Source organism: Elgaria multicarinata, chromosome 22, assembly GCF_023053635.1.
Source record: "Elgaria multicarinata webbii isolate HBS135686 ecotype San Diego chromosome 22, rElgMul1.1.pri, whole genome shotgun sequence".
NCBI classification, from domain to species: domain Eukaryota; kingdom Metazoa; phylum Chordata; class Lepidosauria; order Squamata; family Anguidae; genus Elgaria; species Elgaria multicarinata.
The window spans coordinates 16,635,232-16,769,738 of record NC_086192.1 but is presented as its reverse complement, the minus strand read 5'-3'; the positions used below and the strand labels follow the sequence as shown (position 1 = coordinate 16,769,738).

General features: G+C 58.6%; 8 protein-coding genes across 10 annotated transcripts in view; 6 read left to right on the top strand and 2 right to left on the bottom strand.

Annotated features, from left to right (window-relative positions):
* The window catches only part of SMTNL2 (smoothelin like 2), a 9,146-nt gene extending 4,108 nt beyond the window's left edge, over window positions 1-5,038 (top strand). Inside the window, exons 3-9 of the mRNA XM_063146659.1 lie at window positions 14-265; window positions 1,391-1,471; window positions 2,300-2,363; window positions 2,661-2,819; window positions 4,183-4,300; window positions 4,435-4,586; window positions 4,900-5,038. Coding sequence (XP_063002729.1) covers window positions 14-265; window positions 1,391-1,471; window positions 2,300-2,363; window positions 2,661-2,819; window positions 4,183-4,300; window positions 4,435-4,586; window positions 4,900-5,026 — 953 coding nt within the window. The 3' untranslated portion in view covers window positions 5,027-5,038. The remainder of the gene's footprint in view (window positions 1-13; window positions 266-1,390; window positions 1,472-2,299; window positions 2,364-2,660; window positions 2,820-4,182; window positions 4,301-4,434; window positions 4,587-4,899) is intronic.
* A 3,624-nt stretch (window positions 5,039-8,662) lies between these two features.
* Window positions 8,663-14,375, top strand: TEKT1 (tektin 1). The gene is made up of 8 exons (XM_063146660.1): window positions 8,663-8,692; window positions 9,229-9,428; window positions 9,969-10,134; window positions 10,841-10,969; window positions 11,753-11,896; window positions 12,413-12,635; window positions 13,345-13,541; window positions 14,149-14,375. The coding sequence occupies exons 2-8, from the start codon at window positions 9,239-9,241 to the stop codon at window positions 14,306-14,308; spliced, it is 1,209 nt and encodes a 402-aa protein (XP_063002730.1). The 5' UTR covers window positions 8,663-8,692; window positions 9,229-9,238; the 3' UTR covers window positions 14,309-14,375.
* A 994-nt stretch (window positions 14,376-15,369) lies between these two features.
* On the bottom strand, window positions 15,370-21,143 carry XAF1 (XIAP associated factor 1). Of its 2 annotated transcripts, none has more exons than XM_063146658.1 (8): window positions 21,044-21,143; window positions 20,141-20,276; window positions 19,203-19,259; window positions 18,464-18,662; window positions 17,908-17,975; window positions 17,204-17,530; window positions 16,610-16,676; window positions 15,370-15,503 (listed from the first exon to the last, which is right to left on the bottom strand). In XM_063146658.1, the coding sequence occupies exons 1-8, from the start codon at window positions 21,109-21,111 to the stop codon at window positions 15,460-15,462; spliced, it is 966 nt and encodes a 321-aa protein (XP_063002728.1). In that variant the 5' UTR covers window positions 21,112-21,143; the 3' UTR covers window positions 15,370-15,459. The 2 variants fall into 2 exon arrangements, with proteins under 2 accessions (XP_063002728.1, XP_063002727.1); XM_063146657.1 differs by lacking the exon at window positions 21,044-21,143 and adding an exon at window positions 20,692-20,909.
* A 6,324-nt stretch (window positions 21,144-27,467) lies between these two features.
* On the top strand, window positions 27,468-42,634 carry SLC13A5 (solute carrier family 13 member 5). Of its 2 annotated transcripts, none has more exons than XM_063146655.1 (12): window positions 27,468-27,578; window positions 31,095-31,223; window positions 31,740-31,876; window positions 32,153-32,346; window positions 33,663-33,828; window positions 33,968-34,090; window positions 34,807-35,019; window positions 36,292-36,416; window positions 36,785-36,903; window positions 38,798-38,959; window positions 40,541-40,678; window positions 41,653-42,634. In XM_063146655.1, exons 1-12 carry the CDS (start codon window positions 27,471-27,473, stop codon window positions 41,779-41,781), a joined length of 1,743 nt encoding a protein of 580 aa, XP_063002725.1. In that variant the 5' UTR covers window positions 27,468-27,470; the 3' UTR covers window positions 41,782-42,634. The 2 variants fall into 2 exon arrangements, with proteins under 2 accessions (XP_063002725.1, XP_063002726.1); XM_063146656.1 differs by lacking the exon at window positions 27,468-27,578 and adding an exon at window positions 28,972-29,426.
* A 17,659-nt stretch (window positions 42,635-60,293) lies between these two features.
* Window positions 60,294-64,752, top strand: MED31 (mediator complex subunit 31). The gene is made up of 4 exons (XM_063146370.1): window positions 60,294-60,349; window positions 61,230-61,307; window positions 62,553-62,649; window positions 63,450-64,752. Exons 1-4 carry the CDS (start codon window positions 60,340-60,342, stop codon window positions 63,646-63,648), a joined length of 384 nt encoding a protein of 127 aa, XP_063002440.1. The 5' UTR covers window positions 60,294-60,339; the 3' UTR covers window positions 63,649-64,752.
* Window positions 64,753-65,183: 431 nt separating this feature from the next.
* Window positions 65,184-68,890, bottom strand: TXNDC17 (thioredoxin domain containing 17). The gene is made up of 4 exons (XM_063146468.1): window positions 68,706-68,890; window positions 68,141-68,222; window positions 67,028-67,103; window positions 65,184-65,397 (listed from the first exon to the last, which is right to left on the bottom strand). Exons 1-4 carry the CDS (start codon window positions 68,860-68,862, stop codon window positions 65,329-65,331), a joined length of 384 nt encoding a protein of 127 aa, XP_063002538.1. The 5' UTR covers window positions 68,863-68,890; the 3' UTR covers window positions 65,184-65,328.
* A 142-nt stretch (window positions 68,891-69,032) lies between these two features.
* On the top strand, window positions 69,033-80,400 carry KIAA0753 (KIAA0753 ortholog). Its single transcript, XM_063146467.1, has 17 exons — window positions 69,033-69,138; window positions 69,850-70,001; window positions 71,883-72,495; window positions 72,759-72,865; window positions 73,087-73,149; window positions 73,491-73,709; window positions 74,120-74,288; window positions 74,550-74,713; window positions 74,911-75,083; window positions 75,576-75,671; window positions 76,069-76,162; window positions 76,761-76,856; window positions 77,284-77,388; window positions 78,056-78,137; window positions 78,406-78,520; window positions 78,668-78,892; window positions 79,540-80,400. The coding sequence occupies exons 2-17, from the start codon at window positions 69,864-69,866 to the stop codon at window positions 79,655-79,657; spliced, it is 2,577 nt and encodes an 858-aa protein (XP_063002537.1). The 5' UTR covers window positions 69,033-69,138; window positions 69,850-69,863; the 3' UTR covers window positions 79,658-80,400.
* Window positions 80,401-101,721: 21,321 nt separating this feature from the next.
* PITPNM3 (PITPNM family member 3) lies at window positions 101,722-134,130 on the top strand. The gene is made up of 19 exons (XM_063146828.1): window positions 101,722-101,782; window positions 102,824-102,931; window positions 105,979-106,026; window positions 113,343-113,419; window positions 114,201-114,436; window positions 120,773-120,962; window positions 121,887-122,006; window positions 122,522-122,703; window positions 123,983-124,155; window positions 125,966-126,136; window positions 127,019-127,192; window positions 127,751-127,899; window positions 128,400-128,516; window positions 129,130-129,246; window positions 129,502-129,650; window positions 130,217-130,366; window positions 132,486-132,669; window positions 132,859-132,987; window positions 133,810-134,130. Exons 1-19 carry the CDS (start codon window positions 101,722-101,724, stop codon window positions 134,128-134,130), a joined length of 2,856 nt encoding a protein of 951 aa, XP_063002898.1.
* Window positions 134,131-134,507: the final 377 nt, after the last annotated feature.

Genomic DNA, 134,507 nt, shown 5'->3' with positions numbered 1-134,507 from the left:
TTTTCTCCCCCAGGCCTGGCCAGGCTCACTCAGGAAACGGCCTCCCCCTCCTCCGCTTCTCTTCAGCTGTCGAATCCCCCCCTCGAGGAACACGCTCCGGCGGTGTCCGTGCGGATGCCACACCTTCCGGTCACTGCCGTCACCAGGCTATCGGAGACCTTTTCAGGGGAGACGGTGGGCTCCCCAATGGCGCCGAGTTCCCCCGGGGGGGCACAGAGCAAAAGCCGCAGCGAGGAGGCACCGTCAAAAACGCCAAGCCAAGCAGGTCAGCGGAAGCAAGCGACCCGGGACAAGCCTCCTTCCTTTGGCCATTCTGGGCCCCCAAATCCCCCCGCCCCTCCGTGGATGAATTGGAGGCCCGCTGGTTGTTGGCCAAGTCCCATCCCCAGTTGGGGGGGTGGGGGTGGGGGTGGGGCTCGTCCAAAGCAGCGTTTGCACAGGGGACCCTTTCAACATGCATTTGGTTTGGAGTTATGGGGCCAGGGAGGGGGTCGGGTGTTCCAGGTGGCCATGGAGCTACACCTGTGCAAACACATTTGTGGGGGCAGCCCTTGCTGCGTGCCAGGGCTGGCCCCCTCCATCTCTCCTCCAAGAGCCACATTCCCGTGCTGGAGAGGGTCGCTTCCCCCCCCACCCCCATTGTGTCGAGGTCTCCAGAGGGGGCCATTTCCAGCTGAATGGAGCTGTTGGGTCTTGGGGAGGGAGCTGCAGCCGCCGCTGAGGCCTGCCTGGGGCAGCTTGTACTTGTCTGGGCTTCTCCCTCCCTCCATTCCAGCAGGGATTGTCTTGTCTTCCTCATGGATATCCCTCCCTTCCGCAACTGGGAGCAGAGATGGGGGCTGCTGGCCGCTCTGGGCAGCAGGATGTGGGACTAGATCAGGGGGGCAACACGTGACCCAGGGCACCTTTGCATGCAGCACCATCGCCCCCAGATTTGCTGTGATGGCAGCGGCAGCAGCAGAACCACTAACTTTAGGCCACAAATCGAAACAGTGCTCTAGCAAGGCTGAGCTCCTTGTTTCAAAGCTAAGTTTGGCCCTTGAAGGCCACTGCCACCATTTGCCATCTAAATTTGGTGGCAAACTGATGAGTGTTTTCCCACCGCCACCCAGATTTGTCAGTGCAGCCCCTGGGGGTGGGTGGGATTGCCCCCTGGAGACCCCAGCCCAGCCCCCATTGGTCTGATCCAGCATCCTTCCAAGGCTCTTTGTCTCTCTTTATAGCTGAATCACACAGTCTTCTTCTTCTTCTTCTTCTTCTTCTTCTTCTTCTTCTTCTTCTTCTTCTTCTTCTTCTTCTTCTTCTTCTTCTTCTCCTCCTTTCTCCTTTCTCCTCCTTCTCCTTCTCCTCCTCCTCCTCCTCCTCCTCCTCCTCCTCCTTTTTATGAAAGGTGCCGCCATGTCCCCTCCGAGCGCTGTGAAGAACTGGAGTGCAAGTTCCACCAGGACGGCAAGCGCCTCCGTCACCTCAGGTCCGAAGGCATCTTTGCATGTGCCTCCTTCGCCTTTGGAAAATAGTTTCCTGTCACAGAGTTGAACTTGTGGCCCAAGTTGGAGGAGCCGATCAGCCAAATGGGCTGCCAGGAATTCCCGGAATCCTCTCTGTCCACTCCCCGGGGACGGGAGTTGTATAGCAGAAGGATGGCGATTCCGGCAAAGGCCAGGTCCTGCATCAGGGTGGAGTGGTGGAGGCCTTCGCTTAGGGGGCTTGAAGAAGGAAGCGAACGTATTTGGGGAAGCGGGGAGAAGTAGCCGTGGCTGTTAGCTCAATGGAGCCTCCACAGGCAGAGAGAGTCTAGCTCCGAACACCAGTTATTGCAGGGCGGCCATGGGGGCGGGGGCTGTTGCTTTCCTGTCCTGCTCGTGGGCTTCCAGTGGCCCCAACTGCCCACGGTGAGAAACGGGGTGTGGAGCTAGAGGGGGGCCTTTGGCCTGGCCCAGCTTCCGGGCTCTTCCTGACATTTGCCCCGTGGCCATTTCCCCAAGAGAAGCTTCCGTTCCACTTCCGTGGCTCAACAGCTGTCAGGGACTGCGCTGGTCGCGGAGTTCTCAGTGCATCAGATATCCAGGAATAAAACAGTAACAAGAAAACCACGAAAGGCTGTTTTGCGTTTATGTAGTAAAGAACTCCTTTCGCGCCTCATTTGGGGAAACTTCCCCAGCACCAGCGGCACTGGAAATCCCCCACGGCCCCATCCTCCATTTCGGAGTGGGGCAGCACCCCCCCTCCAAGCACAGCAGCAGCAGCAGCAGGAGGCAGCACCGGGGAAGGCTGCTGACATCCGTGTTTCGTTTTCTAGAGAAATTCTCTTCAGTGACCAAGTCCGTGTCGGCCGTGAGCTACGGGGCCCACGCTAGCGAAAGGTGAGCCCCGGTGGCAGCTCTGGGCAGTGTCCGTCTCCGTGTCCTGGACATCACAGAGATGCCCTTGGAGCACTTGGGGGGGGGACTCTGGGTCCGCCAGTTGTTGGGGCCTTCAGCTCTCATCTGCCCTAGCCAGAGAATTGCAGGCCAAAGCATCCAGCGTGCCGCCGACTGGCCACTCCTGCCCGAGAGTGGCGGATCGCGGGGTGACGCGCTGCATTGGGAGTTCCCTCTGGCCCCAGGCTCCAATACTTCTCTTCTCAGGGACTTGTCCTGTCCTTCCTCCTTGTTTGACAGCACCAGCCAGCGGGACGTGGCTCCCATGTCCCCGCCTGCAACGGCCCACCGGCAAGTGGAGAAGCGGAGGGAGCTGGTGCGATCACAGACGCTGCCACGCACCTCGGGCACGCAGGCCAGGAAAGCCCTCTTTGAGAAGTTTGAGCAGGACACCGGCAAGTAGGTGGCTCCCACCGGCCTGGCCCGGCTGCAGGGGGCAGGGTCGGGCAGGCATGGGGACCGGAAGGTGGCAGCCGCCACCTCCAGCCCACTAGCCCAGGACCACCTCTACGGCCTGGCAGGGGCTCTCCGTCACCAGGGGGGTGGGGGGTGGGAGGCCCTTCCCCATGCAGCACAGCTGCCCGCCGTCCTGCCGTCCAGCGCAGATGCTCTGGAAATCCCAGAGCTGCACAGGTGCTCTGCCGCCCGGCAGTTACAAGCCTCCCACCTCAGATCACCGGGCCTGGGGGCCTGGGCTGGGCACACAGAGAGGCCTCCCCTTGGGGCGCGGCCTGAGCCCAGCGGGCGCCAAAAAGCCCAGCAGCCACTGCAAGAGAGGCCTCCCCTGTTCTCTCATGGGTACAGCAGGGTTCATGCAGTGCAAAGTTTTTGCTGGGGGGGGGGAGCTGTGTGCAGTGGCGGAGGAAGAAGGTTGGGGGGGGGCACAGGGAGCCCGAGAGCTGCCTGCTTGTGGCAGGCGGCTGCATGGCGCACGTTGCTCTCCTTCCTGTCAAAGGGAAGGCAGGTGTGCGAAGAGAGCCTGGGGCTGGGGAGGGGGCAGAGGGGCCCAGAGACCTGGAGCTGGGGGGGGGGCTGTGTGTAGTCTGGACCCTTCCTTCCCTCCCTCCCAGGAGCTCAAGGGCAGCAGGAATGTTTCTTCCCTCTGCCCACCCCAGGCGTGAGCAACCTGGTGCCCTCTAGATGTTCTGGACTCCAGCTCCCAGCCAGCATGACCAATGGCAGGGGAATATGGGACTTGGTATCCAAAACATCTGGAGCACACCAGACTGCCTCCCTCTGGAGTAGAACCAGCTTCCAGACTGACAGGTCCCCCTCCCCACCTGGACCTATTTCCACTGTACAACTGCCTCCCCCCGAGCTCTCTTCTTGACCTTCCTTGAAAGAGGGTGGGGACCCCGTCCCCTCTCCCGCGAGACCGCTTTCCTTAAGCCCTGAAGGACGTGCATGTCGGGAACCGTCCAGCACTCCCCCTCCCGCCCTTTCTGCTGTAAGACCCACGAGAGGCGCGGCCTCCTTGAATTACTGCTGCAGCTGCCTCTGCCACGTTCGGGAGCCCAGTCTGTGGACACACGGAAGGCACGTGCGCGGAGGAGGGTCAGACCTTGTGCCCTCCCGCCCCCCCCCCTTGGGGAGAAGGCTTTGGGGCGCTTCTTGCACATTCCACCGTCTCTCCTGCTGTCGTAGAGCCTCTCTGGGCAGGGGGGCGGGGGCGGTTCAGGCCTGGCTCTGCTGTGGCAGCGCCGCAGGTAGAGGCGACGGATCCTCACCCTCCTGTCTCTCCCCACGCTGCTCCTTGGTGCAGAGGCAGCGGCCAGGGCCGGGCCAAGCTGAAGAGGTCGCAGAGCTTTGGCGTCGCCAGTGCCAGCAGCATCAAGCAAATCCTGCTGGAATGGTGCCGCTCCAAAACCATTGGCTACAAGGTAGGGGGCTGCTGCAGCCCTCCTTCCCCCTTGCTTTGCTCTGATGCCCCCACAGCCTGGCCCCAATTCTCCCTCCCACCCCCGGTCAGGGCTGCCACGCGGGAGTGCTCATTCTCCCCTCTCCCCACCCCCAGCACATCGACCTGCAGAACTTCTCCTCCAGCTGGAGTGACGGCATGGGCTTCTGCGCCCTGGTCCACTCCTTCTTCCCGGAAGCCTTCGACTACCACACGCTGGACCCTGCCAAGCGCAAGGAGAACTTTGAGCTGGCCTTCACTATGGCCGAGTAAGTGGGGCAGGCAGCGAGCACGGGCCCTGGGGGCGGCTGAGGGAGGGAGGGAGGGAGGGGAGGGAGCCCCCCATCTCTGGGGCATACTGAAACTTGGGGGCTGTGCGGAAAAGGCCCTGCAAGCTTTTCAGCGGAGAGAGCAACACTTCTACACTGTACCTGACTGGATTGTGGGGAGGGGAGGAGGAACGGGGGAACCCAGCCTGAGGGGAAGCACCGTGAGATAGTTGGGGGTGGCAGGTGGAGAGCCCCTGAACCCTCCCGGTTTCCCTGCACTCCTGAATCAGGCCCACCTCGCCTCTTCCGGCAGGAAAATGGCCAGCTGTGACCGCCTGATTGAGGTGGAAGACATGCTGCTGATGGGGCGGAAGCCGGACCCCATGTGCGTCTTCACCTATGTGCAGTCGCTCTACACCCACCTACGGCGCTTCGAATGAGGCTGCGGCCAACGACCACCTGGCCCCACGAGGAACGCGCCGCCGTGCCCACGGCTGCTTTCGTGCTACGCTTGCTGCTGCTCAGGCACGGGCGGCACGGGCGGCTGCAGCGACCGCTGAGACCCGGGAAGCCGGACGGTGGTGGTGCCACGCACCAAGGCGGAGGAAAGAGACGGAGGCGGGCGGTTGTGGCCCCCGGGCTCCTTGGACCCCAGGCCCCGCAGGGGGGGGAGATGGGGAGAGGCCAGCCCCTCCCCCTCCTGGTCCTCCCTGGCAGCCGTGGCTACAGAAGGCGCTTCTGGGGAGATCGCCCTTCGCTAGCATCGTGGAAGCTCAGTTGGCCAAGCGGTCCAAGAGGGCCGCTCCCCCCCCCCCCGGTCATTAGAGAACTCAAGCGGTCTCCATCTGCTCCATATCCACAGCGTGTGCCCCCCCCCCCAAGCTAGTTAGTAATCACACACACACACACACACACACACACACACACACACACACTGATGAGATGCCCCATTTCCTTCGGGTGAGGTTGGTCGCCAACACCCGCGCTCTGGCACCCACCTGGCTCACGTCAACCCAGAGCTGCTGCCCCGGGCAAATTCTGGGAATAGCTGAGGGCTGCCTTGGGTGCTGGTGGGTGCAGGGCCAAACGGTGCAGTGCTGGAGCCGCTCCTGCCCCAGCAGAGGGCAGAAACGCACACGGCAGCTCGGACCCCCGAGGGGACCTGGAGCTGCGAAACCAGGTGGAGAAACCGTGGTTCATGGGACGCAGCCCCGCCGGCCCTGGCCTTCCCGCCCCCCCCCCCCACAGGTCTCAGTTCCACCCCTTGGAGCTCACTGCTGGGGCATGCGTGCGCCATCCCACTCTAGACTCGCCTAAGGCTGGGCTGGAGGCCCCAGGCCCAAGAGAAGGCAGGACTCCGCAGCTCCCTCCACCTGGCTTTGCAGCAGGAGCTCTTCCCCCCCCCCCCGCCCCGGGCAGAGGACGCTGAGCCAACCACATGCCCCCTCCTAGGCAGGGCTGCCTGAGTTCAAAAAGAAAGGAGACCCCAAATTCTGCACCCTGCATATATTATGCAAATGAAGCCAAGGCACTTACATGTGGATAACTTATTTTGTGGGAAGGAAGGAGGATTTCCACCCCTTGGAAATTCAGCTCAGCCCCACCCCCTCTGCTTGAGGTTTCCCCTTCTTTTCTTTCGTTGCACAGAGGTCCACTGGGCTGATCTCGGCACCAGGAAGCAAGCTGGTGTGGGCATGTGAGCATGTGCCCAGGGGCCTTCAGCCACTCCGAGATGGGGCTGGCCAACCCCCCCCCCCCCATATGTGTGTCTCCAGGAAAGAACATCAGAACAAAGGAAGGGAGGGGGCTGTTTCAGGACCCCCGCTGAGCCCAAGAAGAGGGGACGCAGTGGGGCACTGCTCTTAAATCACAGCTGTGGTGGAGGGCTGTGCTTCATGGTGGAGGAAAGGCGCTCTGGCCATGCTCAGAATTATGAGCACAGATTTCAAATATTCCATAGCTGGCTGGGGAGGAGGAGGCCCCGCACCCATCCCTCTCCGGTGCTCCAACCCACATCCCACTTCCATCCTCGGGCTTTTGGGGTGGAGGAAGTCACCCCTTGCAGTGGTTCCCAGGAACATCTTCACGGAGTGCTGCTGGGTGAAAACAGCGCTGAGAACCTCTGTGAGACCCCGCCGCTGCGCCAACCCAAGGAAACGGGACCTGCTATGTGACTCTCCCCAGTGCGCAGATGCTGGGGGGGGGGGGGAGAGAGCCTGTGCCACCCAGACGCCTCTTCTCCAAGCATCTGGGCTCCTACTTGCTCGTCGTTGTGCAGCCCAGCCCACCCTGGCCTTCTGGATCTGGGCTTCCTCAGTGATAATAGATACATGTATAAACAGTGATTGGTTCTGTACAGAAGGCCATTTCTCATCAAATACATTGAAGGCAGCTCTCTGAGTTTCAACCTTACATCTTTTATTGTTAAAAACAAAACGTAAGAGCCTGTTAAACCGTGAGTCAACATTTAAAGAAGACGGTAGCTGCAGCTGAGCCAGGGACAGGCTTTGAAAGCCACAAACATCAGCTGAGCTTTCCTGAAAGGTGTGTGTGCAGTAAGGTTTGCCCTGGTGAAGACAAGGACACCACTGAAATCTGCCCCGAAAGGTTTTGCCCCAAGAGCCCCTGTCAGAGCAGGCACTTCGAAGCAGCCACCCCCAAATCCCGGCAGTTCTGAAGGCGGCTCCTACAGCCTCACCGTAGGACACACACCCCTTTACGAAAGCAGCAACCACGAAGGGGAGGGACGATGTGGTGTCCACCCTGCGTTTGTGAGCAGTCGTCCATGTTGATGATTTGCGGGCAGGTTTGCTAGCTTTTGTTAACTCTACAGAGGTTTGGGCTGACTTAGCAAACACTGACCCTAAAGAGGTTCAAGGAAGCCACATTTCCAGCAAAGGCAACGCGGGCGTGGCTGCATGTGGAGCCACGCTTGCGTGTTGCCCCAAATATACAGCCGTGCAGAGCTGCCCTGTTCCCAGGGCTCAGCACCACCCTGAGGAGGAGGAGGTGAGAAGTGAGACCCAGTAGTACACGCAGCGCCAAAGGTCCAGAACCCAGCCACTTGGCCTCCTGACCAGACACGGCTTCCACAGGACACTTTCAGGGGTTGCGGGGGGGGGGAAGCAGCTGGTCGTGGCCAGAGGCCAAAGCATCCCAAATGCTCCAGGTGAAGACCCCGCCTGCCCCAAGGTCACCAACATGCCTTGTTGAGAAGTTTCACACTTCTTTGTTACCGGCTCAGGGCAGAGACCCTTCCCTTGTAGAACAGAACCTGCGCAGGGGAAGATCCGGCAGTGGAAAATACTTTTTGCGGCTAAGAAGCAAACCAGAAGTGCAGGGGAGGACAATGCATGCACGCACACGCAGACCACAAGAGGCCTGCAGAGAACCGGTGTAATGGCTACAGTGTTGGGCTGTGAAGACCTGGTTTCAAACCCCCACTCTGCCACAGGCTCACAGCCAAGCCTACCTCGCAGGGTGGTGGTTCGCATAACGTGGGCTGGGCAGGCAGGGAAGGGAACCACGTATGCCACTGTGAGGATTGGGCAGGGGTGGGTCGGCGGGTGGGAGGCGTTCCAGGGACGGGTGTGGGACCAAGGCACAGCCAGCGGCTGCTACATCAAAGGCGTGGGGAGGGGGGGCTGCAGAGGTGGGCCCAGGCAAGGCAGAGACCTCCCCAGGTAAGGCAGAGGCCTCGGGGCATAAGCTGCACGTCTATAGATCAGGCTTTTCAATGTTTGTGGGAGCGGGTTTGGGGGCTCCGGCCCAGGAAGAGGTCCAGGGGTGGGAGTTGGCCAACCTCGCAGGGCGGGCAGATTGCCTTCCGCCCATCAAGCGCACCCGTCCAGGCGAGAGAATTGTGGTCCAAAGCCCCCAATGGGCTGCGCGGGGGGGGGGGGGGCGCATTAAAGTCCCTTCCCTCCCGCGCACCCATTCATCCCTCCATCCTCCTAATTCGAGTTCGGGGCGGCAGCCAATCAGGGCCGCATTCTAGAGCTCAGCCCCCGCCCCCCCGTTGCCACGACACTGCGTCCCCATGGCGACGGGTTTGTTGCTCGTCAGCTGCTGCTTTCCCGCACCGGACCTGGAGCCGCTGCAAAGAGGTGGGCGCCATTGGCAATTAATTAATTAAATAAATAAATAAATAAATAATATTGCAACAACTTCTCCTTCCTCCAGGCAGGCTTTAGAACAGCTCCCATCCCTCCCCTGGTGGGGGGTGTAGACACTGCGAGGGCAAAGGAAAAGGGTGCCTCTGAGCGCATCCCAAGTGCACCTGGAGCCCAGCTGGGATGCTCGATTTCTGGCCTGAGGGCTGCGGCAGCCTCCCCGGTGGATACAGGGCGGGCGGGCGGGGGGGGGGGGGGCTTGCCTAGACCTGCCATTCCTTGTGCCAATGCGTGGGGGGCGGGGGTGCTCCTTGGCACCACTTCCAGCTCCCCGTCCCGTCTAGGCAGGAAGACCACAAAGGCCGTGGCCTGTGCAAGGCCTGCCCCACCCCCCAGGCAGTGGGAGGAAGACTGGGAGCAAGGAGGAGGTCTGCAGAGCCCCAGTGAAGGAGTGGAGTGCAGGTGCCTCCTCATCCTTGCCCGGCCTGGGGCTGCCCCCTCATGCCCTCCGGCTCCCTTCGCCTCCCCAGAGCGACTACAATGGCCAAGCTGCTGCAGGTGCCCCCCAAGTTCCTGCCCCCCGAATGGCACATCGCGAACAAGGCCCAGTACAGCGGCGCCGAGGCCCAGCGGTCCCGCTCCGAGCGCCTGGTGGACGAGAGCCAGCGGCTGGTGGACGAAATCGAGAAGACCACCCAGAGGACCCAGAGCGACGTCAACAAGAGGATAGGTGAGGGGGACCTCCGGCTGCGTAACAGGCTGCGGGGGGGGGGGGGGTCCTCAGCCTCTAGAATGGCAGCCCTGACCTTTCATTCACGGATTCAGCTTCAAATCAGCCCGTGGATTACGAAAGCCGAATGGACAAAATCATAGACAAAACCAGAAAGAGTGCCGGACTCAGGGCACAACCTGTAACGGCAGAAAGGTGTCTGCTCCCCAGAGCGTGCGAGAGGCAGGCCACGCGGGGAGGCTGGAGGCATGCGCGTGTCTCGCTGGCTACTGAGGAGGCTTTGTGGTCCCTGGAGGGGGGAGAGGAAGGTCTTCGCATGGGTCCCCCACCCCTTGCATCTGCCCTGGGAAACTGCCGGTGCGTTCCTCTTCTGCGTTTGCCCGCTTGCCCGTGGCGTGTGCCACCAGCCCAGCCTGCTGCCCTCGGCCTCTGGGGTTTTTGTCCACCCTGAGCACCATCCTCTCCCAGCCATGTTGAGGCCCCTGCCGGCCTGGCCGCTCCTCTCCCGTGGACTGACCCACCATTCAACCCGCCTTGCAGAGCAGAGACTCCAGGAGATCAAGTTCTGGAAGGAGCAACTGGACGAGAAGCTTGACCAGGTTGCAAAGGAGACCGAGGTGCTTTTGGCCTTCAGGACGCGGCTGGAGAAAGCTCTAGAAGGCTGCAGGGAGCCGCTCTTCATTGCCCAGCAGTGCCTTCTGAACCGGTGGGGATGATAAAGAAGGGGTGGGGTTCTTCCTTCCCCCCCCCCCCCCAGGATCTGGACTGGGAGGTGGGGGGACGTGGGCTTCCAGGTCCTGCCTGGAGAGCTCTAAGAAGACCCAGAATTCAGCCCTTGGGCTGGGCTGCCGTGTGGTGTCTCATCAGGGTGACTCATTCGGGAGAGAAAGGCCCTTTGCACATGCCTCTGAGGCACACTCTCTTCTTCATCTCAGGGAACGTGATCCCTTTGCATTCCAAGGCTGCACCCTGGCACTGTAAACCACGCCTTCTGAGTCATAGAATCATAGAATAGTAGAATTGGAAGGGGCCTAGAAGGCCATCGAGTCCAACCCCCTGCTCAATGCAGGAATCCACCCTACAGCATACTTGACAGATGGCTGTCCAGCTGCCTCTTGAAGGCCTCGAGTGTGGGTAGCCCACCCTACCATGTGGGCTGAGGAAAGGTCATAACAAGAGCTGCTTAAAGCAGCTGTACCAAAAGCCTTGGGAGTCCACGCACTCTGGCTCCAACCACACGCCAAAGAAAACGCACGCGCACAACCTCTAACAAGGAGACTTCATAGACAGAAAGTAACGCACCCCGTGGTTTGCCTTGTCCCCGGAGTGGGGAAGCATCCGCGTTTGTGCTATCCCGGTGCATCCGAGAGGGAAAACCAGATGCATTCCCCTTTCTCCTTCCTTCGTTCCAGGGAGAGGCGGGTTGGGATCGACCTGGTCCATGACGAAGTGGACCAGGAGCTGATCAAGGAAGTGGAGGTTTTCCAGGGGGTCGTCGCTCTGCTTGAGCGCACGTTGGAGCAAGCCAACGAGCAAATCAGGTATGGGAGAGCCCAAGCAGGGCATGGGGCAGGAACAAAGTTGGGTGGGTGGGTCTGGAGAGCGCGTGGGCAGCAGGGTGGGCCTGAAAGGGTGCGGGTGTCTACGCAACTGAGAACTCAGCCGCATTTCCACAGCTGGAGCCGAGAGATGTTAACACCAGCCGTGATCCATGGGACTGAAGGGTGGCGAGGTGGGAGTAGCCCTCCATGAGCACAGAAATCCAGGGCCTGAGGCCAGAGTTCCATGGAAACGCACCTGCCTTGCAGGTGAAAGGTGTGGGGTTCGATCCTGGGCCTCTCTAGCTAAAAAGGACCTTTGGTGATGTGGCTGGAAGTCCCTCTGCCTCTCACCCTTCCGCTGCTCGCATGGCCCTCTGGGTAGAGGTGGGCCTACAAGGCCTCGATTCACGCCCTGCCTCTTCCTGACCCGCTTGCTTGGTTTTGCACAGTGGCAAACCCATTTGGCCTTTCTGGATGCTCTCCTAAGCGTGCAATACTATACTTGTCTAATCAGAAGTAAGACTTGTTGAATTCAATGGAGCTTACTCCCAGGTAAATGGATCTAGGATTGTACCCTAACAGGCTTTGAACTGGGCGAGGAGCTATTTTGCAGAGCTGTTCTCTGCTCTGTGGAGTTTGTGGCTTGCGCAGTAACACACCCACACACATGCTCATGTGCCATTTTTTCAGGGCACCCGAGCCCCTCTAGGCAGGGATAAGGGGCACATTTGATGCTCTGCGGCCGGTGGCATTTCACAGCCCGGTCTGGCTCTCCTCCTCCAGGCTCAACCGCTCGGCCAAATACAACCTCGAGAAGGACCTGAAGGACAAATTCACAGCCTTGACCATTGACGACTACTGCTCCAGCCTGACCAACAACACGCCCGACATCAGATATGCCCAGAACGTTGTGAAGGTGGAAGAGAAGTGAGTCCGGGGGATGGGAGGGGGTGTGTGCATCAGGGCAGCAGCAGCAGCAGCAGCAGCAGCACAGCAGGACAAGGGCTGTCAGTTTCACGCCCACAGGCACGCGGGGCTCCAGCACTCCTACTTGGCACGGGAAGAGGACTGACCAGGCCAGCAGGAGGGAAGGGGTCGCGGGTCTCCCTCAAACAGCCCGCCCACCCCTCCCTTTGCTGCCCCCTTGCCTGCTGGAACGGCCTCCCGCGGCACCGGCGTGATGCAGCCTCTCAGCTTTGCTGCAACTCCCTCGACTCCCAGCACAACCCCCGAGTCCTCATCCCCATGGGAGGTACGACAGATCACCTCTCGCCGCAGTCCACGTGCCCCCACTTCCTCCTCCTCCCACCCTTCTCTGCCTTTTGTGGAATTCTAGGCTGTGAGCCTAGAATTTGCACCTTTGCAGGCAGCCTCCCTGAGAACCCTCCTTGCTGCCCACTGCCGCCGGGAGTCACCTGCCCTTTCCTCTCGCCCCCGTGACAGTTCGGTGAGTCCTGAAGAGTGGGTGGATTTCTCCAACGTGAACGTCGAGAAGGCCGACAAGCAGCGGAACAACTCCCTGGCCCTCCGCGCCCTCATCGACCGCATCCTCTCCCAGACGGCCGGCGACATGCACAAGCAGAACAACACCGTCAACGTCGCCTTCCGGAACAGGGTGAAGGAGACCAAGGACGCCAAGAGCAAGTTGGAAACGCACCTGGCCAAGGTCAAGGCGGATGGGCAACCCCCGCCCCCTGCATGCGTGTGTGTGTGTGTGTGTGTCTGTCTGTCAGAGGGAGGGCCGGGCTGGGCCGGGCCGGGGAGAGGGAGGGCTGCTCATGTGCCCCGGTCTCTTCCAACCTATCACCACATCCAGGCTTTGGGTGGTTTACAACTTTAAAACCCATGGAAAAGCTGAAGAAATGCTGACATCGGACGCCCTTGAAGCCTGGCCATAAAAGCCCATCCCAAAACAAGCCCCCCCTTTTCCCCAGAGGGCGGGGTCACAGGTCATCGGTGGAGCCCCCGTCGGGCCTGTAATAAGCCCCGGGCTCAGCCCCCAGCAGCATCTCCACGCAGCACTGAAAAGACCCGTCTGAAACGCTGCAGTGGCACCAGTCAGCGCAAAGCAGGGGATAACCGGTGTGTGCCCCCTGCCCCCCGATGATGCTTCAGCCTACGAGCTGCCCACCTCTGGGGTAGACAGTCCTGACCTAAATGGGCCAAGGGTTGGACTCTGTACACGGCCGCATCTTCCACGTTCCTGTTAAAATCAGCACCACAAGGGCTGGAATCTTGGGAAGGGCCGTGGCTCCATGGCCGCGCATCTGCATTGCACGCCGAGGGGCCCGGCTGCAGCCCTTGGGTTTGGGACGATGGCCGGAGCTGCCCACGGTGCCCTCCTCTCACCGGCACGCTTCTGCCTTTGGCTGCAGGTGATGGAGGAGATCAGCTCCCAGGAGAAGAACATGGAGGCGCTGCGGAAATCCATCCTGGACAAGGAGGGGCCGGCCAAGGTGGCCCAGACCCGCCTGGAGACCCGGACGCACCGCCCCAATGTGGAGCTCTGCCGGGAACAGGTGCAGTGTCGGCTCATGCGCGAGGTGCGAGAAATCAGCCACAACATCCAGAGGTACGTCCAAGCCCAAGGCAGCGACGGGACCCTGCTGCCCGCTCTCGAGTCCTCCCTGGGGACTAGAAACCCTTCAGGAGGTAGTCAAGGGAGGGCTGTTTCACGGGGGCTCGTCAGGGCGACTGGCAGCTCTTCTGTGGATCAGGATGGATTTGGCCCCGCTGGCGCTAGTTGCACGGACACCACCGTGACCCCTGGCAAGGTCAGACACTGCCACCTGCCAGAGCCTTGAACGGATGCCTCTATTTCTCTCTTTGAGAGCAAGTCTCTAGTCCTCATGGGTGGCTGCGAAGGGGAACGTGAAGAGATCTGGATGGGGCACCAGGCAATCCTGGCAAGCGGGGTGGGGGGATTGGGACCGTCTTCCTACGCACAGCAGCCCCGTCTTCAGGCAAGCCCGGCTGCATTCGCTTCACCCTTTCAGGGGCTTTCGTGGTGCAGAAGTCGGAGTGTCCCGTCTGGCCCCCAGCAGCCGTTCCACGCAACCGTGGGCAAGTCCAGGCTCCCCGGGAAGAGCGGGGGCCCAGCCAGGAGGGGGAGGAGGGAGGGCGTTTCCCCTGGGATGGAGGCCCCGGACTGCCAGCCGCCCTGCTCTGCATCCCCTCAGGCTGCAGGAGACGCTGGCTCAGGCCCAAGCGGAGCTGAAGGGCCTGCTCCGCCGGCAGCTCTCCCTGGAGGAGGAGATCGAGGTCAAGTCCAACAGCCTCTACATCGACGAGGTGCTGTGCATGCAGATGAGGGAGTCCATCGCCATCTGCGACTTCTGACATCGGGCGGCAGCAACCCCGACCGACTTGGACCCCACAGCCGGGGACCTCGCAGAGGGGCCCGACTGCCCCGGAGCCTCCGGCGGGGGCAGCAGCCTGCTGGCTGCCCTACACTTTCTGCAGGACAATAAAGTTATGGAAGCCCCATGGCCAAAATGGTTCCTCGCGGGATACGCGGACGCCCGATGGAAGCCCTTCTCTGGGGCTTGTGGTGGGATGTGCTCCATTTCAAGGGGCTGAGCTGGAGGGGCCGGGGGGGGGGCTTGAGCCACTGCCCCTCCCACTCAAGCCAAAGTGTTTCCAAGCGGGGGTGCCCACCCCTCCCCTCCCCTCCCCTCCCCTCCCCCCTTGGGATTTGCAATCCTGCTGCTCATGGCTGCGTCCCCAAGTCCTCCTCCGTTCAGAGCCCCTTTGAACTGGCCGCTCTGCGGGGCGGGGGGGGGGCTCGTTCCATCCCCCCGGACTCCTGGCACCCTCGTGCCAATGGCCCTGCCTAGGCAAGGCCCAAAGGGGCAAGGGAGTCCGCAACGGGAGCCCTCGCCTTGCCCAGGGGAAGCGTTCTCTGTGAAGGGCCGAACGCCTTGGGATTCGTAAGCCTCGAGGGCTTCTGCCTGAGCGTCGTCAGAGCCAGGGAACTGCTTAAAGGCTGCGGGGGTCCGAACCAACTGCGCTTTTTACTCTCCACAGCTGGCCCCCCCCAGCCCATCATTTCCCACTGTGCCCCCCCGAGCCTTGGACTGGGTTTAAGGACACAGATGCTGCACAGGCAGCTCTCCCCGCTCAGCTACGGGGGTGGGGGTTCACGTGGGCTCCGTTCAACCGCCCCCTTTTGCTTCCCTCCAGAAGATGCCCAGCCGGTCCCTGAAGGCTGGAAAGCCTCCCCCACCTCCCATTTTACTTCCTTGGGAGCACGAAATGCCGGAAGGGCCCCCTGCCCTCTCTCGTCCCGTGGTGGCCTGGCATTGGGACGGGGGCTCGGGGAAGGGACACGTCTCAGCTCTAGTTTTCCCACCCCAAAGGGGCTTTGCCATAAATGCCAGGGGGTCTGCTTGTGCTCAGGCTTGGGTGCGAATCGTAGCTCTTTTATTCTCAGTGAGGCAGACTGGGGCCTGCGTGGGGCCGAAAGGGATGCTCCCGGTCGCGGGGGGACGTCACTGCCAGCCGGCTTCTCCCGCGTTTTTTTGCAGCGATTCCTCTGCAAGACAAAACAAGACAAGACCGGGGTGGGTGGGTCAGCTCTGGGGCCGGGCGGCCTGCTCTTACCTGGTCAGAACTTTGGCTTTGGGCTGTGAAACTGAGCCCCCCACCCCTCCCAGGTGCCTTGAACAAGCGGGGGGGGCACAAGCACACACACGCCCCGAGAGCTCTGGGTCTCCTGTTCAGGCCCGGTGCTCCAGATCAGTGGGCCCACGCACCCCCCTTGACCGTGGTGGTTAGCACCACCGTGTCCTCCTGGCGTGGGTGCAAGGCCGTTTCCAAACGTGTTGGGGGCAAGAGGCACAGCCGGGGCGGGGGCTCTGCACGAGGCCTTTGGCCAAGGGCCACCTCCATCCATCCCCAGCAGCAAAAGGAGCCCGTCTCTCCTCATCCTGCTGAGGGAAAGGGGTCCTCCTCCCGGACCCCTGCCTGTGTGGAGGGGCAGCGCAGCGTCCAGCCTGCGGCTGCCTCCCTAGCACCAGAGGCCTGGGGCCTGCAGCCTCCACAGGAGGGCTGGTGGCGCGGGAGAATGGTCCTCTGCCCCATGTGCCTCGCTGGGGGCGTGTGGGTGTCTCCATCCACCATGCACCAGCCTAAAGTGTGTGTGTGTGTGCGCGCGCGCGTGCGTGCACTTTCAGTTTCTTGGCTCCTCTCAGATTCTCGGCTGTCGCTAAGAATGTTTCTCAGACTGAGCTCTTTGTCTCTTATACCAAGTCTTTTACTCTGAGTCTCTTACTGCTGGACGTGGCCTTGACGGGTGGGAAACGGGCACATGAAATAAACCGACGTCACAAGAGTTTCGACTACAGCCAGGGACAAGACGCGGCTGCCCCACTCTGAATCTCCAGCACCTGAGGACTGGGGAGGCGCATCCTCCTGGGGTCACCACAGAGCCACCCCTCCGTGGCCAGGTGTGGGGGACACGTGGCCCTCTGAGTCCCATCAGCCCCAACCAGGATGGGTGGTGATTGGGGATAGCAGGAGGGCCGAAGGTTCCCCAGCCGTGCTCGTGAACGGAAGGCCTCCCACGCCTTCCGCAGCGTGGCTCCTGCGTGCCACGGGCTCTCCTCTGTCGTGGCCCGTCCAAAGCAGAGGCAAGTGTACCTTCTTTTCCCAGGAGACGAGGACTTCGCCGTGGGTTTTTCAGGGAAGCCAACCGCCGGCATTTCTTCTGAAACAACAAGGAGGAAAATAGGGTCCCACGCGTGTCCCAACAGCCACTGCATGTAGCAGGCCAAGGGTTGCCCTCCCCCACTCCCAAACCTGGAGCCCTCCAGAGGCGCTGGGCTACAACTCCCATCAGAGTCGGCATGAGCAGCACGTTGGGGAAAAGGCTGCCTCGGGGCCTCTCGGCCGGTGCTGCTGTTCATTTCTTAGGGTTTCAATGGCTTTTGTTGTTGTTAAAAGCAACAGTTTTCCTTAATGCATAGAAAAGAAATCCCCCGTCCCACAAGGAAGAACCGGGGGGCCCCGGCTGTCCCCCCAAAAGCTTTTACGCCAACCGTGGTGAGCGGAAATATGAACAGGGTGATTCCTTCAGCACTTCAGGAGCACAGCCGGGCGGAGGGGTAGGGGGTGGGTGGGGTTGTGCCAGGGAGGCTGGTGTGAATCCCACTGGAGAAAGAAAACTCCCCCACAGCTGAAGACTATCCCAGCAGCAGCTTCCAATCCCTGCCCCAAAGCTGCCCCCTGGCTCACCTCGTGCTTCTGCAGCGTGGGGCAGGGAAGCAGGATGTCACAGTGGGAGCAGCTCACCAGCTGGTCATAGAGGGCCTCGTCCAGGCCCTGGGCCCCCCCCACCGAGGCCAAGGTGGAGGTGAAGGCCGGCCGGCTGCCCCCCTTCTTGCTCCGGGGGGGCTTCAGCGTGGGCCTGGCCACGGAAGGCAGCTCGCTCTCCTTCCTCTTGGGCCGGACATCTTTCTCAGCTGCCGTGTCCACAGTTGGGGGAGCAGGAGGAGGGCCGGGCTCTGTGGGGGAGCGGGTGCTGAGAGCCCCCAGGAGCTGAGGGAGCGGGGTGCATTCATTCTGCCGAGGAGAAGAAGGGGCGAAAGGGCAGGAGGCCCTTGTCAAAAGGTGGCAAGTGGCCTGTGGCAAGCCACCAGGCCGGCGGAGAGCGGTGGAGAGCGTGGGGTTTCCTGGGCAAACGTCCCCCCCTCCTCCTCCCAGCTAGGGGATGGGGGGGCAAAAGACCACATCGTTCTTCCCCCTAACACCCCCACGACCAGAGGCCCCCGGGGGGGCACCCGCTTTGCACGCAGACAGCCCTGCGCCCTCACCCCGACACGCCCGGCTCGCGGCAGCAGAGGCTGTGGGTGCCGTGCCTCTGCCCGGAAGGGCGGCAGCTGTGGCGCTTGGCCCCTCCCACGCAGGGCAGCATTGGGGAGGGGGCCCCAAATGCTTACCAGGTGCTGGAGGTACTGTTCATCGGCAATCCAGTTACTGCACTGCTGGCATAAATGGCCTTTGGGCTCTGAGGAGGGAGGGGAAAGCTGTGAGCAGCTGGGAGGGGGGCAACAGAGCCAGAAACTTTCCAGAGCGCCCCTCCCCTCCAGGGGCAGCCCCCCTCCCCCGGGAATACATGCCGCCCCTCTAAGCTCTCCGGAGAGATTTGGAGCGTTTCCCGATTCCCAGAAACTGGGTGGCTTTCGGCAAGCCACGTTTCCACATGGCCCAGGGCCAGCCATGCAGCCTCTTGGAGGGAGCGAGAAGCAGGACAGGCACCCGGCCCACGGGGCCACCCTGAGCGTGACCTGTGCCCCTGAAGCCTCCCTCCTCCTGCTGTGCTGCTCTGGCCTCTACGCTCCGGGGGGGAGGCCGGGCGACACCTCCAGGGGGCCTCAGGACACGCCGGGCGCTGGGCCCCTCGGCCACCTCCCTCTCGGCATGGGCCTGAGGCAGAAGACCCGGGTCCCGCCCCGGAGGGGGGCAGGCAAGGGGGGCTGCAGGTGCCGAACTCACCAGGGTCCTTCCGCAGCACGCCGCTGGCCGGGCACGTGGCTGTGTGGCTCTCAAGGGCTTTGTACATGACGTACTTGCCACAGTCCCAGCACAAGGTGGTCCGGCTGCCACACGCATCCAGGTGGGCTTCCAGCTTCTGGTGGGGCAGCTCCAGCTCACAGAAGGGGCACTTGCCAGAGCGCTCGGGGCACGCCTCAGCCTGCACACGGGGGCGGGCGGGCGGGCGGGCGGGGGTGTTAATGTCACGGAGTAGCAGGAAGAACGATTCCGCCCCCCCCCAGAGGGCCCCGATTCCATCAGGAGCAACTCCTGCCCAGGCCTCTGTGGCCGCTTTGCGCAGGACATGTATGGTCCTCAGAGGGCTGAAATGGGCACCTCCAGACGTCACATCCGAGGGGGGGCGGGGGAGGCAGCAACGGCTGCAGCTCCTTCTCGCGTGCATGCACGGAGTGGCAAAAGCCGAGGTGGGGGGGCGATCTGCCTCACAATGGGTGGAGTGAAGCACGGTGCTGTAGGGAGAAGACACACCAAGGCAACAACAACGCCCCCCCACACAGGTCTGTGTTGGGGTGCAAGGGGGCGGGGCTGGCTCCCTTTCTGGCCCCTACAGCTCAGCCCCTGAGGGTATTGGCACCTCGCAGCCACACAGAGTCCAGGGGCTGTCATCCCAGGACGAGGGGAGGGCCTGGTCCCTGAAGGGACTGGAGGAGGGCTTTCCTTCCGCAAAGGGCCCCCTTACCTCATGGCGCTCCAGCAGGTATTGCTGCATCAGCTGGTGACAGAGTGAGCATCTGACCTGCAAGGGGGGGTGAAGAGGGGAGGGGGCCCATCAGCCGTCCCGCTGCTAGAAGACCCCCGCAGGAAGCGAAGCCCAGCCAGTGCATAGGCCTGGTCCCAGGGCAGGGCTGTTTCGGGGGGGGGGGACCTCTTGCTCAGACTGCCAGGCCGGATGGCGTCGTGCTCTCTTGGGCCTGAGCCACGGCCACTGAGCGCGTGCAGAGGGCTGTGGGGGAAGGCACAGGGCATGTGGAGGAGGACGAGGAGGGAGGCCCAAGGTCCTCCTGGATGGGCCCTTGGGTAGCAGGATCTGACCAGGTCCCAGGGAGGGCCCCCCTCTGCCCTCTGTGGACGCGTCTCGCTCAGCCTCTCTGCCAGGCTGTCGGAGGAGGAGGGCCCCCGGCCCCATCCCCGTCTCTCCCCACAGCAGGCTCAAGGTGGCCCTTCCTCTGAGCTAAGCTGCAGGGCTGGGGGTGATGGTGGGGAGGGGAGGTCTGGACACCCCCCACCCAGTCCCCTGCAGTCCACTCCCTCCCTGTGCTGCCCAGTATGTGTGTGAGTGGGGGGGGGGGCGAATGAACACGGCGCGTACAAGGGAAGGCAGGGGGTGGGGGGGGTCCTGCTCACTTTGGACTGCCCCCCACCTCTGTCCCTGGCCTGAATGTGGCCCTTGGGCCCAAAGAGGTCCCTCCCCCACCTGGGCCCAAACGGGCAGACTAGTGCAGGCAGACTAGCCTGGGCTGCAGAAGAGGGCGTGGGTCTCATGTGACCCCAGGGTCCCCCAGCTCCGGCTGAGCACCACCCACCCACCCACCCACCCCGTTAACAGGGCGAGCCCCTTCCTGACAGGGGGTGGGTGGGTGGGTGGGCGGCAGCAGCAGCAGAGCCCCGCCCCCATACCTGCCGGTGGGCGCCCTCCAGGTGCTCCTCCATGTCCTTCAGGGCAACCAGCTCCTGGCACCGGGCGCAGACGGCGAGGAAGCGGCGGCAGTGGGCCTCGTGAAGGGAGAAGTTGGCTGCAGCCACATCCCGCTTGCTGGGCAGGCGCCAGGCCACGCGCAGAGGGCCACCGAGGGGGGAAGGCAGAACGCTCAGTCAGCACGGGGGGGGGGGGGTTGCCGCTGCCAAGGTCTCTAACCTAGCACCCAGCCTCTGGAGTCAGCCCAGGCCGGGCAATTCCCACTGGCTGTGCTGGCCAGGCCTGGTGGGAGCGGGAGGACCCCCGTGTCCCACCCTAAAGGGAGGGCGCAAAGGCCGGCTCAGGCGTGTGCAGGAGAGGAGGGCGGCACGTGCTCCTCCGGATCAGGCCCGGCAGCTGCTCTGGGCTTTTTGGCCGAGGTGACATTTGGAGCGCATTCGCTTTGTGTGTGTGTAGGGGGGCGGGGCGGCCCCCCCTCATTTGAAACATTGGGGGGACTTCAGGGGACGCCGGAATAAGACACCCAACTGACCCTGCAGGGGGCGGGCTTCCCCACACGCCCTTGAAGAGCTGAAGCAGCGGCAACAGCCCTCCCCGGACGGGGCTTCTGGGAATTGTGGCCCCACACATCTGGAGGGCGCGGAAGGCAGAGCGCTGATACCCCGGCAGCCCCCGAGGGCGACCCCGACCCCGAGGCGGGCAGAGGAAGGCGCGGGGACTTGTGGGGCTGCGCGCGCGCCCCGGACTGTGCAGGAGGGCACCCTCCCCCCCCCCGCCGGCCCCTGTGCTCGCCCGCAGACGGCCCCGCGGCCGAGGGGGTGGGAGCTGCCCAGAGCCGCCCCCCCGCGCCCCCGAAGCAGCCCGTGCTTCTCGCCGTCACCCACCAGTTATCGCAGAAGCGCCGCTCCTCTTCCATGGGTCGGCTCGGGCTCGCGCCGCCTTTCACTTTCATTTCTGCACTCTGCCGGGGGGGGGGGGGGGAAAACGAAACTCAGCCGCTCGCGCCGGAGCCGCGTCCCGGGCGGCCTGGAGGGGGGGCTGGAGGGCGAGCGTGGCCGCCGCGGGGGGAAGAGAGCCATCCCTCCTCTGCCTCCTGCACCCCGGGGCTTCCTTGTCCCCCTCCCGTCTCGAGAGAGCAGCCCCCTCGCGCGCATTGGGTGCCCCCAGATGTTTCGGACTGCAGCTCCCAGAAGCTCCAGCCAGCATGGCCAATGGTCAGGAATGCTGGGAGTTGTAGTCGAGCCGGGGGCGGGGGACACGTTGCGATAGAGGCACGGCGGAGTAAAACTCGACGGCAGCTCTCCAAGCGCGCAGAGCACCAGAGCTGGCCACGAGAGGGGAGCAGAGGGCCAGAGATTTATAGAGAGAGAGATTGAGAGAGAGCGAGAGAGAGCGAGAGAAAGCGAGAGCGAGCGTCCGTCCTCAGGCCCCTGTCCCATCCCTCGCCTGTGCCCTGGTCCCCTTAGGTGGAGATGCCAGGATTGGGCCTCCTGCCTGCACCACAGAGCCCAGATGCTACACAAACCCAACTTGTCATTCCAGAGCAGGGCTACTGACACCCAGACCGTAGGTCAAATCCAGCCTGCCTGGGGGCCCAGTGCAGCCCTCCAAGCCTGGGGGTTCCCCGGGGCTGCTGCAAGGGAAACCTCCGTTTCAGTTGGAGTGTATTTGAAGGAATAGATAAATAATAAAGTGAGGGATCTCAAAAGAAATCTCCCCCCCCCCCACACACAAGAAATGGCTGGCCTTTAAAGTGTCACAAAATGCTTAGTGTTTTTTGCTGCACCTAATTAACATGGCTGCCAGTGCTGGAGGTTGGCATCCCATAGTAAGGGTTCAGGTGTAGGGATTCAAACAAATTACGGAGCAGTGGAGACCCAAGGGGGGTGGGTGGGGAATGCCAGGTGGTTTCTGTACCTTTGAGAGTGGCAAAGAAAGGAGAATCCTGCCTCCAGCGCCCCAGGGCTGGCAACTGGAACAGGCCAAATGTTGGGTACAGGCTGCAGCCGGTGTGTCTCCAAAGCCCAATCAACCTATCTTTCGTTGGGCCACTTCTGATGTCTGGGCCAGAGACCGTTTCCCATCTCACACACCCCTCCGCCCATGTAACAATGGCTCCTGTGAAGCCAGCCAATGGTGACTTCAGGCTCTGGTGAGCCAGGCCCCCAGCAGCACTGGGGCTCAGTCCACTCCTCCTGAATGGGGAAGGGAGGAGGGCCTGGGACCTTCCGGTGGGCCTCAGTTTCTCACCATGGGGAATGGCTGCTGAGCTCATCTCCACTTGGTGGTTGGGAAACAGTTCCATCCCCTAATCACAGGTGTGTGGGGTCTGACTATGGTGACTCGGGGGGGGGGGGAGACTGGAGAGGTGAAATTACTCTGCATGTGCTCAGAGGCACTTTTTCCTGTTAACATTTCACAGTTCTGAGCCTGACATTGAAACAGGTTTGGGGGGCTGAATCCTGGCTCTGATTAAGAGGAGGAAATTGATACTGCTGCCCCTCATTCTAGGTACCATCCAAGCCCCCTGTGGCCCTGAGAACGCCCTCCCCTCCCACCCACAGCGTCTCCTCAGATCTCCTTACTTTTTATTTCCACTGGTTAGATTCCACTTTTCTATTTAAAAGAAATTATCCAAAGTAACTTTCCACTATGAGCCATCCAGGTACAAAAACACACACCGATAGCATCAACAAAGGAGCTAAAGTCAGCAGAGGAATTTTAGAAGTCCAGTGACGATCCATGAGACGAGAGTGGCAGAAGCCAAGATTGCCTTTCAAAAGGATCAGAAAACGAGAAGGTCTTGACTCTGGGCTGCGTCCAGGAACAGGGAATTGGACACCCAGAGGCCCCCGCCTCGTCCCTTGGCCAAGGAGAGACCCGGTTGCTGCTGCAGGCTGGTGGTGTTCAGGGCCTTGCCAAGGAATGGTATTTTACCTTGCCAATAAATCAGTTACGCTACCGATCCTGTGTGGGTTGACAGATTGTAGGTCGACGGGCCTGTCTTCCAAATGGTAACAGTGCCAGTGCCTTCCTGAGGGTGGGATTCCACCGAAGGGGCGCCAACACGGAAAAGACCCTGCCTCCACCTTTCTAAGCTGGAGATACCTGGGGGGGGTCCTCCAAAGCAAATCGTGGAGACTGGGCAGGTTCAAGTGGGAGAAAGCAATCCTTCAGCCCCCCCCCCCAGCCCCCATCAGTTAAGACTTAACAGGGCACAACCAGGACCTGCTTCAGTTAAGCCCAGAAGCCAGTGGAAACAGGTGAAATTGGAAGAGATTTCACATCATCCTACTCCCATTTATAATCTTTCTACTATATTCTGAGCCAAGTAAAGTTTCCAAACAGTCTTCAAGGGCAGCTCCATATACATTATAGTATACTGCCATAATTTAACGTAGGTAGATAACTGTAGCCAGGCTAAAGGAACCAAGAGCCTTGTGGAAGCCTAAAGAGTCTAGCAACTGTAATATTGCAGGAGCTTTTGTGGGCCACAATCCGCTTCTTCAGATGCGTAAGTGTCATCCTGAGTTTTGGGTGTATCCATGCTCCTGTGACTGGGGTGGAGGGAAGTAAAATGAGAGATGCAACATACGCCTCCCTCTCCACGCATCCACCACGTTTTGGGAAGCAAAAGTGGCGACTTTTAAAAAAGTAAAAAACAAGACACCACACCTTGGGCAGACAAGAGTGCCTTTGATCTCTGGGGGTCCGCCATAAAAGATCACCTCTGGGTTCGGAGGATTCTGGGATCCATGAAATGCCTCCGTTCCATTGGCTGCCGACAAAAGGTGGATTAATTTGGTGCTCTCTTCCTTCTCTGATACTGGTTGATTAACTTGCACTTTGCATTCTGACCCTGCTGTGACCACACAGGGGATTCCCGATGCATTGCCATGGCTGTGTTTCCAGCATAGCTACAGTTGGGAGAGAGCCGGCCGGCTGGGTTTCAAAGGCAGGCTCTTCACACCTTCCAAAGGTGCCTCTTAATAAGCTTGGCTCAGCTTCCCGGCTTTGACGAAACGTCCATTGAGTCGAGGCATAAAAGTGGCTGGGTGCCAAGTGATCGGAGAAAACGGCCAGGCCTTGCTCCCACGCGTCTAGCAGCAGCATGAGCCACGGGAATCAGCCACTAACACCTTTCATGACACAGCAGCCATTTCCAGAGGAGTCACGGCTGCGTGAGCCCTACTGCAGCAGAACTAGACCAGAGTCCTCCGGTGGTACCTTAAAGGCAGCCACGTATTTTGGTAGCAGCTTCCCGGTTCCTTTGTTTGCAAGGTGCCACAAGATCCCTTGCGGTTTTGCTTTCATGGTGGCAAACCAAACCATGGCTTACAGGACACCGGAGCCTCAGCTGCTTCAATACATGTGCGCGCGTGTGTGCGCGGTCTGGAAGCACCCCTGTTCTTTATGCTTCCCTCTTGGCATTTTCTGCTTCACTCAACAAAAACTCCCAGCTGCCCTTTGCAAGGGGGGCCATTTCTTGGGATTTGTGGTATATAAATATTCTAAATTAAATAAATAAATAAATGAAGCAGGGAGGCGGCCTGTGGGACCAGGTGGCAATGAGGCAGGTGCAGGAGACGCCTTCCCTCTGGGGTGCCCCCTCGGGGGCCATGAACCCCCCCCTTGTGAAGGACCCAGCATTCCTTCCCCTGGCCAGGCCAGGCTCTGCTTGGAAGGGAAACTCTGTGCCTTCAGGAGTGGCACAGAGGCCTGGGGAGGGTGGGGGGAGAGACCGAGACCCCCACCCTGAGGGTGATAAGGAGGCCTTTTGTCTGGCAAGTGGCTGGGAACTTCAAGGGGGTCAAAGCAGCGGCGTTTAAGAGGCCCCTCCTGGGGGTGCCATTGCAGTAGGAGAGCTGGGAGGGAGGAACACCGTGGCTTGACAAGGAAGGACACGCTGGGAAGTGGCACCGCCGGCCAGCCACTCTGCCCCTCCCTGCCTGGGCCTCCTGGTACTGGACAGGACAAGCCAGGCCGTGTGTCAGGGATTGTGAACCCAGGGAGGTCCGCAGGAGGAATCCACCCTAAAGCATCCCTGACAGAAGGTTGACCAGCTGCCTCTTGAAGGCCTCTAGTGTGGGAGAGCCCACAACCTCCCTAGGTACACAACCTCCTTGGCCCTGGACCCAGCCCGCCCAGCCCCCTCGCCTGGCTCCACGTCCGCTTCCTGGGGGCATTCCAAGACCGCGGTGGCGTCCGTCCGCAGCTCCATTATCGCCACCATCTCTCCCGTTCTCAGTTCAGCACCCTCACACAATCGCTTCCTTGGGGAAGAAACACTAAGAACCCCCGGAAAGGACGCCCTGCCTGGATACCACTGTGCCCGCTATTAACCCCTCACCTCCAGGGCCATGCCTTCCCAGCTGGGCCTCCTGGGAAACTCTTCACAGGGTTTTCAAGAGGGAGCTTTTGCTAGGGGAGGCGGTGTGTCCGTCCGTCCGTCCAAACGTGGCTGTTGGGTTCCTTCCTGCAAATGTAAGAGCTGGGGTGGGACGGGGGTGTGTGTGTTGAACCTGGATAGGGGCTGCCCTGGGTGGGTGAGGGAATGTAAAGAGACGTTGCCCATGGTGAAGGGAAGGCCACTTAGACAGCTGAGGGCTGGGGATGCAGCCCCCTTCACACCTGGCCCCAGGTGCAAGGCAGAGGGAAGCCAGATCTCTACCCCTCCCGTTGCATCACCTGGGCCTGACCCCTTACTGGTGGAGAGGCCACAAGTTCAGTGAGGGGTGAGGCAGCCAAGCTCCCCGCGGAGATCAGCCGCAGATTAAGCGGGTCTGTTTGGCACCCTGACTCACCTGGCAATGCGGCGAGGCCGGTTTTTCTGGTAGCTGTTGGGCACCGGTGTCCCTCAACACGCCCACATCGAGGGCACACATGGCGCTTTGCCTGGGCAAAGGAGGACGGCAACATCCTGGCTCGGCAGGAGCCCCCGGGTATGTATGTGTGTGTGTGTGTGTGTGCACGTGCAGCTGGGAATGCTGGACCAAGGGCCAGAGTCCAGGCTCCAAAGCACGGGCAAGGCCCAAGCCACCCCCGAATGGCTATCTGAAGGAACGCCTCCTCCCATATGTACCTGCCCGGACCCTAAGGTCATTCTCAGGGGTCCTTTTCTGTCAGCCCCTGCCAAAGGAAGTGAGGCAGGTGGATACCAGGAGGAGCAGGGCCTTCTCCGCTGTGCCACCCCAGCTGTGGCATGAGCTCCCTAAGGAGGTTCGTGTGGCACCTACATTATATTCTTTTAGGCGCCAGGTGAAGACCTTTTTATTCTCCCAGTATTTTAACAGTCTATAAATTAATTTTAACTTGTTTTAAATTTGTAATTTTGCATTGCTGCTGTTTTTAGCTTGGTTGTGCTTTTATATTGTATTTTATATTATGGTTTTATACTGTTTGTTTTATACTTGTATTGTCTTAATTTTGTGAACCGCTTAGAGAGCTTCGGCTATTGGGTGGTATAGAAATGCAATAAATAAATCCGTGCCTGGGCCAGCCTGAGGGACCACCGAAGCTCTTATGCCCAGGGGCTGGCAGCCAGACACGTCCTGTTATTACTTTCACTATAAATTACCTCCAAGCAGGGCTGCGTTACTGACCTCTGTAATTATTATTATTATTATTATTATTATTATTATTATTATTATTATTATTATTTTGATATAGATATGGCAAGTGGAATAAATCACATCTATAAGTTGTGTCATATGTGTGTCTCCTTCCTATAATGAAAGGCTTGCGTGGGGAAAGGGCTGAGCAAAATTCTCCGGCCCTTCTAGGAGAATGCAAGGTCTGCTCCCCCCACCCTGGTCAACTGAAGTGCTGCTTCTGGGAAGGTGCCCCAGGAGAGAGCCCAAAGTAACGACGAAAATGTGAACTAGATAAAACCCTGAGAGCACATTTCAAGAGCCCAAGGGGGAACCCCCTTACCGGGATCTTCACAACGTCCCTATAAGGTCGGACAGGACAATCATCCCCACATAACACGTGTGAGTGTGTGTAAACGTGTGAAGCCGCTCCTGGCCTAAAAGAGAGGGACTCGGCACTGGCCGCCGCCCCGGCTCTTCCCGTGGGGGTGGCTGCGCGGGCACTCTGCACACGCCCAGAGGCACACACCCCGCCCTGCATTGAGTTGAGCAGCGCAGACGGCTGCCCGCAGGGAGGCGGGCGCTGGGCCCGGGCCGCGAGCCCCAGAGGGAGGAGCCGGCCGGGGGAGGGGGAGGGGGAGGGGGAGGCGGCCGCGGCTTAAAAGACGTGGCCCGGCGCCCGCGGCGCTGTCTCGCTCGCTCGCCCCGTCCAGCCGCTGCCATGGCTCCGCCGACGCTGCTGCGCCGGCTGATGCACTGCAAGGACTTCGCCCTGCTGTTCGGAGTGCCCCTCGCCTTGCTGCCGCTGCCGCTGGTCGTGGCCACCTCGGTAGGTGCTGCCGCTCGCCCCTCCGCCTCCCCGCGGGCGCTGCAGCGGCGGCTGCCCCACCCGGCGCCCCCAGGCCCGTCGGGGCGAGACGCCGGGCCACGCAGAGGCTCCGTCCTTCGCCAAGTGGGGCCGGCGGGCGGGCGGGAACCCCCCCACACACACCCCACCCCACCGCCAGCCGCCCACCTCCGTTGACCGCGAAGCGCAGAGGGCCGTTGCGGCCGGGGCGCCTGGCGTTTCCCGAGTAACGTCGGGGCCGCGAGGCCGCGGGCAACGGCTCCTCCTCCGGCGCTCTTCCCCCGGCGGGAGGAGGCGGAGAGCCCGGGATGGCCGGCTGGCTGGCTTCGGGCTGCCAGGCCCGGTGGGGAGCGCGGAGAGAGGCACAGATCGTGCCCCGACGCCGCCGAGGGAGCGCCGCGGCTGCCGGGAGGCTGGAGCGGCGTTGGCTCCAGCGCCCGGCTTGAGAGGCCGGGAGCACCGCGCCCGCGCCCGCCCCCTCGGCCCCGCGTTGCCTGTGGGCAGCTTCAGCGGAACGTCCTTCAGGGGAGCCCCTTGGGGCCTCGCCGTGGCCAGGATCACGACCCCCGCTCTGAACGGGGGTGCAGGGCAGGATCGCCTAATGGGGTGGGTGGGGACTCCCCAGGCCAGATGGGCAGGCAGGCGCTGGGGGGAGGGGACGGAAAGGGCAGGAGGGGGAAGGAGGCAGCCCCCTCGCCCAGGTTGCTGGATTGGGGTGGGGGAGGGCCCCCGGTGCGCGCGCCCCCAATCTTGACTTACGGAACTCGTTGCCACAAGATGTAATGGCGGCCATTTCCCGAGGGAGAAACGCCACCTGCAGCCTCTGTGCCTGGAGCACATGCTGCTGGGGCCAAGCAAGACCCCCGAGGGCCATGGGCCCCGTTCCAGGAGCGCCGAGTCAGCTGACCTCTGCCAGCAAGTCGGCGCTGGGGCAGGCCGTGGCCACGCTGAGGGGCAAGCGCTCTACGTAAGCCTAGAGAGACTCTTCATGACCACACTCATGCCTGGTGTGATGATGGACAGAATTCCAAACCGGTGCTGATTCTGGCAGAGTCTCAGGGAGCCACTCTGGCTCAAAGGCAGTAGAAATGACCAAACCCCAAAACTGGGGCAGGAAGGGGGGGATAGGACCCAGCAGACACATGGCTTTGAACGGGGGAGTTTATAGCAAACCCTGAAATCTTGCACCATCCATTGGAAGGAACGGGCGACCTTTTTGGCATCCCGAAAAGAGCCGCACAAGGGCAGAATCCTGGGTCCAAACAGATACGTTGACATGGGTGGGCGAGTGTGGATCTGGACTACGTTCAGCCCAAGGCCAAAGGTGGGCAAACACCAGCTTCACGGCCACCTCCAGGATCCAGTCCAAAGCTGGGTGGTCACGGACTCCCCCAGCCCACCACATTCTCACCGCGATGCCAGCGGGGGTCCTCTGCAGACAGACCAGACTCTGCCCAGCAATTTCTCTCCATCCTATTAGTGTCCGAGGAGTGATGAACCACATCGACCCGCAGATTCCCGTTTTAAATGTGGTGATTTATGATTCACAAGCCAAGAACGTGCCTCTTGCCCGGTTTTCTCAACTTCAGCTCAAGTTAATTTCTAAGCCTGGCCATGTTGTTGACCTTCAGATAAAAGATTTGCTCCGTAGAGTGGTGTCGGTGAAAGGGTGCAAGCTTCAGAGTTTGCACCAGGCTCTTCTTCAGGCAGAGCTAGAAAGCTGAAGGCCACACTGGGCATGCATGCAGACAATGGCCAGATCCTGATACCAGGCCTGGGAGGCACTCAACAGCCTCCTTCTGAATAAGAAGCCCAGACCTCTCCCTATTGGTATGCTTTCCCAAGGCATATTTTCTGTCATTCTGGTATCACTCCGCTTCCTCTGCAAAGGTGCTACGATATACAGCCCCCCCCCCCGGGGTGAAGGATGCTTTGGGGTGTAGGGTTAGCTGGTCCTGGTGGGACTCGCTGCCCTGGGATTGGGCAGCTTTTGGATAGATGTTCTCTGGAGGACAAACAGTGCTGCAAACTGAAGAGGCCACCTTTTGTGTGTGTGTGTGTGTGTTTAATCTTGTTTAGCCCTCCCCGCAAGGCACAAGACAAGCATCACACAGTAGCTCCCCAAAGCTGGGGGTGGGGCAGCAGAACACGGAGTCTTGCAGCACCTGAAAGACAAATTCATTTCATTCCAAAGCCCATCTCCCTTCGCAGCAGGCAGGGCAGGCTTCGCCCGGAGTCCCTGGGCGTTGGGGGGAGCCTCCTTTTTGTTCTGGGGGGAAGTGGCCATGGGGGTAGTGTGGGAGGGGGGCTGAACCCATTGGTTGCCCTCATCTAGTGTGAGGCTCGATAAATAGCCATTTTGGGCCGATGAGGCATTTGCCCCAAAGCAACCTTTGCAGCCAGTTAATTGGTCTCTTCCCGCAGGAAAATTTCCTCCACAAATTCTAGACCGCTTCAGCCTCTCGTCAGCAGTTTACTGCGGTGCTAATCCAGAGCGCCGTCTGAGTTTGGGGCACTTCAATCACGGCCTCCTGATTACAGGCAGAGGGGAAGGGAGGGGGTCACTCTCATGTGTGCCAGGAGCGCCCCATCCCTCGCCCCAAGGATCTCTGGAGGAGGAGGAGGAGGAGGAGGCACCTTCTTCCTCCTGTTGCTCCCACCCTCCGCTGCCACCTGATCTGTCCTGGGGGTGGTGGTGGAGGGGAGTGAACCAATGGGTTCCTTCTTTCTTTCCTCTTGGAAAACCGCATCTTTCATCCCAACATGGATCCAGCCGTGCTTAGAATCATAGAATAGTAGAGTTGGAAGGGGACTCTAAGGCCATTGAGTCCAACTCCCTGCTCAATTTAGGAATCCACCCTAAAGCAGCTGCCTCTTGAAGGCCTCTAGTGTGGGAGAGCCCACATCCTCCCTAGGTCACTGTTTCCACTGCCGTACTGCTCTAACAGTCAGGAAGTTTTTCCTGATGTCCAGCCGGAATCTGGCTTCCTGTCACTTGAGCCTGTTATTCCGTGTCCTGCACTCTGGGAGGACTGAGAAGAGATCCTGGCCCTCCTCTGTGGGACAACCTTTCAAGTATTTGAAGAGTGCTCTCATGTCTCCCCTCCTCTTCTCCAGGCTAAACATGCCCAGTTGTTTCAGTCTCTCTTCAAAGGGTTTTGTTTCCAGACCCCTGATCATCCTGGTTGCCCTCCTCTGAACATGCTTGTTTTACAACTGCTGCTGCTGCCTCCTTCTCCACTGGAGCGCTTGTAGCGACAGCGGCCGCTTGACTAAGCAGTCCCTCAGGGGTGGCTGGGAGAACACGCGGGCCCGGGAGCAGCAGGTGGAGATGGGGCCTCCACGGCCACGTGGGGACGCTGAGCTCCTGCAGGCCTGAGGCAAGGCTGGCAAAGAGTGGCCGGGGCCTCAGCCCCCACTCCCCCCCCGGCCGGAGTGTGCGCGCAGGAGCTCTGCCGCCGGTGCCTGAGCGTCCCCTCCCTTCCCTCTCCCCCGCAGGAGGCCCGGTGCAGCTACGTGATCATCCTGATGGCCGTGTACTGGTGCACTGAGGTGATTCCCTTGGCCGTCACGGCGCTGCTGCCCGTGGTGCTGTTCCCCATGTTCGGCATCCTGGAATCCAAGAAGGTAAGGCGGGCGAGGGCGGCGCCAAGCAGGCGGCCCGTTCCCAGCTGGAGCCAGGACAGCTTTCGGGCAAAGGCAGGAGAGAAACAAACGGAAGAGCAGGGGCAACTTGGCAGAACAGATGGGGGGGTGAGGGAGAAGGGGAGCTGAGAGGACTGGGCCAGGCAGTATTAAACCCCGACAGTGCCGAGGCCTCCTTTCTCATCGGGCTTTCCTTCCGATGGCCGAGGTGTGAAGGCAGGCTGTGGAAAGTCACTCTGCACATGGTCAGAGGCACTTTCTTCCAAACCAGGCTCAGCACTGACCCCCAAAGAAGCTCTCATGGCAAAGGGGAAGGGAAATGGGTGGTGCGTGTGTGTGTTGAGGAGCTGTAACGGTGCAAAGAGGGGGGGGGGAGAGATCCATCAAGGGGGTGAGGAGGAGAGGGGGCTGGGCACAGCTCAGCCCTCACCAGCAGAAGAGCTCAGCCAAAGCTGTGGGTGCTGAGCTGGGCCTTCTCTGTTCCCGTCCCCCCGCCAGGTGTGCATGCAGTACCTGAAGGACACCAACATGCTCTTTGTTGGGGGGCTGATTGTGGCCATCGCCGTGGAGCACTGGAACCTGCACAAGCGCATCGCGCTGAAGGTGCTGCTGATCGTCGGCGTGAAGCCTGCACTGTAAGCATCTCTCTCCCCTCCCCAGGCTGGGCGACGCCGAAACCTCTAATCCAGGGGTGGGGGTGGGGAGCAAGTCTGCCACCTGAAGACCACACCTGCTGGTCTGGAGGAGCCCCCATGCCAGGGGTGCCGGGCCTGGCTGTGCTCAAGCAGGAGGAGATCCGCAGGTCCCTTGCGTGGTCCCTTGGAGCCGCCCCTCGCCCGCCCCAGGCGACCAGCGAGCCCGCTGTGTCTTCCGGGCCGGCTCAGAGTGCTTTGCCTGTGTTGCCCTCACAGCCTGATGCTAGGCTTCATGGGGGTCACGGCCTTCCTGTCCATGTGGATCAGCAACACGGCCACCACGGCCATGATGGTGCCCATCGTCCAGGCCGTCCTCAACCAGATGAACGAGTCGGAGCAGGACCTGGCCATCAGGGATGTGCCTGCTGAGCAGGGAGGGAAGGCGGTCCTGGGTCTCTCCACGGTGCAGGGTAAGTGCAGCCCACTCCCTCCCGCTGCCCCAGCAGGGTAGGGGGGCGGGGTGGGTGGGGGACATTCACTCCATGAGATGCTCGGGGCAGAAGAGGGGCAAACCACCAGCCGACTGAGGGAGAGCCCTGAACCAGGGGAGGGGAAACAAGCGAGGTCCTTGTGTGTTGACTCGAAGCCAAACAGGTTGGACTTTGTCCCACTTTGCACGGTGGCCGGAGGGTGATCCTCAGTTGGCAGAAGTATCTGCTCACATTGTGCGGATATGGCAGCCTTCCCCAGACATGTTGGGACTCCAACTCCCATCATTCCCATGCTGGCTTGCAAGGGTGGGAGCTGCAGTTCCACACACCTCTAGGGCACCTGGATGGCAAAGACAAAGAGAGACGGAACGCTCAGCGGCAGGGCCCAGAGACCGCCACCGCCACGGCGCGTTTCACGGGGACCCCCGCCGCGTGTTTCTGGGCCCGTTCCCCTCTTCGCGCCTCCTGCCTTTCCTGCCACGCGGGGAGGACCCTTCGCACCTCTGGCATAGTGGGCTCTGGTCCACCGTGAACCGCTCTGCCCTTCAGGTGCCACAAGGCTCTCTGTTGACGAACGCGGTGGTGACGACATTGGAATTCCAGGGAAGCAAACACAGAATTCCCGTCAATGACAAAAACAACACTGTGTCTCTAATCTCTCCCTTCCACAAGCAGGAATGCCCGGCACATTTGCCTGGGAGTCAGCCCCATGGACAATTGGCTACCACTATTTAATTCATGTATTTATTTCATTTTTATACTGCCCAATAGCCGAGGCTCTCTGGGCACAATTAAAATGGCTTTAAAAAACACCACCACTCCACATCCCACCCCCATGTCTAAGCAGCCGGAGACCTCTCACTCCCAGGCCCTGGGAGGTGCGGCCACCTGCCCTGCTCCTGAGCTTTTTGAGGTGTTTTAGTGAGACCGTGGGCTTGGGAGGCCTGAGTTCGAGTCCCCCACTCGACCATGAGGCTCATGGGGTGGCTTTGGGCCAGGCACTGGCTCTCAGCCAAAAATACCTCACAGGGTTGTTGTTGCGAGGGTAAAATGAAGAGGAGGAAGAGGAGGAGGAGGAGGCCCATGTAAGCTGACTTGGGCTCCTTGGAGGAAAAGGCGGGAGACATACATGTAACGTAGAGAAACAGAACACAGTTGTGTTCTGTGTGTGGTGGCAGGAGGCGGGGTGGGGCGGGCTGTGGCGATGCCTTCCAGACGCTCCGGCGTTCCGGCCACCACCACCACCCCCCCCAGCCCATACTCATGTGGCAAGGGGCTTGTTCCCCTGTGTGCAGCCAACGGCGGCCACCTCCCCGACAACTCCCGGGAGTGCGAGCGGAAGGCCAGGAAGCGCATCAACAAGGGCATGACGCTGTGCATCTGCTACGCTGCCAGCATCGGCGGGACGGCCACGCTGACCGGGACGGGGCCCAACCTGGTCCTGAAAGGCCAGATGAACCAGTAAGTTCTCCCCGCCCCCGCATGAGACGCGGGGAGGAAGACCTGGCCCAGGAAGCAGGGGTGGGGAGTCCCTTCCCAGGCTGCCCCATAGGGCCAGGAGAACAGCCGCCACCTCCACCTCACCCTCTCCCTCCCACAGGTTGTTCCCGGACAACGGCGACGTCCTGAACTTCGCCTCGTGGTTTGCCTTCGCCTTCCCCAACATGCTGATGATGCTGGTGCTGGCCTGGCTCTGGCTCCAGATCACCTTCATGGGGTTCAAGTACGGACGCGGCCTTGCCAGGGCGGGAGGGCGGGAGGGAGGAAGCCAGCCGTCCCCCCACCCCACCCCGGCTTCCCAGGCACAACCAGCCCCTTCCAGTCCATTGATCCCTCCAATGCAAATTTGCTGGGAGAAGAGGAAGCAGGATTGGCTAAGCCGCTGCAAGGCTTCTCCCATGAAAGCACCTTTGGAAGAGTTGCATGTTGCTGTGGGCCAATCAGGGCCTTAGTTTGGGCAATGGGGTGGGGAGGGGGGAGTAAAGCCCACCCTCTTCCCAGACCATCTTTTTCTCTGTGCCTGGCTGGGTTGGGATGGGGCGGGGAGGGAGGGAGGGAAAGTCCCTTCTTGGCTGCCGAAAAATGAGGTATTTAGTGCAACTCTGAGCAGAAGGTGCCCCCCCCCATCTGCTCCAGATGGGTCCCCCCACTCACATTGCCTCCTGCCGGAGCCCTCCGTCTCCGGGGGACGCTCTGCCCCTCCAGCTACGTCCAGGGCCCTTTCATGCTCTGCCTTCTTCCCCTCTCCATCCCTGGGGCAACGGCCCTCCTGCTGCCCCCTGTAGGACTTTCGGCTCATGCCTAGGGGATGCCCGTTGTCTGGACCAGCTGGGGGTCCTTGCCCCAGGACCCCCAGCCAGAGGCCAGCTGGCCACCCACCCGCCCGGGGGCCCAGGAGTGCCTGATGCCGCTGTGACCCTCCTGCCCTCCTGCCCTCAGCTTCCGGGAGACGTGGGGCTGCGGGACTCAAAGAACCGAGAAGGAGCAGGCCGCCCTCCAAATGCTGAAGGAGGAGCACCGGAAGTTGGGCCCCGTCTCCTTCGCCGAGGTCAACGTGCTGCTGGTCTTCACGCTGCTCATCGTGCTCTGGTTCACCCGGGACCCCGGCTTCGTCCCTGGCTGGGCCACCTTCCTCTTCAACACAGAGAAAGAGTGAGTGGCGCTCATTCCAGGCGCCTCGGTGGGGGCGGGCAACCCCAGTCCTGTTCTGGGTTCATATCCCTGCTCAGCTGTGGCACTCAGCAGGCAGCCGTGGGCAAATCCTGCCTCACTCCACAGGGTGCTTGCAAGAATAACAACGCTGGGTCGTCCTGAGCCCTGGGGCCGAAATCCATTCTGGAGAAACGCCCAGGGGCCACATTCCAGTGGTGGGTGGGGCCAGAGGCAAAAGAGGAGGGGCCAAAATATGAAAAATACCCCCCCCCTTTAGTGCTGGAAGCTGAGGGCTAATCTACACATACGGCCCTTTTGCAACGGAGGAGGGATAATGGCGAGGTTTCCCACTTCTGGGATCATCCCTCACGGGGCACCCACAAGTAACGGGGAGCCGTTGCGGGAGGACGCGTGCCCTGTGACAGCGCTTCCGAATGGGTATCAGGAGAAGTGGGCGGGACTGGACCGATGGGCACGGAATTATTTCTTTAATACCGCCTCTGAGATGCGCAGCAGCGCAGACATGCAGCAACCCAGGTGGGGATAGGTGCTGTGTCGAAGATGCGCTCCTGCGCATCGACACGTTTGCGTAAAAAACACACAACACCCAGCGATGAAACACGCTGATGCCCAGGCCCACGCCCCTCACAGCGGATTGGCTATTGGCTGTGCTAGGAGCTCGCTCCGAACAGCAACAGCTTCTCAAGTGTGGGGAGGGGGCCAGCCGGTCATGGACTTCGGGATCGTAGCGAGATAGCAGGAAAAAAACATGACAAAAGCAGTCAGCGATATTCCTGCATAACTGAAGTTAAAGGAAGTTAAAGTTAAACTCAAGTTAAAGGAAGCCGGATTCCAGCTGGACATCAGGAAAAACTTCCTGATTGTTAGAGCAGTACAACAATGGAATCAGTGACCTAGGGAGGTTGTGGGCTCTCCCACACTAGAGGCCTTCAAGAGGCAGCTGGACAAGCATCTGTCAGGGATGCTGTAGGGTGGATTCCTGCATTGAGCAGGGGGTTGGACTTGATGGCCTTGTAGGCCTCTTCCAACTCTGCTATTCTAGGAGTCTATGATTCTATGAAGGGTCGCCCCGAGAGCACCGCAGGAATAGGTCAACGTCACGTGGCCCAATAGGGACGACTGCGATATTTTTCGGCTGGCGTAGACAAGGCCCGAGATGGCCTCCTGCTCTTCGCTTGCCGGCCCATTGCTTTCCCAGAATGGCCCCGACTCCCATTGGTCCGCCTTCATCACTTCCCAAATCTGTTCCAGGTACGTGACGGACGCCACCGTGGCCGTTTTCGTGGCTCTGCTGCTGTTCATTCTTCCTGCCAGCCGGCCCAGATTTGGCTTCTGCAGTCAAGGCAGCTGTGATCTGGAGGGGGCCGAGGAAGAAGGTAAAGCAGGGAGACCCCCTTACGCCCTCGTCCTACGTGGGAACCTCTGAGCATTCCAGGAAATGTGTTGGCAAGACCACTTTTTTTGTGGCTCCTTAAAGAGGCATAGCAGGATGGGGGCTGATCCCCAGGGGGCCTCATGTAGGGGCATTGCAGCCTCTAGCCCCAATTGTGCTTCATGTAGCCCCACTGAACAGACGGGGCTCCAATATGGGGCAGTTTCATGAGGGGCCTTTGGTGGGTCATATTCCCCTCACAGTGGCATCTGGCCTGGTGGCCGCCTCCTCCTTCTTGGGCAGGCTCCTTCTCGTTGGTGCTTGGCCCACGGAGCCAGCTGCATTGGTCCCATCCTGGCTCCTCTCTTGCAGCCCTGAAGGAGCCGTTTTTCCCAGCCCCGTTGCTGGACTGGAAGGTGGTTCAGAAGAAGATGCCCTGGAGCATCGTGCTGCTGCTCGGAGGAGGCTTCGCTCTAGCCAAAGGAAGCGACGTAGGTCCTTGAGGCTGGGAGGGAGTTCTGTGAAGGGTGGCACTTCGCCCCCTGACGTAGGAGCAGACGGGGGCGTGTGTCAGGTTCCTGGAGTGGGGCTGGGGAAATAGCTGGAGCACAACAGTTAAGGACTCTCGCAGGATGAGACTCACCAAATTGCTCCGTGGCCACAGGATCCAACCCACATCTCAAATGCGGCTGTGGGTCCGTGCCAAATCTTCATAGAGCAGGAAGCCACAACGCCCAGCTTCCAGGTGGTTCCACCTCTTATCCGGTCCAGGATCAGGTGCTTTTCCATGAAAAGCAAAACAAACGAGTGCTTCTGGGCATGTGCAGAGGGACACTTTGCCTTCCAAGTAAGTGAGCCCCAGCCCATCTCTTCCTTGCCCATCTGAAGTTGCGGGTGGCAGTAGAGTCTCTGGGGCCACTAAGCCCAGTTCCCAGGAAAGCTTCAGCCCAGTGCTGCTCCCTTGAGGGAATTGGAGGGCTGGTTTTTGGGACGCAGTTGAAATGGCGGGAGACGGGGAGACCTTCCAGGGCTGCCCCTCTGGCTGCTGAAGGGCTTGCCATCCCCGCCAGGGGCCCCGCGGGGGCCCCCAGTCAAGCAGCCACCCAGCCTGCCCAGGGACTCTAGAAGCCCGCAAGAGGCACCGGCTGATGTTCAGGCCACCCTCTGTGGCTCCCAGGGAGCGTTGGCTGCTCCCCTTGGCAGGACGCTGCTGTCCTGCGCACACAAGACGCCTCGTTCAGCTCTCCCAGGCTGCCTCTGGCTCCTGAGAGGGACGACTCCCAACGCTGTCCATGCACTGGCTGGCATCGGGGCAGCGCCTTGTACCACGCCGCTTGGCCCCAAACCTGGCCTGCGAGGCGCTGCCGTCTGCGTTCAGATGGCATCAGGACCCCGGAGGAGCTGGCCTAAGGGCAGCTCGTTCGGAAAACGCCGCTCGCAAACGGCCGCTGGTCGTTCAGCCTGGTGGAGCTTTAAACCGCCGGTTGAATGCAACGAGACCAGGCCTTCGGCTGGGAGAGCCAGACGCTCCTCCATAGAACAGCCCTGCTGTTGTCCTTCCCAAAGGGCCTTGGCCAGAGCGGAGCAGCGCAGGGCGCAGACAAAGAAGGTTCTGTGCACGGCTCTCCTGGCCGGCCAGCTGGCCGCAGTGGGGCCTGGAGAGAAGAGCATCTTTGGCGCTGCTGTGGCACTGAGCCAACTGCACACGGAGCTTGGAACCGGGGCTGAACCGAGGTGCGGGGTGGGTGCGAGATGGAGCTCCTTCTCTGCAGCCGACTCGTGAACTGCCAAGGAGGCTCCCCAACCTGGCACGGGTAGGGCAGCGCCCAGGAGCCAGAGAGTGGGAGAGGAGCTCATGTGGTCCACCCCCAGCTCACGGCAGGCCTCTGCCTCGCAGGGTGCAGTGACAGCAGCCCAGGCAGGTGGCCTCTGCTTAAGCACCCCCAGGGAAGGAGAGAACGGTGCACTTCCTGAAGCCGTCTGTTCTGAGGAGGTTTCTCCTGGTGTTTAGCTCAAGTCTTGCCTACGATTTCCACCCACCAGCTCTAGTCCTGCCCTCAGAAGCAACAGAGGACGGGCCTGGGCGGCATCGCAGCCATTCTGAGAGGAGAGGGCTGCTGTCACCCACCCCCACCCCCACCGCTTTCTCCTCTCCAGGCTCAGCATGCCCTGGGCCCTCTCCTCTGTCACCCTTTGGAAGCTCTGTCCTTGGTGGCTCAGCCCCCAGCCCCTGGTTCCCAGGGAGACGCTCTCATTTCAAGGGCTCCCCTCTCTCCCCTTTGGCGTTGCAGGGGAGCGTGCGGACGGGTCGGTGGGCGGGGGGGCCGCTTCCTTCTTCCTTTTTCAGAGGCTGCTGTTTCACCCAGCGCTGCTCCTCTCCTGCAGGCTTCGGGGCTCTCCCGGTGGCTGGGGGACCAGATGACCCCGCTGCACAGCATCCCCCCCTGGGGCATCGCCATCATCCTCTCCCTCGTCATCGCCATGTTCACCGAGTGCACCAGCAACGTGGCCACGGCCACCCTCTTCCTCCCCGTCTTTGCCTCGCTGGTACGTAGAGCCCTAGAACAGTAGAGTTGCTTTAAATGGATCTTGTTGCTTTTTATACCTTTGGTGGTTTTACATTTTGTGTATCTGTTTTTAATGTTCATTGTTTTTAACTTTTGTAAACCGCCCAGAGAGCTTTGGCTATGGGGCGGTATATAGATGTAATAAATAAATAGAGTTGGAAGGGGCCTGTGAGGCCATTGAGTCCACCCCACCCACCCCGCTCAATGCAGGGATCCACCTCGGAGCATCCCTGACAGACGCTTCTGTCCAGCTGCCTCTTGAAGGCCTCCAGGGCGGGAGAGCCCACCACCTCCTTAGGCCGTGGCTTTCCCTCATCCGTGGCCTGGCCTTCCTGGGTCAGTGCTGCTGCCCCTTGTTGCTGGCCGTGATGAAAGCCCAACGAGCCCAGGGCCATCAAGGCTCCGGCCCCTCAGCTCCACATCGGGGATGGCCCAGGAGGGGCCCTACGGGGTTGCATTCGTCCCTGGGGCTCCAGGTTGCCAACCCTAAACCTGGCACGTTCTAAGAACCAACCCAGGGGAGTCACTGGTGTGCATGGCACTGTATAAAGTCGAAGCAGACAGCTCTCTGCCCAGAGGGGGCTACAACTGAAAAGCCAGCCTGAGAGTGACAAGGGGGTCAGGCACGCGCGTATTTCAGTGCCACGTGGCCAGGCTAAGCTGCAGAGGGACACGGGGACTCGCAAGACGTGTGCCCAAAACTTCACAGAGAAGGCGGGTTTTGAGGAGAGATGTGATGGAAGAAGGGGCTGACAGGGTGTCCTCAAGGTGTGTGTGTGGGGGGGTGTTCAAGGAACAGCAAAGGAGAAAGCCCAGAGCCCTTGGCGGGAGCTCGTGTCTGTGTGTGGAATCCCTGGGCTGCTTTGACGTCCACTCTGGCAAATCCCCTCCCAAAGTGACCGGCTGAGGTCATGCAGGAGTCCTTCAGAGAGCCCCTGACCCCCATCTCCCATTGCCCTGCGGCTGCCCAGGGAAAAGCCAGGAACGGGGGTGGGGAGACCGGGGGGGGTGGACTGGCCTGCAATGCCTCTTAGGTGTACATATGCATCATTTATTTTATGTATATTCTGTCTTTCTGTCAAAAATGACTCTTAAGGCAGTTATAACAGCAAGGGAATATAGATTAAAACCAAACATGCAATTGAAACGTAACCTAAAAACAGATCTGTTAAAAGCACGACAGGAATAGAAATGGGCAATGTACGTACGTACGTACGTCCATCCAATCCCCCCCCTCCCTTCAGCCACAGACCAAAGGGCCAAAGGCCACGAGGCCAGCAGGGAGGGAGCCCACTTCGCTCCCCGCAGCAGGGAGTTCCGCAGCCTGGGACCAGCCACCGAGGAGGCCCTCTCTCGGGTCGCCCCCAAATGCGCCTGCGGAGGGTTTCTGCCTCCACAATGGCACGCGTAGGACTTGCACCCAAAACCTTTGAAAGCCAGGCTTGAAAGTCACGTGGCAGTTTTCCTATTTTAACTTTGTTTTCCTCGTGTTGCAACATGATTGTTTTCAACGGGAGGGGCATCGTCAGTCAACCCAAGCTCCCCCTTTCTCTCCTCCCAGTCCCAGTCCATCAAGATCAACCCGCTGTACGTCATGGTCCCGAGCACGCTCAGCGCCTCCTTCGCCTTCATGCTCCCTGTGGCGACGCCGCCAAACGCCATCGTCTTCTCCTACGGACACCTCCGGGTCGCAGACATGGTACAGCGGCCACGTTGCTTGGGCCCAAATCGCTTCCGGCCCATGGCTACCCGCAGCTGGCCTGCTCCTGCCTCTAAGGGGAGGGGGCGTTTGCCCAGCAGCCCCTCTGGCTCAGCCCAGCTTCGGGCCGGCACAGCAACACAGCCGCCAGCACTGGTCGAGCTAGTGTGAATCTGTTCAGCTGTGAGGCGGACTGAAGTGGCGCAGGGAGGGTCTGGCAGAAACTCGACGTTTGAGAAAATAATATTTGCCCTGGCACGCATGAGGCAGCCGGGAGTGGGGCCGCCCCCCTCCTGCTGGAATAGGGAGCTAAGACCTCGGATGGGGGAGGGGGGCTTCAAAGCGCTGAACAGGAGACCAGGTAGAGGATCGGCTGCCTGGCTGTTGCTGCGGAAGACCCCTCCTCAGTTACTGGAGGGCAGCTCGTGAGTCTTCCGCAGGAGCAGCCCAGTGCTCCCCTGGCCTGCCTTCCACGGGGCCAGAAACGGGGCGCTTCCCTCGAGGCCTGGGGCAGGAGGAGGGGGGTCAGCTGGCCAGACAAAGGAGGGGACGGTGGAGGCCGAAAGAGGCGCTGGGGGGCTGGACGCCTCCCCTTCACCCGTCTGGCTCTCTGGCCGCAGTGACTGAGGCGGAGCTCAGCCACGTGCCACGTGCCTGGGGCTCGGCTCCGATGCCACAGCCAGCAAGGGCTCCAGCGGGCCCCTCTCCCTGGAAGGGCGGTCGGTCGTCAGCCACGCCGGTACACGTTGTCCTGCAGAGCTGCTTCCGAGAACCCGTCCAGGGGAGGGCCGAGAGGACTCGCACATTGTGTTCCTGGGCAGGGGATGAGCCCAGGGAGGGGGCGGTCCGTGGGGCGGCCATTGGGCTCTGCCCCTCCCCTCGCAGAAAGGGTTGCTCATTGACTGGGCTCGAGGACGGACGCGCCGGACCTTTGGACTTCACCTGGCGCCTGCCTTGTTCTCTCTCCCCTCCAGGCGAAAACCGGCATCATGATGAACATCATTGGCATCCTGTGTGTCACGGTGGCCATCAACAGCTGGGGGCGCTCCATGTTCGACCTGGACACCTTCCCAGCCTGGGCAAACGCCAGCGCCGGGAATTGAAGGGCGGCGCTCCCTTCCACCGGCTCCCTCACCCCGGGCCTCTTCCCCAGCCTCCGCACGAACCCTCCACGGCCCACCGCCGTTTAGCGCCGGGGCAAAGCGGGCAGGGAGCGTTCCAGCCGTGGAGGCTGGTTTCGGACGGGACTCTGAGGACGAGGCGCTTGGACAGCATAGCAGCTCCTGTGGGGAAGCATCACCCGGCTGTGTCTCCGGAGGAACTGGGGGCTCAGGATACGAGTTAGGCAAAGGAACCAACGCCAACTGCACGAGAACGAAGCTGCTAAGTTTCTGTAAAGAAGGGGAAGAGCCATGGCGGAACCGACCGGATTCGCAACCCGGAAGGGAGCCCACACAGAGCGCCGGGGCTGACGACCGGCCTGCCCCCATCTGCCGGGAGCCCACCAGTGAGTCCTGGCACAGGGGACCCTGCCGTCTGCGCCCACGCAGAGTTTCTCTGACATGGACCAAGGAGCAGCCGCTGAGAGCAGAGAAGCCACTTCACAGGGGCCACGGCCCATTTGGCGGCTGCAGAAAGACCCAGGCCAAGGTCGTGGGGGGTGGGGCAAGTGTGTGACCCCTGAAGCTGCTCCCCGGGGAGGCAGAAGGAGCCCCGGAAACAGGCCTGGAAGTCCGACCAATGCCCCCCCCCCCGGCATTGTACATCTCGTGTGCAGTCCAAGGCCAGGAAGGGGGCCGTGAAGCGGCCAAAGGGGTCACCGACTCGGGTGGAGGGCGGGGGAGGCAGGCCAGCATAGCAACCAGGACCGACATTCAGGTGGCCTCGTGGTTTTCATGTTGTTGTTTAATTGACTTAAATATTAATAAAAGACCATTTGCATTTTGTAAAATTTGACCAGTGTGGTTTTTAAATGATGCCGGCGCCATTGCACTCCAGTCGGAAGGCAGGAGGCGGGAGTGGGGGTGGGAGAGGCTCCTGCAGTGAGCTCCAGGGCAGGATTCTGCCCCTGCCGTGTGCCCCCTTCCTGTTTGTGAGGAAAGGAGCACAAGACCTTTTAAAAGGGGAGACAAATGTTCATGGAAGGCACCTGCAAGGTCCCTGAGCGGGATGTTTTGGACTACAACTCCCAGCACTAGGGGAGATGGGAGCTGAAGTCAAAAACACCTCTCTTGGGAGCACCAAGGTGCTTTATGCTGCTGCCTGGATGGATTCTGTATAGTGAAATTGAAACCGGTCTGGCCACACTTGCGTGATGTGCGAACGGGGCAAGCTGAGCATGATGCTTGGAATGGGCTCGTCCTGCCTGGTCCAGCCCAGCTTCACTTGCTGGGACTGAAGTTATTATTTATTTATTTATTTATTTAGCACCATCAATGTACATGGTGCTGTACAGAGTAAAACAGTAAAAAGCAAGACCCTGCCGCATAGGCTTACTTTCTATTAAAATCATAGTAAAGCAATAGGGAGGGGAAGAGAATGCAAACAGGCACTGGGTAGGATAAACAGGCACAGGGTAGGGTAAAACTAACAGCCAGCCAGAGCCAGGACTCCTGAGAAAACAGCCAAAGGGCTTTACAGAGCCGCCTCCCCCCCACCCCCCCGCCAACGGAAGAACAGGAAGCCAGACCCTGCTTTAAGGACCTTGCAGTCCAAACAGGGAAGACAGGGGAAGCCCAGCGCCCTCCCTCCCTCCCTCCCTCCCTCCCTCCCTTGGGCTGGGGATGTGGTGCCTGCCAGCGCCTGCACAGGGCACGTCTGGGAGGAGCTGTCTGTGGCAGGAGAGGTGGCAAAGGCCCTGCTGACTCTGATGTGCCCCAGCCATCCTTACTCCCCCTCTACTGAGGCCCTCGCCAGGGGCTCAGCTCATGTGCCCACCGGTTAGAGCAGCTGAGATTGACAAGCAGAAGGGGCAGGGCTTTCTAGGCCCCTCGACTCCCTGGTGCTTGGCACCTTAGACCCTCAGGGCAAGCCCTTCAGGCAACTTTAAAGTCTCATCTGTTCGAACTGGCCTTGGCTGAGCAGGTAATTAATATGCGTGCCCTGCTCTCCTCAACCTCCCCCTTGGACGAGATTCCTCCATTCCGGCAGCACGGCTTTGGCAGGGGTTCACCCCTGGCCCCTTTATGGTCTGTAAGCTGTGTTTTGAGGTTACGTTTCTGAAAAGTGGGACACAACGGGTTGGATAACTGAAAATGTCAGAGCAGATGAGAACATCGACGCTTGAGGAACGTCCACTCTGCTGTCAAGTTGGGAGCCACAGGGAAAGTTCCTGGTGCTCTGCGCAAGGAGACAAATGGGCACCATTGCCACAGAATGCCACCCATGGGGGAGCGTCCATTTCGAGGGTTCCTGCATGATGGCTTACTTGGCACAAAGGGCAAAGCAGGCAACAGAGACAAACAGCCATTTCTTTATCCCGGGGAGGGTGTTTCAAGCTGTTTCCCCAGCCTGGATTGCAGCCATCCAAGGGCATCTTCCTTTCTCTGGGGTTCAATCCTGAAACTACACAGCACCTTTCAGATCCACAGAACCGGTGACTCCAGAACCTGTTGGAGCATCTTCAGCACACTTGCCCTGAGAGGAGGCCACATGGTTAGCTTTGAGAGATGAAAAACCCTCTACCCCCCCCCCCCCACACACACTCAACCCACCCAGAAAATATTTCCGTTGGCAGGAACAGATGTGAGGGTTATAAAACAAAAGCTTCTTTATCTTTTTCTCTCTGTGTGTTTCTGTTCGAATGCTTAAAAGATCCACCAAATTAACTGAAAGTGTCGTATCCATTTCCAGTTCCAGTTCCAGTCAAAACAGTGGTTGTAAGCAAAGTTGGGGAAGTCCAGTGATCCTTCCTGCTGCCTGGGATGAATCATTGCTGGAATTGTGCAAATTGCCCAAAGGATGAAACAAGGAGAGTTGCACCCCTGCTTCCGCCCTGCCTCCTCTGCTGATGAGCCACACTGCCTAGCAGGAGGGTTGAATTCTATGAAAAGTGAGCTTAAAGCGGCGGGGGGGGGGGGGGGGGAGAGGAAGCTGAGCAGGCGGAAAGCGTCCTCATTTGGCCGGAGTGTTCTGGAGCCTCTTGCTGGCATTTGGCAGGAGAGACTCAGAGGCAGGTTGGACAAAAGAACACAGCAGCTGTCCCGGTCTGGCCCTTCTCTCGAGCAAATTCCTACTGCAGGAAGAGAACACCTACCCCAAGCAGAGTGGCGGCCGAGATGCCCCCCTCCTCACCACCGCCCTGCGTTTGCCAAAGGGGGATCCGTGGCTGAGAACTGGCGCTTTTTCGGAGGCTTCCCTGAGAAGTCTCCTTCCGCCGTGCCACCTTTCTCTTGCATGCCGTGATTCGGTTCGTGCGGGCTGCCGGACATCTTGGCCTGTGGTTGCTCTTGCTGCTGCTGCTCCATCACTGTGTAGGGTTGCTCACAATGCAAAGAGGACAGGTCCCTGCCCCAAGGAGCTTGCAATCGAAAAAAAGGCATGTGGTCAATTACGCTGCGCTTGCCTTTGTCGACTTGTCCCCATCAGGGAGACGGACAAGCCTGACTGAGAGGCCTGCTTCGCAGATCGCTCTGTTCCTACATGAAAGGCAGAATTGAGCAAGCTGAGATTTTTGTTTTAGAAAGCAGGTTCCTAGCCCTTAAGGTTGTAAAGGAGGGCAGGAGAGACTAAGAATGTTCCTATACGAGGCTTTGATAGTGCCATCGCCCTGCCTCATCCACCGAATTCCGGGGGGAGGGGGGCAGAAGATGACATCTTTCACTCACAGCCCACCCAATGTTCTCCCACAACAGAGCAATTGCGGGGGGTGGGCAGGGGGGCTTTGGGATGCCCCCTCCTTCCTCTCTTTGAGCTAACCGGCTGCATCTTCCACCCTCTAGTGTTCTGTAAATGAGTAACGGAGACAATCCTCTCCCTGGATCATCGTATAACTAGGATGACACCAAATCCCGAGGTTTTCAGAAGGAAGCAGCATCTGGAATAAAGTCCAAACTCAGGAAAGGGTTCGAGGGAGAGAGACCCAACCCCAGGCTGGTCATGCAAACATGGCAAATGGTTAGCGAAGGCTTGCAGGCAGCTCTGCAAGGCAGGCAGGCAGGCAGGGGTGTGCGTGTGTGTGTGCAGAGGGGTGTGTGTTCCTCTCAGGCAGACCGACTTCAAGGCTTGGACAACGAGGGCTTGACCTTCACAGTGTGACCCAGACGCCCACCATAGTGAGAGGGAGCAAAACTTTATTGAAGGGTATACACCTATTTCCTATGGCGGAGTATAAAACTGAACATAAAATTTATAATAAAAACAGTAACCGTAAAACCAAATCCTAACTAACAAAAGCTGCTAACACAGGACCATTCTGCCAAGATAATACGGACGCAACCTAAATGTCCCGTAAGCATTTTTTTTATTTTTTTTTTGCAATGCACAAAGGTTCAGACGAGGGTCGTCCAGCCAATGAAAGGACTCTTCAGGGTGCAGTCCTGGCTGCAACTGCTGTTGATTCCAATGGGAATTACTTCTGAGTAGACATGCGTAGGACTGCACTCTTAGTGGATTGATCAAATAAGTTTGATTCAATTCAAGTACTACGTAAATTTGCATACATTTGCAAGCGACAGAAAATGGTTCTGCAGGAAGAAGGAGGCTTGATTTATACCTACAAAAAGATTAATCCCTACAGAGGAAGAGTGACAATACCGGCAGTTGCAATAACTAAACGCTACCAGTCATCCCTGAAAGGAGAGAAAAGGTTTGCCAGAGATGTGAAAGGTGTGTGTGTGGGGGGGGGGGGGGGGGAGAGGCTGTTCCTGGCAAGCAGGGGCCGCTGGCGCCTAGGAGGTCAGCCACACACACGCCTCCTCCCACAGTGGGTTTGCGGGGTACTGGGGCATCACCTTCCCCTGGAGACCACCGTCCAGAGAAAGGCCTTCAGGGTGGCTTCTGGCCTGGCGCTTTGCACACCACAGGGCAGCGCTTCGATGGTCATTTTCCAGCTAGAAGAGCCCAGGGGGAAATCTCACTTGCCAGAATCAATCAGGCCTTGGGAAAATCCTCCCAGATGTTTCATATTTCTCTTCATTGAAAATCTGCTTACTATATATACATATATGGAAGGGCAGGGGAGTGGGGGTGGCAATTGGGTTTTCCCCAGCAACAAAGAAGCAACATTGAGAAGAGATGATAAGTAAGGCAAGCCTGTGATGTTCAGCCCTGGCCAGCCCCCGCCACCCTGGTGGGAGGGTCCTGAGGAGGAATTGCAGAAGCTGCAGGCAGCGTGGCTGAAGCCAGCCAAAGAGCAGCCACGCGTGGCCGCTGCCCAAACAGGCCATCGCAAGCGGGTTGGTGGAACTGTGGACGTGGGGCTGCCGGCAAGCCGCTTTTCCCACGGTGGAGGGGCTAGAAAGGCTACGCTCAGACTGGGCGCTGAGTGGGCGAAGCCTCTGAGCTGTCGTGGCCCCTTACACGGCTCCGTGGTGGCTCTGCGCCCTGAACTGTGGTTCCAGGAGCTTTGCCCAGGTGGGGCTGTAGGGGTGCACCCGTGGCGTGGGCGCGTCCTGCCGGTCCACCATCCGCCTCCCCTGGGTGGCCCAGAGCACCAGCCCGCCACGCAGGTTGTAGATCTTGGGTGAGGCCAGACGGCCCTGGCTGACCTCACGAGGCAAGGAGCCACTCAGGAGCTGCGCAGCCATGGACGACCGGTAGCCCACTGTGCAATAGCACACGACTGGCCCGTGGCAGCAGGCCTCCTCGGCGCGCTCTGCAACGGAGCAGAGGAAGAGCGATGGTTTATCGAGGAAAGAGAAATACAAAGCAAGAGAAATACAAAAGAGGCGGCATGCTACAAACAGTGAAACATGGCGACACTCGGAAAACAACTATGAAACAAGGTTGCCATTTAACCTGGAAGCTGGAGTTCCAAAATATAATAAAAGTCAGTTTGATTTCTAAAACAACTACCGGAAAAATATGTCAGTTTCTTCCATTCATTCGTATCCCCTCCCCTTTTAATCCAACCTGTAATGGAAGGTGCATATATGACCACCCATACCCCCAGCTCCATGACCACCCACACCCCCAGCTCCAAATGGGTGGTTATAGAGATGTTAGCGGCCATTTACACATTCAGCACCGCATCTTAAATCAGGAATGTGGGTTGAAGGAGGATAGCAAAGGGGTACGCAGCCCGGCACCCTCCAGATGTTTTGGACTACAACTCCCATGCTCCCTTGGCATTAGCCATGCTACCGTTCCAGACATGAGCATTTGTTCAGTTGCGCAAATACAAATGTGTCCAAATCCCTACCAAAGTAAAACACACACACCCCACAAGTTTGCAAATCCACAGAATTCACGTGACTCCGAAAAAACTGCAGAATCTGAAGTTCAGATTCATGGGAATCTTTAACTCTTTTGAGCCCTGTTGCCGAAAGTATTTGATAGCACTCTTCAAATACTTAAAAGGTTGTCACACAGAGGAGGGCCAGGATCTCTTATCGATCCTCCCAGAGTGCAGGACACGGAATAACGGGCTCAAGTTAAAGGAAGCCAGATTCCAGCTGGACGTCAGGAAAAACTTCCTGACTGTTAGAGCAGTACGACAATGGAATCAGTTCCCTAGGGAGGTGGTGGGCTCTCCCACACTAGAGGCCTTCAAGAGGCAGCTGGACAACCATCTGTCAGGGATGCTTTAGGGTGGATTCCTGCACTGAGCGGGGGGGTTGGACTCGATGGCCTTGTAGGCCCCTTCCAACTCTGCTATTCTATGATTCTATGATTCTCCAGCACCCTTTGCTGTCTGGGAAGACGTGCCCATTTGACGCTCTCTCAGCAGACCCCCCTTTGCCAAGGGAAAGCAGTGGGAGAACAATAGGGGAGCTCTGGCAGGCCACAGAATGTGTCAGAAACAAGGAAGGGCTGCCGGTGACTCTTACGAAAACACGGAGGAAGGGGAAGAGAGGGGCCCTTGGGGCGGCCTTCCCCAAAGGGTGTCGTCCAGGTGCACTGGAGCTGAGAAGCACGTAGCAGTTTAAGCCCTGCACGATTTCGTGGGAGGACTTCCCGACAGGACAGATCGACCCAACAGCACCGCCGGTGTCTCTGGACCCTGCCCACAACCCCTGGCCAGCCTCAGCGTGCCCTGAGAGCTTCTCCAAGTCAGGACGCCCGCTCTGCCCTACCTTGGGCGAGCCACGCCTTGAGCAGCTCCGATAGAGCCTCCGCTTCCGGCCGCACCAAGATGGCTCCCGGCAAATGGCTGACTTCAAATTCAGCTGCAGTTCGAGTGTCCTAAGGAGGCAAGAGACAGGAGGCAAGCATCAGTAGCAGCTCGAACACCCAGCAGGAGCACGGCCCAGAGAGCCCAGTCCCACCCCATTCCTATCTCCGGGCCCCCTGGGCAAACAGCAGGAGCCTTGTGGGGCTGGTGGACCAAGCAGAGGGAAAGGGGGCACACACATGCAAACACAAGCACACGCCCCCCGTGTGATTGGGTGAGAGTCCCCCCCACCCCACCGAAAGGTCCTGGGGCTCCAGGAAGGAATCAAGCAAGGAGCAACCAGTGCTTGGGAGGGCCCACTGCTCTGGGGCAGGGCCCCTCATAGCAGGAGGGAGGGAGGGAGGGAGGACCCAGCTTCACTCCCCAACAGCAGCTCCATTCAAAAGCAGACCAAGTGACGTGCAGCCAATGAGCACTGACATCCCTGGGACCCAGGGCAAGACTCTGCACATGGCCGCTGTGTGTGTTCAGAGGCTGTGCTTGTGGGGCTCGGCCTTGCCCCCTCGACCCTCTCTGCTGCCCTCCCGTGTAGCCTCTGCCCCCAAAGGACGGAACTCTCCAAGAGGAGAAGGGCAGGAAAGAGTTAACTGGGGCTGGGTTGCTGCCAGGACTACATGGCGGGCAAACGCAAGAGGATTGCGCCACACCAGGCCCGGGAAGACAACATTTGGCCCTAGAACACAAGAGGTGATGAGAGTGCCTCAGGGCACAGACAGAGTTCCTCTCTCATAACATTAGAACCCAACAGAGGCATCCCATGAAGGTGACTGGTGGGAGAATCAGGAGAGATAAAAACAAGGACTTCTTCACCCAGAGCATATAGTTCAACGATGAAGTCCCCAACCATAAGGCGTAGTGATGACCCCCAATTTAGATGGCTTTGAAAGGGGGTTGGACAAATTCATGGAGGAGGAGGAGGAGGAAAAGGAGGCGACTATCCGTGGCTCCCAGTCCTGAAGGCTCCAGGCTACCCCCAGTATCAGAGCCAGGATGTCTGTACACCAGTTCCTGGGAACGCAAGCAGGAGAGTGCAATGGCAAGCGTCTCCTGTTTGTGGGCTTCCCCTAGGCTGCTGTTTTATTGTTATTTATTTAAAATATTTCTTGGCTGCCTTTCAGGGAAGAAGCCTTCCCAAGGAGGTGTACAACAGCTCACATAATAAAGCCGGTGCAGTCATAAAAACAGCAGCGTCAGCGCATGCTTTCTTAAAAAAAAACAGCGAAAGCCAACATAAGACAAACCCTCCAGCCTGCAACGCACAACTGCAGCAACAAACCAGTCCCGATCAAACATAATCAGGGGAAGGCCGGCGTAAAGTAGTAGAAGTAATAATAATAACAACAATAATAAATAAATAATAATAATAATTAATAATCATTTATTTCTCACCCGCCTCTCCACTTGGATCGAGGTGGAGAACAATAACAGCTTCTAGAGCCTTCCCTGAAAAACCCTGGACCAAATGGGCTCTGGGTCTGATGCAGCCACAGGGCTCTTCTGATGTTGTCATGCCAATGGGACCACATCACGCCAGTCCTTTTCCAGCTTCACTGGCTGCCAGGTCCGGGCCGATTCAAAGTGCTGGTATTGACAGTCAAAGCCCTAAACGGCTTGGGGCCAGGCTATCTGAAGGAACGCCTCCTCCCGTATGTACCTGCCCAGACCCTAAGGTCATCCTCAGTCAGGGGTCCTTCTCCGCGAGCCTCTGCCAAAGGAAGTGAGGCAGGTGGCTACCAGGAGGAGCAGGGCCTTCTCTGCTGTGGCACCCTGGCTGTGGAATGAGCTCCCTAAGGAGGTTCGCCTGGTGCCTACATTGTACCCTTTTAGATGCCAGGTGAAAACCTTTTAATTTTCTCAGTATTTTAACAGTCTATCAACTTAATTTTAACTTTGCTGTTTTAAATTTGTATTTTAAATCTGTATTAATTTCTGCATTGCTGCTCGGTTTTATCCTGGTTGTGTTTTTATATTGCATTTTATACGATGCTTTTATACTGTTGTTTTATATTTTGAATGATTTTCATGGTTTTAATTTCTGTAAACTGCCCAGAGAGCTTCGGCTATTGGGCAGTATAAAAATGTAATAAATAAATAAATAAATGTTCCTTTAGCAGAAGCAAAGCCCCTGGTCATACTGGCCCGGGGGCTTCCAGGCAACGGGTGCGGGTTCTGGGCAGGCCGGCGCCCCGGCTCACCCCTTTCAACACACCAGCAACTGGATATGTTGGCAGGCGTGTAGCCAGGCCTCCAAGACAGGCCGAAGTGGGGAGGGTGAACGGAAGAGGATCTTCCTTAGAACTACAGTGGGGAAACTGTGGTGCTCTAGATGTTGCTGGACTTCAACTCCCATCAGCCACAGCCAGTGGTCAGGCATGTTGGGAATTGGAGTCCTACAGCAGCATCTGTGCTGCATAAGAAAAAGTCAAGTTGTTAGTCTCCAAATAAGCAGCCCACCTGAGGCCTCTGTCATGGGACAATAAATCATCTGGATCTGAATCTCCAGGGAGCCACTTTCTCCCCATTCAGTGACAACATTCACACAATGGAGCTTTTGTGGGCCAGTCAGCATCACCTGGGTTCCTCCGACCCCCAAACGGACCGGGCAGGAGCAGCCAGGCCTCTAATCAAGCGTGTTCTCTGCATCATCCCAAGCAGCGATCGCCCTATGATCTTGCTGCTGTCGATGCGTAATGACAGAGGAAGAAGAACAAAATTGCAGCCTAGATGGTTATAAATAAGCCTTTCGCATGCACAGCCTCTTTGGAGAGAGCCCCCTTGAAAGTGAGCATGCCTGGTGGCTGTTCAAATTACGTCGGAAACATTGTATCTGCTGGAGAAAATCTTGGAAGGTTTCCAGGTGACCCTTGAGAAGGCAGGTCATGCCCAAGGACCCTCCAGACATCTGGGGGAACGCCCCCCCCCCTCCATCCATTCAACACCCTATTCCAGGCATTAGGGGGAACTGTCAGTCACACCTTAGAACGGGGGTGGGCAGAAAGCACATCTAGACACCTGGTGGTGGCTCTTAGTTGAAGCCCCAAACACATTCTGCCCACCTGTGGGTTTACAAGGCTCCTTCTTATATTTTTATCTTTCTGGGTTTTGCTGCTCTGTTTCTTCTTTTAAGAAGGGGTGTTTTAGGATTCTATTATGTCTTGATTGTTTTGTTTTAAATCCATATATACTTTATTCCTTTCTTTGTTTGCTACCTTGAACCTTTTGGAAAGGTGGGAAATCAATGTTTTCGTCACTAAATATGTGAATAGATGGAGTAGTGAGTGAACAGTGCAGAGGGCCATGTTTGCAGGTGATGCCGAATTATTCAGGACAGTGAAACCCAGGCAGGCAGGCAGGCAGCTGATGAAGCGCTCCAGAAGGATCTGCCCAAACTGGGCAAACGGGTGGCAAGCTGGCAGAGTAGACCCAAGGAAGGGACGACGAAGAGATGCACTCTGAGACATTTGTTTAAAAATGCCCAGCTTTCAGATTTATGCCGAGGGAGTCTGGATTGGATTGGGCTAACCAGGAAAGAGACCTTGGGTTCTGATGCGTGGCTCAAGGAAAATACCAACTCAATGCGAGACAGCAGTGAAAAAGCCAAATTCCATGTGAAGGGTCAGTAGGAAAAGGGTCAAGAAAAAGACAAAACAAACGTATCAGCCAGAACTCTCATACTTTTGTATAACTCTATGGCGACCCCACATTTGGAATACCGTGTGCCGTTCTGGACGTCTCATCTCAAAAATTACACCGTAGGGCAACAATGGGAACGCGCCTCCTGCAATGCATTGTGTGCAAAAGCGTCTGCTGCACCGGCGCTCTTTTTTCCTTCAGGCTTTTAATGCATAATGGGCTGCACAACCCTGTCTGTTTTGTTGAAGACACTGCAGCGTCTGTCACAGGAAATTTACCAAAAAGGTAAATGCCAACGGTCTCTCTTCATCAAGCACAGCCCCCGTTTTCTGCCCCCTACTTCTGAGGAATCGCTATCCCTGCCTTGTCCGATTCTTTGCCTTATTAAAATTTCCTCTGGGCGAGTTGCTAGAGTTGTCATTCTTCAAGGTTTGGTTCTCTCCTCCGTGGACGGAGTTTCATCTACATTGGTCAACACTTAGCCCTCTAGATGCCATTGGATTTCAACTCCTATCAGTTCTAGCCGGCATCACCAATGGCTGGGAGTTGCAGGCCAACACATCTGGAGGGTCCCAGGTTGGTGGAGGTGGCTCTAGTGGGTGGGTGTAGAGACGCAGGACCATGCAGGGCCAGGCACAACCACCTGACGCTTCATAGACTGCAGCAGCCGAGGTACATGTTGAACTTTCAATACCGGCTTGCCGTGCATAACCCAAAGAACAAACAAATCCTCTTGGATTTTAAATCAGAGCAGGACAGACTCCGTCAGTGTGGAATGAATGAAGTGCACAGTCGTGGAGGAGAATCTCAGCCACGCTTCTCCCCTCTCTCTCCCCGCTCCGCTCGCAATCTGCATATTGAGCTAAATTCGTTTTAGAGAACTTGCATTCTGCATAGACTCAATTTTCTGGGTCCTCTTTATTTTCTTCTTCTTGTTGTAAAGAATGGCACCAGCTTTTGGTGGCCAGGAATAGCGATGCAGATGTTTATTTTGGCACGTGTATGTGACACTTTCAGCCCAAGCCTGCCGCAACAGGGGCACCGTGCTCTGCAGGCATCAGAATAGACAGTGAACTCGCAGGCCGTGCTCTGCTTTTAGCCCCAAGGCTGTGTTTACTGGGGAGGGATTTCACTGTCCCAGCCACTGCAGCCCCTTTGAGTAAGCGATACCCAGTTATATTAACAAAAGCTAAGAATAAGTCAGCGTTAGAAGCATAATAACTGAGCTCCTCAATGTTCTGTTGGAATGGGTAAGATTATAGGATGCAGCTAAAAGGTTTACAATATCTCACGGTTTAAAAATAACAAAACCATAACTAAAAAAAGGTTAGGAGGACATTTTGAGGCTACTGTATAAATGGCAGCTTTAAAAATAAGGGAACGTCCAGTGAGGCCTTAGAGGCTTGGCTCTGTGGGTGACCACAGGGTTTTCTTGAGCCTTCTCGGGAAGCAAGAATCTGGGTCGCCAGCCAGGCAAGGCACAGATCAGGGAGCAGCCCACGCAAAACCAGCCCGGCCCCACCATAGAGCCCTTTTGATGACTCCGCTCACGCAGGGCCGCTTCGGCTTGAGCTCTCCTGTGAATCCAAGCAGGCTTGGCTGGCAACACACTGCCCTGATTCGTGAATGAATGAAGGCCCGCCGTGGCAAACGTGAGCAGTTTGGAAATGAGCCCCTTTGTGGGATCCAGAGATGCTGCAATCTGAAGCATTTGTATGTATGAAGGAGGCCAGGATGGCTGAAGGGGCTGGTGCGAAATGCTCCATGGGCATAGCAGCCATTGGCACGCTGGGAGCCAGGCACAAGGCCCCTGCTATCCTCCTCCTTCCCAAAAACCGGGCTGGCAATGCCCTTGGGCTCTGCAGGCTCGCGGAGCAGCCCCCTCCAGAAAGGAGCTGGATGCCTCTGCGCCCCTAGGCCCCTTTGGGGGAAGTCCTGCCACGGAATTCAGCCTGGCCTGTTCCCCATGAAACATGCCCAGGACCGAACGCAGAGAGGCTTTAAAAGTGCGCAGAAGGGAGCCATGGCAAAGCTGAAAGGGAGCCTGTGCGGCCGTGAACAAAGGCTGCCGGTGTTAGGGACTCCTCCGTCCGGGAGAACGGCAGCAGAGCTCGCCTGAATGCTCTGGCCACCCGCAGGCTCTTTCTTGGCTTTCCTTCCCCACAGCGTGCCCACTTCTGCATCACCCAGAAAAGAGGGCACCAATTTGCACAGGCAAATTCACAAGTATGGGTGCAACCTCCAAAGTAAGACTTCAAACGCAAACGCAACACATCCCACCACAGCAGAGAAGGCTGGCCAGGGGGCTGCTCAGCCTGAGGCCCCCAGGTGCATCTGCTCCCTGCTCTGGGGTCTTGACGTCGAACCAGACGAGGGCAGGACACGTCCCTTCGCGTAGAGGGCTCTCTTCTGAAATGTAGGACACCTGCCCACCCACCCCAATGCCCCAAGGAGGATTGTGTCCAACGAAGTCATGGGGAAATATTCCCAAGAAGGACCATAGGAAGCCCTAATCTGGAAATATTTACGTGAGCAAATTCTTCAAGGCCGAAGACAAACAATCACCGCTGTTAAGCGAGGCAAAAGGGATTGGAGAGGAGGGCCCAGGTTCCCAGGGCGCACCCATTTTCTCTCTCTCTCCTGCCCTCATGTCAGCTCTGGTCAAAGAGGTTCGGCCGATCTTTGCCTACCACATCTGTTGACCGGGCACACAAGTAGGGCGCATGTTCACACCACTCCTCCACACTGCCTGCACGCCAGGCAGTCACTGGACTTCTAAGAGGCAGAACTCAACATGGAACGAGAGTGGATCCTACGGGTCGGAGGGGCCTTGGAGCCCATCGGACCCAGAGCCCCTGCCTTGATGCAGGGAATCCAGAGCGAATGCAGCGCCAAGGGACGCCTGCCCAGCCTCTGCTGGAGGACGAGGCAGAGCCCACCGCCCCTCTGGGCCTTTAGTCAGAGGAGCTCTGACTAACGTGGGATGAAATGGAACTCTTACTATGGTTCTTCCCAGGCAGCCTAAGATCATATCAGCCCTGGCTGCAGCCCCAACACACTCCTGACTCCCAGTCAGCTGGTGATCTCCTGCAGCCCTTTTCACATGTACTACTGCCAAGCCTGGCATCTGAGTAAGAGATCTTGTATCCCGTTAAGGAAACAACCTCGCTCGCGGAAGGGCTCTGGCTCCCTGGCAGGGCACAGCCTTTGCGTGCAGAAGGACCCAGGCTTGCTCCCTGGCAGCCACTCCAAATAAGAATGAAAAAACACCTGCCTGAAGCCCTGGACAGCCGATGCAGCTGCCAGTCTGTGCCGATCACTGGGCTAGATGGACCAAGAGGGGGCGGCGCTTCCCATGTTCCTCACTTTTGCCCTCCAACCCAGAGCGGGAGGAGAGCCCCAGGCTCGTTCTTTCATGCTCCATTCAGCACAGAGCAGCCTTTGGGAGGCCCAACAGTTGGCACAAAGGCCTCACGGTGGGCTAAAGGGGTCAGGAGCTGCCCTCTGCCCAGTCAGACTGCAGCCCCATGCAGCCCAGCCCGGTCCCCTCGGACTAAGAGCAGTTCTCCAAAGTCGGAGGTAGAGAGAGAGGCCTTGCTGCGGCCCAAGGTCTATTTTCCAGAGACAAGCCAGGAACGGAACCTGAGACCTTCTGGGCCCAAGGCCTGCCCCTGACCCTACTGCTCCAGCCCCTTTCCCGGTGGCCTCACAGTGACATAGTAGTGGCCTTGGAGTCCCGTCACATCCACTCACAAGACCTAGCCACTCAACCTTCTCCAATGCAGAGTCCTCCAGTTGTGTTAGACTCCCAGAATGATGGCTGGGGGATTCTGGGAGTTGTAGTCCAGCACATCTCGAGAGCCCCAAGTTTTCCAATCACAAACTTATTGGAAAAGCAGCTGTGAATCCCAAAGCAGGCGGGCAGCATCGTTCTCCAACAATGAGCAGAAGCCACTTACAAGGAGGAGGAGCTCCCCTGGTTTTCCTTCCATCCACCGCTGGAGGGTCTCCGCCGTGACTGACTCCACACCGGGGAACAGCCCCTCCACCCATTGGATCACCCGAGGCCTCATTTCCGCCGGCTCCCTCAGGCCTGAAGCCTCAAGGTCCTTTAGAAATTGCTCCGCCATGGACTTGCGAGGAACTGGAGCTCTGCGGAGCTGGGCGGAAAGTGGCAGCAGACAGTGGCAGGATCTGTGCGCGGTGACCGAGAGATCACGTGGAGATTTATTGGCCCAGCCTTAGCGAATAATTGAAGAACTGACTCACACATTTGTAGGTGATGGGTCCCAAACAAGTCAGATAGCACAGATGGCCTCTCTCACACTATTTAGCAAATATACAGAAACATGTGAAACAGGGCTGTCTGGGTTTGGGCATCTCTGACCCTCTTTCATTCCACCCCACGTGCACTCCCGCGCCCAGCCTTTCCAGACCAGCATTCTGAGCCCCTTCGGCACCCAGCAGGCGAAAGCTGGGCAGTGCAAACCACGGATTGGAAAAGGAGGAGGCGCCAATAATAAAACTCCAATAAAACCTGAAATCCCCGTGCACTTTGAACTACTTCAAAAACAGAGAGGCGAAGCCATGGGGAGATGGGGAGAAAAAGAGGACCTGGTGGTTGTTTTTTAATAATAATTAAGTGTTTTCAGTATTACAGGGGTTTAATTCTATTTTAACTTTTGTCAATTTGTATTTATATGTTTTAATCTTGTAAACTGCTTTGAGTCCCAGCATTGGGGAAAAGGTGGAATGTAAATATTATATTAATAATAATACGTAATTATGATATTTATTTGTATCCCGCCTTTCGCCCAATACTGGGCCTCAAAGTAGTAAGGCATGCTTTGAGATGGACTTATTTATTTAAAATGATTTTTAGGCTGCATTCAAGAATGGAACCCCTCTCAAGGCAGTGTGCAAGATAAACACCAATGTAAAACTCTGCAAAACGCAAAAGACAAATGTGTCCTTCGCAGTGGCGTCGTGGCCGGTTTCGACACACAGGTGCTCATCATAACAGCCCCCAAAGCCACCAAGGAGAGTCCGAAAGTGTGGATCCATATCAACAAACCACTTCTAGCGCTTTTCATCTCCACCACGAGCAGCGGATGGGTCTTCAGTGCTCATATCAGACCAGGCCACCCCAGAATACTTTGCAATACAACAGGGAACAACAACATGCTACTGTAAGCTCAAACAGAACAGGGGTTTTTGAGCGGGGAGGCAGATGACGACAGTGGCCAGGTTCAGCCACCCATACCAGGAGGAACTCCAGAGAACTGCCTGGGAGACATGTATAACTTTGTAAATAAACGCACTTCAGAGCATAATCCTATGCAGTCTCCAAGGCAGGGCCAGCCCAACACCTTTTTGCTGCCTGAGGCGAAAGACAAGACAGCATCTCAACTCCTAGACCATGTACAGAAGCTGACTGGACTGACAATTAATCTTACTTCAATGCTGGCGATTGGATAGCATCTTCCACCACACAATCACAGTTTAGTGCAATTTAGGATGTGGGTCTATTTCTTCCATGGAAGAAATATATATGGGAGAACCAAACCACTAGGAAAGGGATTAGACCTTTTGTAACTGGAGAAAAAAGCAGAGGCAAGCAGGAGGTCTCTGGCTAGCAACAATGACGAGGGGCTTTTATCTTTGCTGCTGATGCTGCATTTACTAAACACGTCGTTTTGTAAACACACATAGTTACGATAAACCCTGCTATTTCAATTTGTAATTTCTAGCTGGTTTTGAGTCCAGCACAACCGCAATCCCTCTACCACAAGCCTGGATTCACTAGTTCACGTTGTCCAGGCAACAAGGCGACCTCCAGCTGGCCAGGTGCAAACCAGGCCAAAACCCGATATCCACTTTCCTAGGTGTAAGCCCCATTGAACTTGTTTTTGAGCACACATGCAATGGACTGCACTCTACGCCTTTGGTCCCTAGCCAGAATGCATGGAGTGGGGCTAGTTTCCCATAGGTGAGCGGAAAGGGTTCTACACATGCTCAGAAGCACTCTTATCTCTATAATTACTAGCGATATGAAGGCCCGGAAAAAACCAAGAAAAATTCGGGGGGAAACTATTCCCCCCCCCTCGTTTTTTTCTGAAGCGTCTTTTGGTTTTTTTCCAAAAAATTGGAAAAAAAATAAGAAAAAACGGATTACGGCATGTTTTATTTTAACATGATGAATAAAATGTTTAAGACAAGGTGTTCAGATATTTACTTCTCCAAATGATTTCTAAAAACTGGACAGTATCAGATTATTACAATGTTTGTGCACCAAGGACAAGCAAGTCCTAGGTTGCAAACTCAGGCCCACACTAGAGGCCTTCAAGAGGCAGCTGGACAGCCCTCTGTCAGGGATGCTTTAGGGTGGACTCCTGCATTGAGCAGGGGGTTGGACTAGATGGCCTTTTGGGCCCCTTCCAACCTTGCTATTCTATGATTCTATGAGACTACAACTCTCAAAGGCAAGAGCAAGATGTATTCCTGCATCTGTTTTACAATTGTTTTACATTGATTTTTTTGCCTGCTCCTCATAAACTGGCAGAACCAAAGAGGTTCGTAACAGTTCGGGAGCTCGTAGCTCCATTTGTTACAAAAGAAAAAAGTTTTTTTTAAAAAAAGTTACAAAGTAAGTTACATTTGTAATAATTGTTTGAATATGCTGTACTTTTAATATACCAAATATAATAATTTTATGCTAAACCCACTTGGACGTAATTACATTTTATGTTCCTAAAGTAACAAAGTGACTTTCAATCTTGAAAAAGTGCTAATATTGCATTATTTCAATTTTTCCGAAAATTTCCGTTCCCCCCCCCCCCCCCCCCGGAAAAAACCCGGGTTTTTTCCCCATGGAAAAACATTTCCGGAAATTTTACATCTCTAATTAATTACTTCATGTGTGCTCATGAATGAGTCGTGTCCTGACAGCAGATTCTGGGGCTAAGGTTGACGAAACATATCTTTATCCTATTATTATTATTAGTAGTAGTAGTATTAGTCGTCGTCGTCTCCTCCTCACCCTCTTTCTTCTCGTGAGGACCTCCAGGTGCCGCACCTGTTCCTCCTCTCCATCTTATCCTCACAACGACCCTGTGAGGGAGGCTAGGCTGACGCTCATTGGCCGGCCCCAGAGTCACAAGGCGAGCTTCAAGTCCCGGCCCAGCACTCCCAGCCGCTGTGCCACATGGCTTTTGTGGGCTCAAGGCACTTCAAAAAAAAAAAAGGGGGGGGCATTTCTTCAGAGGCCTTCGCCAATAAGGCCACGGCCAACAATACAACTCTATTAAAACGAGTAGGTTGCGGCTGAGGCGTTTCAGAACAAGCAACGAAGAGTCTTGCGGCACTGTCAAGCCGGCTCCTCGCACCGGGGATGCTGGGCGTCGTAGTCCTCCGCCTGGAGGGCGCGCCTGGGCCTTTCCTGCTTCGGAGCCGCCTCCGCCGAGCCCCCTCAGGGTCGGCGCCATCGAGCTCGGGCGAGGGCTTCGCGCCTTCGGCCAGGCCCAGCACCTGGCCGTTGCCCTGGCAACGGCAACATGGCGGCTTCCCAGCATGCGCCGCGCCGGGCCTCCAAAGCGCAGGCGCCGCCGCCGCCGCCATCTTGCTCGCTCGCTCGCTCGCTCGCCTGCCTGCTGTTTTGGCGGAGACCGGAGCCTCGGCCGCCGCCGCCGCCGCCGCCATGGAGACCGGTGAGGGGCAGGGGCGAATCCCACCCACCCACTCCCGCATTTGAATCGCGTCGGGGGGGGGGCGCCGCCGAGGCAGCCCCCCCCTCGATCCAGAGCAGGCCTAGGAAAGGCTTGCGGGGCATTGGGAGCCGGTCCGGGGAGGGGGGCGCTCAGAGGCCGGGAGGCCAGGCGGAGCCTCCTCTGGCTACGAGCTCCTGGGCGAGGAAAGGGGGCTGCTGTGGGGGCGGGGAGAGGGGGGCTGCAGGTGAGGTTCAGGGGGGGAGTGGGTGGGGGGGGGCTGCCCGGCTTATGACCCCAGAAGCACGGGCTGCTCCTCAATTGCCCACTCCCCCCCCCCCCCCCCCTGCTCGGTGGCTGTTTCCGGAGCGGGGCTTTCTTGGGCCTCGGAGTCCATCCCTGGCTGCTGCCCCTCGGCGCCGTCCTGGGCAGGCAGGCAGCCCGCGGGGCCTCTTGCACGGCCCCTTCCCAGCCCCCTGGCTCCCCCCAGGTGGTGCAGTTGGGCTTTGTACTGCACACGCAGGAGAACGTGAAAGCTCAGCTGCCCGTGCTGGTCCCGCAGGAGCCCTGCCCCGCCCCGCCCCTTGGCTCTGACAACCTGTCTGGGCTGAGGTGGTCTTTAATTTGGTAGGTGAGGATGGAAGTACTTTCAACAGCCTGGATGGACTAATGTGTCCTGTGGCATCTAAAATGTAACGCTGGCGTCTAAGAAATTGCACTTTTGTGATCTGACCAAGCTGGGGCTTAGGAGTTCCAGATATATTTTTCCATGTGTGTCCCAAGTAGTGTAAACACCGAGCAACAACAAGCGGTGTATTATTTGAGCCTGTGTCATGGTGCATTCCATGTGTAACTCTCTGCTTCTTTTGCTTTGTGGCATCAGAAGATACTGGAAATCGGCTCCGGTTCCAGCTGGAGCTGGAATTTGTGCAGTGCCTGGCGAACCCCAATTACCTCAACTGTAAGTACCTGGGATGGATGTGTGAGTCAAGGTTTGTTTTAGATTTATTTAACGACTTTTTCAGCCATGGGCCTCAAAATGCAGAATAGATATCACATCAGAAAATAAACCTCAACTTGTTAAAATGAGAAGCTATAAACAATCACCAAAAGCACATTAATGTGTCTTCCTAAATAAGCTCAAGTTGATATATAAAATATTTTAAAATTATTCTCCAGGATAGTAACTAACTTGAAGCTTTTACGTATTTGACTGACTTGACACAAGGCAGGTTACAGGATAACACAAAGCAGCTAATACCAAAATGGTGTTAAGACCTGGTTCACACATAATAGTAACCCATGGTTTAATTAACCATGATTTGTTGGATCATGGTTTGCTGTCTAGGATATTTTGTAGATGGGGGGGGGGGTTATAAATTGAATAAATAATAATTTCTTGTGAATCCAGGACTATGGATTAACTATTGGTTGTTAACCATGAACAACCCACAGAGAGTACCTGTGGTTTGTTGTTGTTTGATTGTGAACTGTGGGTTATTTAAACTATAGGTTGCCATTACGGGCAAATACAGAATTGTGGGTTGTTCATGAATTGTTTTGCCAGGCTTAACGGGCAGCAAGCAACACATGTCAAAAAAACACACTAACCTCTTTACATGTCAGTGTTGCAGTGCCACAGAAGCAGTTGGGATACAGGAAGGGAGTGGACAAAGGAGGAGAGAAACAAAGAACCCAGGAACTGAGAAAACAAACTATGGTTTGTTCAATTGTCTGCCGGACAAACCCTGAGTAGGGCAACTAATCATGGTTTAAATAAACCATTGGCTAGCACTACAAGCGAACCAGGCCTAAAACTGTTACAACCAGAACACTGAACTAGATGTGCACATGGGCAGTGTCTACACTACTGTTTTAAAACAGTTTATAACAGTAGGGCCCAGAATATGCTCCGTACACACTTTTCAAAACGTTTTCAAAGTGTCACATCCTGCTTGGTATAGATTTGGCCTTGGTCTGATCCAGCAAAGCAGTTCTCAATTTCTGAATTGCTCTGTAGCAGCTTCATTGGCTTGATGGATAAAATATGGGGCTAAAAATTTGTTGTGCATGTGAGCTGGGGGCCTGGACAATCTGCCTCTGTTCCCCATCTGTAAAATGGGAGTAGTGTAAACTACTCCCACAGCAATCTGTAAACAAACTAGAAAATCCACTTTAAACTGAACTGATTTTGTTTTTTCCCCAGTTCTTGCCCAGAGGGGATACTTCAAAGACAAAGCATTTGTAAACTACCTAAAATACTTGCTCTACTGGAAGGAACCAGAATATGCGAAATACTTAAAGTAAGAGTTATGTTTGTTACCATGCAGTATTAAAATTGTATTACTGTATTTCTTCGATTCTAAGACACACTTCCCCCCCCCATATAAACATCTCTAAAAACAGGGTGCGTCTTAGAATTGTGGGTGCGTTTATTATTTCTTAGAATCAAAGCGATTTTTCTGTTGGTGGTACTGAAATTAGTGTGCGTCTTACAATCGAAGAAATACGGTAATATATTGATTAATGTGTTTGGGTTCACACAACACCGCAACCCACACTCTGGCTTGTTGTGTTGTGTGAACCCACGTGTGTAGTTGGCAGAGTAAGAAGGCCCCACTGTGCAGGCGCGGATTGAGAGACCAGCTCTGGTGCCGATAACAACGATTAAAATCTTTAATCATTCTTGCCTGTGCCCACAGACAAGAATGATTAAAGATTTTAATCGTTTTTATCGGCACCAGAGCTGGTCTCTCAATCCGCGCCTTGTGTGAGCCCAGCCATTCCATAGTTTTGCAAAAGGCACATGTCTTGTATAACTTGAGGTTCTGGGTAGTTCAAGGGTTCTGCCTAGTTACAAAACAGTACCTTTTAATTGTTATGGCAGCCAATTAATATGCATGCTTATTCTCTCAATATATTAATTAGAAAGCTGGAAGCTTGATTCAGACTACATGTCCTGGTAATCTGAATTGCCATTGACTTAAATCCATACGACCTGCTTGCAGAATTCAGTATTTGCTTGTCAGCTTTTGGGTGGCTGGGGAGGGCCTTGCAAAAGGACGTCCCCTCTAATGGCCCGTGTGGCGCTTCTGTCATGAAGGTACCCTCAGTGTCTGCACATGCTAGAGCTGCTGCAGTACGAACACTTCCGCAAGGAGCTGGTGAACGCCCAGTGCGCCAAGTTCATTGACGAGCAGCAGGTCCTCCACTGGCAGCACTACTCCCGCAAACGGATGCGCCTCCAGCAGGCCCTGGCCGAGCAGCAGCCGCAGCAGCAGAACAGCACTTCGGTCAAGTGAGCCCTGCGCTGCCCCCCCGAGGCACCTCTTGCGTGGGCGGAAGGGCGCTGGGGCCTGGCCCCAGGACAGGGCGGCCCTGCCGAAGCCGCTGCGCTGGGGGAAGGCTGCCTGTGGAAGCCTGGCAACTTCCGTTTGGTGCCTTTGGGTTTTCCAGAGACTACAGAAACGGCCCCTGTCATGCGTAAGATGAAATTGCGCGAGGTTCTTGTCCCCTCCCGAGTGGAAGGGAGTAGCTGTGTTTCCCTAGAGACTCTAGCAGTGCGGTTGTTGGGGAGATCTATTGGAGTCTGTCGTGAAACAGGGGAGGCGAGGTGGTTTTCCTTATTGGGTGAGGATGGCAAGTGGAGACCCGAAGCTGGCAGAATGTCCCCGCTTCGCATTAAGTCCTTCGGAAAGAGCCGGTGGGGTGCCTCCTTCCCCTCCTCCTCCAAAAGACGCTCTCACATCTAGAAGCGATTTGACTAGAAGAGCACAAGCAAGCCCTGCTGTGTTTGCCTGCCAGATTGCGAGTTGGAAGAAGCCGCGAGCGTAACACAGGACCACTTCTTGCAGGGCCGGACAAAGACCCCTCTCTCCTTGTGGAAAGTTAGGCAAGTTCTACATTTTAAGGTGGGAGAATTGTTTCCTCCTCTTTCAGTTCAGCGGGTGGTGCTAATTTTAGGGAAACCGGCTTCCTCCAAGGCAGGCACTGCCATGTGCAGTTAGCTGAACAACGTACTTGCTCTTTGCGCACTCCAGAGGGATCTTGCCATTCCTGCTGATTTGTTAAGAGGCCCCAGACTGAATACGCAGTTTAAAGCCCCCACCTATTAAGTCTCTCTTCCTATTAAGGAGCGTTATTTTTTGTGCATTTAAGGTGTGCTCTGTTCCACGTCCTCCTCAAACCCGACACCCCTTTCCTGCAGTTTTGGGCTTAGTCTCCCCTTCTGAACTTGAAGCGTAACTGCATTTGTTCTTGGTCATTTGCCCTTCTTCCTGTTGCCTGTCTTTGATTGTAAGCTCTTTGAGGGCAAGGATTTGCCTTTGCTTATAAAACTCTGTAAAGCACCATTTAAGTTATATAAATAGTAATAAAAATAATCTTTGCTTCAGTTCAATCTAAAACGGGATACTGTCATTTCCCTTCAGTCCTTGGGAATGGCTTGGTGAACGTCCGCCAAGGGAGGCTTCAGAGACTTGGTGTTTGTCCTAAAAGTGATAGGAAGGTGGCTGATCTGAACTGATCCAAGAGAGGCTTTACAAGTCAAATCTACACACAAGTGCCATCCAAAGGTGGCACTTGTCAGTACACACCTGCCAGGCTTTTCTCTCCAGGGCGAGTGGGGACGGAAGGAGTAAAAGTGCTGCTTAAAGGCTTTGTGGTCTAATGTTGCGCCCACCTACTGCAAGGATGAAGGGTGGGGAGGGGCTGGTGCAGAGGCATGAAGCCTTCGGGAAGACTTCTGTCTTTCTAGCAGAAAGCGTAGCCCTCTATACACTTAAGGGGGCTTACTTCTGAGTCAGCCTGCATAGAATTGTGCTGTCGGGACACATGATCCGGTTCTAAGATTTTATTCAGATCGGTTGTTTTCTAAACCATGAGCCTATTTGCCGGCACTTTAAGACATAATGGGCCCCCTTCCCAGGCCTGCTGGACAGCTCCTCAGCTGGGTAGCACCATCCCGACGGAAGCAGAGCTGCTCAGTCTTCTGTGAACAGCATCCGTACAAGCTCCGCATTAAAGCATTCTTCTTCCACCAATTTCTGAAGCTGCAACAAAACGTACTGTTACGGATGTTGATAATACCACAGAAGGTCACAGCCCTTCTGTGTAGGCACATCGCTTGCTATTTTGCCACATTGCCAGCAGCAACACAGTTGGAATTTTGCACTTGCTATAGCTTTTGCAGGTTTCCAAATAAGAAATAAGAGTAATTGACTAAATATTGAAAAGCAATTCTGTTATTATAAGAGGCTGACAGCCTAACTGCATTTGTTTACTCAGAAGTCGTTCCCAGTCCCAATCACCTGGAGGTCCCTTTGAATGCAGTGGGACTTCATGCTGGGGGTGGGGTGGGGACCCTTTTCTTGGCTGGATTCCATTTTGGAGGAGCGCTTAGGAGACGTAGGCAAAAGCGGCTAGAGCTGAAAAATCCACCCCCAAATTCCATTTTTACCAATTTATCAGAGAAAATAGGGGATGTTGGAAAAATCTTCAATGGACTCAAATGAATTCAGGTTTCTTTGAATCCAACCTTGTAGGTTCTGTAGTGGACTGACTTTTCCCAAGTCATACATACTGTTGTTGTTGTTTACTTTGCATAATTTTATGCAAATTTAGTCATAGAAAAATACGTAAAATAAAGACATCAGTTGAAAATGCACATTTCTCAGCCTAAAGTATGAACATGCTCATTTTGGGGGGATTTGTGCATTTTTGCAAGTGCAAATCTGGGGAAATGGGGGGGAAAAACCACCCTGACTCCATCAATGAGCAGACACTGGAATGAAAGACACCTGACAATGCACGAAATGCAGACAGGCAGATTTCCCCCCTCAAAATTCATACATCTCTAGTAAGACTCCAAAATAAGCAAGACAAGTCTCTGCATGCTTGTCTAGACACCAACAGGTCTGAATCATTCAGCAGCACTTTCAAATAGCATCTCAAACACCAAATTAATGTCTATGCAGAAGTAAGCATGTCTGTCCACAAGCCAGAAGGATCACTGGACTTCCTCCTAGTGTTTTCAGTGCTAAGCAGGGAAACACACTTCTCCCAATCTCCAAGGTATGAATTTTCCCTACTTGGTAGAAGGAAGCCATGGGAAGAAGATGCCGCCAGGTTCCCCAATACTGGAGTAAAGGATTGGGGCAAGTCTCTCACAATCAGCTTAACTAGCTAGACTCACACAGAGAGCACCTATGTGCTTGTATTTTACTTTTCGGGGGGGGGGGGGGGAGTGGCTGGCCTTTGGGCTGAATTGGCCCAAAGCGGTTTGGCTGCTTCAGCAATGACGGTTCAATGCCAGCTGTATCAGCTGCTTTTACGGTGTTGGTTACAAAGTTCTTCTCGTAGCAACACAAAGTTCTTCTCATAGCTCAGAACCTCCAGCGTCCACGTACTGCTGTAGCATTTCATCTAGATCAGCCTTCCTCAACCTGGGGCGCTCCAGATGTGTTGGACTGCAACTCCTAGAATGCCCCAGCCAGCAGAGCTGATAGATTGCTTTGTAGACTTGCATAGAGTTTTTCAGAAACTTAAAGAGCAACGGACAAATGTTAAAAGCCCATTTTAAGAATAGGAAGGACAACTCTTGACAGTTATGGAATAAGCAGCACAGGGCACCCTGACCTCACAATGTTTGTTCCAAACCATCAAAAATGTAAACATACTTACGGTTCCATATTTAAGCAGTGTAGGTACTCCGGTTAGCTTAAGATTCTTCTTGAATTCATTGTTGGGATCTTTCCAGCTGTAGAAAATAGTAAGGTCAGCATTAATAGCTTTAAGATGGATTGGACGTGTTTGTGAAGGGTCTGAAGAAAACCATTAGGGCCAGTGTTCCCACGGAATACTGTCACGGGGTAGCGCCTTCCCCCCCTCCCAATCATGTCTTACATCTGACTGGCCACTGCGAGAGATGAGTGTGGGGTGAAAATGCATAGGTTGGATCTGACCTGGGCAAGGCATTTTTTTGTGTTTATCTGAGGACAGGAGGAGGGTAAAGGTGGTCTCCTCGCTGCCCTTCATCCTAAAGCTATCAATAAAGCACAAGCACTCGGGACACAATCCACACTATTCATTTGCTCTCCCTGCAACGCTCCACTGTCCAGGGTGGTATCTGCAAGCAGCACCTCTTCAAGCACTGCTGCATTTCAAAGAAACTCTGAACTTTTAGCCAAGTGTGTGTGTGTGTGTGTGTGTGCATGCATGCAGACTTCACACACTATACGGAGAAAACTCCAGGACAGTGACCAAGTGTTGACTGAATAAGGAGCTGCAGCCAGTTACAGCTGTACGGTGCATTTTGCAAATACACATGTCACATTAACAGTTTATAGGGTGCATATACCGGAAACCTACGAAGGGTGAAATGGCCTTTAGTCATCTACAAGGGAGCCTTTACGCTTGGGAGATGCATGCCCAGCTCAGCCCGTCCAGCTGCTGGCTTCGGAAGACAAGAAGGCAAAGTCCAGCTGATAAGTGTGGATGTGTGCAAAGAGGGAGCTCAGGACGCGGAACAAAGCACAGAGGAAGGCGAAGTCAGAGCAGGCTTTGGCGCAGCGGTTGGTGGGTTGGAGGAAGGAGCAACGCTTTGCTGCCTCCAGGTTAAGCTCAATGTGACTGTGTTTCAGCAGGTGTTATTAGGAGGCAGCCTGTGCTGTTCCCGCATGAGGTGGAGGGACACGGGGCAGTTGTGCTTTCTAGCATAAATCTCTGAAGGAACAACCCTGAAACGCGACGGCATCGTTCAGGCCCCGCAACCTCGCTCAGGCTGCAGCTACTTACTAGGCTCTCTCTCCTACTTGGCAGTAAATGAACACGGCTCCATCGGGCAGGTGTGGGAGCTCGGCCCGCACAATGGGTTCAGCTGGAATGGATAAAGAGGAATAGTTCTGACGTTAGACCCCGTGGGCAGCACAAGCCGTAACGGACCCTTAAACCAGTGCCAACCCTGCCCTGTGGAAAGGGGTGGGCAGAAAGCAGGTCTGTGGGTGCTCTGACTCCTGGCATTCCTGGCCAGATTGGCAGGAGTCTCTGGGAGGCGAAGGCCGGCCCTGCAGTGCCCCGTCCCATCTGCGAGAAGCTCTGTCGGGGCTGGCCGACCCATGGCTGCTCGGGCAAGGGCCAGCCACGAATGCCAGCCTCCTGCCTGCCACACACACCCCCCCCCACGAAAAGCCTGGTACCCTCCAGGGGTGCAGGGCGGCTGCAGCGCCCGTCATCGGTGGGGAGGGGGGTTGCGGAGGCTGCCCTGCCGCGTGGTGGCCCCGTCCCCGTCCCCCCCATAGGCCTTATTTCCTGGCCCGCGGGTGTCAGCAGCAGGCCCGTGCCTGCCCGAGGCGGCGCCCACCCTTGACGCAGTCCGGGCACCAGCTGGCGCCGCTGGCGGGGTCCTTGTCGCCGCTGAAGTAAGCGAAGACGCGGCCGCGGCCCTGGCTGCGCAGCTTCTGCCCGGCGACGCGCTCGAACTCGGCGAAGCCCCGCACCGACGCCTCTTCCCAGCCCATGGCGGAGGCGCACGAGGCCCGGGCGGAAGCAAGGGCGGAGCAAGGGCGGAAGCGGCTTCCGGGGGCGGGGCCACGCCCACCGGGCGACGGCGGCCGCGCGCGGACAAGACGGCGCCGCCGCGGAAGTGCGCTGCCGTTGGCCCCTGCCGGCACCCGTCCGCCCTCGCAGCGCCGTTCCCTGGCGTCCTCCGGTTGCTAAGGGAGAGGCTGCGGCGCCTCCGGCTCGCTCCTCACGCCAGACCGCGGTCGCTCGTGGGCCTGGGCCGGAGCTCTCGGGTGAGCGCCGAGGGGAGCCGGAGGGGCTGGACTACAACTCCCATGATCCCCCAGCCCCTTGGAGTCCGGCCGTTCAAAGCCAGTGGCGCTACTCAGAAGCCCCCCCCCCCCGCGAATCTGGGCGGCCCCCCTGCAGCCTGCCTGCCCGACCCGGCCAAAGGATGAGCGGCTGGTAGCCCCTGGGCCAATGGTAGCCCTGGGCGAGGCGACCTCTCGCGGGTGGGGAGGGGGGATGGGGGAGAGAAGGCTCGTGGATGGATGGTTGCTGTATGTTCGCGGGGGGTCCTCCCCCTCCCCTCCCCTCCCCTCTCCCCCCCCCCCCCAGAGTGTCTCTTCCATGCAGCTGGTTGCAGAGCAAAGGCAGATCCTGCAGCTTTCTGGGCAGCCCCGACCCATGAACCAGCCTCCCCCGCCCACCACCCCTCTGGAGACAAGCCCCCGGGCACAGGCCATGGGCCCTCCTGTGGGGCCCTCCACGTGGGCTTCTCCAGAGTGGCCCCTGGCTGTGGGCCCACCTCTTGGGACCTGCCGACACCCCCAACCCTTGGCGCCTGCATGCCCCCGTTGCTCCCCAGCCCTGACAACAACGACGACATCTCAGGGGTCCGGCCTGGGCTGTGAGAGGATGAAGTAGCAGGAGAAAGCACGTGCCCCTGAGCAGCAGCAGCAGCAGTTTTAACGTCTCTTTGGCGCTCTCGGTATGTATTTCAGCAACGTCCTGATAGATGACGGGAGACCTCCACCCTCCGAGCCTCCTGCCCGCAGCGGCGATGGAACCCAGGGAAGCAGCGGCAGCCGGCGTTCCTTCGACATCCCATCCTCCACGGCTGGACCGAAGCGACAAGAGGGCCCCGCAGAACCAGGTACCGGCCAGCATCCGTGGCCTCTTTGGTCCGCCTTGGAAGGCTAACCTGGGCTGTCCCCTGCTCTGCCAGCACTCTCTTGCCTGGCGAAGGCTGCGTGTTCCTTAGAGATGATGTGCTGACAAGCGTCCATCGGCATGGCAGAATGACTTGTGGGCCACCGGTTTCCAGAAACAGACTGCAAAGGTCTTGCGGCTCTAGCTGGGATTGCGGATAAACCCAGCAAATAATGTTGTGGCTGAGTCTGTTTTTGCTTCCCCGCCCCGCTTTGGGTGTGATCAGTACAGCCGGTTGCATTTCACTGTGGGCTTGCTAAGGAACGCGTCTCCTTCAGATTGCTGGACCCAAGTTCCAAATGGTTATCGGAGGTGAGGGATGTTGTAGAAGCTGATTTATTTATTTATTACATTTATATACCGCCCCATAGCCGAAGCTCTCTGGGCGGTTTACAAAAGTTAAAAACAGTGAACATTAAAAAAGTATACAAAATTTAAAACCATCAAAAACATAAAAACAAGAGTATAAAAACAACAGCATCCAGGGGTCCTTTAAAAAACAAACTTAGCGTTGTTAAATGCTGATGGCAAAGACAATGCAAAACCTCTACGTGCGTTGCCATGTGGATGCTGCCATTATTATTATTATTATTATTAAACATTGGAAGCACTAAAATAAGATCCCGCACACAGGCCTGTCTATTTTTTTTCCTGGAAACTTCCAAAAGGGTTAGTTTAGTTTCAGTTCATTTGATGCGTCCCTTTTCTGCAGCTAGACTGTGTGCGAGTGGCTCACGATAAGCATCATTTAAATATCGGAATACAGTTTCCCTTGGGGAGCCCTCGTGTTAGCCTGTGGCAGCAAAAACAACGCCAACGCCTCGTGGCAGCTTAAAGACAGGGCACATTTGTGTTGTGCATAAGCTTAGAATACAACATCGCGTTTGAAAAATTAATTGGTACAAAACGCGTCAAACAGGGTCAGCAGTCCAGTAAACATAATGCCAATGTAACAAAAACATACACTCCGCTGACCCGTTCACACTTAACTACGCCACTCAAACAGCAAGATCGCAATTAAGTGTGTGTGGCGCGGAGAAGCTGGCCGCCCGCTGCCGTTGGTCTTGCCGAGGGACGACAGCAGCCTGGTCTAATATAGTTCGGCTGCAAACGCCTGCATGTTTAGACAGGGGAAAGTCCTACTAAAGTCCAGCCATGCGCCCAAGCAGCCCTGCTGAGAATTAACTGGGGCATACTGGGGATTCTTCTGCCCAAATAAGCACGGGACAGTGCCCTTAGATAACCTGGGGGGGAGGGGGCTTTTGACCCAGCTAGACAGCCCACACCTGGCCCCTCCATTGCCCTCCCAAGAGGCGCTGGCAGCACCAAAGGCGGGGGTGGGGGTGGGGGTGGTACTGGGGCCCGGCAGGGATGGTCAGCCGCCTCCTGCCCCTTCATCCTCTCGGAAGTCCTGGCTGCTTGTGCTGATGAAGTCAGTCCCCGAAGGGAGTGGCAGGCAGGATCTGAAGACGAAGTTCAGCTGCCGCCTTTTGGGTTTGCCTTCCAGCAGGCTGGCCTCCTTGTCTTGGGGGAGTGACTGGACCAAGTCGCCCCGTGAGCCTCGTGGTTGAAAGGAGATTGGAACCGAGGTCTGCACCACTGTGACCCTGTTCAGGCGACACGCTAAGCCATGGGGGTTAAGCACGTTGAGCTGAACGCTATGGCTTCGCGTGCCGTGTGAGCCATTCCTAACCAGGGTGGCTAAATAACGGCAGTCTAGACACGCTCACTCACCATTTGCTGCAAAGGGGTTAGCGGCCCAACCGTGGCTTAGCACGTCGTCTGAACGGCCCCGGTGACTTTTGTTGTTTGATGCTGGGTACAGCTCCAGTTCAGTCGGACGGCGCCTGCCCTGGCCCAGAACCTGCCTGTGCGCTACAGCAGCCCCCGCCCCATCGTCATAGAGAAGCTGCCACAGCCGGAGAGCCGGCGGGATCGAGGGGCCGGCGATGGACTGGACGCCCGGGGCTCCGTGGAGTTTTCCGTCGTCTCCGAAGAGGAGCTCAACCGAGCCGTCCAGCTGGCCAGGAGGGACGTGAAGCGCCGGCACCTGAAGGAGCAAGCGAGGCAGCAGCAGCAGCTGCTCAGGAAGGAGGCGGGGCCGGCCGGCTGCCCTCGGGGCCACGAGTCCCGCGGGCAGCTTGCAGGGCCGAGAGGCTCCCGGGCCCTCCTGAGAGCTGGGCGCCAGATGGGCCTCCGCTCCCAGATGGAGACGCCGGCCTCCAGGGCCAAGGTCTTCCTCTACGCGCCCACGCGGGCCGCGTCGGACCCGGCTCTGTCCGACTCGCCCCCCACCCGTGACCCGGGGCCCGGCCCCCCCGCACCAGTCCTCAGGAAGGAGGAGCAGCAGCAGGAGGACAAAAGCAGCCGGGAGATCTGGTGCTTGCAGAAGGAGCTGCAGCTCTACATCCAGAAGATTGAAGAGCTGGCCAGGAAAGGTGAGGCAGGAGGACCGTTTCCACGGGGGCAAAGGCGCCGTCTCTGGCTCCTTCAGAGCCCGGGGCGGGCGGGGAGGGACAGCTGCGGGAGAGCTGCCAGGGCTTTACGGATGGGCCGAGTTAAAGCTGTTAGCACACGGCCTCCCCGCCGGCGGGGTGCTTTTTGGGCCAGCCAGCCACATGATCTGGACTTCAGAAATGTTCTCTCCTCCCTCTAACTGAGCGCTGCCTCCAAAACATTGTTTCCCCCCCCCCCCCCCCAGAGAGAAGTGAGAAAATGTTGGATCCTGATGAAGAGCGGCGCGTCCGTGTCCGGAGGCAGGAACAAGCCGTGCGCTCGGCCCGGATGCTCTACGTGCTCCAGCAACAGGTCCGAGTGAGCGAGCCCCGGGCACACTGGCAGCCCAGATTTCAGCACCGCCTTGCCTGGCAGCTGCTCTGGACATCAGGGAAGGCGTGATCCAGGCCTCAGCTCTGGTTCCGGGTCTATAACTGGGCAGCCCAAACCAGGCAGCTCTGAGTCGGGAAGGATCCCGCGGGCGCAACGTCTTCTGTCTCCAGTCTTGCTAATTTTGCAATCTGATTGAACAGGTAAAAGAAATCCAGGAGGATCTGGAGAAGCTGAGTCCTCATAAAACCAAGCACACAAAGAAGGTGAGGGGAAGTTGTCCTGGGGAGCTTTGGATCGGGGGTGAGTGGTGAGAGGGGGGGTTTCTTCTCACGAGGGCCGGAGCCTCCCTGAGCAGCCCCGGATGGAGGGGGCCTGGAGCGTGAGGGGAGGGGGCTTCTTCGGCCCAGGATGCTCTTCGGTCCCCCCTGGAGCGAGACATGGGGGCTGCCCTTCGCTCTGGCCTGGCGTCTCGGCTGGCATGGGGGTTCTCGCGTTGTGGTGGCTGCCGCTTGAAGCCAGGCCTTCCTTCCCTCCTTCCCTCCCTCCCTCCCTTCCCTCCCTCCCTCCCTCCTTCCTTCCCTCCTTCCTTCCCTTTGTGACCCAGTCCCGAGCCATGGCCCGGTTGGCAGCAGCTCATAGAGGAGCCATCCGGGCCCTGCAGGCCTTTGTTGCCCACTGCGCTGACCAGCCGGAGCAGCGGCCGGCCCCGGCCCAGTGCAAGGAGCTGGGCCACCTCGTCCGGCAGCTCTCCCTCTGCTCCGCCCGCCTCGAGATGGACTCCTGCGTGCCGGACATCGTCATAGACCTCCTGCTTCAAATAGAGGTGGGCACGAGGGGGCTGAGCACGCGGGCCCCACGGGAAAGCAAGGGCCCGCACCAGTGAGCCTGGCGGAAGGGGGCCGTGTGGCGGCACGGGGGCCTCGTGGGGGGAGGGAGGGGCAGGTAGCTGGACCGCGCCGGTTCCATGTGCGCTTCTGCGGCCACACGATGAACGGAGGCTCAAGGGCACGTTTGCTTCAGGGGTGTATTAACAAACGAAAACAACCCTGGCAAGGACTGTGCTGGCTGGCAGGCTGCCCTTGGCTCCTGCCACGTGCAGAGTGCTTGCGCCGTTTCATCCCTGCTGTTCGCTCGGGGGCTTCTTGTTGTTGGCTCCTTGGCTGGGGAGGGAAACTCCTGTGCGGACCCGGGCTTGGCCGGCTTCACGCGCAGCGCCCCCTTGTGTCGTGGCAGGACTTGGACGCTCTGCTGGCGCGGAAGGCGTCTCCCAGGAGTGGGCTGGAAGGGCTCCCCGCCTCCCAGGCCGACCCACTGAAGGGCCCCACCGGATTGCCCAGGCGGGAGAAGGCGGCTTGCGCCTTGGAGCCCAGGAAGCCGCCAGTGGCCAGGAGGCTGCTCCCCGGTGGGTCGGGGGGGCGGGATTGGGGGGTCTTGTTCCACCAGGTGCTTCTCCTGTCCCCGAAGTATTGTGGGGGGGAGATGCGATGAGAGATGCCCAGTCAGGGGGGCGCCGTGGCTGCCGACTGCTGGTCCCGCTTGGGGGCTAGAGGGGGGGCTGCCCCATGTGTGTGGAAGGGAGGGGTCGCTCGGCTGCCCGTTCTGTAAGAAATATAAATCACGTAAACCCTACGATGGATACTGACATTGTCGCCGTTGGCTTTAGATGCGCATCCTGAGCCTGAGGGCATCCTGGCTCCCCCCAAGAGAAGCAGCCCCGGCGGCAGCGCTGCGGCCCAAGCCAGGCGGGAGGCCCTGGGGAGGCCGGGGGCTGGCCTTGAGCGCGCCCCCCCACGGAAGAGCGGTCTCCTGGTTTCCACCAGACCACAGGTGCGCAGACGTATAATCACCGCCGCCCTCTCCTTGGCTCTGAGCTTAATGTCGGGTGCCGTCAGACCCGCGCATCTCCCGTGGCGTCATGTCTTGTCTTTCGGAATTACAGTTGTCTGGCGGGTGTTATTTTGGAGGAAAGCCTCTCGAGGCGCCTTGGAAAGGCACGTGACTGCCACGCTTTTGTCCCTCCGCAGGGCAGTTCTCGGCCGCCCAGGGCGAAAGTAGCGCCGCCGCCCGTAGCCAAGCAGGCCCGGTTCCAAGAGCCCACCGTCGCCTTCCGGCTCAAGGAGACGAAGCCGCCCGTCCGCGAGAGCAGGACCCCCTGGCTGCCCCCCAGCCTCGCTTCCCCCCTGGCCTCGTCTCAGCGGTAGGGCAGCCGCCGGGGGAGCGTGCTCGGGGATTGGGCCCGGCAAGTGGTCCGAGCAGGCGGCCAGGGCTCCCTCCCCGTCCTGCCTGGAGCCTGGGACACGGTATATCGTCCGCCCAGAAAGGCAGCGGGGGTCCCCCGGGTTGCAGGCCGAGGGCCCGGACATGCCGGGCGTGGAGCCTGGACCTTCTGCAGGCCAAGCCGGGAGGGCCCGGCAGACGCTCCTTTGGCCGTGCCGGAAGCGGACTCCTGCGGAGGAGGGTGGCGCCCACGCGCCTCACCTGGACCGGTCCTCCTCCTTCTCCCCCAAAGGCCAGCCTGTGGAGGGGTGTTGACGGTAGGCGCTTCTCCGTCGTGCTGCCTAGCTCTGGTTGTGCAGCAGCCCTTCTCCATCACTCTCAGCGGCTGCCCGCCTCCCCCCCCCCACTCCCCCAGGCAGAGAACAGTGACGGCACGAAGGTCGACCCCTCCCCTCTCTCTCTTTCCTTGCAGGCACCCAGAGAGAAGCCCCAGAAGCCGAGACCCTTCTCTAGGCGGAGAGGCGGCGGGCGAAGGGAAACTCGGCACCCCTAAAAAAGACGCACTCAGGTGGGCAGGGAGGTTCCAGGCAGCCATTTCGGGCGGTGGTGGGGAGGGGCCTGTCGTGCGCCTTCGGCTGCCTTCCAGGCCCCTCCTGCTGCGGGGGTTTGGTTGCCCTGAAAGCGTAAACAGGAGGGAATTTCTCTTGGAAGTTGGGCTGAGTCGGCGCTCTCAGGTGACCGTGGTTCCGAAAATACCGGGTGGGGCGTGTGTGGAGACCGGCTCTGGCCACAAGCTGACCTGTGTCTGCGCCTCAGATTCAACACCCGGAGCCCGAGCGGAGGCCGCAGAGGCCCCGTTCTACGGGGGGAACCCTCGCCGCAAGGCTCCTGAGCCCACCCGCGTCTTTTTAAAGTGAAGGCTCAGCTTCAGACTTTCACCGCTGGGCGTGGCTGTAACCCCCCAGGGCTGACGGCACCTATCCGACCCAGAGCATGGAGGAGGAGGAGGCCGGGCGCGTGGTCCAGGAGCGTCTGGAGCCCCTCTTGGCAAAAGCTCAGGTACAGCCACAGAAAACCTGCCCCCCACCAGCCCCTTCTGATTCAGCTGATGCAATGACGGCTGTGCTCAGGGGGTGGGGGGGCGTCCTGCCTGCCTCTAAGCCCCTCCCTAGGGCCGGGCGCCCTTTCCTCCTCCCTCAGGGACTCTGCGTGCTGGGCTCTGCCGTGTGGGGGTCATGCCGCTCAGCCCCTGGAAGGCCCACCTGGCGATTGGGCCGGGGGCAGATGGCGTCGGGAGCGTGGCCGTGTCCTCCGGACCCCCCCCCTTTATGGCTGGGCAGTGAAGGCGAGGGGTGCCCCAGGAAGCGCTGGATGTGGCTGGCGGGCGAAGCGGCAGCCCCCCCTTTCCTGTGCTGCGCCTACTACGGGCTTCGCTCCGTCTAACCCCCACGGAGACCCTAACCCTTCCCCGCCCCTCTTCCCCCTCCCCCGCATGCACCTGGGGCCTCCAGCTACACTTGGTGGTGGGCTCCATCCCATAATGGCCCCAGCAGCCACCGGCTCTGTCCGTGCAGGACTGGCCCCTGCTCTCCTCGGGCCTTCCGCAGCGCAAGGGCTTTTTCCCGGCTGGTCCAGCGGCACGTCTGTCTTTCCTTAGAGGGCGAATCTCTCCGTGGGAAGCGGAAGCAGCAGCAGCGCCGGCCCGAAGGAGCCCTTGAGGGACCCCCCGCAGCGGCCCCCGGATGCCGGGAAGGTAGGAGGCGGCTCTGGGAGCCCGGCCCAGCCGGGGGCCTGCAGGGGAGCAGCAGCCTTTGCCCCTGGGCCCCCTGAGAGAGGAGCTCCCCGGGGCGGGGTGGGGCGGGGCGGGGCAGCGGTGCTGCTGCTGCGGCTCTTGGCGAAAGGCTTCCGTGTTCAGGCCAGAGGGTGTGGAAGGGGCTCTGAGCGGGGGGTGCTTTCAGCTGCTCCCCCCCCCATGGCAACTGGCCGTCTGGGCAGCAGTGCCCTGGCCACGCTCCGGCAGGCCCAGGTGACCGGCTGGGGACGCGGCGCAAAGGCGTTGCCCCTCTGAGGGGCCTCTGCCCCGCCAGGTGACGGGGGAGGAGGCGGGAGCTAGGCTCTGAGGGGTCCTGGGTTCAACTCTCTCCCCTCCCGTGAGCCGCCCTCTTTGTGTCCCTCGCCAGGTGTCTGCTGCTTTGGAGCTGGGCAAGAAGGCGGAGCGTGAGCCGGATCCTGCGCTCAGCGCCTCTGACCTGGAGACGATGCTGCAAAGGATGGAGGAAATTGAGGTGGGCCTTCAGGCTCCATTGCTCACGGACCCCTGGGCTGACTTTGGCCGATTTCTCTCCAAAGGGGCCCTGGGGCGGGGCGTGTGTTTGTGCGCTCTCTCCACGCGCTTTGATTTACACACAGAAGCCCCTGAAGGGGGGGGCATGGCCTAGACCAGCAGCCCCCGGGGCTGGAACAGCTTCCGCTGGGCCAGTATGGTGCGTGTGTGATTCCAAGGGTTGGACCGGGGCTGGGGGGACCCGCATTCCAGCCCCACCCACCCCCCCAGCCACAGAGCTCCCTGGGGGAGTTTGAGCCAATCCCTGACTTTTAGCCTGGCCTACCTCACAGGTGTGTTGTGAAGATAAAAGTGGGGGGGAGGCGGAGGACCGTGCAAGCTGCCTCGGGATCATAGACCAGTAGTTGGAAGGGGCCTAGAAGGCCTTGAGATCCTCCTTGCGAGAGGGAACACGGCGGGGTAGAAATGTAACCCTGCATGCGCTCGGGAGGTTGAGGCTGTTCTGCTGCTGCTGCTGCTGCTGTGCGGGATCAGGCCCCTCCATCTGAGTGAGGGGAAGGCAGGGGACACTGGGGATTGTGTCCCTCTCAGCCCGCCGGCTTCTCCCCGGCCCGGGAAAGCCCTGGGCCCTGGCTGGTGGACTAACGCTGCTTCCGTGTGCCTTGAAGCGCTCCCAAGAGGCCGTGCGCAGGAGATACACCCGGGTGGTTTACTCTGATCCCGAATTCTGGGCCCAGGAGGAGAGGAGGGGTGAGTTTCTGCCTCTTTGTTTGGGGATCCTTCGGGAGGAAGAGGAGCCGGGCAGTGAGTGGAGGGGGGTGGGGGGACAACGAGGACTGGGGGGGGGGGGTTGGGGGGGCTGCCTTTTGGCATAAATGTTCCGAAATCCCCATGCGTCCAGTCCTTGGTGGTGTCTCTTTTATAAAGAGGGTTTTCCTCTGGGGCGTCCAGCTGGCCACTGTGGGAACAGACCGGCGGATGAGATGGGCCCACTTTGGCCTTCTGTTCCTCCTCCTAGGGAGCGCGTGCGCCACGGAAGACCCGACAGCGCCTCATCCCATCCAGATAACGGAGACGGGGCGTCGCAAAGAGCTGCAAGTGGATATTGTGTTAGGGAAGCCCCTGGACGCCAAGTGAGTGGGGCACTCGGGGGGGGGGCGTATTCTGTGGTTCCTCCCACCCCCACCCCTGTGGGAGTCTGATCCTGCGCCCCTCCTGGCCCAATCCAGCTTCAGAGCAGCTCTTCGGTTCTCCACACTCACTGCCTGTTGCGTTTCCAGTGCCGTGGAGGGGGACACGGAGGCGGCAGATGAGCCCCGGCGTGGCGCTCCGCATCCCTCGGCGTGGCGCGTGGCTCCCCAAAAGGAGGTGGCCAGCGCCTTCCTCTCGGTGCCCAAGGACGTGCTCCAGAGCATCTGGGACTACGGGGCCCGATTCGAGCAGCACCTGAAGCGCCTCTCCCACGAGGCGGTGGGCAACTTCGACCCCTGGCACGTCGCGGAGAAGTAAGGCAGCATCTCGGAGGGCGGCGTTTTAAAAAGCGCCCCCCACGTCCTTTTGGTCGGGGGGGGGGGGGGGGCTGGAACATGGCTGGTGGGATCCCCTGTGTTGCCACCAGGGGGCGTGCGAGTGCCGCGTGCCCCAGATGAGGAGTGCGCCAAGAGCCGCGTTTGGGGGCTGAAGCCGCAACAAGTCCTGGCGGATTTTGTTCACGCCCCCTCCCCATTCTACCCCCCACCCTCCCCAGCGACAACTTGATCTGCAGTGAGTCCGTCCAATACACGGATTTCGGGTTTTTCTTTTTTTAACGGCAGCGGCAGTTTGTGCAAATGGGGCTGTGGTGGTTCTTCATTTTTCAGGGCCGAAGATTTGCACAAATAGGACGTTTCTTTTCCCCCTTTGGGTTTTTAAATTTGCACAAGTTGAGTCATGGTTTTTGAAAATATTTCTTTTATTGGGGGCCTGCAGGGGCTGCTCCCCACAGCCTGCTGCCCCGTTGGGTGGCAGCCTCTCAGGGCCCAGCTCCGGCGAGCCAGCCGGGCCACGGCCAGCCCAGCGCTTCTGCCCCCGGGCAGGCTGTCGGGTCGCCGGCCGGCCCTCTGGGCCTCGGTCCCTGGCCGCTGACCTCCTCCCTGCCGCTCTTCCCCTTCAGCCTGGCGGAGCAGCTGGCCGAGGAGGCTGTGGCAGACGTGGCGGCTGAGCTGCAGGGGCTGTGCGAGGACTACGCGGAAGCCGTCTTCACCGCCGAGTTCCTGCAAGCGGCCGAGTGAGCGGCGCTGCTCCTCCTCCTCCTCCTCCTCCTCCTCCGTCATCGGCCCTGGGCAACTGCTGTCCGGAAGGAACCGCCGCAGACCTGCAAGGAAAGACTCTGCCTTTGGGGTGGGGGGATTTTAGGGCTCCCAAACCGCTCCCTCCGTGCCGGGGCGGCCCAGTCCTCCAGGAGGCAGGGCTGCACATTCTGACCTGCGTTTGCACCCTGGACTCCCTACTGGGGTCCTACTTGGGCCCCTTCGGCGGTCCAGGCGGTGTTGGGTGGGCACGGGGGGGGGGGCGGTGATTGTGGAAGCTCTGCTTCTGCAGCCTTTGTGGTCAAGCCCCTTCCCCCCTCCCCCCGCAGCCAGGGGCCTGTGAGTCCCCAGATCAAGGCTTGGGCCGACATTGTGGGAACTTCACTGGTGGTGTTGTGGTGCTCCGTGTGAGAAAGGCCCTCTGTCCGTGCCCCGTGAGACCCTTCCCCTGCCTCCCATCCCGTGTGATTTGCCTGCTGTTCCATCCTGCAGGAGGGAAGGGAAAGTCCTGAGGGAGTTGCCGCCGCTGCCACCGCCGGGCACTTGAACCGCCCCGTTGCGCAGAGTGCCATTTCTGAGGCTGAGAGGTTTCCCCCAAAGCCCGTCCTTTCTAAAATAAAATGTAAAGCTTTATTTTTCTATTGCGTGATTTAAGATCCCACTTTGGGTAGAGGTAATATTTATGACACACTGGAAGGTTTTGTGCATTAAAGCAGTCAATTCAACACTTTGCTTTTTTCTTAATGTGAAAACGAAACCAATTTGTTATTAAATAAGCTCCATAAGATACAGGCACACGCTTTTGCGCAGCGGCGTTCCCACATCCATCCATGTGCCCGAGACCCTTTCCCACTCCTGACGTTCAAGAGATTGGGATTTAGGGGGAGGCTTCTCCTTGCAGAGAGTGGCTCAGGAGAGGCTCCCAGGGGAGGGGTGCGTGGCTTTGGTGAACGGAGAAGAACGGGCCCTGGGCGGTTCTCCATCCAGCACAGTCGCCCTGTCAAGGGCCCCCCCGCCCCGGCTTGCCTGCCTTTCTCCTCCTCCTCCTCCTCCTCAGGCCCTGGCGTCGCTCCCTTGCCTAGAGAAGTCAAACCTTGAGCACCCGCGAGGGCTGTGGCCATCACCCGGTGAGGTTTCCCTGTTGAAACGCGCGGGGCCCGGCAAGCGTGTGTACGATTGGGCCCCTTGTGTTTTCTCCCCAAAGGCCTGGCCCCATCCTGCTTCTGCCTCCACCCACAAGAGCCAGACTGTGCCCCGGGGTCCCTTTGGGAGCGCCGGGCCCTCTCAGCCCAAAGGGTTAGTGATGGGTCTGCCTGTGGGTTCGTGGGCCCTGCCTCCGGACCCCTGCAGCTGCGGGGTTGGGGAGGGGGCTGTCCACCACCAGGATGGGCCTTCGCCTCCCCAGCATTGCTTCTGGGCTTCCAAGAGACACTGCCATGAATGTTTTGGCAGCAGCAGAAGGGTCGCACTTCTTTTGGGCCAAGGGCTTGGGAGGGGGATCCCTCTGGTGGCAGCAGCCTAGCCCGCCCCGCCCCTCATGAAGTGGGGAGTCTCTGGGTGATGCCCCCCCCCCCCCATCCGAGGAGCTGCCAGCGTGAGTCATCAGCCTGGGCAGCTGCCAGGTGCTTCCAGCCAACGCTTGAGCTGCCAGGCGCTCCTCGTAGGCGTGGAAGAGGCCGCGAGAGGTGAGCCCGGCCTCCGAGTGGGGGGGTGGGGGAGCTGCTTCCCTCCCTGTGATGCCTTCAGCTGCCTGGGGAAGGGGAGGCTGTAGGCTTCTTCCACCCACACAAGGAGCGAGCCGGCGGAGGCCGTGCAGCAAGAGCCCGCGTGCAGGGCCCCGGGCGGGCGTCCTTCTGGGTTTAGCCCCGTTGCACCCCCTTGCAGGTGGGCTGTCTTCTACTCAGGGCCCGGCCTAGCTCTGCTGCTGCAGCAGGGGTGTCCCAGGGCCGCCCAGACGAGAGGGGCAGCTGCTGGCAGACTAAACCAGCGAGACACGAAAAGAGTCAACCACTGTGCTTGAGTGCTGCACACGCTTTTCATGTCTTCTTGTTTCAACCGCTGCCTCCGTTTATACTGGGACTAAACCAGAGAGGCCGGCCAGAGGTCTGAGCCGGAGGGGCCCCACGGCAGCGTTGTGGACCTGCCTGTTTCTTCCCTGCAATGAGAAGCGTTTGGTTTTGAATGGCAACACGGATTAAGCCTCAACAAGCGGAGCCCGGGAGAGCCGGGGCAGGGGTCCCCACAAGGGGCAGGGCAGGGGTCCCTGGATGGCCTCGCCCCCCCTTCCCCCAACCAAGGATCATGGCGGGGGGGGGCAGGGGGGTTGCTGGCATTTGTGCCGTCCTCCCCGCCACATCTCAAAAGGCTGACGGGCCCCTCCTGTCGCTGAGTTTCAGGCAGGAAGGGCTTTGAACCACCACCTGGCATGTTTTGTATTTTCGGCCCCTCCTGCCATGCGAGTGCAGCTCCCGCCCCCCCCCCCCCCGAGCATCCCCAGCACTGGATCTGCCCCCCTGGACTGGAGGAGGCTCAGCCCCCACCCCCGGACTCTGGCCTTGTGGAAATGGGCTGGAGAGCGGTACGGACGGCCCTGCGTTGGGTCCCCTTCGCTGCACACCCGCCCCACCCCGCCCCGGCCAGCCCACAGCGCAGGAGAGGCCGCCGGTCCCATCCCAGTTCCGGGGAGGCCCGTGGAGACTGGTGGGCCGCCTCCCTCCGCCCCCGGAGCAGGAGCCGGGCCAGCCCGAGGGCATCTGCGCTCCGTTCATTGCACGCGGGGGGGGGGGAGTTGGGGCTGCTGTTCTTTTTCCGACGGGGGGGGGGAGGCGGTGACGCGCCAGGCTCTCCCTCTCCTTGAAGAGGGAAGAAGATGCTTCCCTCCTGAAGGAGACGGAGGAGGGCCAACCATCCTCCGCTCTCTGAACATGTGCAGAGGCCCTCTGGCGACGGGAGGGGACGGGCGTGGCGTGTCCCGCAGTGCCGGGGAGAGGAGGGCTGAACCCCCAGCTCTTGAGAAGGGGGGGCGCCTTGCCTTTAATCGTGTCCCCGATTAATCGCGTCCCCGGCGCCGGAAGAGCGTTTGCTTCGTGAGGCTCCCGGGCAGGGGGAGGCGCTCTGCACATGCTCGGGCCCTTTTCACCGCCCCATCGCCGAGCTCAGTTCCAGAAGGGAAACGAAGGCGCAGGACGGCCTCCACGCGCCCCCCCTGCCGCAACCACGGCCAGTGGCTTTGCGCCCCCCCTTGTACTTCTTGCAGGGGCGTGACAGGCGCGGGGGGGGGGGGAGAGCTCCCTCCTCCTCCTCCTCCTCCTCCTCAGCATCCCTCCCCCTCCCCCTTCTCTGCCAGCAGCATCCGCAGCTCCGCGTCCAGCGCCGCTGCGGGCGAGGGAAGGCGGCCGGGGGTCGTTTGCAGCCTTTGGTCGCGACCCCCGCCCTCACCTCCACCCCCACTCGCGAATTGGCGGCGGCGCCTTTAAAGGAAGGGGGGGGGCGGCGGCGGCGGCGGCTCTGGCAGGCCGAGGAGCCGGGCGCAGCTTCGGCGGCGACGACGGAGAGCCGAGCCCGACGGAGCAGCAGCGGCAGCGGGAGGAGCCGTGGCCAGTCCGGGAGGCGATGGCGACTGAGCCGCCTCCGCCGCCACCAGCCCCGCCGCGCCCAGGTGAGCCTCCGCCACCGCGCACCCCCCACCCCGCCGTCCCCTCCCGTCCAGCAGCGCCGTGGCTAGGGACTCATTGCCGGATGGGAGGACGGCCAGGCCAGGCAGCTCCTGAGCACGTGCGGAGCGCTGCGGCCCCGCAGGGCACTCTGCGCAGCCCCAGGGGCCCGGAGCCCGCCCTGAGCCAGGGCGGGGCCGTCCCATCCGCCCCCACCCCGCCTGCCCGGACGCCGTCTTCTCGGAGCCGAAGCTCCACGGTGAAGGAAGGACTCTGAGCATGTGTCGAGGGCCTTGCCCCTGTCGCTCCTCGTCGCAGCCCCATGTCGGGGCATCCGGCACGCTGTGACCCCCCCCCCCACGCCCCAAATGCCCGAGGGGGCGCCTCTTCCGCCCCCAGCGCCTGGGCGAGGCGCGCTGCCTTCCTGCGCATCTTCCCGGGGCCTCATCCTGACCTTAGCCACGGTCCTCAGTCAGAGGGTTTATAATGGGGGGGGCGGGGGAGAGAGAGAGAAAGACCTGGCTTTCCTGGTTTTGGGCTACCCCCACCAGGCGTCTCCCAAGTGGCAGGGAGTTCCAGGCCCGCAGCCCTTCTGGGAGGGAGGGTGAGGGTGCTGGGTGTCCCAGACACCCCAGCCAGGTCAGGCCCTCTCAGACCCCCCGGAGCCAGGCAGCCCCCCAAAGTCTGCTCCTTGCCTGCCACCGGCCCTTTTCCTTCCTGCAGGGGCATGTGCCTCTGCCACCCCTGCTCTGTGGGCACGTCACCACCAAGAAGCCCCCTGGCTCGTGCCCCCCTCAGCTGGGGATCGGGGTGGGTGGGTGGGAGGTAGGCCCCTCTCTGGGGCGTTTCCTAGGGCCAGTCAGGGGGCTGGCTGCCTATGTTTAGCCAAAGGACATCAGAAGAGCCCTAATGCTGGATCAGACCGAGGGCCCGCCTAGTCCAGCGCTCCGTTCACAGAGTGGCCCACCAGCTGTGGACCAGGGACCCACAAGCAGGGCACGGTGCAACAGCACCCTCCCACCCATGTTCCCCAGCACCTGGTGCAGACAGGCTTACTGCCTCGGATCCTGGAAGCCCCCTGTCCAGTATGATCTCCGAACTGGCTCCGTCAGCCCAAACTTCCAGTCTGTTAAGGCTGGCATCAGATGGGCTGCTTTTCCTGGGGGTGGGGTGGGCCAAATTCCCTTCCCCCGGCTGACAAAGGTCACTTGGCCTTCAACCTCACCTCCTTCCTGTCCCCTTCCCCCTGGGCCTCCAGTGGGCTGAAAACTGCCCGGGGTGGGGTGGGTGGGTGGTCTACCCTCTGGCGACTAAATGTAGTGTGGGCAGGAGCCTTCCCAAAGAGAGATCTGTGGCGGGGGTGGGGGGGTACCCTTCCTCTGTGGTTGCTCAGGAGTGTCAGGAGGTTGGTCATGGTTCTGGCGGCTGCACAGGGACTCTCTGAAGGGGCCGGTGTGTGCTTGTGTGGAGGTGAAGTCGCTGCATGCCCAGGCCACCCCACTGACAGGGGAGGGACGCTGCTTTCTCTGCTGCGCTCGCTCGAGGGGGATCTGGGGGGCATCCAGGCCCTGTCCTTTGCCTTAGGCTGGGGTCTCCCTGCCTGCTTGCAGGACGGCTCTGGGGGCAGCACCCTTGTCTCCTGCCAGAGCCTCAGAAACGCCCCTCAATTTCTGGCCAGCCGGCCTCCAGGGCTCCTCATCTCGCTCCGTCTGACACAAGGGCAGTCTTCAAGGGAGGGGGGGTTATCTCTTGCCACTTGCTCCCCGCGTCCTGAAGCCCTGAGAGCTTCTAGCGGTAGTTGGACGGCTGCCTTCGCTGTCCCTTTTAATCGATGCCTTCGTTTGCAAGTGTAGCGGCTGAGCATAGCGGAGGCCAAGAGGCCCCCCTGCGGCAGGCCGGGCGTTCCAAAGGCCTGGACATCAGAAGAGCGCGAGGCTGGATCAGGCCGAGGGCCCATCTAGTCCAGCGCTCGGTTCCCACAGTGGCCAACCAGCCGTTGACCAGGGGCCAACGAAGCAGGACATGGTGCAACAGCACCCTCCCACCCATGTTCCCCAGCCACTGGTGCACACAGGCTGACTGCCTCTGAGACTGGAGATACCACACAGCCTTCAGGGCTAGTAGCCCTTGATAGCCGTCTCCTCCAGGAAATAATCCACCCCCCTTTTAAAGCCATCCAAACTGGTGGCCATCACCACGTCTTGTGGTAGTGCGTTCCACAGCAGTGAACTCTGCACTGGGTGAAGAAGGACTTCGTTTTCTCTGTCCTGAACCTCCCACCATTCAGCTTCAAGGGGTAACGACCCCGTTGGGTTCTAGTATTATGGAAGAGGGAGGAAAATGCCGCCTCCTCTGCATTCTCCACCCCAGGCATCATTTTGTCCACCTCCCTTTTTCCCAAGCTAAACAATCCCAGATGTTGGGAGGGAGATTCCTGCCGGCAAGGAAAGCGACTCTCCTTGTAAGCTCCTCTCCTCCAACTGGGCCCAGAAGCAGAATGCAGAGCATTAATCGTGGGTGGGGGGTGGGGTGGGGGGGAGCATCTGTTGGGTCCCCATTCTCTTTTATCTCCCCCACCCCACCCGGAGCTACCGCATTGTTTCAAGGGCCTCTCCTTTTGCCCTAGAAGTGGGGCCATCCCCACGTGCCGCCTGCTACAGGGTGACTGTGCCTCCCTCCTTTAAAGAAGAGCCTTTTTGCCCCATTTCAGGCAGTTCCTGGAGGAGGCCTCCAGGTGCTCAGAAGCCTCTGGCTGCATGGGGGCAGCAGTGGGATTTCCAGAGGATTTCCCGGATCCTTGTGAGCTTTAGGAAAGGCAGTCGGCTGGGAGCCCCTTTACATAATGCCTGTATTTTGCCGCAGGGGCTTTGGCTGCTTTGACCCGGCAGAACCAGAAAAACCACTTGAGCACTTGCTTTAACTTTCCTCTGAGCAAGCGGAAGGCAGAATCCGCCTGGGCATGCAGGGGGGGGGCGGCGGGCTGCTCCAGGCCGAGGGCGGTGTGTGTGTGAAGGGGGGAAGCTCAGCCTATTTTCAGTTAATTTGGATGGAGACTAATTCTTCCTTTCTCAATAACTGACTGCTAATCAGATTGCCTTTCGGACGCTGGCAGGCGGCCTTGCCAGGGATGGAGCAGGCGGGCGGAGGGGGTGGATTCCTTTGCTCGCTCGTGCATAATTGCCGTTGGTGGAGCGCGTCCCCTCCATGGAGCAGAGCCGGAGAGCTGGCTTTAGCTAGGGGAAGGGCACTGCTGGCCTTCTGGCTGGCACCGGCACCCAGGACTCTAGTTTGGGAGATGGCCTGGGTGCAGGCGCTCGCTGGCGGAGGTGCTGGAATTTGGGCCAGAACCGAGTCTGGAAGGCCAGGCAGGATTTAGCCAGCACCTCTCCTCCTCCAGCCCGTCGCCCATGTCTCCCTGCAGCAATGTGGGGAGGGAAGGAGGGCCCCATTTCCCTCGGGGAAGGGTGTGGCCACGGCAGAGGTTGGCCAGGGGCTCCGGCAGTCTGAGGGCCTCCGTATGGGCACCACTGAGGAGCCCACGCTGGGCTTGCTGAGGCGGTGTGTGGGGTGGGCACGGCTGGGTGCCTGCTGAGGACCCCCCAGCTTTCCTCCTCTTCCCCGTGGCTACCTGCTTGGCCACCTGCCGCCTCTCTCTCTGGCCCCGGCCTCCGTTCCTGTGGGCTCTCTGCCTGCCAAGCCAGCAGGTGGGAGCGAGGCGGAGGAGCAACGGAAGCGGCTTCCAGCGGTGGGGCTACAGGAGACCTGTCCCTGAGGGACGACGGGGCCCCGCCTGGACGAGGCACCTTTGCGTTGGCAGCAGAAGCCAGTGGGAGTGGAGGGGCCGGTGCAGTCTCCTCAGGCCCGAACCATCGTGGGCCTGGTAACCAGGGAGATGTGTTTGACTCTCCCCCCCGCCTTTCCGATCCATGTTTTTCTGCCCGGAGTTTCCCCCGTGGATTGTAAGAGTAAACAGAGTTCTTGAGAGGCGTCTGGTTTGTGTGTTGCTCAGAGAACAGGCTTGGGAACGATCCTGCCTCATGAGACGCGCGAGAGCTGCTGCTGGGCTCGAAGGACCTGCGTCCGGGCAGAGGGAGGCTGGATCCCTCTTCATCCCTCTGGTGCCGGATTTCCGGGTGCCAGGAGCTGCCTTTCTGCCTGGCAGGCACCTCCCTCCGCCCCGCTCCCCTCGGCTAGACCCGCCTTCCGCAGCTTGGTGGCCTCCAGGTGTGTTGGACTGCAGTGCCTATCATTCACAGCCAGCAGGGCCAACTCCGCAACCCAGCCACCTCCCCGCTGTGCTCAACAGTTGCCCAGCTTTGGAGAGTGTCCCGAGGCTTCCTGTGGGTTCTTTTTCTGGCATGTTTTTTGCACATTTGCCTTTTGTTCCCGGCCGTCTTTCCTGAACAAAGCGTGTCGTGGAGCCTGAGTGATGCGCTTGTCAGCTGGCGCCGGGTGCGAAGGAGACGCAGCTGCGACATTGCGGGCACACACGATTTCCTCGGGAGCAGGAGAGCAGCGGGGCTGTATCTTGGGGGGTGGCGGGAGCGAAATGGGACGTGGGCCTTTTGGGGTGCAACCTGAGAAGCGCCCCAAGCCTTTCCGAAAGGAGACTCCCCCCACCCCCGAGGGGGGCTCAGCCACAACCCTTCTCCTCCGGTGGACGGGCTGGATTCCTCGGAAAGTGGCCCGTTTCAGCCCAGGTGATGACGAATCAGGCCCTTGGGCAGCTGCCACCCTAATCGAGGAGTGGGCCAAAAAGGAGACCTCAGGTGCTTGCTCACCCTTGGCCCACTTCTTTGCTGACACCCCCTTACCCCCCCCAAGTGGAGGGTGAGAGAAAATGCCAGGACGTTCAGACAACCGTTTTGCTGGGCCACCTCTCCGGGCCAAAGCAGGATGTGTGCAAGGTTGCCCCCCACACACCCACACCCACTGTGGCTACAGGGAACTAAAGGGATAGGACACACACACACACACCACTCAGCCAGGAGCTGGGGAAGGAGTAATGGGATTTGTGACAGGGGCATCGGTGGGCTGGCATGGTGCAGGTAGACCCCACCCCCACCCGAGGCCAGAAGTGCTCAGGGGCTGGGGCCAGGTGGCCCCTTTTGCAAGCCAACAGTGTCTTGTGAGCAGCAGTAACAGCAGCGACACTTCCCCCAGGGATACCTGCTTCTCTTTCATTTTTGTCCACTCTGGTTAAGCAGGTGTTGCAGGTTTCCAAATTGCTATTAGCCTGTCCATGAACCTAATGGCTGTGAGAAGCGGTGGGACGTGTGTCTGCACCACCAGCAGTGACTCCTCTTCCAAACCACTCCCAGCTTTCCCTGCAAAAGGCCGAGACTTGTCCCTCTGCCTCCCCCCACCCCCCGGCCAGGCGGCTCTAGCCTTGGGAGGCCGGATCCAGGCTCTGCTGCCGCTGGGCTTGGGATCGTGGCCTTGAAAGGGCCACCCTTGCTGTGGGTAGGAGCAGGAGCCCAGGATCTGCCTCCAGGTGGCTTTCACTGCCCCCCGAGCGGGGAGAGGGGCACAATCCGAGTCCGCCTGAGCCGGATGCTCCTGGCCGCTGCCACGTTGAGTGGTGGGAGAGCAGTTTCCATGGCAACGTAGGTCAGCACAAGAGCTCCGTGAGGCAGCCACTGCCGGGTTGCTTACTTGTGGGGGGGGGGAGCAACGTGGCTCCGGCGTCTCCCTCCGAAGGCCAGTGGAGATGGGCCCGTGCCTGTGTCAGCGTCCCAGCTGATTTGCTGTGTAAATGGCGGGTGCTGATGGGCGCTTGAGCAGGGCTGGGTGGGAGGGAGGCAGGGAGGGAGGCCGGCTGGCTGCCCCAGAGGTTGCCTTTCCAGTTGCCAGAGCTGGAGGCAGGCGCTTCTCTGCTGCGGGGCGGGCGGAGGTCCAGGATGAGCATCTCTGTCCAAGCCTGCGGGCTGTGGGTGTGTGTGTGTGTGTGTGTGCGGATGCCGGGCTCCAGGCAATCCGTCTTTAAGCCGCATCTCTGTCGTGGGCAAGTCCATGGTGCCCTGCCTGCCTGCCTGCCTCCAATTTGGATCAGGAGTGGGGGGGCGCACCCCCCCCCCCACTGATTGTTGGGCTGCTCTGTGTGGGGCTGGGGCAGATTCCACTTGGAAAGGGGAAGGCAGCAGCGGAGAAAGGTGGAAAAGGCCGGGAAGGGTTTAGGGTTAGGAAGGCTCTCCCCATCCTCATTGGAAGTGGCAGGAGCCGGGCAGGCAGGAATCCAGAGACCAGGAGCCGCCCTATAAAATAGCAGCAGCAGCAGCAGCAGCTTCCCAGGTTATTAGCTGAGCCTGGGATTCTGGATTGGAAGTGGAGCCGAGATGTTAAAGCAAGCATTTCTCTCCCCACCCCCCACCCCATATATAAAAAAGCTCCCCGCTAAGATTTGTAGCAGATTTGAAAGAGGAATGGCATGTCCTTGTGGTGTGTCCACTCACCCTGCAGTTGCCTCTAGTCAAACAGATTCTGCAGGTTCTGGTTCAAAAACCTGCCAAGCCTGTTTTGACCAGAGGTGAGGGCGGGTCAAAAGGAGCCGTGGAAAGCGCAGCCCCTTTGGAACGCCGCGGCCTGTGGCGGGATCGATCCTCCCTGCTGGTCCTGCTGCTCTTGCCGGGCAAACGGCTTTCGCGGAAATAGTGCAAAGCCACCCAAAGGGCTTTTGCTCCTGGACAGATTAAAAATAAATATATACATAAAATCCTGTTTTGACTGTGGGCCAGGGCCGGAGGGGGGAAATGCATCCATCATGAGCAAAGTTGGCTCTCTTGTCCCGGCTGAGAAAATAATTGCCCCGCTCCAGTCTGGGCCGGGGGCCAAGGGGCCTGGCCCGTCTCACCCCCCCTTCCCTCCCTTCCTCTCCCTCTGCTGCTGCAGTGAGATTACTTTGCACGCGTCAGATGGCTTAGCAGGAAGGCAGCCTTGTTTAGTCTCCTTCAGCTCAGGAGTGGGGCCTGCCTCGCCCTTGGGACCATGTGTTTTGGGGAGACCCGCGCCCCCTTGGCTCACCCCGAGCTGCCGTGTAGCTTGAGAAGGTCCCCAAAGAGGCAGACGTCCCGTTTGGGGCCGCCTGGACATGGCAGAGCTGAAAATGAGGGCAAAATCTTGGGAGCAACCGATCGAGGCAAGCAGAGGGGCTAGCGAAGATGCCCCTGGTTTGCAAGGTGGTGATGGAATGAAATCCGGGCGCGTTTCCCGCCCCACGCAGCATCTTTGAGGTTGTTATGTAAAAAGTAGCTCCCCAGAGAGTGTGATGCTGACGTCAGCTGGGCCGGTTGGGAGGAGAGACCTGAGATGCCGCCGAACAGCCCTGGAGGGAGGGGGGTGGGCAGCTCTTAAAACCTTGACCTGGACTCGGGGGTCAGATGGCATCTCCATCTTGTGCTCTCTTTCCGCGGCGGTTTCTGCCTCCCTGCAGTCTCTCCCCCCGCCCCCGGCACGATTGCGTTGAGTCCTTTGGCCTGCTCCGCTGCAGCTCGGTTGCCGTGGTCGGGCCGTGTCTCGTTTGGTGGCCAGGGCACCTTGGGGAGGGGGAGTGTGAACCCTGCCGTTCCTCCTCTTGGTGTCAAGTGTGGGGCATCTTCTCCCCAGCACCAGTTGTGATGCTTGCACAGTGCGCAAGCGTCTGGAGAGGAAATAGCTCTGGAAAGACCAGCTTGCGAGCCGTGCCGCGTGGCTTAAGGCCAGGAGAGCCCGGCCCTCGCCAGCCGTGCGTCACGACCCTGATGGTGCCGGCTGTCCATGAGGCTCCTGGGCCGTCCATATGGAAATCAAGACCCGAACGTCTCTGAGTCTGTGCTGTGACCTCCTCCTCTGAGGATCGTGCGTCCGGCCTGAGCGCCTCTCCTCTGATGGCCGTTGGCTCTGGAGGCAACTGCCAAGGGAAGGCCAGGGGGCTGCCCGGACTCAGGTGCTGCTGGCATCCGTCTGCCTTGACTGCCACTGCATTGGAGCAGGGCCTCCGTCCTCCCACACCTGCCTCGTCCTCCTCCAGGCACCGCCTCTTCGTCCTGCTGACGTCATAGAGAGCCCCAACGGACGGTGGCATCACTTTTGCATCTCCCGGAGTCCCCTCTTTGCGTTCATGGTTCATGCAGAAGGCGAGTCCTCCGCTCGCCAGAACGACACGAGCGACCTGGACTCACTCTGGATTTTGCTCCATCAGCTTCTGCGATGGCACAATCTAGGCTCTGCCAGGAGCCCCTCCCCCCTGCCCCGCCCCACTGAGGAACGCTGCAGCCTCAGTTGGCCCTGGGGCCACGGGAGCACCCGGCTCCCTGTTCTCCCCACTTTCTGGCCACCCCCCATTGAGATGGCTCCCAATTTAGCCCCTGATGTCACGCTGAAACTTGGCCTGCCTCAGAAGGCAGCCAGCCGGCCGGCCGGCCTCCTGCGTCAGCCGCGCTCATTGGCATTCTCCTCCTTCCTCGCTGCCTCATCAGCATGCGGCCCGAGTCCCGGCGGGGATATTTTTAGCTGCCCAAGTTTTAGCAGAATTAAAGAGTCTCTGCTACAACTTCGTTTTCTTCTACCTGTGCGGTGTATGCAGAGATTGCGAGATGGTCCGTGACACGTTAAGGGTTGAGAGACGCCCAACCCACCCCCGACACACGCAACACACATGTTTAGCTAATTGCTGGCATCTTGGAATGTCAGGTTGATGTCATAATAAACAAGTGCCCTTGATCATGTGCAGAACGCATTTTTCTCCCACCTGTGAGGAATTTGGGGGCAGAGAGTGCCTCCCTCTCTCTTCTGGGCTGCACAAAATGGGGGGAAAGTTCTGGTTGTGGACGGATCCTGCGGCTGCATTGCTATCCTCAATGCGTGGAAACGAGGACGGCTGTTCTTGTATTTTGGTGAAATGCCGTTGCGGCCGCCCCGCTCTGCCTCTCTGCGGTGAGCACCGTCTGGGCTTGCGCCCCAGCGCTTCTGATCCAGCCTTGGTGGCCGTTGAGGGCCAGGCTGTTCCCTCCCAGGCCGGAGAGGTTCTGGCAAGCATAGAATCCTAGAATAGCAGAGTTGGAAGGGGCCTACAAGGCCATCGAGTCCAACCCCCTGCTCAATGCAGGAATCCACCCTAAAGCATCCCTGACAGATGCTTGTCCAGCTGCCTCTTGAATTCGCAGGCTGAATTCGCTCGCCAGGAAGCCATGGAGGGCAGCTGGGCTTCTTCAGGTGTCGCAGGGACCCTGAGCACGTGGAAAGCTCTGGAGCAGTGGCGCCGTGGCAGTGGCCAGTTGTGGGTGGCGGGTTTTGGAGGCACCTGCTCTGCTTGCCTGGAGGGTGGGGATCCCTCCAGTGGGAAAACAATGCCGGTGGTGCTGAAACCTTTCAGGGTCCTGGGAAGTAGGAAATGGGAGCCTAGCCCCCCTTCCCCTCTGAAATAGTTCTGCCCCGGGGCATCCAAGCCAAAGCTGCTCTTGTCTCACTTGCACTGGGTTCCTGCCTTCCTGTCTGTCACGTATCTGGCCCACACGGTAACTCTCTCACACACACACGCGCCCTCGATGGCTTTTCCCATCGGTTTGAGAATTGTGCTTGTTCCCCATCGCTAATCTGGGTTGATTTTTCTCCCCAGCATAAAGGGCTTTGTTCGCTCTCCAGAGGAAAGTATGGACAGATTCCAGGAATAGCTGCTGTCAAGGGTTTCTTTTTTTGCATAGACGCTTCTTTCAGAGCCTTTTAACCAGCTGCCCAAACATAATGGACGGCGCTGCAAGCAGGCGGATCCTGTCCGCCTCTTTTTGTCTGTCCAGGAGTAATTGTGCCAGGGGGCCAGAGGGGGCTGCTTCTGGCGTGTGCTGCGGTTTCCGTGTGTGAATAGGCTGCAGCGGCTTGTGCTCACATCCAGCCGTTTTGTCTGTTTGAGGCTGAGGACTTTGCATCCTGCGCCGCTCTGCAACAGCCCAGCTTGGCCCCATTTATTTTGGGTCCCTCATGTTAAGAGGTGACCTGTACCGATGGGGCCCTAGGAGGGGCAGGAAAGCGGGTCCCAGGCAGAGCAGTTGGAAGACCTGGGTCTGTTCCGTCTGGAGAAGGGGGGACTGAGAGAGACGCCACCATCGTCCCTCCCGAAGGGCTGTCAGGCAAAGCAATGTAGCAGGCTGCTTCTCCGTGGCTCCCGTGGAAGCGGCAGGCAGGCAGGCAGATTTCGGCTAAGCATTAGGAGAAACGTCCTGACAGGGAGGGCTGCTCAGCAGTGGAACTGTCAGCCCCATGAAAAGCAGACCAGTTCGTGGAGGAGAAGGCTACTGGGGGCCACTTGCCATGATGGCCAGATATTGATTATGTCCCCCGTCAGAGGCAGTGCACCTCTGAACACCCATTTCTGGGGCATCCAAGTGATGGGGGGCGCCGGCTGCTGTGTTCCTGCCCTGTTCGTGGGCTCCCCGTTGGGGCACCGGCTTGGCCACCATTTGAATGGAACGGCCTGGGCTCAATTGCCGCGGTGTTCCTGCATTGGGGGGGTGGGAGTTGTGCAGGCGATCTCCAAGGCACCTTCTAGCTTTATGACATAAATTTATAACCTAACCCCCCTGTACGTTGAGGGAGAGCTCATAAGATGGCCAGCCCCACCCCCTGAAATCTTCCTGGGCAGGAGGCCTGAAGAGAACACACACAGCCCCCCCACACCCTGGGACAAGGGCCCCAGATGCACCTGGGGGTGGAAGAGATGCTCACCAAAGAGCCGAGATGGGGGCATGATCAAGGCCGACACAGGCAGAGACGGTTCAGCTGTAGCTCAGGTGTGCAGACCCCCTGCAGTTCAAGGGCTGCACCCCATTTCAGAGAAGCCGTTGGGGGCCACCTTCTATGGTGGGTGGGGCAAAGGGGGGGGACAACCTCCCCCCACCCCACCCTAGTTTCGGTTGAAGCATGTGCTTTGAACTTTCAAAGGTTTTGTATCTTCAGGTTGTTGTCTTTCAGGGGTTTCGTTTTAGAGAACCGCTCCAAGAATGCTGGCTATGGGGGTGGAACGGAAGCGTCCATAAATATGGGATGTGCATTGCATAACGGCCTGCCTCTCCTCGAGCTTTTCTGCTTCTGCCTGTCAGCTGCTTCCTTCTCGGGGCCAGAGAAAGGCGGATGTGGCTTTGCCGTCTCTCAGTGCAGGAGAGTCTCCTCTCCCCGGGGCCTATTTCTGCAGCGTGTCGCTAGAGCAGGAGTCAGGATGTATTTGGCGGGATTATAAACGGCCATCCGTGGATCATCTTTAATTCTTGCAGGCCATCCGGAATCATTTAAGAGCTGGCTGCAGCCTTCAAAGGACTCCACATTTCTATTTCGCCCTGTGTTGTCCCACATTGGGCAACATGCCATTGAAGGGTGCTTCTGAGAAATGCGCCACCTCTGGTCTGAAGGGCTCCAGATCACAACGGGGGGGGGGGGGGCCCTGCCCCTGCCCCGCCCCTGTGGCAGCAGGAGCCACGTGATGCCAGATCCCCTTCTCCACGTGTCTGAGGGAGGGATGTGGCTCCGTGGCCCAGCTGCCTGTGTACCAAAGATGTCAACCTGGTTCTCCACCTGATCAGGATCCCAAATAACCAACCCTGGGAGGAGGAGGCACGGAGGAGCTCAGCCGGATGGGCTGGAAGTCACTTTGCTGTGTCGCTTCACCAGTGTGCAGGGAGCAGGGCTGGTCTTGATGGGGGGAGGGAAGAGGGAGGGGGCCTTTTTCTCCCTCGTTTTCCACATCCAAAACATGGACAGAGGCTGCCTGAGGGCCTCTGAGGCTGAAGGAGCAGCCACCTGGCCAGCGGCTTCCTGAGGTTAAGAACATCAGAAGAGCCCTGAGGCTGGATCGGGGCCAAGGTCCGTCCAGTCCTGCGTCCTGTTCCAACATGGCCAAGCGGATGTCCCGATGGGATGCCTCCGAGCAGGACATGAGTGCAACAGCACTCTCCCACCCATGTTCCCCAGCAGCTGGTGCCTATGGACATACTGCCTCTGGGACTGGAGGTGGCCTAGAGCCACCAGGAATAGTAGCCACAGTCATGCAGCCTTCTCCGCCACCACATGGAGTTTGTCTGACCCCCTTTTCCAGCCATCCACGTTGGTGGCCCTCACTGCATCCGGTGGCCGTGGATGGCGCCGTTTGGGTCTCTGTGGTGCTGCTCGTGGTGCCAGTCAGTCCTGGCTGCCTCTGTGGTGGGGTGGGGGTCCCCTTGGCACTGGGCTGCTTCTCAGGCTCTGAAGCCGGCCGGCCGGCCCCTCCTGTGGCTAGAGGCAGATCCGTTTCTGCTGGCTCGCCAACCCTTCCCTGATCCCACCCAGACACTTCAGCGTTATCCTCACAATAACCTTGAGAGGTAGGGTGCTGCTAGGATCCTTCCGTGTGGATCGCCTGCCGTGGAAGGCGCCTGTCCCATTGCACCCTTCCCTGCGAGGAGGAGGAGGGTTCGTGCTCTCCGGACACATGCGGGAGGGCCCAGAGAGCCTCTTTGGTGGGCCTTTGGCCCCACTACCACCACCACGCTGTCATGTGGCTGGTAAACATGATTTCTCCGACAGCCACTTCCATCTCCCTGTGGGACCGGAGTGCCGTCATCCCTCCTGCATAATGAGGCTGAGTGGGTGGGCGGCTGCCTCCCGGTGTTGCTCAGGGAGCGTGGCGGCTGCGCTTGACTCAGGCGGAGAGGGAGCACGGGCGCGCTAGTCAGGCTCTGTGGCTGTGGCCAGCCTCTGGGCTCGTGCCAGCCGGAAGGGACTTCCACTATTCACAGGTCAGCCCAGCAGCCTTGTAAGCAGCAGGACACGGACACCCCACCCCTCTCCCTCGCCCTCTCAGGTGTGTCTACACCACCAGCCTCCAGGTGTGCTGGCTTATGGCCCTCCAGATGCCTTGGCTCACGGTTCCAGGTGTGAGGAGGCTCACTGGCACTAAATGCCTCTTTCCTTAGCCCAGGTGCCAGGGCTTCCCCCAAAGGACCCTGGGACTCGTTGCTGGGACCCTGAGATTGTTCTTGCGGGTCCCAAGGGCCTCTGCTGCACAGAACCATAGCTCCCAGGTTCCCCAGTGGTGGTGGTGATGATTAAACTAGCTCCGTCCGTGATGTCTGTGTAGACCCTTCCTCCTCCTCCAAGCATGTGGCCAGGAAAGCCGGTGCGACAGCAGCCTGTGGCTCCCTCCCACCCGCGGCCTCATAACCGGAGCTGCGTAACGGCAGGACGGGGAGGTTTTCGGGGCGATGGCTGAGCTCTAGAATGTGTGACATAGCAGTTAGGAGGTGGGTGCCTCTGAGCATGCACAGAGTGCCTCTCCCTCCTCTTGTTGGTGTCCCTTCTCTCCTCCGTGCCCCCTTTCCCTGCAGGCCTTTGCCTCACACACACCCCAGCTGCCCCCCCTCTCTCCTCTCGGCAGCTTCTGCTGTGTTCTCCCCCACCCACCCCGGCTGCCGGTTCTTCCCTGACGTTCCCCCGGTTTGGCTTAATTGAAATCAACGTCTGGCTTCTCGTTCCACGAGCCATTTGTGGCTGATCCAATCTCTGCAAATTAATAGGCAGTGTTTTGCTTTTCCCTTTTCGGAGGGCAGGCGCCGGAGCGCGTGCGGATCTGTCGCTGCCAATCCCTGTTCTGGAAACGGGGCTACCAGCCGGCCGCTTGGGCAGACCAGGGTGGGGGCCGGGCTTGAGTTCGGGAAGGGAGCAGCTGCTGGCCTGACTCGCCCCTCGTCCGCTGGCGGGGCCGGGGGGGGTGTTGGGTCAATGGTTCGCCTCCGTCGTCAGAGCGGCTGTTAGGGGGCTGCAGGTGCTTCGGCCATTTCCAGATGAAGCTGCAGTTTTACAGCAGTAAAAACAGTCATGCTTGAAATGGTTTTATTGATTTCTGTGTTTGTGGTTTTATTTTAAATGGGTTTTGGCAAAAAGTGGCGCCGTAGATGGGGTCGTGTTATCGCCATGGGCCCAATGGTTCCAGCAGACCCTCTTTTGACATACCGCCACAGGACACCCCGAAATCCATGAGGCTTTTTCATTGTAGCAAATCCTAGAGTAAAAGCTTAATGGCGACTCTCTTCAGTTGTCCTGTAGCTGGTGGCAATGATGGGCTGCGTGGTTTCTGAAGAGGCCACCATGACGCTGCTGACTGTGGGTTTCCCGTCGGCCGCTGTGGGACAGAGCGCTGGACTGGATGGGCCCTTGGCCTGACCCAGCCTCAGGGCTCTTCTCACGTCCTTAGAAGTTTTGCTGCGATAAAAAAAAGTCTCTCTGATTTGGGGTGTCCTGTGTCAGAATGCCAGGGTGGGTGGCTGGGTGGGTGCGTGAAGGATCGGTCCCGTGACAATGACTAACAATAAAATAATCTAGGATGCCCAGACATGCTGTTCTTCATGGGTTTCCTCACCACTTTGCCCAAATGTTTGCTTTCCAGCAGAAGTCGGTGGCGGAGGGAAAGGCAGAGGAGCGGACCAATGGCTCCAGGAGCCGTGCGCCTGAGAGTGTTCAGGAGACGCCTCTGTGGCGCACCCGAGAGTTTTGGGCAGAAGCCCAGAAGGGCTGTGGGCTGGCTTCCTCCTGGGAGGGCTCTGCTTTCTCTCTGACCGGGCCACGAGGCACACGGATGATAGACATGCCACCAGCAGGCATGGCAGGGAATGGGGAGGGGGAGTTAACCCCTTCCTCTCCTGCTGCAGTCCTGAAAATACCCCTCTTCTGAAGCTTTGCTTTGGGGGGGGGGTGCCACGACACAGGCTCTGAACACCAAGCCTGGCCACGGCTACTCCGTGCTCAAGCCAAGCACCACCGCCTGATACGCCTGAGGCAAGGGATAAAGCCCACCTTCCTCCAAACTATGTGGAGAAAGGGGTTTAAAATGGAGAAGGATTTCAATATATAAAATAAAACACTGAGTTATATGTGCTGAGGTGAATTATTGTCAGAGTGGGTGCTAAATGTATACACTTCAGATGATAAATGCCAAACAAACACGTGGGATTTTTGTGGTCTAATATGCCCCACCAACCCACAATAATGACATGTGAGCTCTGTTTTTCCAAACAGAGGTTTGGTGGTGTTTCCCGCCTTTTCTGTTGGCAACTGATTTTTATTTACCTCAGCTTCCTTTTTACTCCCATTAGGTTTAGACCCTGGTTTAATATTATTTTCTTTAGTAGACTTGCTGGTCATATGATAGCCCCGATTTAAGGAAAATTGATCAGCCAGGGAAGCTGCATCTTGATAAGTTTTTGGGTCTCTATCTCTCACCAGCAATCTTATATCCTGAGGGATTTGAAAAATTAATTGATCTTTAATCATCAGATCAACTAAATCTTGTTTGGTTTTCACCTCAGCACAGGTGATCCATTTCTCAAAATGATCCGCTAACTTGTGTCCCAACTCCACAAAAGATTTGGATGACACAGCATTAAGGCTTCTACATTTCTTCCGGAAATATTCAGGCCCATAGCGAAATCTTTTATAAACTGCTGTTTTAAATGAGGCAAAATCTAAAGCTTGCCCCACAGGAAAACTGTTATAAATTTCAGCCAGGTCTCCCTTGATTAAGTTAGGGATAAACTTCATGTAATCTTGTGGCTTTACTTCCCACATCATGGCTGCCTTTTCAAAGGTATTGAAGAAAATTTGGGCATCTTGCCCCTCAATATAAGGGGTAAAGTCTTTAGGAGATAATTTGGGAGGTCTAGCCCCTTCCTCAATTCTCCTCTGATCTTCCCGCTCAAATTTTCTTTTCTCTTAATCTTATTTCCGCCTCACGATATTTTCCCCTCAGCCTTTCTTGTTGTTCTAATTCTCTATCTCTTTGTTTTATTCTTTCTAATCCTGGCCGCGGCTACCCCCTGCTCAAGCCGAGTCCCACCGAGTCCCACCGCTTGATCTGCCTGAGGCAAAGGATAAAAACCACCTTCCTCCAAACTATGTGGAGAAAGGGGTTTAAAATGGAGAAGGATTTCAATATATAAAATAAAACACTGTGAGTTATATGTGCTGAGGTGAATTATTGTCAGAGTGGGTGCTAAATGTGTAAACTTCAGATGATAAATGCCAAACAGACGCGTGGGATTTTTGTGGTAGTTAAAAACAAAATAATTGAAATTTATTTTTAAAAGTTCACAGGCTTTGTTTCAAATAAAACATTTAAAACCTTTTTTGAAACCTTTCATCCAATCCTTCCACTCATTCACATACACGCTTTCCTTTCTCTCACACAATCACTCTTGAGCTTTCTTTATTATCTGTATGGATTAATATACGTCAACTACGTGCACACCACACTCCAGAGAGACCCTAACTCTCTACCCGGAGCCTCACATTTCCCAGCACTTCAGTACCCTAAACACAGAGAGCACTAAAGGCTCTAAGAGGACCTAAAAGTCCCCCTCAGTCCCCTCCTCAGTCCCTCCCTTATATATGACTCCTCCCCCTCCCCAGACATCCTAACTCCGCCCACTCAGGCCAACATCCTAAACTCACCACAGACTTACAAACTGCAGACATACATTTGGGAACTGACTTGTGGGGTGTCACGCCACAGGGGGGACGGGATGGTCATCCCTCCGTGTCACTGGGTCCCCTGGTCCCTCCCAATGCGAACAGCACTTTCCCAGGGGAGAGCTTTTTCTCAGGACCCTGGAGCCATGTAGGGAAGGGTTAAATCCTGACCATAAGAGTGGTGAATGCAAAGACTCCCCGTCCACCACGGGCGCGTTGCTGCCTTGCCTCCAACATGCCCCCTCCGGTCTGGTCTGTGCCCTCCTGCTCTGTGCTCAGTATCTCTTGGCCACAGCCTTCCCCACGTGGGGCCCTACGGAGTGTGGGGCGGTCTGGCGTGCAAGGTGAGGAGAGGCCCCTGCCAGCTGAGATGGCTCTAAGCTGGCCTCCGACAAACCCGTGGAGAAGAAGGCGGCGTCTGTGATGGCTACTAGTCGTGGTGGCTAAGTAGACCTTTCAGCTTTGGACGCAGCCCACCTCCACGGCAGTGAGGAAGGGCCGTTGCCTCCAGGCCCCATGGCTGGGCTTCCCCGTGGCATACACCAGCCCTGCAGTGCGGGCACCGGAGCTAGACTGTCCGAGCGTCTAACGTTGGCAGCTGCTAGTGATGCAAAAGAACATCCTTGGGGCACCTGGTGGACAGCAGCCACCCTAAACATTTATCTTCATCAGACCCAGCACTCAATTAGCTGGGCCTTCGTCAGCTTCTCCAGCTTAATTTGAAGGGGTTCTTTGTGTGCCTGGGAGCACTTAGCGCTAAGTGGACTTCATTTAATGTAGCAGAGCGATTAGCATTCCCTGGGTCCCTTGCCTGCCTGCTAGGCAAAGCGAGCCAGATATTGGCTCCATGCGCCACGTTCAGGAGCCATAATTGGACGCCTTGCATTTGGAAAGCCGCGGCCTGCGAGAGCGAGCGAGCGAGACGTCAAGTGGGCTTAGCAGGATTAATGAGGAGGACTTGGCCGGAGGAGGGCGGCCACCAAACGTTTAGGCTCAGTGGGTCTGCTGGTGGAATCAAGGGCGATAGAGAGGGGGCTCTTCAGGCACTGGGGGCCCTCACTTCTGCCCCGCAAGCACAAACGGCTCGGACCTTGCGTCGTTCTCCCTGGGAACCGTAGTTTTGGGAGGGGAATAGAAGCAGCTCCATGAGGACTTCCGAATTGGACCGTTGAAGGGGGCTCTCTGTTCCAGCCTGGTGCCCTCCAGGTACACTGGACTGCAACTCCCATTGGCCCAGCTGCCTGGGCATGATGGGAGTTGCAGTCCAAACTTAACCGGAGGCCACCAAGCTGGGGAAAGCATCTCTTCTGCTCCGTCCACAGCCGTTCTCCAGGGTTGTCTTGGGGAGAGAGAGGATGTCTGAGATCCGTTACCTGGAAATCCCGGGATCGAGCCTGGGCCTTCTGCCCATGGGCAGGAGCTCTGCCACTGAGCTGTGCTCCCTTGACAGAATAGTTCCAGGGTCCTTGGGGTGGGGTCCACAGCTGTGTAGGTGGTCGCGGCCTCTTTTGGGATGGCCCCGAGGCTGGCCGGATGGCGATCCCTGCCCCGTTGGCTCTGTGCTCGTCAGGCGGTTGGAGCGGCCCCATCTCTTTGGAACTTCCCATGTTGGGGGTGAAAGTAACCCAACAATTCACAAGAGCAAAATGCATTTCCTTGGCTTTCGGGGGGGCAGCAGACAGCTGCGTTGAAGGTGCCCCCCACCCACCTTGCTTAGAAGAGGCATTCCGCCTCTCTCTGATCTTTCAGCAATATTTGTAAGCATGTGTAATTAAAACTCCTATTATTATTTTTCTGGCAACGAATTGGGCAACATTTTAATTGATCAAGAAGTTTTGTTTGCACGTGGTGCTGCAGTCCTTGGTCTTTTTGCTGACGCTGCTCTTTCGTTCTTTTGCAGCTGCTTTGCGCCCATTCAGCACCCAGTGGCCCATGCAAGGAATCCTCAGTGACTCTGTGGATAGCTCAGACGATGAATTCTTCGATGCACGAGGTTTGCAATAATAATAATAATAATAATAATAATAATAATAATAATAATAATAATAATGTCATTTTTTATTATTTTCTCTTTTCTTTTATGGTTTTTATTTTGTTTAAAAATTCACAGTAAAAATGAATAATAATAATAATAATAATAATAATAATAATAATAATAATAATAATTTAGCCTAGCACTTCTGGTTGTGTTTCACACGCATGATGAAACTGTGACCCTCACAGCCCACCCTCCTTCATCTTCCTCCTTTAAGGATTTTATTGAAGAGCGCTCTTCCGGGTCTCTTTAATATCACCTTTGTGGAGAGCCTTCTCATTTGCAGCGCGCTTTTAATTTGCACAGTCTCTCCTGGGGGCCTTGTTTGTGGTTGTTTCCTTCCTTTAAAAAAGAGAAGCAGGCAGGCACTGAAGAACACACACACACACCCAGCTCCCTCCAAGCAAATGGTGTCAGAAATGGTGTCAATACTTCAATATTCAAAATTATCTACATCAATAAGAACTAGGTGTGATGCAGATTCCCACAGATTAGAGCGATGGGGACATCTGCAATTCATATCCGTGGGGTGTGGATGCAGGCACACGCAGAGCAGGCAACAAGTTAAGACCATGAAATAGCCCCGCCCCCATGCCCAAATTCCTGCCCCTGTTTGGCAGATATGATCACCCTAATTGTGGCCTGTGGTGTCGAGATAGCAGACTTGCTGTGGATTAAATGGGCAGCACACCTAAAAGACTTGCATGTGATTAAGGGGTGTTCGTATCTCCCTCACCCCAAAGCATTAGCTGCTAACAGTGCAAGCCTGTATCAGTCTACTCAGAAGTAATTCCACCACCACCCCCAATTTCCATGCGCAGGGCTGTGGACGTGCTCTTGGCCACCCCACCCCACCCCCCGGGAAAACCCTGCTCCCGCGGCCGTCTTGAGCAGCCTCCGCCTTGCCCCGACGGCTGCCGAGGGGCTGCCCCCAACTTGTCTCCCTGGGCAGCCTTAGAATGGTGTGTGTGCATGTTCGGGTCTTTCCTCTTGCTGCAGACGAGGTGGCGGAAGGCAAGAACGCCATCCTGCTGGGCATGAGCCAGTGGAACTCCAATGACCTGGTGGAGCAGATCGAGACCATTGGGAAGCTGGACGAAAGCCAAGGTACGGGGCAGGTGGGCAGGCGGGTGCCACTCGGCAGGGATGGGGGCTGATGTACAGCAAAGTGGGGGCTGATGTACAGCAACGGGCCCGGAGCCATTGGGGGAAGGTTTGTGGGTGCTGTCTGAGCCACCATGCTCATCGGTCCTACTGCTCGCTGGAGGCGTCTGCCCAACCCACCCAACCCAGTCTTGCTTCCTTCTCTTCTTCTTGCTGCCGTGAGACTCCGGGTGCATTTGTAGCCCCTGGCGAAGCCCCCCCCCCCCCCAGGATCTGGTGCAGCCTTGGGAGAGGAACGGCTGGTCCACACGCCCCTTCCCATTCCCTGCCAGGATGGTGCTTGGCAAACTGGTGGCACCCCGTGATAGAGGCCGCCTCCCCCACCAAAAGCCAAGTCTCCCCCCCACACACACACCCCATTGCGCACTGCCCTTTAGAGAATGGCAGGCCCATGGCACCATCGCTTGCGCACGTGCACAGCGCCTGCCTGAAGGGTGGCACCATCCTCACTACTCTGCCGTGTGGCGAGATGTTTGTGAGTCTCCTGCCCGCGATGGCTGAGCGGCGCTGGGACGGCCGCGGCTGAGCAGTGTCTCCCCGGAGCTAAATGGATAATTAGCGGGTGAGGGTGGGGGGGCCGCAGGCTGTTATACAGCTGCCCTTGATGGCCCCTCGTGTTCCCTGCTCATTTATCTCAATCAAGAGCCGATGATTCAGAGGGGGTTGAGGAGGAGACGCACGCGGCGTCTCAAGCAGCCCTCTCCTCTGGGCGACAGCGGGCGGGCGAGGTCACCTGGAAATGAACCGAGCCCTTCTGAGAAGAAGGATGAGGCCGCCCCCAAGGAGCCCCGCCTCATGCCTGACCTCTCCCCTGAGGAACGTGAGCCGTGTCAATCCGGTGCTGGGTCTGCAGCGAGCAGCAATTGCCATTTTCATTTACTCTTCTCATCTCGTGTCCCACACAAGACGTTTACTTCTGACATTTATTTTGTGGAGATTTCCAAAAACTAAATTCAGCAGTGATGCAAAGCCAAATACATGCCGGACTTGAAGAGAACTGGAGCCTGGTCTCTTCTCCCCCGTAGAACTCAGCTCACGTTATTTACTTGCGACATTTATATCCCGTCATTGCCGCCCGCACAGCGCGGCCCAAGGAGGCCCAGCGAGCAGCTTGCTAAAATCCGGAAACTGGGCCGGGGCCACTGAGCCGTCTGCTTTCTCTGCAAATACCAACCTATTGGAGCCCTCTGGATGTGTTGGACTGCAACTCCCATCATCTTCACCCAGCATGGCCAACACCTCTGCAGGGCACCAGGTTGAGCACAGCTGAATCCAGTTCCCTTGGTCCTCTGCCATGCATCGATTCCCCTCCGCGCAGGGCAGGACACAGCACACCTGCGCTAAATGCGGGCGGGTCTTCGTGTCGTGGCTGATGGGGCCACGTTCGGTTTGGAGGTGGCGTTCCGTCAGCTGAGAAACTGGCTTGCTGGCAATGACGGTGCTGACCGGCCACTGTGTGAACAGAGCGCTGTGCCTAGAGTGACGGACCCTTGGCCTGGCCCAGCTTCAGGGCTCTTCCGGTGCTCTTAGGAGTCCTGGAAAGAAAGGTGCCCGCAGGGGCGATGGGAAACGCGTCCGTCTTGGGCTGCGTCTCCCTCGCTCTCTTCTTCCCCGCTGCGGTTTTGCAGCCATAGTGACGCCCCTTCTGAATGCACGCGGTTCGTGGATTGAGATTGGAGTCATAAATAATGGTCGTCAGAGGTGTTTAAAAGCACGGCCTAAATTTAGATCCAAAATTACCTTGTGCTAATACTGCTAATTGTGGCAACTACCGTCAGCAGAGTTGCATCCGTGGGGTTGGTCTTATGCTGGCTCTTTATGTAGACCCCCTCCCTGTGTGGGGCCCGTGGGGCCCTCTGTACCCTGGACAGCGATCGAAGGGGCAGCGCAGGTGCCTCTGGTCCCGTGCAGACGCTTGGGGCGAGGACCCTGGACAGCTCCCCCGCCTGTCCCTGCCTCCCTCCCTTCCTAGCTGGAGAATTCCACATCCTCCCCAGCTGCCTTCCGCAGGGCCGGAGCCTGGAGTGGCCCCGGGATCATTGTCTGCTCTGGGGGCTGAACTGTACGCCCGCCCCCCACGGCACACGCACAGAGGGGTGGGGGTGCATACACGGGTATCTCAAGGGCCCCGGTTCCCCTGTGTCCTTCAGGGGCCCTACGACTCAAGGGGCTGGGTTGGTTGGTTTAACTCCGGGCCGGAGAGCCTGTGCAGCCGTTCAGGCGTTGCTGGACAAGAGCTCATGTCAGCCCCGACCATTGGCCACACTGGCTGGGGATGATGGGGCTTGGAGTCCCAACAACGTCTGGATGGCTGTCAGCAGTTTAGCCATGAAAGGCCCTCTGGAGCCTCCTCATTTCCCTGGCGCCCCTGGAAAACAGGGCCTCCACGGTGGGTCCGTCGAGTTCAGTATCCGCTTTCCCACCAGCCCCTGCAGCACCTCCTGGCAAGCTCAGCGTTGGGCATGGGAGCCGGAGCTCTGGCTGGTCTTGGGTGGCTGAGTGGCTCCATGAACCACGGCTCCATCATGGCCAAAAGCGGCCTCTCTCTCTCTCTCCTCTGCGAATTTGTGTGATGTGCTTTCAGAGCCATCCAAGCCACTGGCTTTCTGCCGAATTTTGGTCCCACGGGCCTCCCCTCCCCCTGCCCCGTCTTGAGCCAGCTGCCTCGTGCTCACAGACTTCATGGCGCGGCTCTGAGTCCTGCGAGGGAGGGGGAGGGAGCTTCCCCGCTGCCCTGCCAGTTTCACTGCAGTCCCCATAATCCCCATTCCCCGTTCCTTCTCTTCCTCATGACAATTCACGTCATTCAGTGTCCTTTAAGGGTCCCGAGGATGCCGCCGCCGCCACAAGGGGGCAGAATTGACGGGGTGGGGGTTGGAGCTGCGGCCTCGGTCGGGGGCTTTTGGGGCAGAAAGCGATGGGTGGGGGGAGCCTGGGCAGAGCTCTCGGCCCGGCGATGCTGACTCCGCCCCTCTTGCTCCCTCTGGCAGGCGAAGACCCGCCCTTCTGCTCCTCCGGCGTCCTGCAGGAAAAGCAACGTAAGTCCTGGGCTTTCCTTGCACATCCTCTGCTTAAGCGGCCTCCTGCTGCTGCCTGGATTATAGATGGCAGCTATGCTTTAATCTGCCTTAATGCTCTTTTCAAAGGCCAACTGGAAGCAAAAAATCAGACCTTTATCAGCCTTGGGATTATCGCATTGATGATTTATGATGCTCAGAAATGTCTGCCCGTGTGCCTTCTCTTGGCAACATGGCTGGGTGACCCTTGTGCAGTGGCCCCACGCCGTGGGAGGCCAGAAGAAGCTGGCAGGAATTCCTTGCCCCAGCTCCGTCTGAAAGAGCCCCCCTGGGTGCCTGGCCCAGGCCACCGTCTCCTCGCCCTCTGCGGCCGCCCGTGCCCGATCCTCGCGCGGGTGCCTGGCTGGCGCCCTCCTCCTTGCCCCCACCCCCTCCAGCCCTCTCTCTGCGCTTCTCAGTCACCTGCACAACTCTCCACCCTTGGCAAGTTTTAAATATCCGTGTTATCATTTGCTAATAGGCAGCATATGCCGGCAGTCGCGTGCAAGTTTATTTCTCTTTGACAGATTTGTTATGATAAACAGCCAGTAACAGTGCAACAGATGGCAGGAGGCGCTCTGATTTCTTCTGGGAGTGTGTGAATAGAGTGGATCGCCCCTCCGCCCGCAGGGTTCACAGTCTCCTTCTTTAAACACAGAGCCGAATTGGGCATTGAGTGGTCCCCCTCCGCCCCACCCCCACCCCGCCCCAATGAAGGAGGGAGGAATCCTGCCCCCCTCGGAGGAGATTTCTGGCTGGGAGAGGCCTGGGGGCCCATCCTTCTGCATCAGGGACCAAGCTGTTCAGGGATGGGAGACGGCGGGGGGGGCCCCTCCAAGACGCGCTCTTTGCCCCTGCAGCCAGGACACTGTGGCCCACTAGCCTGGCCTGGAGCTGGGGCCTCTTCGGAGCCTCTGGCTCACTCCCAGGGATCTGCCCATAGCCCTGCAAGCCGTGTGTCCTCACGCCCCTGGACCTGTCTCTTCAGCCGCGAAGGGGTAGAAGAACCCTATAAACTGGCCTCCCCACCCGCCCCAAAGGTTTCTGCTAGTTTTTCCTCCCCACGGCCTTACTTGTTATTTGTTTTTATTTATTGCATTTTGGGGGATGTGCCAGCTTGAAATCGGCGCTTCTTTGTCGAATATTAACCTCCCCACCCCCACAGGCGGGAGCTTTCTGCCTTCCGCCTGTGGGCTTGCAAGCCTTCCAGCCGAGGCTCCTTTCGGGGAGCCTTTTCAGCCGCATCTGCATCGCTCCCCACGAATAACGCGCAACGAGGGCCGTGCAGCAAGGTCCCAGCAGCCCTTTCTTTGAGAGGAGGGTTCGTTTATTCATTGATTCACTTGTGGGACAAGTGAGGCCTCTTTAGTCAGGCCATGGGGTGGGGTGGGGGGCTGTATACTTACCTGCCCTCTTTGGAGAGCCACCTGCCTCTGCCCAGCTCACGTTCATCTCCGCGGAGGGTTTTATCCAGGCAGAAGCCACCACCCCTCCCAGGGCCCCTTCCCTGCCTCCAGCCCTGTTGGGCTTTGCGTCTCCCGCGGGAGCACAGCCCTTTCGGAGGCTCGGATCTCTCCCCACGGTCGGGGCCTCTCCTGATAAGCGCTGGGGATGACAGAGCTTGTTATCTGCAAGTGCGTTCGGAAGCACGGTGGGGGGTGGGGAGTTGCCTGGGGTGCGAAATTGGCTCTGCGATTTCCGACGTTCTGGGAGATGCCTTTGCAATTTACTCCTCCGCTCCTTTGATGGGCAAGGACAGGCCGGCTGATGCACAAGGGCGGGAGGCCCTCCCCCCTTTCACGCTGACGGGTGAGTCAGCCCGCCGGCTGCCCTGCTCCAAGGGACTGGCGGAGGGAGTCCCCACCCCGGGAGGAACGCCACGGGCGACGCACGGCGTGCTGCGGCAGGCGGGGAAGGGCCTGTCCGGAGCCGCCAGGATCCGTCTTTGTGTGGGCAGGGGCGGCTAGCTGGGGCGGGGCGGGATCCCAGGACCAGAGTTGATGTTCACTGCTCCAGGACCAGTGGAGGCTGCTGGCTCCGATGTCAGTGGGGCAGGGAATCTGCTCCAGGTAGAGCCAGCCAGAACTGGGGCTCCAGTTCAGTCCAAAGACTGGATTTCCCTCCCTGTTTCATTTAACACTGGAGCAGACGGAAGGTCTGAGGAAATGGACCTGCCCACTTCGCCGAAGAAAGGGCAGGCAAGCAGGCGGAGGGGACGAGCCTCCTTTGCCCTTTGCTTCCTCCTCGCGGCTCTTATGGCACCCTTGGGTGGGGGTGGGTTAGCTGAGGTACTGTAGGTTCACCGCACAGTCGGGGGCGGCTGCAATCTCTTAGGCTCTCTCTGGCTCTGTCTTCCAAGGGTCTTCAGCACTTGGGCTCCTGGCTCCAAGGTCCCCCCACCCCACCCCACCCCTCCACGCCAGACCTCCGCGTCTTCTCCGTGGGCTCCTCCCCACCGGGCTGTGCTTGAAATGCATCTTTCTCCAGGACGCGTGAAGTCCCATTGTGACCCAGCAAAGGGCTCTTCCCCTGTTCTGTCTTCGTTGGGATCACAGAATAACCACAACACTTCTGGACAAAGCGGATCCAGAGGCATCTTTACAATGGGGGGCAATTGCTCAGTAGCTTCTCTCCCCCTCACAACCCCCCCCCCACTTGACTCTCTTCAACCTGAAAACTGTTGGTGGGCCAACTGGGCCAGGCCTTCTCCAATGGTTCCCCTGTTCTGTGCACGGCAGATTCCACCTGGAAGATCAAAGGGTCCCAAAGCTGAACCAGGTCTGGGGGGTGGGTGAGGGGGGGGAGCAGCAGCAGCACCATCAACGGCTCTTGTAGCATCTTAAAGACAAACACATTTGTCTTTAGGGCAGAAGCTTCCAAGCATGATATTTGCTGTGGTCTTAAAGGTGCCACAGATCCCTCGGTTGCAACGGTTGGAGCAGCCCCTCTTCATCCTCTCCCTCTTGCGGCCCCTTTCTTGCTCCAAACATCCGTCCACATTTCCCCCAGATCCGCAGTGTTAAAAATTCAGCCTCCAATCAACGCCCCCCCTCCACCCACCCACCCCTGAATGGTGAGCTATTACGCCTGCAGAGTTCCACCTTCTGTGCAGGTTTGATTTTTACCTCCTTTGTTCTCATAGTTTGCATAATGATGTAATTAGCATAAATTGGGGCAGTGACGGTGTAAATAAAGATTGCCAGGGGAAACTGGTAAAAAACAAAACAAGGAAAAGACCCCGAAACCTCACCTGGGAGGTTCTTTTGAGTCCCGCTAAGTCTCGTTTAGAATTATGCCTCATTACGGCTCCTCCAGTAAATAGAAAAACACATAATTTCCCACATAATCAGCTTCATTTCAGCGGCTAATGAAATCCCTCTGCTTCCTCTCCGATCCTGCTTTCCTCCCGCGCCACACTGTCCTGCCTTAGGCGGGAGGAGGCTGCTGCACCGTGTCCTGCCTTGCGCGTCCCTGGCCGACGGCTGGTCGGCCGCTGTGTGAACCAAGTGCTGGACTAGATGGACCCTTGGTCTGATCCAGCATCAGGGCGCTTCTGATGCTCTTATGGTAGCTTCCTTTGACCGCTGCCCATCTGTGGCCCGGATCGTGTCCTCAAGCATCAAGGACACAGGGCTGCAGGAACGCTTTTCATTAGAGCTCCGAAGTCGTCCAGCATCTCCAAAAACAACCCCGCCCCCTGGGCTGCTTTCTTAAGGCCTGATGCTGCCTTTGGGTTGCACCTGAAGAGCAACAGGGCTGGATCAGAGCAAAGCCCCCTCTCAGCTGGCTTCCCACGTCCTCCAGTGGCCCACCGGATGCCCCAAGAGGAAGCCCAAAAGCAGGTCATGAGGGCAAGCTCTTTCTCCCCCTGCCCTCTCTTTCTCTCCCCCCATCTCCCTGCCCTCTCTCTCCCCCCTGCCCTCTTTCTCCCCCTGCCCTCTCTCTCTACCCCCATCTCCCTGCCCTCTCTCTCTCCCTCCCTGCCCTCTCTCTCTACCCCATCTCCCTGCCCTCTCTCTCTACCCCATCTCCCTGCCCTCTCTCTCTACCCCCTGCCCTCTTTCTCCCCCCTGCCCTCTCTCTCCCCCATCTCCCTGCCCTCTCTCTCTCTCTCCCCGCCCTCTCTCTCTCCCATCTCCCTGCCCTCTTTCTCTCCCCCCGCCCTCTCTCTCCCCCCGCCCTCTCTCTCTCCCCCATCTCCCTGCCCTCTCTCTCTCTCCCCTCTCCCTCTCTCTCTCTCCCGCCCCCCTCTCTCTGTCCGCCTGGTCCTAGTAACGGATATTCAGAGCCATGTTGCTTCCAAAACCCTTTTAAAGCTGCCCAAGTGGACGGCCACATCTTGACAAATCACATGCTGTAGTTAATGCGCCATGTAAAGGAGCCCTTCCTTTTGCGTGTGTCCTGAATTTCCCACCACTCAGCTTCATGGGATGATCTTGGGCTCAGAGAAAGGGAGAAAAACTTGGGAGAAATCTTTTTGGAATTCTTTGCAATCCTTCTTGGTTTTTACCAGCCTAAATAATTTTGTGCCAACGGCAAACGTGGCCCCCTCCTTGCTCACCGCTAACTCCAGGTCATTTATGAACGAGTTGAACCTTGTGGGATCTGGCTCTTTATGTCCTTCCCTCGTGAAAAGAGTCCTTTCTGCCCCCCTTTAGGGACCCTGGAGGCTGTGGGCCGCCGTGTGCGTCGTCCAGCCAGGCCCCCAGGCCCAAGCCAAGCTGGCTGAGGAGCTTTGGTGAAGGGCGGGACCGTTTCCGGGTCCCCTGGCGCGTCTCAGCCGGTGGCAGCAGCATCGGCGGGTCTGTTTCTTACACAACCGGTTAATGGAGAGAGCGGGCGCTGAAGCCCAGGAGGCCGCTCCGCTCCTTCTTGCCACTCTGGGAGGAGGATTTTGACATTCTCAAGCCAGAGTTTGCTAATAAAACAGCAAACAGAAAAGAATCGCTCTCCTGGTTGCAAAGGGGTAGCGGCATGGTAGCCATGAAGACTGCTTAGCGCAATCTCTAATTATTCCACTCTGCGTTTTTAAAATGTTGATTTAGCAGTAAATGAAACACTTTTTCATACTGAAGCCAAACAAGAGACGCGGCAGAGTGATGATGGCGGCCTATCAAAGCCTCTTCTCATTACGGGATGAGAAGCGTAGCGGCTGCTGGATCGCAGCAAAATGCAGGCAAAAGGAACGGGCCAAAATGGCTCCGATTAGGGTGAAGCATCTTATATCTGAACCAGACCCTTTCGCCATGGGCATTCTTGTTTTCTATCTGCAGGCAGTCCCCCCCTCCGCCCCCATTTTAAAAGCAAATCCTCTGCCTAGAAAACTCACGGCACTAGAAGAACGCAAAGGAAGACTCCCTTCCTGAGTTTCTGGGAATTTGGGACAATGGGGGGGGGATTCAAATCCGTGGCCCCTCCCCTACGAGCCCAGCCCCAGGGACTCAGTAAGTGATGCCATTTCAGTGGCCATCTGGACACAAGAGCGAAGCCACTGGAAGAGGGCAAAGGAGCTTCCTCCACTCCATGACACAAACTGGTTCTTGCACCGAGACCCACGTGGCCCGGGTGGTTTTTTTGTGGGGGGCTGGGGGGGGCAGTGGTGCTTGCAGGGAAAGGTGGCACTCGCCTTTTGATGCGGAGAGATCATCAGAGCCCATCTGGCTGCCGTTTCCCTGGCAACTGACACATGCGGAGAGGGAAAACGGATCCGAGCGTGTGGAGGAGAGGGCAGGCGTGAAACAAGCGCCCATTTCTGGCAAGGAAAGTCTGTGTAGACATACGGGGAGGATAAATGCTTCCTCCCTTGCTGTTTTCAAAGGCAGCCATAAGGTCCTCCAGGAAAATGGCGTGGGCGCCGACCCCCAGGGAGAGCCGCGACTGCCCACGCTTTTCCTCTGCCCTCCTTCCGCTGCGTTTGGCACCTTGTGCCGTAAACAGATCGGTTGTGCCCAGGTGGGGATGACTGCGGTCTGCGAGGCCAGATTTCAGCCAAAGGTGGCTTTAAAAGAAACCGTATCGTGGCAGGCTAGCCAAGGGAGGGCCAGGAACTCCTTTCCCCCCTGGGTGCAAAACTGACCGGAAAATCACACACTTTCCCTTTGTCCAAAAATAGGTGTTGATTTCAAAGTGGGCCCTGCTGGTGGTGGTGGTGGGGGGGCTGCTGCTTTGAACCTCCCAGTGAAAAAATCAAGCCTCCCTTCCCTCTCTCCCCACCCCCACAAAACAGTGAGGCCGGTGTGCTTTTCCGTTGATTTCCACTGATGTTGGGTTGCGCTTACCGGCTTTTCTGGCACCGCCAAAGGCGAGCATTTTCTGGAGCAGAAGCTGAGATGATTGCAGAGTTTGGCTGCTGGAGGAATGGGGCTGTTTTCAAATGTGCTAACTGGATAATCACATGGTTTGGGGTCTCGGCGTCTGGGCTTCACCTTCCAGGCCCGCTTCAGGCATCCAGTGGGTTGAGGCGGCCGATCCTGAGGCAGGAGGGTGGACTGTGCCGCTTCCTGAGTGGCGGCTGGGGTGACGTGTTGAAGGGGTCCCCCAATGAAAACACCCCTGTGCCTCGAACCGAAACACGCCCGCAGCCCACATGGCCTCGGGAGGGGCCGCCGGTTGAGTACAGCTGCGCTAAAGGATCCAGCAGAAAACACTTTTCCCCGGCTCCCTGCCATGCGAGGGTTTTTGGAGCGTTAAAAACTGACGCGCTCCTCTTTAATGTGCTTCTGCTGCGGGTGAGCAGCCCTGGAAGCAAGATTCCCCGAGGGAAGAGTTGCCATTTCCCAAGCAAGCCCACCTCTCTGTGCTCCGCAGCAGGTGGCGGAAGAGGGGAGGGACGCGGGAGGGCCGGATGTTCTTTCGCTGCTTATCTTGTGCCTGGGTCCTTTTGCGTTTGCTGCTTGCTTTGCACAGACAGGAGTTTTGCACAAATCAAGCAGCAATCGAACAGGAGATTTGCACAAATTTCCTCGGAGATTAATGAGAGGATGCTGCAGTGATTAGTGTCAGCTGGCGCCTCACTGCTGGCCCCGTCTGTCGCTGCCCCATCAGCCGTCGCTCTCTGGGTGGTCATTGCAAGGCCGGGCGGGGGGGGGCACTTCGGCCCTGAGGTCCAGCCCCAGCCACGCCCCTGAGCGGTGATAGCGGAACCCCACGCGTGGCTCTTTGCATCTTGGCCCTAATTCTAAGGCTGACGTACACAGAAAATGTGGCAGCCGACTTGACAACTTTCTAGGATAGCTTGAAGTGAAAGGGCTCAGTTTTACCAACGTTCATCTCTCTCTCTCTCTCTGTGTCTTTTCCAGGGGAATTGTACAGGGCATCCCTGAGGAAGCACCGCTATCCTGCGCAAGGCAGCATCGAGATCCACGAGGACAGCGAGGTGAGGCCCGGGTGCTTTGGGCGGCTCTAGCGCTCTGCAGGGGACGTGCTCAGAGGTCTCGGCGGTTGTGGCGCATCAGGGAAGGAGGGGAGGCCTCTCTCGGCAGGGGATGGGGCTGTCCCAGAACACTTGAGCTGCGCTGGTGGCTTTGGCTGTTGCCGTAAAGGCAGCCCCCGTCATGTGCTGGCATCTGCTCCTCTTGCCGAGAAAGTGGAGCGGGGGGAGGGACTGTGTCGGGCCCTTCAGTGCGCCATATTTCCCAGCATCCTCTGCTGTTCCATGAAAGAGTTGGGAAGATCAGAAGAGCCCCGAGGCTGGATCACACCCAGGGTCCCTCTAGTCCAGCACTCTGTCCGCCCAGTGGCCGACCAGCTGCCCACAGGAAACCCACAAAGCAGGATACGGTGCAACAGCACCCTCCCACCCATGTTCCCCAGCAACTGGTGCACACAGGCTTACTGCCTCTGAGACTGGAGTTGGCACGTAGCTATCAGGACCAGCAGCCCTTGAGAGCCTTTGCCTCCAGGGCTTTATCCAACCCTCTTATAAAGCCATCCAACTGGGTGGCCATCGCCACATCCTGTGGTAGCGAATCCCAGTTTATCCATGTTTAACCCTAGTCTAACGTCTCCCTGTGGCGTGACCTGGGGGCTGTTTCATCCCCACAGAAGCCGCCCAGCCTTTCAGCTCCCAGCAGGACCCACAGGGTGGCTCAGAAAAGCCCCCCCAAATATCTGGGCTGCGGCAGACCCTCAGCTTGCCTGTGTCTGTGTCTCTCCAGGAAGGGGGTCAGCAGCAGACCTGCAAGACGCACGTCCTGTTCCTGGTGCTTCACGGAGGGAACATCCTGGACACGGGCGGCGGGGAGCCCAGCAGCAAGATGGCCGACATCAACACCTTCGCCTCGGTGTTCGAGAAGGTGACGCGGGCCCATTTCCCCGCCGCGCTGGGCCACGTCCTGATCCGGCTCGTCCCCTGCCCGGCCGTCTGCTCCGAGGCCTTTTCCCTCATGGCAAAGTGAGTCCTCTGGCTTCCTCCTCCTCCTCGTCGTCTCCTTCCTTCCTCCTGCGAAGTCGGCCTGGGCGAGGGAATTCCCTTTGTGCCATGGGGTAGGAGACGGGGCCTCGGGCAGATCCCGCTCTCCCGGCCTCGGTCTCCTGCCTGGGAAATGGGGGCAGCAGCCTCCCTCCCTCCCTCCTTAGCTGCCATTCTAAAAGGGATTTGAGATCATCAAGCCTCCCGGGTTGAAAGCGCCCGGCTGATAAATGGCGCCCACAGCAGTGACACTAAGTGCTTGCATTTCGCATCAAAGGGGAGGCCGTGCGCTGAGCGGCCTTTCGGCTCCTGCCGGTGGGCGGCTCAGGCTGTGCGTGCGCTTGGCTCTTTTGAGCGCCTCTGCCTTTCCGCGGTCCCTGCAGTGAGTTCTCCGAGCACAAATTTATGGAACTACCGAGCGGCGGTTCAGTATTTCAAATGAAAAATGAGTCTCTGCAAAACAAAATGCCATCGCCGGGAAGGAGCTATTGCACCGCGGGGACGGACTTAGGCTGGCATTTAGCGTTTGCTGCACAGCTGAAACAGGCTTCTAAGCCTAAAGCTGCCAACCAGTCATTGCCTGGGGTGTGGGGGTGGGTGGGGGGCAGGATGACACCACCCAGGGGAGGGGGGCATGAGCATAGCAGTGTCTGTTCCAGGGGGAGGGGGCCTAACTTAGCAAAGGAGCCCCACCACCATCCCAGCCTCAGCTGTTGGGGAGAAATGAGCATCTAGACCCATCTCATTAGGGGGCTCATGCGGTTTGCGGGCCTTGCCAGCCAAGGCAAACGCCCCTCGGCCCTGCCAGGACACCCCCTGCTCTGCTTTTCCTGGGCGGGAGGCCGGAGGGGGGGTCACACTTTGGCAGATGCTCAGTGAAGGGGCCCTGAGCTCTTGTGTTGAGCCAGAGCTACAGGTACCCACCTTTTCCTCCCCCCTCTCTGCTGCGGTGGGTGGGGGGAGGGATGCATGCAGGCTCCAGATGTCTCTGCAGGCATCCTTCCCCCCCCCCGCCCCACACTCTCCTGCAAGAAAGGCAACAGGGTTGGTGAGAATGAAGAACAGGAGACGCTCGCCCCGGCCTCCTGGCTCCCTGCCTGCCATGCAGACGAGTAGGGGAATCATGTGGGGAGGAGGAGGAGGAGGAGCTTGTGACGATGGTGGAGAGAAGGAAGGCTCCCGGGGGGTGGGGCTGGAGGGTGTCTTGCCCAAGGGCCCTCCAAAACCTGGAGCCGGCCAGTAAACTCATGTCCTGTGAAGTGCTGTCCGGAGAGCAGGGTCAGAGCAAGGGCAGTGGCGTTCAGGACCCTGGACAGCACACTACACTGGGTCTGGCCAGTAGCATTTCCCCCTCAGGGACAGCTGTTGTCCCAGCAAAGGCAGGCCGGAAGGTTGCTGCCAGGCTCAGGCCCTGCATTGGTTCTGCCCCCGCTGGATGTGAACGGCAGCCTCTCAAAGGCCTGTGGTAATGTCTCGTGCTCCTGCGTGGCCAAGGGACAGGAGACGCCGTGGGGGGTGTTGTCTTTGGAGACTGACGCTGATGGGAGGGGCTACGTCCTCAGGCCTGGAAGGTATCTGAGGGGGTACTGAGGGTTCTCCCTGAAGGGGGGGGCGACCGGCCCTCAGAGAAACCAGGCTCAGGCAGGCAGATCTGTGTCCCCTGGAATCAAGGGGGTCAAGTCCACCGCTGCACTGCCTCTCCCTGCTGATGGGGTCTGCCCACTCTCCATGTGATGGACAGACCCCTCGGGCCCTGCTATAGGGGAAAGAGCTCTGCTTGGTGGATCTTTTGGCCACACAGGCTCACCCAAAGGGTGGCAGGTGCGAATTCTGTCACGGGCAGTTTTTTCTCCATGCTGCCTGTGCGGTGACTAGAAGGGAGTGGAGGACAGGTTGTCCAAACTGACCCTCGACCCGAGTTGCTGGGAGGCGGATCACGCACCCCTGTCCTCCTCCTCCTCCTCCTCCTCCTCCTCCAGTTGTTCTCGTTCTGTCCCCCCCACCCCAGTTTGTGAAGACCGGAGCAGCCAGGAGGTTTATGGTGTTGCTGGAGCATGTAGAATTGTGCGACGGATAAAGACCAAAATCTTTAAAGACACATTTTCAGTGGTTGTTCCCCAGACTCTGACGTAAATTCAGAAGTAGAACGAACGTCTCCATCCCTGCCCCCCCCCCCCCCGGCCTCAAATCAACAATCTCATCAACATAATTGGCAGTTACTCTGCAGGGCTCGTGTGTCAAAATATACCTCCTGCCGTAATTGCTGTTTTCTGCTGCATCTTCACAGACGTTAATGTATTTAAACTGCCTTGTAAATAATTAGGTTTCACCTTGTCACTCTCGCGTTCCTCTGTGTCAGGGGATTTGTAATCAAATCAGCGATGTTTTCTCTGGGTCAGGCTGACCAAAGGCTGGAAGAAACGTTTGCTTCCTGAGGATGGGATGCCGGCGGAGGCCGGTGTTTGGTTGAGGGCTGCGAGCGGTTGGTTCTCCGGGGCAGAAGCGCCTGCCGGGTCCTTTGCCCCTTGCGTTGAGGCCTCCTCCTCTTCCGCGCCCCCTTTCTGGAGGGGGCTGCCTTTGCTCTCAGTGACATCATGTAACCAAATTAGACAGTGCAGCGTTATGACATCTTCCATTTACTGTGTGATCCGCAAATGAAGAAGTCTGGGGAAATGGCTCCTTCCTAAGCACTAGGTGAGAAGACAAAGGAAGATAATGAAAGGGATTTCTTTGACGAAACACACACAGAGAGGTCCCTCCTCCTCCTCCTCCTCCTCCTCCTTTTCCTCCTCCTCCTTTTCCTCCTCCTTTTCCTCCTCCGCGCCTCCACATTCATCCTTCAGATCAAAACGGGGGGATGTTCAGCATAGCTCCACATTTAATTGCAAGGAGCAGATACCTTTGAACGGAGAGAACCGTTGGAACGAGGCTGGTAAACGCCCTTCGCCCACCCTGCAATATCTGCTGCTGCTGCAAGTGCAAGGAAGGATGCGAACCGGTATTTTGCAATTAAGGCATCTGACTCAAAACTTTGTGCCGCTCTGCTGAGCAACACCAAGAGCAGATGTTCATCTCGTCTTCCTTCCTGGTCCTTGTGTCTGTGACCCAGAGGACCTTCCTTCTTTCCTTCCAACAATTCATGCAATCCACCCTCTGACCCGTGTAGCAACGCAGAAGGCCCCATGGGGCCCACACTGGTCTGCTCCACCAGCACCCCACTGAACAGAAAGGAAGGCAAAGTGGGCCAGGTCACTCCAGGGTCACGAGCACAAAGCAGACGGAGAATTAGGAAAGGCGGAGGGGGGGAATTAGGGAAACTAGAGAGGCGTGCAGGCTCTTATGATGTATTCATTTATTTATCACACATATATTCCGCCTTCTTTCCTCCAAGGATCCCAAGGCGACCCACATAATCCTCCTCCTCTCCATCCTATCCTCACAACAAACAACCCTCTGAGACGCTGTGCCTGGCCCAAAGCCACCCAGTGGGTTTCCATGGCCTAGTGGGGACTAGAACCCAGATCTCCCGACTCCCAGTCCGACCCTTTAGCCACTGCACCACACTGGCTCTATAATACCCCACAGTTGCTCCCGCAGCCCCAGGACACCATTTAAAAAACCCTGGGGGGAAATTATTGTTCCTGAAAAGTCTGACAGCGGAGGTCCCACGGGGCTTCTCTGCTGAGGATGAAGCCGCAACTGTTTCTAGCGCGCTCTTGACTGAGTCACGTCCCTCGACAGCAGCCGTAATGCAATAAAGGAGGAGGAGGAATGGGGAGCTGTTTAGCTACTTTGCAACAGGAGAGGTTTCTTCCGCATGTGGGGGGGGGACCTCGGGTCCCCACAGCGGTGCCAGCCCCTCCTGTGGGGCTTCCACAGTAGTGGACAATCAGCCCCACCCGTGGCTCAGCAGCAGCCCAGGCAGGGCACCATCAGTGAGGAGCAGCAGCAGCACAGACCCCAGCAGTGGGGGCTGCCCAGGAAGCCGGCGCAATTTTGGCTGCCAAGCAGGCCGGCTACTTGGCCTTGCTTCCAACCCTGGGCTGCCTTGGTTGAGCCAGTGGGAACCTGGATTTGGGGTTGCAGGGTTGCCAGCGGGGGGTCCCTGGGTGGAATTGCACTGCCATTAGCAGTGCACCCTTAAGAGAGGCATTTCAGCCTACAAACAATCAATTGGGGGGGACCTAGAGGGCAGGATTTGGCTCCCTGGCCTGAGGTCCCCCCTCCCCCCGTGCAAAAGCAAGCTTTCCTGGTGCAGCTTCTTCCCTGGTACCTCCGTGCTGCCTTGAGCCGCTGCCCGGGTGCAACGGCGTGGGTGTTTCGCTGCTCTGCAGCTCATGGTGATGCAAGGGCCGGGTCCGGGCTGTCATGTGCCTTGAACAACAGGCCATGGGACGGCCTCCCGCAACCTGGCGCCCTCCCAATGTCCCCGACGACAACTCCCATCATGAAGCAGCCTGGTCATTAGCCGTGCTACCTGGGGAGGATGGGAGCTGCAATCCCACACATCTCGGGGGCTCCAGGTTGAGGGAGATGGCTGGCCGAGGTGGGCTGGAGCTTCTCACGTAGCTTTTCACGCTCCGCCGCATGTTGCTGCAGCCTGCCTTTTGGGGGGGGAGGGGGGTCCTTGGCCCCTCCCAGTCCTGCCCCTTCTGCCTCAGGTTTCCCTGGCCTGAAACCAAGGCCCTGATGCCTCCTGCCCGGCCTGACGTCGCCGCCACCCCCATCCCACTGTGTTTCCCTTCTGGAGCAATGGCTTTAGCTTGCTTCCTTTGGGCTCCACTGAGATCCCTCCTGTGTTGCCCCCGGGGCAAAGTGGTAAGGGGAGATGGTCCTTGTGGCCTCAGTGAGCTCCACTCCTCCTCTTCCGAGGAGGCTTGGCTTCTCCAAAGGCAACTGGCCTGGCCTGTCACCCCAGGCTTGCCAGCGACTCAGAGGAGCGGCGCAGCTCTGGGGCTGGGAACAGAGAGCCCAGCCTGGGCTGTGCCCGCGGGCGGTGGCATGGCAGGACGCTGGCAGGCAACCAGGCCTTTCCCCAGCCTGTGCTGCCCTCTAGTGGCAACCGGTTAGTCATTCTCCAGGTGGTGGTGGGGAGGCTGGAGGCCGGGCAAGCTTTCCTAGGGGAAAGATAATAAAGGGATGCTGTTCTATTGAGGCAAGTGAAAAGACCCTGTCCCCCACCCACCCCACCATCTCTCTCTCTCTCTCTCTCTCTCTCTCTCAATCTCTTGGGTGCACTTAACGCTGCCTCCCTGGCCTGGCCCCCACGTCTCACCTGGTTCCCTCCCCAAGGATGTCAGAAGAGCCCTGGTGCTGGATCAGAGCCAGGGCCCGCATCGTCCAGCGTTCTGTTGACGCAGGGGCCCACCAGCTGCCCCCATGGGAAGCCCCCAAGCAGGACATGGTGCAACAGCAGCACCCTCCAGCCCATGTTCCCCAGAAATGGAGGGTGTCCTGCCCCTGGCACTACTGGTGTGGTGGTGGTGGTGGTGGGTGATCTGTAGCTCTCGGGACTTTTTCTTCCATCACGCCATGTTTGGAAACGCCTCCTAGCACCATTACTGTTCCCTGATTCATGGTGAATGGGGGCTTCCCTGCTGTGGATTGGCTTTTGTAGGGTGACTTTGCTTGGAGGGGTCTTGACCCCCACCCCACCCGCTGAGCCAGCATTTCCAAAGGCAGCGTCTGGGCCCGGGGCCACTTGCCCCACACGGCCACTTCCCTGTGGGAAGGAATTCCTTCTTTCGCCTTCCCAGGCAGCCCCCAGTGACCCCAGTCTGTGGGGCAATACAGAGCTTGCACCCGGGTGGAGCAGAGGAAAGGCCGGACCATCCCAGATGGTGTTTCTGGCCTCCAGTTGGTGTCTGAGTGTTTAAATGAGCGGTTGGGGTTGGGGTCTTCTTCTGGGGAAGAGGAGCTTGGCGGTGGAAGAGCTCCTTCCGAGGCACCAGACACTTGGCGCACGTTGGGGGGGGGTCCGTTCTGCCCCGCCTAGCCAGACAGGGAGCCCCGTGGCATCTTGCAGTAGCTGCAAGAATGGGGAGGGGGGCGTGAGGGACTCTCCATCTTTGGACTTTCGGAGACGGTGAAAAGCAGGTTGGGCAGGTGCGTGTGTGTGTGTGGACGCTCAGTGTTGCTTCTCCAGGGTCTTGCTTGAAGCGGAGGAAGACCGAGGGAGGAGCCGTGGCTCAGTGGGAGAGCCCTGGCTTTGCCCCTCCATGTGGCGAAGTGCATCTCAGCGGGGCAGAAACGGGAGCCGCCCTCCCGTCTCCCAGGGGGGCATGTAACTCACAGCGCTGCTGCTTCCTCCTCTCCCAGCTTGAACCCTTACAGTTACGACGAGACGTCTCTGAGCAGCAGCGAAGACCACATCCCTCTGGCCGCCTTGCCCTTGCTGGCCATCTCCTCCCCGCAGTACCAGGATGCCGTTGCCATGGTGATCAGCAGAGCCAACCAGGTGTACGACGAATTCCTCAAGTCTCCCGACGGGGCTGGCTTTAACGGGCAGGTACGGCCTCTCCTCTCCCCGACAGGAGACCCCAAAGCCAGAAGGGGGGCCTGGGGCTCAAGCGTCCCACAGAGGTCGGTCTCTCTGTCTCTCTCTTTCGTTCCTTGAAGTGCTGTGTTTCCTCCTCTGTTTCTTGCCCAGGAAGCAAGAGAATCGGAAGTGAGGTGGGAGGTGAGGCAGCCTCTCGGGGCTTTGCCCTACAGCCTGTGGGCCACCTGGCAGCTGGCTGGCCTTCGACCCTGGCCTCCCCTCTGGCTGGTCCCAGGGAGGGAAGCCGTGCTGGAGAGCCCTTGGGCCCGGCCCCACTTGAAGTGCCGCTTGAAGTGCCAGTCCAGCCACTTCTGCGAGGTGGAGGGGGTCTCCAGGGAGGGAGGGCATGGATCCCATCGGTGGTCCTGCTAGGGAGGGAGGCCAGTTGCCCTGGTGGCCCCCGGGGATCTCGCTGGCCCTCCTTGGGAGACGCCCCAGAGGGAGGAATCCGTCTCCTCGCTCCGCGCCTCCCTCCTGCCGCCGCAGAGCGTTCTGGGCCCAGGAGCAAAGGAGGGCAGGCGGTGGGGCTCAGAGCCGCATTGGCACGCGGCCGCGGCTGAGCTCCCGAGGCCGGGAGGCGCTGGCTTCGTGATTTCATTTCGCCTCTGGCAGAACCTGCAGAGCCAGTGGGAGAAGCAGGCTTTGGGGTGCTGGAAGGGCCAGGGCAGGAGAGTATTATGGTCTAGCACAGGGAAGGAGCGGGAGGATAGATCTCCAGGGCTTGACGCCCCTGCCGTCGTGGGCTTGCGTCGCTGTGTATGGGAGGAATCTTTTCTCTCGCCAGGGTGGGGCGGGCGGAGGGTCCGTGCCCCCCATGGCCCCCAGGTAGAGGCCTGTGACTTTGCTGCCCGGTGACAAGCTCAGCGCCGCTCCTCCTTCTCCTCCTCCTCCCAGGTGTGCCTGATCGGGGACTGCGTGGGCGGCATTCTGGGCTTTGATGCCATCTGCTACAGCACGGGGCCAGGAGATGAGAGCCAAGGCAGTAGCAGGAGAGGCAGCAGCAGCAGCACCCAGGTACACCGCCCAGGCGGGTGGACTGGGGGGCTCTCAGTCTTCCCAGTTGCTTTTCTTCCGGGGTCTTTAGAGCAGAATGGTTCCCTGCCCCGGCCTCAGGCTTACCGAGGCAAAGAGGTCCAGACTGCGGTGAGAGATCACTTGACCTGGTTCCAGGCTCCCCCACTGTGTGGGGAACATGAAGGAATTTAGCAAAATGTCTTCACGCAGCTGAAGAATGTGGTGGCCGGCAGAATTGGCCTACTGAAATGCAACACTAGAGCCCCAATTTGGACGCATTGTTGTTTGCAAGATTCCTGTGGTCTTTGGAGACAGTGGTTTAGCTGTTATTCCTTCTCTTTCCGTCTTCTTCCCTGATTCCCTCAACATCAGAAACTCTGGGGACTGCAGATGGGCTAAGAGCTGCAGGTCTTGAACAGCACTCAGGACCCCCCCATCCCCCACCCCAAAATAACTTCCCCCTTAAAATGTAACAACTCCAAAGCCTCCCCTTTGGGCCCTGCTCCGTTTCCTAGGACGCCCCCCTGTCAGCCGAAGACTCCAACCTGGGAGGCCTGAAGCGCCTCAGCAAGAGCAACATTGACATCTCGGGAGTGACGGAGGACGAGGCGCCCCGGCAACTGTTGCCGCGGAAACAGAGCGACTGCTCCAGCTACGACTGTGACGCCATCGCGCAGCACCACGCCTTCCTCTCCAGGTCAGCGGAGACCCTTCCCCGCACCACGGCCCTCGCGGGGGACAGCCTGAGGGGTTGCAAGACCGGTGGAATGGGACTCTGGTGTAGCCCCCTGGTCCGAAGCTAGGATGATACGTCGGGGTGTTTAAGGACGGTGGGGCGGAAGGCAAAGGTCACAAGTCAGAAGAATTGCAATCCCATTTTTACTTTTAATGCACCTTTTGATCCCCTGGATCAGGCCCCCTTAAATTGCAATTTAACACATCCAGACCCAAACAATTGTGTGTGTGTGTGTTTTTAAATAGAGTTCAGAAAATGAACAGCCATGATCCAAAAAGGGCCCCCGGCTGCCTCAAGTGTAAAGGAGAGGGCGCTCTTAAGGGAGCTCTCCCTTTTGAAAGGAGAGGGTTTTACTATAGGTTGTTAACCACAAACAGCCCAGAGTTCACAGCCCAACAACAATCCCTGGTTTCTCTTCCCGGGTTGTTTGTGGTTAACAGCCCATTGTTAAACCACGATGCAGGCTTCCTGCATAATGACAACCCACGATTCAACAATTCAACGACAAACCCTTCTCAACCTGTACTCAGAGTTGTCATAGAATCATAGAACAGCAGAGTTGGAAGGGGCCTACAAGGCCATCGAGTCCAACCCCCGGCTCAATGCAGGAATCTACCTTAAAACCATCCCTGACAGAGGGTTGTCCATCTGCCTCTTGAAGGCCTCTCGTATGGGAGAGCCCACCACCTCCTTAGGTAACTGATGTGTGAACAAGATCAAAGACTTAGTTTTCTCCTATTTGTCCTCACCCCAGACTCAATTTGCACATTCCTCCAAGAATGGGGGGGGGGGAGGAAAAGGGGATCCCTCTCCGCCCAAAGGCCTCGGCCTTCTGGGACCATCCCTGTCCCCAGGGAACGGCATCCACAGCCTGTGACTGGTGAAGAGCTGCCCGTGGACGGATCTTCTTAGAATCAAGGCCTGGAAGAGACCCAGAGTTGCAGTCAGGGATACTGGGCTGTAAGGACCCCTGAAGGTCATTCAGACCCACCCACAGGAAGCAGCCTGTTTTATTGACAAACGTACAGGCTGGAGAAACGTCCAGTGGGAAGCAGGCAGGGCAAGGTCTGGCACAGGGGCAGCGCGGCTCTTTGTTGCTCTGTGAGGTTTGATGCTTAACTCGGCCTCCTGTTTGGGGGTTGTGGGATGGGGCCACTTCTGTTTGCAGGATGCGTGCGCTCTCCTCTCCTGCCCCTCTCTCTCACGTGTGTGTGTGTGTGTGTGTGTCTGTCTCCCACAGCATCCACTCCACCATGCTGAACGAGGACGCGGACTTCCCCCCGGAGAGCTCCTCTGCCATGTTGGATGTGAACCTGGGGCGTTTTGAGTTCGAAGTCTCCGATTTCTTCCTGTTTGGGTCGCCCCTGGGCTTGGTGCTGGCGATGAGGAGGACGGTGCTGCCGGGCCTGGAAGGTGAGTGAGACGCCCACCCCCGGGGCCAGGGGGCCGGGCGCTCTGTGCTGCTCCTGGTGAGGCTCACAGCCCCAGAGGGGGACGCGGCACCAGCCCCACGGCTCGCTCCCGGGAGAGGCAGGGAGCTTGGCGTGGCCGCAGGCTTTGAACCGTCAGCTTCCCCACCATGGACTGCCGCTCCCACACGCCTCACAACCTGCTGCCGCCCGCGGGGCCTGCGTTTCGCAACAAGAGCCCCTGGTGTGGGTTCTCCGTTCCGTTGCTTTTCTTCCCGGCTTTCAAAGCTCTTGCAGGCCCGTTTTGCATTTCACGGCAGCCCTGGCGATGGCAAGCTCTTTGAAACGTTCGCGTTTTCTTGTGATCTGCAGTGGATGTTTGTCACCAGGTTTCAAGAGCTCTGTGTGCACATGACGAGTGCCAAGCTGTTCAAGGGTGGGGCGCATCCCCTCTGCTCCCCCCCACCCACCCCCGGTCATGCAGCAAACTAGTGTTCTTGAGCATTTGCGGTGGTGCTGAGCATTTGCAGTGGTGCGCCAGGCCTGCTGGAGCAATTGGAAGGGCGGGATTGTGCCCCCTCCCTGGTCAGGGAAATGCTCCTCTGGTTTCTTCCTTGCCTTTGAAGAGGGTGATGATGCAAAGCACTGGGGACTCTGTTGGGGGGGGACGACTTGTGGGGAGCAGGGAGGGGGGCGCATCACCCCCGTTTCTTCCTAGGCCACTTCTTCTCAACGTGGCTCACGACACATCAAACAAACCGCAATAAATAGACCCATTCGAAAACCGTAACCGAGGCTTTCTGAGAGAGAACAAAGGGCTCCGGGAAGCAATTAATGGATCGGGCTGCAGAGCGGAAAGTGGGGGGGCAGCCGGCAGCCGGCGCTGCTTTAGAGGACGGCAAAGGCGGTCGTTCCTTCCTCAAGGGGCTTTCTGTGGCAGAAAGAGCAAAGGGGGAAGACGGGGCGGGAAAACCCAGGAGGGCCCTGCCGGTGCCCCTCCATCGAAGTGCCGTTGAAAAGTCTCACCCGGAAGCAGCCCGGGGGTGGGGTGGGCTCTGCAGCCAGCAGTGCTCTGGTTGGCAGCTGTCCTCCCAGCGCCTCTCTTCCCCCCCCGCCGTGTCTTTTCCCCATCTGTCAGCCGGGGAGGTAAAGATCCCTTCAGGCCCCACGCGACGGGCTTGCCGTTTCGACCCCAGTCTCCTCTCTCCGCCACGCCGCCCTCCCAGCCTGCAAGGCGTCATGGGAAACGGCGGTTTAACCAAGCAGGCGGTCTCCTCTGAAGCCGCACGTGCCGAGGCTCATCCTCCGTTCCCGTCGCTGTTTGGGCCGGCATCGTCCCTTGGGAAATGGCAACATTGCATGTGCAGAAGGTTACAGAGAGTTGCACTGTTTGGATGGGCGGTATTTTGTGGTGGTCTCTGGGTCGGCTGTTGCAAACACGCTTGCCAAACCGTGTGGATGCACTTTCGGAAACGCCAGCACATAGAGACCACATGGAGGGAGCGCCGGAGTTGCTTCAGACTGAGCTCTTTGCGAGGGAGGAGACCCAAAGGGCCCCTCAGCTCCCTCCTCCGTGTGGGCAAGCGGCTGCCTCCGCCCGGCAACGCGCCCGTTTGCTGGAGCGTGGCCGTTTTTCTGTTTGAGAGCTCAGAATTGACCCTGTTGGGCCTGAAGCCCCGCTGGAGATTTCAGGACGAGCTTCTGCCTGCTCTTGGTCTGCTTTTATGCTCTGAAGCGATCGCTGCGCATTTTCTGACGGTTCCGGGGCATCTCCTTCCTCCCCCCCCCCCCCCCGCTTTTTTTGCTGTTTCCAGTCTCCCAGGTTCATCCAGCCTGCAACCAAGTTTACAGCCTCTTCCATTCGGCCGACCCCTCCGCCTCCAGGCTGGAGCCGCTGCTGGAGAATAAATTCCACCTGCTGCCTCCCTTTACCGTCCCGAGGTACCAGAGACACCCGCTGGGAGACGGGAGGTCCCACCTCTTAGGTAGGCTTTCCGGTCCTTTGCTGCGCCGGTCCCGCCCTGCTGCTGCTGCTCAGAGCAGCCCTGGCAGAAACCCAGGCAAAAGGGCTCCCAGTCAGGGTGCAGCAAGGCTCCGTTGAGCCCCAGGACCAGCCCCGGCCCCCCACCCTTTGGCCCCGGCCCCCTTCTCACCCCAGCTGATGCCCGCTGAGAGCCGGGCTGGGCGACTTCTGGCCCTCCGGATGTTCTGGCAACTACATCTCCCATCGGCTCTCACCTTTGGCTGCACTGGCAAGGGCTGGTGGGAGCTGTAGGCCAAAAGGCCAAGAGAGCCACAAGGCTTCGCCCCCGGGTTATAGCAGCACACATCTGGCAAAAATACCTTTCAATGGCTCAGTGGAAATGTCCGCTTCAGCACGCAACGGATCCTGCGTGGTGGTGGGCTGGGGAAACCCCAAAACCTCCAGACAGTTGGGAGATCAGGGGGTGGGGGTGGAAGGACCCCGTCCCGTTCTCCCTTCACCTGGAACGTGCACGGCCCCCTGCCTATTGGACTAAAAGTATCCAAGGTGCGCTTCAAAGCATGAAAAGAACAGAAGGGTGCAAGAGGGGAGGGGAGGGGAGGGGAGTCCTTTCGCTTCCAGCATTGCTGGGGGTTGTGCAGGGCTTTGTTCTGTTGAAACAGGCATGTAGGATTGGGCCCTATGGACTGACGTATCAAGGAGGAGAGCAGCAAATGGGCCACTTCACGGGCTCCCTCGCCCCTCCCTCCCCAAGGGCCCGGCGGACCGATGCCCCTGCTGCTGCTCGTGCTGAGTTCTTGGGAGCGGGGGCTGCAGCGACGCTCCCCCCACCCCGGTCTCTCTCTCTCTCTCTCTGCCTGTCTCTTCCTCTCCCGCCTTGCAGCCGATGCTCTCCAGCGCCACAGTGCCCTATTCGTGGAAGACGGCTCTGCAGAGCCCCCCTGCTTCGTGGGAACGGGGGAGCCCCCGAATGCGAAGGGGCGAAGAGGGAGCGTGGGCAGCAGCAGCGAGAGCTCCGGGTCGACGGAGAGCTTGCTGGCCCCCAGCGTGGCCCGGAGTAAGTGTGGGCAGCTTCCCGCCATGGACGGCGCCCGTTTGTGGCGCCCCCGCCTCAGGCCAGGGGGGCAAAAGGCACCCCTGAAAGAGCAGCACCAGCGCAATCCCCCCCCTGCAAACGCGTGCCCTCCTCGAGGGATGAGGCGCTCGGAGCCCACCCGTGGTTTTCTCCTCGGAGGGGGGGAGCGTTCCTCCGTTGCCCTGTCCCACCGGCCAGGCCGGCCCTCTTTCGGGAAGAGCCATTGGGGGTGCAGCTGCTTTGCATGCAGAAAGCACGCACACCCCGTCCCCAGTTCGAGTCCCGGCACCGCTCGCTCTTTCTTTAAAACAAGTAGCAGGTTACAGTGAGGCATGCTCCTCTCTCCGCTGCAGAAGCCCCAGCAGCCTCCCCCGGGAGGAAGGGGCAGCGTGGCAGGAGGGAGGCCTGTCCTGTGGGGTCCGCGCGTGGGTCTTGGCCTCCTTGCCGTTGCGAGTGGAAGTGGGGCAGGAGGTTTGTGCCAAAGTAGCCCCCCCCCTGGGGCTTTGGGTCACGTTGTTCTGCCTGCCTGCTTCCCTGCAGTCACTTCCAGATGGTGGGGAGGCAAGCGGATCGACTACGCCTTGTACTGCCCGGACGCCCTGACCGCCTTCCCCACCGTGGCTCTGCCGCACCTCTTCCACGCCAGCTACTGGGAGTCGACGGACGTGGTGGCGTTCATTCTAAGACAGGTAACAGGTGTGGTTTCCTCCCTCTCCCTCCCCAGCGTCTCCCTGGGCTCAACGTGGAGGCACGGTTTCACCCCACACACACACGTGGCCATGAAGCTCAGAGAGCGGCCTTGGGCCGGTCCCGCTCTCGGCTGCCCTTGCCCACGTCACAGCCTTGCTGTGTGGCTGGAGCGGGTGCATCGCCCTGAGCTCTCCAAGGGAAGAGCGGAAGGCCAGTGCTGTACGGAAGGACCCGAGGCCCGTTGAGACCACCGGCATCAGTCGATTGGACTCCTTGGCTCCCTGTGAAATAAACCGTCTCCTCCAGGAGTGGGAATCTGTTGCCCGGAGACCCCTTCGTGGCCTCTTTGGCTTCCTTCGGGCAGGCCGGGTGTCCCGGGTGCAGGGGCTGCCTCGGCCACGGAGCCGCGCTCTCCGGCCTTTTGCCCCCCAGCAGAGCCTGGGCTGTGGACTTGGGGCGGGGCGGCCGTGTTTCCCCTCTCGCTCCCTTTCCCGTCCAGGTGATGCGATTTGAGACCGTCAGCGTCAAGGAGAGCAGCAGCCTGGACCCAGCGACACTCAGCCCCTCCAATCCGCGGGAGAAATGGCTACGCAAGAGGACCCAGGTCAAGCTGCGGGTGAGGGCGGCGGGCCCCAGCGAGCCCCTCGGCGGTTGGACTGAGGCGTAGCGGCAGCGGACCCATTAAAGAGGACCTGGGGATTAGGAAGGCGAAAGTCTTCTCTCCCCCCCCCCCCCCGCCCTCCGATACACACACCTCCCACCCCGGGTCTCGCCTGCGTGCAGGTGGCGTGGGCATGGGAAGGGCTTTCTGAACACACACACACACACACACACACCCTTCGGTCTAAGAAGCAAAATCCACAGCCTTTTGGAGAGGAGTTCCAAGAGGAGTTCCATGTAGAGACTCTGAAGCCTGAGCTGGGGTGGGGCGGGGGCGCGACACGGATCAGGGGCCACGGCGACACTCCTGTGCCACCTGCCCCCCACCACTCCCAGACTCAGTGGAGAAAGAATCAAGTTCTTTGGAAGCCCCTGAAAGGTTCCTCCGAACCTCCGAACGGCGGTTCTCTGGCCGTCCCAGCAGGCCGTCGCCCCCTTTAAGACCTCGGGAACTCAGGGGTGCGGTGGGGGGGCCCCCGACTGCTGGCCAGAGGAACCCTGTGCATGGGCGGAGCGCCTGCTGGGGGCTGCCGCCGCCGCCCGCCTCAGCCCGGTCACTTCCCTTTCAGAACGTCACATCCAACCACCGATCGAACGACGTCATTGCGGCGGAAAACGGCCCGCAGGTGCTGGTGGGGCGCTTCATGTACGGCCCCCTCGACATGGTGGCGCTCACGGGGGAGAAGGTAGGGCTTTCTCCTTCGGCGAATGCAGAAGGGAGTCCCACGTTTCTCCTGCCACGCTGGATTGGTCAGGCCTGAAGCCTGTCAGCTGCGGGCCCTGGGCTGGGCGGTTCGCTCTGCAGCAGGGCCCACATGGCATGGGTGCAAAGAAAGGGTGGTGGCAGGGGGAGACCTGGTCGCTGGAATCCCCCCGATGCCTGACCGTTTCCCTCCCGGTGGGCGAAGCGGCTGTGTGCCCTGATTACGCCCCTCTTCCAGGTCGACATCTTCATCATGGTGGAGCCCTCCTCGGGCCGGTGGGTCTACTTCGATACGGAAGTCACCAACAGCAGCGGCCGGGTCTCCTACAGCATCCCCAAAGAGAGGAGACTGGCGGTGGGCGTCTACCCGGTCAAGCTGGTGGTCAGGTGAGTCTGGGGGGCGGCATGGAAGGAAAAACCCCGGGCGCCGGGAAGGGAGCGGAACGGCCTTTGTGTTCTCACGCTGGACTAGTGGTGAACGGGAGACACCCTCTGGAATGGGGTTCTTCTTGTACACCGGACACTGGCACAGAGTCCTGTTACTCACTGACCATTGCTGACCCCTGGAATGAGATGGTCGGACCCTGGAGTCCTGCAACGGAAACTCGTTTCGGTGCACGTGCATGCGCGCGTCTGCTTGAGCAGACAGTGTAATCCTGTTTCACTATACCTTGAGCTAAAACGGAGCACCAGCAGGGAAGGGGCCCTGTGCCGGGGAAACCCTCAGCGCCTCACTGGATGCCTGTCCAACCCCGATTCCAGCATCAACGTGTGATCCGAAAGGTCCTCCCCTGGAGGGAGGCTTCCGGGGAAGCAAGCTCTGGCCCCGGGAGTTGGGTCCGTGCCGCGTGGGTCCTGCTGCCGAATCTGCTGCCCTTTTCGGAGCCTGGCCCAGATACGAACGGTTCGGCTCCGGCTGCTAACGCTCCGTGGTGTTCCTTCCCGGTCGGCAGGGGAGACCAGAGCAGTGCCGTCAGCTACCTGACCGTTCTCCCCCGAGGGATGGAGTCTGTGGTCTTCAGCATCGACGGCTCCTTTGCCGCCAGCGTCTCCATCATGGGCAGCGACCCCAAAGTCCGGGCCGGAGCCGTTGACGTTGTCAGGTAAGTCATTGATGTTGTCGCAGTTGGGCCATCTGCGGGGGGAACCGAGACGGCCTCCAGTCGAACCAAAGCCCCGTCTGGCCTGGGAAAGGCAGCGCTGCCTCCTCCTCCTCCTCCTCCTCCTCCTCCTCCTCCTCCTCCTCGGGTTTGGGCCTCAGCCCCATAGCACACAGATCTGCTTGCAGTCTGTAGAATAACGATGAGGGATGGTTTAAATTTCACAGGCAGCTGATTAACTTCTCTGACAAATCGCCTCAAATGAAATTGTCAGTTAATTTGCACTTGACCCAGATCATCCCAAAGCAATGTTGGAAATGGTTTATTAAACTTAATTTCTGTGTAGGGGAAGTTTTGGGGTGAGGGGAGAGGAGAGCCAGCCCTCCCCTCCTCAGCCAACCCCCCCACATGGCAATTAAAGATGAGCTTTAAAGCCCCCCCCCTCCTTCTGCAAATCGGATCAAAACCCAAGTTTGCAAAGCCAGCGTGCGGATAACTCCTGCCCAGCTCTTCTCTCATTTTTCGATGAAGTTTTTAACTGAGTTGACTGTAAATGTAACTTACCTTGATTTCAGCAATGCAATGAACTCTGTTCCTGGTGATATTTGGGTTAGCAAAGGGGTGAAATGTGGGCCAGGTGAAGATGTGGCTACTTGGATCCCCCCAGCCATCCTCTGAGAGCAGCGTCTTCAGTGGTTCGCCGTCAGAGTGGAGAGGGGGGGCGTTAAGGGGGTGGCCTTCTGGGCTCCGTCCTGCGCCCTGGGCTCTTCAACATTTTTATTAGTGATGCAGAATCATAGAATAGTAGAGTTGGAAGGGGCCTCTAAGGCCATCAAGTCCAACCCCCCGCTAGATGCAGGAATCCACCCTAAAGCATCCCTGACAGGTGGCTGTCCAGCTGCTTCTAGTGTGAGAGAGCCCACAACCTCCCTAGGTCACTGGTTCCATTGTTGTACTGCTCTACCAGTCAGGAAGTTTTTCCTGATGTCCAGCTAGAATCGGGCTTCCTTTAACTTGAGCCCGTTATTCCATGTCCTGCAATCTGGGAGGATCAAGAAGAGATCCTGGCCCTCCTCTGTGTGACAACCTTTCAAATTCTTGAAGAGTGCTCTCATGTCTCCCCTCAATCTTCTCTTCTCCAGGCTAAACATGCCAAATTCTTTCAGTCTCTCCTCCTAGGGAGAGAGACTGATCCTTCTCAGATCAGATCAGGCTGGGAGGGTTTCTTACCACTCCGGAAGGCAGGCAGGGGATTGCAAATGAGCTGGGTAGAATAGAAAACGGAAACTAAATAAATGAAAGTCAGCTGAGACCAATGTAACTGTTTGCTCTTAGGCAAATGAATAAATGGCGAGACAGGGATTTTTGTTAGCACTGTGAAGCTTGTAGAACATGGCACGCTGCAGATAGGCCTGTGCCATGCGGGTACCTGCTGTGGACGCCCTACATGTGGGGAAGTTTCCCAGCGTTGTACTCGATCCTGACTCAGCAGGCAGCTGCAAACAGGGCAGACACAGCGTTCGGTCACAGAAGCCTCGTTTCCCAAGCATCAGACACAGCAGCCCCACTTCATGCTGCCCTCGCCAGGTCTCAGATCTCAAGGACTGATCCCAGTTCTGGGCGCCGCCCTTGACGGAGGCTGCAGGCGAGGTGGGAGGTGCCAGAAGAGGGCAACAGGAAGGCGGTTGTGGGCAACGAAAGCAATGGACTGCACCGGCGGTGCTCTTCCGACAGCCCCCCTCGTCCGTCCCTCCATCCTCTGTGTTCCACAGCAGCTGCCTTTTGCGGTTCCTTCTCCTGCCCATCCCCATGGCTTTGGGCCTGCCAAGCCCAAGCACCGTGGGGGCCCTCGTCCCCTCCTCCCCGTGGCTCTCTGAGCCTGCCCATCACCTCTTCCGCTGCTCTTTCGCTCCCCGGGTCTCCTCTTCCCATTCCGCCCTCTGGGACTCTCTGGCTCCAAAGTGGAGCCTGTTGCACGGTGGACTGGCTTTCCCCAACCGGGCCCCCTCCGGAAGGGGTGGGCTACAGCCCCCGTCCTTCCCAGCCAGCACAGCGAGGGGTGTTGTCATCTAACCTCCCAGGAGGCTCCTGAAACACCCCCCCCCGCTCTCCTCCGGTGCAGGCATTGGCAGGACCTGGGCTACCTGATCCTCTACATCACGGGCCGCCCCGACATGCAGAAGCAGCGCGTCGTCTCCTGGCTCTCCCAGCACAACTTCCCCCAAGGGATGATCTTCTTCTCCGACGGCCTCGTCCATGACCCATTGAGGCAGAAGACCATCTTCCTCCGGAACCTTGTCCAAGAGGTACAGGGGACGGGGGGGGGGGACGACACCCCCGGCTGCTTCCCTGCTCCGCATTGGGGGGCGGGGAGGGGGGCTTTGTTAACTCGGCCCTGAGCTCCCGCTCTGCTCTGCCTGGCCCGCTGCCATCCGCTGGAGCGACTGACCCTTGTTCTCTGTCTCCGTCTCTCTCTCGCGCGCGCGCGCTGCCAGTGCCACATCAAAATCTGCGGCGCGTACGGCTCCATGAAGGACGTCTCTGTGTACAACGTCCTGGGCCTCGCCCCCTCCCAGATCTACATCGTCGGGCGGCCAGCAAAGAAGTATCAATCTCAGTGCCAGGTGACAGACTCTTCATGGGGGGGGGGGGGATGTTTACGACCGGGGGGGGGAGTGTTGCAGGCAGGACGGAGAAGCCCAGGGGCCCTGGCCAGGTAGGGAGGCCGGCCGAAGCCCCGGTGAGCAGGAGCACTTGGGTTGTGCCAGACCCACACGCGCTGCGCGTGCATTTCAGCCCCAGGTGTGGATGGATGCCGGCCTTTTGCCGCACGCCCAAGGGCCCATCGCTTGACTGACTTGGAAGTATTGATGCCCAGCTCTCCACACGGTCACTGGCATGCCCAAAGTGGCCCTCCGCAGCCATCACGCACCACAAGGCCACTTTTAAGCATGAGATTAACAGATGCCATCCGACCTTTTGAAGACCAAAGGGGAGAAGAAGTCCGAGCGTCCCCCACCCCCACCCCCACCCCCACCCCCAGGCAGGCTGGCGGAAGCCGCCTTTGCTTGGTACCTGGGTGCCCAACAGAAGGGGGCCTGCCGGGTCTCCCAGGGGCAGGGGGATCCATAAGGGCCCTTCCCATGTGACCCCCCCCCCATACCTCTGCCATGCCAGAGGAGCACCCACAGGGCAAGGGCCACTGGGCGGGAAAGGGGGCCTCCGGCTAGCTTTCTGGGTTGCCTTGCCCCAAACCTGATGGCTTCCAGAGACTTTGGGCTCCAGCTCCCATCAGCCCCAGCCCGCGGGGCGCAGAGCCGGGAGTGCTGGGCGTTGCATCCCGAAACCCTCTGGAAGTGCCCCGTTGGGTTGGAGTGAGCAGCCAGAGCGGTGGTTGGTGGCCTTCCTGCAACTTCTCCTCCTCTCCCTCTCGCTCCCGGCCGCAGTTCGTCAGCGAGGGCTACGCCGCCCACCTGGCCTCGCTGGAGTCCAGCCTCCCCTCCCGGCCCAAGAAGAGTGGCAGCGGCGGCGGCAGCCGCATGATCCTGCGCAAGGGCAGCTTCGGCCTGCACTCCCAGCCCGACTTCCTGCACAAGCGCAGCCACCTGCGCAGGACGATGTCCGTGCAGCAGCCCGACCCGCCCTCTGCCGCCCCCAAGCCGGAGCGGGCCCAGAGCCAGCCCGAGTCGGACAAGGAGCACGACCGGCACCTGCCCCCCATCGGCTGGATGAGAGGGGGGGTCCACAAGTTCGAGTCCGCCCCGTAGCGGGCGCGGCGGCAGCAGCGGCTCATGCACCCTGGGCGCATGGGGGGCGCCGGCTCTTTGAGGCGCCCTCGGCCGGCTTCCGGCTCCGAGGGGGATGTCCCCGCCCATTCCTCTCCTTCGAATCCATCGCAAAACTTTGCAAGCGGAGCGGACCATGAGCTGCGGCCTCTGGAGGCTGCGACGCCCAGCAGACGGACGGCGGAGCTCTGCTCGTCTTTCGGTGTTTCCTTCGCTGGCAAAACGGGCAGTAAGCCAGAGCGGGGAGCGGTCGTGGGGCCGGTTTCTCAGCGAAGAGGCCAGGCGCTTGCCGGAGATGGGGACAGCAGCGGCCCTTGGGAAAGGGCGCTCCAGCAGGAAGGCAAGAAGTGGCAGCCGGC

Bases quoted from the DNA above. Each gene is read 5' to 3' on its own strand.
- TEKT1 (XM_063146660.1), top strand. From the start codon at position 9,239: ATGGCCAAGCTGCTGCAGGTGCCCCCCAAGTTCCTGCCCCCCGAATGG. The intron at 9,429-9,968 runs GTGAGGGGGACC...CCCGCCTTGCAG, and splicing joins CGACGTCAACAAGAGGATAG to AGCAGAGACTCCAGGAGATC. The intron at 10,970-11,752 runs GTATGGGAGAGC...CTCCTCCTCCAG, and splicing joins CAAGCCAACGAGCAAATCAG to GCTCAACCGCTCGGCCAAAT.
- XAF1 (XM_063146657.1), bottom strand. From the start codon at position 20,789: ATGTGTGGGGCCACAATTCCCAGAAGCCCCGTCCGGGGAGGGCTGTTG. The intron at 19,260-20,140 runs GTATGGGGGCGG...CCCCCCTTGCAG, and splicing joins TGGAGGGCGCCCACCGGCAG to GTCAGATGCTCACTCTGTCA. The intron at 15,504-16,609 runs GTACACTTGCCT...TTTGTCTTGCAG, and splicing joins TCGTCTCCTGGGAAAAGAAG to AGGAATCGCTGCAAAAAAAC.
- SLC13A5 (XM_063146655.1), top strand. From the start codon at position 27,471: ATGGCTCCGCCGACGCTGCTGCGCCGGCTGATGCACTGCAAGGACTTC. The intron at 31,877-32,152 runs GTAAGCATCTCT...TTGCCCTCACAG, and splicing joins GTCGGCGTGAAGCCTGCACT to CCTGATGCTAGGCTTCATGG. The intron at 36,417-36,784 runs GTAAAGCAGGGA...CCTCTCTTGCAG, and splicing joins GGAGGGGGCCGAGGAAGAAG to CCCTGAAGGAGCCGTTTTTC.
- MED31 (XM_063146370.1), top strand. The intron at 61,308-62,552 runs GTAAGTACCTGG...TTTTTTCCCCAG, and splicing joins GAACCCCAATTACCTCAACT to TTCTTGCCCAGAGGGGATAC. The intron at 62,650-63,449 runs GTAAGAGTTATG...TCTGTCATGAAG, and splicing joins GAATATGCGAAATACTTAAA to GTACCCTCAGTGTCTGCACA.
- TXNDC17 (XM_063146468.1), bottom strand. From the start codon at position 68,862: ATGGGCTGGGAAGAGGCGTCGGTGCGGGGCTTCGCCGAGTTCGAGCGC. The intron at 68,223-68,705 runs GTGGGCGCCGCC...TATCCATTCCAG, and splicing joins GTGCCCGGACTGCGTCAAGG to CTGAACCCATTGTGCGGGCC. The intron at 67,104-68,140 runs GTAAGTAGCTGC...TATTTTCTACAG, and splicing joins CAAGTAGGAGAGAGAGCCTA to CTGGAAAGATCCCAACAATG.
- KIAA0753 (XM_063146467.1), top strand. From the start codon at position 69,864: ATGACGGGAGACCTCCACCCTCCGAGCCTCCTGCCCGCAGCGGCGATG. The intron at 74,714-74,910 runs GTGCGCAGACGT...GTCCCTCCGCAG, and splicing joins TGGTTTCCACCAGACCACAG to GGCAGTTCTCGGCCGCCCAG. The intron at 78,893-79,539 runs GTAAGGCAGCAT...CTTCCCCTTCAG, and splicing joins CCCTGGCACGTCGCGGAGAA to CCTGGCGGAGCAGCTGGCCG.
- PITPNM3 (XM_063146828.1), top strand. From the start codon at position 101,722: ATGCAAGGAATCCTCAGTGACTCTGTGGATAGCTCAGACGATGAATTC. The intron at 113,420-114,200 runs GTGAGGCCCGGG...GTGTCTCTCCAG, and splicing joins AGATCCACGAGGACAGCGAG to GAAGGGGGTCAGCAGCAGAC. The intron at 126,137-127,018 runs GTAGGCTTTCCG...CCCGCCTTGCAG, and splicing joins CGGGAGGTCCCACCTCTTAG to CCGATGCTCTCCAGCGCCAC.